At 44.1% G+C, this 120,820-nt stretch overlaps 1 protein-coding gene across 2 annotated transcripts; it reads left to right on the top strand.

Moving 5' to 3' along the window:
• The first annotated feature begins 46,973 nt into the window (after positions 1 to 46,973).
• PLEKHB2 (pleckstrin homology domain containing B2) lies at positions 46,974 to 119,689 on the top strand. Of its 2 annotated transcripts, none has more exons than XM_040431020.1 (8): positions 46,974 to 47,078; positions 78,900 to 78,947; positions 87,504 to 87,656; positions 107,130 to 107,232; positions 108,300 to 108,339; positions 110,393 to 110,473; positions 112,252 to 112,357; positions 118,751 to 119,689. In XM_040431020.1, exons 2-8 carry the CDS (start codon positions 78,911 to 78,913, stop codon positions 118,876 to 118,878), a joined length of 648 nt encoding a protein of 215 aa, XP_040286954.1. In that variant the 5' UTR covers positions 46,974 to 47,078; positions 78,900 to 78,910; the 3' UTR covers positions 118,879 to 119,689. The 2 variants fall into 2 exon arrangements, with proteins under 2 accessions (XP_040286954.1, XP_040286952.1); XM_040431018.1 differs by lacking the exon at positions 46,974 to 47,078 and adding an exon at positions 66,687 to 66,801.
• Positions 119,690 to 120,820: the final 1,131 nt, after the last annotated feature.

Genomic DNA, 120,820 nt, shown 5'->3' with positions numbered 1-120,820 from the left:
GTATGTATATAGTGTGTATACAGTGTGGTGTGTATACAGTGTATGTGTAGTGTGTATACAGTGTGGTGTGTATGTATAGTATGTATGTGTAGTGTGTATACAGTGTGTTGTATGTATACAGTGTGTGTGTATATAGTGTGTATACAGTGTAGTGTGTATGTATATAGTGTGTATACAGTGTGGTGTGTATATATATATATATATAGTGTGTATACAGTGTGGTGTGTATGTATATATATAGTGTGTATACAGTGTTGTGTGTGTGTATACAGTGTGGTGTGTATGTATAGTGTGTATACAGTGTGGTGTGTATACAGTGTGGTGTGTATGTATAGTATGTATGTGTAGTGTGTATACAGTGTGTTGTATGTATACAGTGTGTGTGTATACAGTGTAGTGTGTATGTATATAGTGTGTATACAGTGTGGTGTGTATACAGTGTATGTGTAGTGTGTATACAGTGTGGTGTGTATGTATAGTATGTATGTGTAGTGTGTATACAGTGTGTTGTATGTATACAGTGTGTGTGTATATAGTGTGTATACAGTGTAGTATGTATGTATATAGTGTGTATACAGTGTGGTGTGTATATATATATATAGTGTGTATACAGTGTGGTGTGTATGTATATATATAGTGTGTATACAGTGTGGTGTGTGTGTGTATAGTGTGTATACAGTGTGGTGTGTATGTATAGTGTGTATACAGTGTGGTGTGTATACAGTGTATGTGTAGTGTGTATACAGTGTGGTGTGTATGTATAGTATGTATGTGTAGTGTGTATACAGTGTGTTGTATGTATACAGTGTGTGTGTATATAGTGTGTATACAGTGTAGTGTGTATGTATATAGTGTGTATACAGTGTGGTGTGTGTATGTATAGTATGTATTTGTAGTGTGTATACAGTGTGTTGTATGTATACAGTGTGGTGTGTATGTATAGTGTGTATACAGTGTGGTGTGTGCGTGTATATAGTGTGTATACAGTGTAGTGTGTATGTATAGTGTGTATACAGTGTGGTGTGTGTGTATACAGTGTGTGTGTATATAGTGTGTATACAGTGTGGTGTGTATATATATATAGTGTGTATGTATAGTATGTATTTGTAGTGTGTATACAGTGTGGTGTGTATGTGTAGTGTGTATACAGTGTGTTGTATGTATACAGTGTGGTGTGTATGTATAGTGTGTATACAGTGTGGTGTGTGTGTGTATATAGTGTGTATACAGTGTAGTGTGTATGTATAGTGTGTATACAGTGTGGTGTGTGTATACAGTGTATGTGTAGTGTGTATACAGTGTGTTGTATGTATACAGTGTGGTGTTTATGTATAGTGTGTATACAGTGTGGTTTGTGTATACAGTGTGTGTGTGTGTGTGTGTATATAGTGTGTATACAGTGTGGTGTGTATGTATAGTGTGTATACAGTGTGTGTGTGTATATAGTGTGTATGTATAGTGTGTATACAGTGTGGTGTGTATGTATAGTGTGTATACAGTGTGGTTTGTGTATACAGTGTGTGTGTATATAGTGTGTATACAGTGTGGTGTGTATGTATAGTGTGTATACAGTGTGGGGTGTGTGTGTATAGTGTGTATACAGTGTGTGTATGTATAGTGTGCATACAGTGTGGTGTGTGTATACAGTGTGTGTGTATATAGTGTGTTGTGTATGTATAGTGTGTATACAATGTGTTGTGTATGTACACTGCGTGCAGAATTATTAGGCAAATGAGTATTTTGACCACATCATCCTCTTTATGCATGTTGTCTTACTCCAAGCTGTATAGGCTCGAAAGCCTACTACCAATTAAGCATATTAGGTGATGTGCATCTCTGTAATGAGAAGGGGTGTGGTCTAATGACATCAACACCCTATATTAGGTGTGCATAATTATTAGGCAACTTCCTTTCCTTTGGCAAAATGGGTCAAAAGAAGGACTTGACAGGCTCAGAAAAGTCAAAAATAGTGAGATATCTTGCAGAGGGATGCAGCACTCTTAAAATTGCAAAGCTTCTGAAGCGTGATCATCGAACAATCAAGCGTTTCATTCAAAATAGTCAACAGGGTCGCAAGAAGCGTGTGGAAAAACCAAGGCGCAAAATAACTGCCCATTAACTGAGAAAAGTCAAGCGTGCAGCTGCCAAGATGCCACTTGCCACCAGTTTGGCCATATTTCAGAGCTGCAACATCACTGGAGTGCCCAAAAGCACAAGGTGTGCAATACTCAGAGACATGGCCAAGGTAAGAAAGGCTGAAAGACGACCACCACTGAACAAGACACACAAGCTGAAACGTCAAGACTGGGCCAAGAAATATCTCAAGACTGATATCTCAAGTCTAAGGTTTTATGGACTGATGAAATGAGAGTGAGTCTTGATGGGCCAGATGGATGGGCCCGTGGCTGGATTGGTAAAGGGCAGAGAGCTCCAGTCCGACTCAGACGCCAGCAAGGTGGAGGTGGAGTACTGGTTTGGGCTGGTATCATCAAAGATGAGCTTTTGGGGCCTTTTCGGGTTGAGGATGGAGTCAAGCTCAACTCCCAGTCCTACTGCCAGTTTCTGGAAGACACCTTCTTCAAGCAGTGGTACAGGAAGAAGTCTGCATCCTTCAAGAAAAACATGATTTTCATGCAGGACAATGCTCCATCACACGCGTCCAAGTACTCCACAGCGTGGCTGGCAAGAAAGGGTATAAAAGAAGAAAATCTAATGACATGGCCTCCTTGTTCACCTGATCTGAACCCCATTGAGAACCTGTGGTCCATCATCAAATGTGAGATTTACAAGGAGGGAAAACAGTACACCTCTCTGAACAGTGTCTGGGAGGCTGTGGTTGCTGCTGCACGCAATGTTGATGGTGAACAGATCAAAACACTGACAGAATCCATGGATGGCAGGCTTTTGAGTGTCCTTGCAAAGAAAGGTGGCTATATTGGTCACTGATTTGTTTTTGTTTTGTTTTTGAATGTCAGAAATATATATTTGTGAATGTTGAGATGTTATATTGGTTTCACTGGTAAAAATAAATAATTGAAATGGGTATATATTTGTTTTTTGTTAAGTTGCCTAATAATTATGCACAGTAATAGTCACCTGCACACACAGATATCCCCCTAAAATAGCTAAAACTAAAAACAAACTAAAAACTACTTCCAAAAATATTCAGCTTTGATATTAATGAGTTTTTTGGGTTCATTGAAAACATGGTTGTTGTTCAATAATAAAATTAATCCTCAAAAATACAACTTGCCTAATAATTCTGCACTCCCTGTATAGTGTGTATACAGTGTGGTGTGTATACAGTGTGGTGTGTATGTACAGTGTGTATAAAGTGTGGTCTGTATGTATAGTGTGTATACGGTGTGGCCTGTATGTATAGTGTGTATACGGTGTGGTGTGTATGTATACAGTGTGGTGTGTATGTCTAGTGTGGTGTGTATGTATAGTGTGTATACAGTGTGGTGTGTATGTACAGTGTGGTGTGTATGTATAGTGTGTGTATACAGTGTGGTGTGTATGTATAGTGTTTATACAGTGTGGTGTGTATACAGTATAGTCTGTATGTACAGTGTGGTCTGTATGTACAGTGTGGTGTGTATGTACAGTGTGTATACAGTGTGGTGTGTATGTATAGTGTGTATACAGTGTGGTGTGCATGTCTAGTGTGGTGTGTATGTATAGTGTGTATACAGTGTGGTGTGTATGTATAGTGTGTGTATACAGTGTGGTGTGTATGTATAGTGTTTATACAGTATAGTGTGTATACAGTGTGGTCTGTATGTACAGTGTGGTGTGTATGTACAGTGTGTATACAGTGTGTATGTATAGTGTGTATACAGTGTGGTGTGTGTATACAGTATAGTGTGTATACAGTGTGTATTTATAGTGTGGTCTGTATGTACAGTGTGGTCTGTATGTATAGTATGTATACGGTGTGGTGTGTATGTCTAGTGTGGTGTGTATGTACAGTGTGTATACAGTGTGGTGTGTATGTACAGTGTGTATACAGAGTGGTGTGTATGTATAGTGTGTGTATACAGTGTGGTGTGTATGTATAGTGTGTATACAGTGTGGTGTGTATACAGTGTGTATTTATAGTGTGGTCTGTATGTACAGTGTGTATACAGTGTGGTGTGTATGTATAGTGTGTATACAGTGTGGTGTGTATGTACAGTATGTATACAGTGTGGTCTGTATGTATAGTGTGTATACAGTGTGGTCTGTATGTATAGTGTGTGTGTATACAGTGTGGTGTGTATGTATAGTGTGTATACAGTGTGGTGTGTATACAGTGTGGTGTGTATGTACAGTGTGTATACAGTGTGGTGTGTATGTATAGTGTTTATACAGTGTGGTGTGTATGTATAGTGTGTATACAGTGTGGTGTGTGTGTGTGTATAGTGTGTATACAGTGTGGTGTGTATGTACAGTGTGTATACAGTGTGGTGTGTATGTACAGTGTGTATACAGTGTGGTGTGTATGTATAGTGTGTGTATACAGTGTGGTGTGTATGTACAGTGTGTGTATATATAGGGTGTATACAGTGTAGTGTGTATGTGTAGTGTGTATACAGTGTGGTGTGTGTATGTATAGTGTGTATACAGTGTGTTGTGTATGTATAGTGTGTATGCAGTGTGGTGTGTGTATACAGTGTGTGTATATAGTGTGTATACAGTGTGGTGTGTATGTATAGTGTGTGTATACAGTGTAGTGTGTGTATATAGTGTGTTGTGTATGTATAGTGTGTATACAGTGTGTTGTATGTATACAGTGTGGTGTGTATGTATAGTGTGTATACAGTGTGTGTGTGTATACAGTGTGGTGTGTATGTATAGTGTGTATACAGTGTGGTGTGTATGTATAGTGTGTGTATACATTGTGGTCTGTGTGTACGGTGTGTGTATATGTATAGTGTGTATACAGTGTGGTGTGTGTGTACAGTGTGTATACAGTGTGGTGTGTATGTATAGTGTGTGTATACAGCGTGGTGTGTATGTATAGTGTGTGTATACAGTGTGGTGTGTATGTATAGTGTGTATACAGTGTGGTGTGTATGTGTGGTGTGTATGTACAGTGTGTATACAGTGTGTATGAATAGTGTGCATACAGTGTGGTGTGTATGTACAGTGTGGTCTGTATGTATAGTGTGTATACAGTGTGTATTTGGTGTGGTGTGTATGCATAGTGTGTATACAGTGTGGTGTGTATGTATACAGTGTGGTGTGTATGTATAATGTGTATACAGTGTGGTGTGTGTGTATACAGTGTGGTGTGTATGTATACAGTGTGGTGTGTATGTACAGTGTGTATACAGTATGGTGTGTATGTATAGTGTGTGTATACAGTGTGGTGTGTATGTACAGTGTCTATACAGTGTGGTGTGTATGTATAGTGTGTGTATACAGTGTGGTGTGTATGTATAGTGTGTATACAGTGTGGTGTGTATGTATAGTGTGTATACAGTGTGGTGTGTGTATACAGTACAGTGTGTATTCATAGTGTGGTCTGTATGTACAGTGTGGTGTGTATGTATAGTGTGTATACAGTGTGGTGTGTATGTATAGTGTGTATACAGTGTGGTCTGTATGTATAGTGTGTATACAGTGTGGTCTGTATGTATAGTGTGTGTATACAGTGTGGTGTGTATGTATAGTGTGTATGTACAGTGTGTATACAGTGTGGTGTGTATGTATAGTGTGTATACAGTGTGGTGTGTATGTATAGTGTGTATACAGTGTGTGTATAGTGTGGTGTGTATGTATAGTGTGTATACAGTGTGGTCTGTATGTACAGTGTGTATACAGTGTGGTGTGTATGTACAGTGTGTATACAGTGTGTATTTATAGTGTGGTCTGTATGTACAGTGTGGTGTGTATGTATAGTGTGTATACAGTGTGGTGTGTATGTATAGTGTGTATACAGTGTGGTGTGTATGTACAGTGTGTATACAGTGTGGTCTGTATGTATAGTGTGTATACAGTGTGGTCTGTATGTATAGTGTGTGTATACAGTGTGGTGTGTATGTATAGTGTGTATACAGTGTGGTGTGTATGTACAGTGTGTATACAGTGTGGTGTGTATGTACAGTGTGTATACAGTGTGGTGTGTATGTATAGTGTTTATACAGTGTGGTGTGTATGTATAGTGTGTATACAGTGTGGTGTGTGTGTATACAGTGTGTGTATAGTGTGTATACAGTGTGGTGTGTGTGTATAGTGTGTATACAGTGTGGTGTGTATGTACAGTGTGTATACAGTGTGGTGTGTATGTATAGTGTGTATACAGTGTGGTGTGTATGTACAGTGTGTATACAGTGTGGTGTGTATGTATAGTGTGTGTATACAGTGTGGTGTGTATGTATAGTGTGTATACTGTGTGGTGTGTATGTACAGTGTGGTGTGTATACAGTGTGTATGTATAGTGTGCATACAGTGTGGTGTGTGTATACAGTGTGGTGTGTATACAGTGTGTATGTATTGTGTGTGTATACAGTGTGGTGTGTATACAGTATAGTGTGTATACAGTGTGTATTTATAGTGTGTATACAGTGTGGTGTGTATGTACAGTGTGTGTATACAGTGTGGTGTGTATGTATAGTGTGTATACAGTGTGGTGTGTATGTATAGTGTGTATACAGTGTGGTGTGTATGTACAGTGTGTATACAGTGTGGTGTGTGTGTGTATGTATAGTGTGAATACAGTGTGGTCTGTATGTATAGTGTGTATACAGTGTGGTCTGTATGTATAGTGTGTATACAGTGTGGTGTGTATACCGTGTGGTGTGCATGTATAGTGTGTATACAGTGTGGTCTGTATGTATAGTGTGTATACAGTGTGTGTGTGTATACAGTGTGGTGTGTATGTATAGTGTGTATACAGTGTGGTGTGTATGTATAGTGTGTGTATACATTGTGGTCTGTGTGTACAGTGTGTGTATATATATAGTGTGTGTACGGTGTGTGTATATGTATAGTGTGTGTATGTATAGTGTGTATACGGTGTGGTGTGTATGTATAGTGTGGTGTGTATGTATAGTGTGTATACAGTGTGGTGTGTGTGTATAGTGTGTATACAGTGTGGTGTGTATGTATAGTGTGTATACAGTGTGGTGTGTATGTATAGTGTGTATACAGTGTGGTGTGTATGTATAGTGTGTATACAGTGTGGTGTGTATGTATAGTGTGTATACAGTGTGGTGTGTGTGTGTATACAGTGTGGTGTGTATGTATACAGTGTGGTGTGTATGTACAGTGTGTATACAGTGTGGTGTGTATGTATAGTGTGTATACAGTGTGGTGTGTATGTACAGTGTGTATACAGTGTGGTGTGTATGTATAGAGTGTGTATACAGTGTGGTGTGTATGTGTGGTGTGTATGTACAGTGTGGTGTGTGTACAGTGTGTATGTATTGTGTGTATACAGTGTGGTGTGTGTGTATACAGTGTGGTGTGTATACAATATAGTGTGTATACAGTGTGTATACAGTGTGGTGTGTATGTATAGTGTGTATACAGTGTGGTGTGTATGTATAGTGTGTATGTACAGTGTGGTCTGTATGTATAGTGTGTGTATACAGTGTGGTGTGTATGTATAGTGTGTATACAGTGTGGTGTGTATGTATTGTGTGTATACAGTGTGGTGTGTATGTACAGTGTGTATACAGTGTGGTCTGTATGTATAGTGTGTATACAGTGTGGTCTGTATGTATAGTGTGTGTATACAGTGTGGTCTGTATGTATAGTGTGTATACAGTGTGGTGTGTTTACAGTTTGGTGTGTATGTATAGTGTGTATACAGTGTGGTCTGTATGTATAGTGTGTGTATACAGTGTGGTCTGTATGTATAGTGTGTATACAGTGTGTGTGTGTGTGTACAGTGTGGTGTGTATGTATAGTGTGTATACAGTGTGGTGTGTATGTATAGTGTGTGTATACATTGTGGTCTGTGTGTACGGTGTGTGTATATGTATAGTGTGTATACGGTGTGGTGTGTATGTATAGTGTGGTGTGTATGTATAGTGTGTATACAGTGTGGTGTGTATGTACAGTGTGTATACAGTGTGGTGTGTATGTATAGTGTGTGTATACAGTGTGGTGTGTATGTATATTGTGTATACAGTGTGGTGTGTATGTGTGGTGTGTATACAGTGTGGTGTGTGTGTATACAGTGTGGTGTGTATACAGTATAGTGTGTATACAGTGTGTATTTATAGTGTGTATACAGTGTGGTGTGTATGTATAGTGTGTATACAGTGTGGTGTGTATGTATAGTGTGTATACAGTGTGGTGTGTATGTACAGTGTGTATACAGTGTGGTCTGTATGTATAGTGTGTATACAGTGTGGTCTGTATGTATAGTGTGTATACAGTGTGGTCTGTATGTATAGTGTGTGTATACAGTGTGGTCTGTATGTATAGTGTGTATACAGTGTGGTGTGTTTACAGTGTGGTGTGTATGTATAGTGTGCATACAGTGTGGTCTGTATGTATAGTGTGTGTATACAGTGTGGTCTGTATGTATAGTGTGTATACAGTGTGGTGTGTATGTATAGTGTGTATACAGTGTGGTGTGTATGTATAGTGTGTGTATACATTGTGGTCTGTGTGTACGGTGTGTGTATATGTATAGTGTGTGTATGTATAGTGTGTATACGGTGTGGTGTGTATGTATAGTGTGGTGTGTATGTATAGTGTGTATACAGTGTGGTTTGTATGTACAGTGTGTATACAGTGTGGTGTGTATGTATAGTGTGTGTATACAGTGTGGTGTGTATGTATAGTGTGTATACAGTGTGGTGTGTATGTGTGGTGTGTATGTACAGTGTGGTGTGTATACAGTGTGTATGTATAGTGTGTATACAGTGTGGTGTGTGTGTGTGTGTATACAGTGTGGTGTGTATACAGTGTGTATGTATTGTGTGTATACAGTGTGGTGTGTATACAGTATAGTGTGTATACAGTGTGTATTTATAGTGTGTATACAGTGTGGTGTGTATGTATAGTGTGTATACAGTGTGGTGTGTATGTACAGTGTGGTCTGTATGTATAGTGTGTATACAGTGTGGTGTGTATGTATAGTGTGTATACAGTGTGGTGTGTGTATATGTATAGTGTGTATACAGTGTGGTGTGTATGTATAGTGTGTATACAGTGTGGTCTGTATGTATAGTGTGTATACAGTGTGGTCTGTATGTATAGTGTGTATACAGTGTGGTCTGTATGTATAGTGTGTATACAGTGTGGTCTGTATGTATAGTGTGTATACAGTGTGGTCTGTATGTATAGTGTGTATACAGTGTGGTGTGTATACAGTGTGGTGTGTATGTATAGTGTGTATACAGTGTGGTCTGTATGTATAGTGTGTATACAGTGTGGTGTGTGTATATACAGTGTGGTGTGTATGTACAGTGTGTATACAGTGTGGTGTGTATGTATAGTGTGTATACAGTGTGGTGTGTATATACAGTGTGGTGTGTATGTATAGTGTGTATACAGTGTGGTGTGTATGTATAGTGTGTATACAGTGTGGTCTGTATGTATAGTGTGTATACAGTGTGGTGTGTGTATATACAGTGTGGTGTGTATGTACAGTGTGTATACAGTGTGGTGTGTATGTATAGTGTGTATACAGTGTGGTGTGTGTATATACAGTGTGGTGTGTATGTATAGTGTGTATACAGTGTGGTGTGTATATACAGTGTGATGTGTATGTACAGTGTGTATACAGTGTGGTGTGTATGTATAGTGTGTATACAGTGTGGTCTGTATGTATAGTGTGTGTATACAGTGTGGTCTGTATGTATAGTGTGTATACAGTGTGGTGTGTATGTATAGTGTGTATACAGTGTGGTGTGTATATACAGTGTGGTGTGTATGTATAGTGTGTATACAGTGTGGTGTGTATGTACAGTGTGTATACAGTGTGGTCTGTATGTATAGTGTGTGTACAGTGTGGTGTGTATGTATAGTGTGTATACAGTGTGGTCTGTATGTATAGTATGTATGTATTGTGTGTGTACGGTGTGGTGTGTATGTACAGTGTGTATACGGTGTGGTGTGTATGTATAGTGTGTATACAGTGTGGTGTGTATGTATAGTGTGTATACAGTGTGGTGTGTATGTACAGTGTGTATACAGTGTGGTGTGTATGTATAGTGTGTATACAGTGTGGTGTGTATGTATAGTGTGTATACAGTGTGGTGTGTATGTATAGTGTGTATACAGTGTGGTGTGTATGTACAGTGTGTATACGGTGTGGTGTGTATGTACAGTGTGTATACAGTGTGGTGTGTATGTATAGTGTGTATATAGTGTGGTGTGTATATGTATAGTGTGTATACAGTGTGGTGTGTATGTATAGTGTGTATACAGTGTGGTGTGTATGTACAGTGTGTATACGGTGTGGTGTGTATGTATAGTGTGTATATAGTGTGGTGTGTATATGTATAGTGTGTATACAGTGTGGTCTGTATGTATAGTGTATATACAGTGTGGTGTGTATGTATGGTGTGTATACAGTATAGTGTGTATACAGTGTAGTGTGTATGTATACTGTGTATACAGTGCTGCCCATAATTATTTATACCCCTGGCTAATTTTGACTTAAAGTTACTTTTATTCAACCAGCAAGTAATTTTTTGACAGGAAATGACATAGGTGTCTCCAAAAAGATAATAAGACGATGTACAAGAGGCATTATTGTGGGGAAAAAACATCTCAGCTTTTATTTACATTTGAGCAAAAAGTGTCCAGTTCAAAATTATTCATACCCTTCTCAATAATCAATAGAAAAGCCTTTATTGGCTATTACAGCAATCAAACACTTCCTATAATTGCAGACCAGCTTTTTGCATGTCTCCACAGGTATTTTTGCCCATTCATCTTTAGCAATGAGCTCCAAATCTTTCAGGTTGGAGGGTCTTCTTGCCATCACCCTGATCTTTAGCTCCCTCCACAGATTCTCAATTGGATTCAAGTCTGGACTCTGGCTGGGCCACTCCAAAACGTTAATGTTGTTGTCTGCTAACCATTTCTTCACCACTTTTGCTGTGTGTTTTGGGTCATTGTCATGCTGAAATGTCCACTGGTGCCCAAGGCCAAGTTTCTCTGCAGACTGCCTGATGTTGTCGTTGAGAATCCTCATGTATTGCTCTTTTTTCATGGTGCCGTTTACTGTGATTAGGTTCCCTGGTCCATTGGCTGAAAAACACCCCCAATGCATTAGGTTAGCACCACCATGTTTGACAGTGGGGATGGTGTTCTGTGGGTTGAAGGCTTCTCCTTTTTTACGCCAAATGAAGGAAACATCATTGTGAGCAAACAATTACATTTTTGTTTCATCTGACCATAACACAGAAGACCAGAAGTCGTCTTCTTTGTCCAGATGAGCTTTTGCAAAGGCCAAGTGAGCTTTTGTGTGCCTTACCTGGAGAAGTGGCATCCTCCTTGGACTGCATCCATAGAACCCAGCAGTGTGCAGTGTCCGTTGGATAGTCTGCCTTGAGACATTGCCACCAGCAGAGCCCAGATTCACTAGGATGGCCTTGGTGGTGATCCTTGGATTCTTTTTCACCTCTCTAACTATCCTCCTGGCCAGCACAGGTGTCACTTTTGGCTTCCGACCACGTCCTCTGAGATTTTCCACAGTGCGGAACATCTTGTATTTTTTCAAAATTACTCGCGAGTATGTAAGGCTGGCGGGCGCATGCGCTGTAGCGAGACTGAAGCCGGCTGAGTGTACGAGCCGGTGCCGGGATCGCGCTACAGCAGCCCTTTACTGCGCATGCGGGCTGAGAGTGCGGTCCCGGCACTGAGATGCGGCGTGTCAATCAAGGCAGGTGGGGGGAGCAGGATTGGAGACGCCTAGGCCGCTGCCCCCCTTGACTCCAAGCCTGACTCGGAGACAGCGCCAACCGACATTAAAACATCGTTTTTAACAAGTATGAAGAAACACAAAGAGGCAAGAATAACATGATTAGCAACACACTGGGGGATACTGTAAGGTACTGTGGTCGGTTTAATATGCGTTTTTCAGGTGACAGGTTCCCTTTAAATAGGCAGGTGGGCTCAGCAGAGATGTCTCTGTTTTTGGGATCTGAGGATTTGTGCCATGCTGGAGGGCTGAGAGCCGCATGCTGGGGAAACAGGCCACCTAAAGCCTGCTGTGGACTACTGGAGGCAGAACTGCCAGCAAGGTGTCACGGCCACGGTTATGGTCGTGACTCCTTGGGAGTCGCATACAGTTGCCCGCGGTTTTGGTTGTTGTGTCAACCGCAGCTGTGGCATTATGTAGTTGGCCTCGGTGCGGTTGCCGCGGACAACAGCCTTGTGTGCGGTTCCCGGGGAGTTGTTTTGGATGCACGTTTGTATGTCTGGTGTGCACTGTGTTTTATGTTTGTGTGCGCACGGACATCATTCCCCGCACTGTGGTTACCCGTGGCAACCTTAGGTGGTATTATGTACATGTGGTGGCAGTGTCCCGGCCTTCGGGCTGACTCCCTGGACACGTGTGCCACCCATGTCGTTGCTTGCGGCAACGGCCACAGTGTGATCTGTTGGACACTTTTCCTTTTTGTGAGTTTCCCTTCTGTGGTGTGTGTAGGGTTAACTCCCTTCCCAGTGTGTGTGTGATGTCACTGGGTGTGTCCTTCCTTTGGGTGTGGCCACTTTGGGCCTATATAACCTCTCTCTGTGGCAGGGCTCAGGAGGTTGCTTCAGCATGCTTGCTGATAGCAGCCTCCTGTGTTTTTCCATCTGCCTGTGAGAGCCACCACTGTGGTCATAGATTTAAGTTTAAGTTTATGTTTATGCCTTCTTGTATGTCATGTTGTATGCGATGTTCTGTTGGGACCTTCCTTGTCACTTTTGTGCAGTTTACGGTTCTGGATTCCTGTTGCTCAGGGATCCAGTCAGCAAGGCTGTGGCAGGTTGGAGGAACTTCTAGTTCGCCTGCCATACCCGTAAAACTGTTTGTGTTCCCCTTTTTCCCAACAGCTTGGCCAGTGAGACTCCTGCTCCTCCGCGTCTAGGAGGAGTAGGTCGTCTTACCCTGACTCCTAGCGCAGGGACCGGACGGAGGGTGAGTTAAGGATCCGAGGTTCCTGCGCATGGGTCCTCCTACCTTTAAGGTCGGCCCATGCAGTTAGGAGTTAGGGTCAGGGTAGGGACGCTGTTAGGAGGTGACCTGCTCCCTATCCTGTTCTCCTGGCCGAGTAGGCCTACAGCATCTGGCATTGCACGGCTGAGGATTTCCCCCATCCTCAGCCGTGACACAAGGTGTGTCAATTAATACCAAGACTGCAAAATTACGTGCTGTTTTGTGCAATTGCCTCAAGTGTGAATAAACACTGACGTTTTGAGTTAAGAACTTGTATTTTGCCTCTGTACTGCGCCCACTTACCCTATCTACCAGAGCGAAACCCCACAATTGGTGGAGGGTACGGGCAAGAGCAGTGAGGCTGGCGTGAACGCCGATATTTTTGGTTTCTGCATTTTTCAGGCACGGTTGTATGTCGTACATTAAACCAGCTGTATTACAACCAGTGCCCCACGACAAAATGGAGGCTTTTGTGAAGGCCCTCATGGAGGCTAATCTGCAGCAGCGAGAGACAAACCTGCAGCAACGGGAGGCTAATAACACTACAACACGTGATGGCTTTGCAGACAACAGGAGCAACTCTGAGCGTCCACGATGCCCGGAAAGCAGTCCGTGACTCGATTTCTAAGATGACCCCCCGCAGACAACATCGAAACCTACCTGCCAATGTACAAGAAAGTGGCCATTAGGGAAAAGCTACCCCTGTGACCAGTGGGCGGAGGTCGTCTCTCAATTACTGGCATCCAATTCCCAGCGGTGTATTTTGACTTGCCGGATGATCAAGTGGCCGACTACCAAAAAGTAAAGGGTAAAATTTTGGCAAGACTAGGGGTGAATGTGTTGGTCTGGGCCCAGCGGGTACATCAGTGGGGGTTTAAGCCTGCTGAGCCTGTGAAGACCCAGTATTATGACTTACTCCACCTTTTGCAAAAGTCGCTACAGCCTGAGTCCCACGGCTATGCTGGATAGACTATTGGCTGATATGTTCTAGAGAGCTCTGCCACCCCCTCTCCAGCACTGGATTGGCCAGGTGTCTCCTGGCAATGCCCTAGAAATGGTGGAGCGCTACGAGGTTACTTAGACTGTTACAGGGTGTTCTTTTGGGAGGGGTCAGTCAAACCCCGTAAATCTCCATCCCAGACCCAGCGACTTCTACCCTCTACAGACCTGGCTCCGATAGTCTGCTGGCGGTGTCAGGAGCCGGGCCATGTAAGAGCTGACTGTCCCTATCAGGTAGAACCCATGGATACTAACTTTGGCTACCGTCAGTCGCTATATGCCAGGAAGCTGTATGCAGCAGGTACCCCGAAAACTCTAAACCACCTGTGCCAGGTGGAGGTAGGAGACACTCCAGCGGAGGCTCTGCTGGACTCAGGGATTCTGGGTCTCTAGTAAGTGCTCACCTGGTACGGTCAGCGGAGTATACTGGCCAGAAAGTCGGGGTCATGTGCATCCATGGAGACTTAAAAGACTGTCCCACCGCCCTGGTGTCTCTAACCACAGGGGCTGGCAGATGGACTCACGAAGTGGCAGTTGCCCCAAATTTACACTACGAACTTATAATAGGGAGAGACTTCCTGGGCTTCCCGGCACTGTGGCCTGCTATGAGAGTGACTGATACCCATGAGACAGGGGTAACCCTAGCAGAGTGGCCCGGCTTAAGGGGGAGACCAGAACCCTGGGAACCTGAGACCGAAGGTCCAGCGGTAGGGGTGACCGCCACTTTGGTGGAAGAGGGGGAGACAACCCCGCTAAGTGTGATGGTGGGAGATGTGGAAGACTTGCCGCCGGGTCCTAAATTGGCAGACCTCAATGTCTCTGGGGATAATTTTAGTGCCACCCAACGTGCGGGAAAATGTGTTAATAGTAGATGGGGCAGAGTCAGTGTTTTCCTGTTTTGTGGTTCATCAGGATATGTTGTATCGGGTAAACTAACTACGGGTTGAGCCTATTGAATAGTTGGTGGTCCCCAAGGCTTATCGCAAGCTTGTGTTAGATCTAGCCCACCAACACGTTCTTGGGGGTCACCTGGGGCTGCAGAAAACTCAGGATCGTATTCTACAGCGGTTTTATTGGCCAAGCATATTCAAAGAAGTGGAAGAGTTTTGTAAGTCTTGCCCGACCTGCCAGATAACTAGCCCCCAGGCACATTTCCGTAGTCCCCTAGTACCTCTCCCAATTATCGAAGTACCGTTTGACCGAATAGCTATGGACCTCATAGGCCCAGTACCGAAGTCCACCAGAGGGCATCAGCATATCTTAGTCATTCTAGACTACACCACTCGGTACCCGGAGGCGGTGTCACTGCGACATACTTTGGCCAAGCTCATAGCTAAGGAGTTAATGGAGATGTTTTCCCGATTAGGACTACCTAAAGAGGTTCTGACCGACCAAGGGACTCCTTTTATGTCCAAGATGATGAGGGAACTCTGTAAGTTGCTGCATATAAAACAACTACGAGATGGGTCATGACAACGATCCGAAGCACACAGCCAGAATAACCAAGGAGTGGCTCCGTAAGAAGCATATCAAGATTCTGGAGTGGCCTAGCCGGTCTCCAGGCCTAAATCCAATAGAACATATTTGGAGGGAGCTCTAACTCTGTGTTGCTCAGGGACAGCCCCGAAACCTGACAAATCTAGAGGAGATCTGTGGGGAGAAGTGGGCAAAAATCCCTGTTGCAGTGTGTGCAAACCTGGTCAAGAACTACAGGAAACGTTTGACCTCTGTAATTGCAAGCAAAGGCTTCTGTACCAAATATTAACACTGATTTTCTCAGGTGTTAAAATACTTATGTTCAGCAGTGCAAGACAAATACATTCTTTAGAAATCATACAATGTGATTTTCTGATTTTTTTATTTTATTCTGTCTCTCAGAGTGGGAATGCATCTACAATGTGAATTTCAGACCCCTCCATGATTTCTAAGTGGGAGAACTTGCAAAATCGCAGGGTGTTCAAATACTTCTGTTCCTCTCTGTATAGCCTGTATAATGCCACCTGTGTAGTGTTTGTGTGTGTGTATATATACCCTGTATAATACCGTCTGTGTATTGTTTCTGTATTGAGTTGAATCTTGCCATGGGGCAGTGTTTCTCATTTATTACGACTATTCCCCAAGTAATGTCCTCACTATAGGACTTTCCAGTGACCACAGTATAGAAGGAGGAGATTATTGCCTGTCTCATTAGTAAGTAGATGTAATCTGACCTATCCATCATTATCAGATTGGTGGAGGTCTGAGTCCTGACACCCCCGCCGATCAGCTGTTCCAGGTTGTTGCTGCTCTCACTGGACCTCTGGTGAGTGCAGTCGGCTCCCGGCAGCTCACCAAGCAAAGCGCCGTATATGGTATAGTAGTTGTGCTTGGTATTGCAGCCCCATTCACTTCAATGGGGCTGAGCTGCAACTATGTACAGTACAGCTGTGACCGATGTACAGTACCTTTAGAACAACCCAAACCCCCCTGATGAAGCCATTGTGCTGATGAAACATGTAGGGAGGGTTTGCTCACGTGTACCTTTTTTTTGGCAGGGAACGGGGTTGTGCTTGTTAGCTACAGAATCTACCTCTTTTTTTTTTTTTTTTATAGTATCTTTTTATTAAAGGTTAACAAAAAGCATTACAAACACTCCATTGAAAGGCAAATCACACATAAGCCCAGTACAATGATCAACATGGGATTAATCACAACAGTTTCCTTTTAGCCCTTACTCAGGTCAGCAGCGGATAGTAACATTGATAGTGTGAATAGCACCCAATAGAATATGTCTTGGAATAATAAAGAGTACTGTATACACACACATTCATACACTCCTTCATCAGCCAGAGACAAAATATCACTACCTCCTAAGGCATCAGCGTTTGGGCTCCAATCCAGGGATCCCAAATTTTCATAAAACGGTCTGGGGTCACTCGTCGCTCATATATAAACTTTTATAACTAAGGTAAGTATTGATTATTTGTATCCATTGTTGGACCGTTTGGACTCTTAGGGGGTTTCCAATTAAGGAGGATGGTTTTCCTAGCCTAGAACAACAGAATTCTGTATAATTTCCTGCCGAATTTGGTGGGAACAACCTCATTAGCTATCCCCAGCAGACTCGTCAGTGGAGTACAGACATTAGGAAAGCCCAGTTTATCATTAATGTAGGCATGGATCTCTTCCCAGAAGCTATAGATGACTGGACACTGCCAAATCATATGAATTAGGCAGCCCTTTTCATATCCACACTGCATACATTGCGGGTCTGGTAATTTACCCATTTTGAATAGTCTCTCAGGGGTATAGTATATCCTATGAAGCCACTTAATTTGAATCAATTGATCTCTAGCGCTCACCACTGTTGATCTCCATGCATGGCCAATTTCCTTAATATGTGTATCTTCTAGAATTTCTACATCTCTTCTCCACCTGACAAATGAGTTATCGAGGGGAGAATCCTGCAGCATCATTAGCGATGCATAGAGAGCCGACACAGGTTTGACCAAAGGAACCCTCCTAACCACTGGTTCTACCGGGCCACACTCCAGCTTTAGAGGTTCTCTACCAAACTGCGCATGACAGGCATGCCTAAGCTGAAAGTATCTGAACAGACTATGTTGGGGTAGATTAAACTCTTGCTTCAGACTGCTAAAAGATCTGAACAAACCCCTATCATATAATTGGGTGAGATAACGCACCCCTTTTTGGGGCCAAAATTCGAATTCTACTAATGAGAATAATTCCGGTAAGCCGTTTTTTTTTTCAAATATGGTGACCAAGTAGGAATATTCTCCCCAGAATTACTCATCTGACTCCACTTGACCCAGATCTTCACTGCCGCAGCCATAGATTGGGTATGGTATTCTGCAGAGCCAGTCCCCCTCATATGCCAAATTCGTAAGCGCTTCATAGGACCCCATCAATGCTGCCTCTAGCACTACTGCCGGATTTCCCGAGTCAGCCCGCACCCACCAGGCCACGTAACTCAGCTGCACAGCCACATAGTACATATACATATTTGGCAAAGCAAGGCCTCCCTGTAGGTAGGTTGCCTGAAGGGTGCGTCTCGCTATTCTGGGAGAGGACTTGTTCCATAGAAAAGAAAGGAAAGGAAAGGTAGGAGCAGCACTCAATTCGGCTTTTCCAGAGCTATGGTTGTAAGGATGCAACAGCTGAGCGAGAGACCCCAGATGCAAGGCGGTCCAATAGTAGGCAGTAGAAAACGAAGGCCACAGCAGCATATCCAACCAGTTACTTCTTTATTCAAAACTCCATAGCACAGTGTACAAGAGATGTAACGTTTCGGCTACATCTAGCCTTTGTCAAGCATATATTACAAATTTATAATGCCCACATATAAATAGTTAAAAACATGCACACCCACAGAATGATTCACCCAATGAGGAGAAAGATCGATGGAGGAAATCTAATTGTAACCAATGGTAATAGAATCTCACAGCAGTACTTACTTAATATGTATACGCCCGTCTATCTCACCTGTGCGGGCTTCCCATAAACAAGACTTGTGCAACACTCGGCGTGCCGGTGGAGTGACTGCGCATGTCAGTATACGTCTATTGTCTGCGACAGTACGAAGTTTAGTCAAGTCTCGCGGGCTTGAAACAGCGGCGTCAACAACAAATCAGAGACGCTCGCACCGGCGGCGTCATAGCCGACGTGCGAGTCACGTGACCGACAATCTCAGTCACATGACCACTGTAAGTGTACATGTTATTGATAGCCGCGCTCTAATGTTATATCAAACTGACACATATATTGCAGATTTTACCAAATGGAACCCCAAGGTATATTGTGTACTCATGAGAAGGAATAAGCACATATCGCACGATATAAAAGTAATTTGTGCAAACAAGCCATACTGAGGATGCCCCACAGATATCAGGCATAAGGATTGTAACAAAAATATATCTCCATCAATAAGATGATTTAGCCGGGGGTGCATATAAATATCCTGTGTAAAAGCATATAAAACAATACTCATACAGATGAAGACCTAACTGATCCCTGCAACGTTGAACTCAAGATTGAGTCCAAAGGGTTGCAAGGACCTTAGGGTATATATCCATTTTAATTCTTTTTTTCTCAGCACAACGTCTTTGTCTCCACCCCTGCGTAGGGTGCCCACACTGTCTATCACCCTAAAGCGCAATTGATTGACAGAGTGTCCTGTCTCCACAAAGTGTTTGGCTCCTGGTTTGTCCAAGTTTGGCTTGCGAATTGTGCTTTTATGTTTATTTATCCGTTCACGGATCTCCATAGTAGTCTCACCTACATAGATGAGACTACAAGGGCATTGTATAACATACACAACATCTCGTGATCTGCATGTATGGTAGCCATTAATCTTGTACTTCTTGCCACTATAAGGATGAGAGAAGTGGTCCCCTTTAAGAATGTTACCGCAATTGCAACAAGACAAACATGGAAAAGTGCCATTTTTTCGTGGGGCCAAAAGCCTTTGTGTGCCCAGACCCAGGCCGCCAACATCAGTTTTTGCCACCTGTCACGCAGATTAGAGTTCCTCTTGTAGGCCATCATTGGTGGGACCTTAAATTCTTCAATGTCTGGTAGACCTCTTTGTAGTATATGCCACTCCTTTTTAAGGATGTGGGCAATATCTCCACTGTCCCAACCAAACACAGGCACAAAAGGAACTCCAACCGCGGACCTGGCTTTCGCTGGCTTGTGGAGTGCAGAATCTCTGCCAATCAACGACACCCTCTTTCTTGTTCTGTTTAAAAGTGCCCTGGGATAGCCCCGTTCGATAAATCTATCACACATGGCACACCCTTTGTGTGAAATTGGAGTCATCGGATACAATCCTTCTGACCCTTAATAGTAGGCTCCAAGGTAAGGAGTCCAACATCCGACGCGGGTGGTAACTGTCATGTGTGAGGAGGGTGTTTCTATCAGTGGGCTTCTGATGGAGGTCTGTTCTAATTTCACCCTCTACTACAAATACTCGTACATCCAAAAAGTGAAGTTCACTTTCAGAGGACGTGGCTGTGAACTGCAACCCAGGTACACCTACATTCAAATGTGAATGAAAATCTTCCAACTCATCAGCAGTACCAGTCCAGATCATAAAAATGTCGTCGATGTAGCGCCACCAACATAGGACCCTCCCAAAAAATTGGGATTGGTATACCAGCTTGTCCTCCACCTCGGCCATAAAGATGTTAGCGTAGGTGGGGGCCACATTGGACCCCATGGCCACACCCCGCCTCTGCTGATAGAAGGTGTCTCCAAAGAGAAAGTAATTTCTCCTCAGGACCACCTCCAATAGGCGGAGGACAAACCGGCACACCCCCGGGGAGAGTCCCATGTCAGCCAGGGCCACATCGACGAGATTTAGACCATAAGCATGGTCAATTGACGTGTACAAGGAGACAACATCAAAGCTGACCAGCAAATACTGTGCTGGTAACCGCAACTCACGTAGTTTCGACAGGAAATGTCCGGTGTCCTTGACATAGGATGGGGCGGAGGTCGCACGGATCTGCAACAGCCTGTCAAGGAATATCGACACTGGGTTAAAGACCGAATCTCTGCCTGACACAATGGGTCGGCCTGGTGGATTATTTAACCTCTTATGTATCTTGGGGAGTATGTATAACATAGGAGTGACAGGGTGGCACACTGTAAGATATTGACTCCTCCAATAGTGCCTCCTCCAATATCACACCTATGTCACGCATGATCCCCCATTTGGGATCCCCAGGGAGTTGTTCATACACCTCCAAGTCTTGTAATTGTCTATTGATCTCCCTGACATACATTGCAGTGTCCATGACAACCACCGCCCCACCCTTGTCAGCAGGTTTTATAGTAATACGGTCATCTTTATCCAATGACATGATGGCCTGACGTTCCAACTTGGTTAGATTATTTCTACCCATATAGGAAGGTCTCAAAGTTTCAATCTGTTTATGCACAATCTGGATATATGACTCTACCACATGGTTAGTATGGGGGGGGCGAAAAATTACTGGGTTTCTTCAAATCAAACTTCTTGCACGTTAACTCAGCAACATCTTTATTACTGCGTAAATCTAATCCCCTGTTATCATTATTTTTCAATGCAAAAAAACTTTTTAGCCGCAGATTCCTGAAGAAACGTTGTAAGTCCAATTCAAGAATAAACCAGTCCCTATCAGTGGTAGGAGAGAAAGTCAAGCCTCGACCTAACACCTGAGTCTGTTCCAAAGTGAGTTGTACTGATGAGATGTTTACTACCAGTTGTGTCATTTCCTGGGGTTGCGTCTCGTCATTCTCATTGGCATTCCCCTGTTCTTTCCCGGATTCGGGGGTAACAATCCCTTTGAGGGGTCGATGGTGCTTCCTTCCACCCCTGCGGCATCTCCGCCGCCTTGCTTGCCTAAAATAACAGATGTAGATGACTCATCAGTAGATTCCGAGTCAAATGTGGAAAACCTGAAATGTCCAGGGTCAAAACGTCGATTGCGTCTCCTTCTCGGTATGTTCTGAGGTTGTGGATTGCGGCAATTATAAACTTTTCTCAGCTGGTAATCCTCAAGGTCCCTGTGCCACTTATCCCATTTTATTCTTTCGGTTTCACATTTGTGGCGTTGCATATGTTGCGCAATTTTGTCAGCATGTGTAGCAAACTCATCCGCATTAATCAGACCTTGGATTTGTGTGTTTAAATACGCAATGGTTTTCTTTATATTGTCAACCTCTTTGCATAAAAAATCTATGTTTAACAACATCAAATCAAAGGAGTATTTATTACTCACCGCCTCGAATTTTGTGCAAAAGTCTGTGTCGTTCGGGAATAAGTAAGGGCGCAAATGCGTTCTGAGACCCCTCGGGATCCGTCGGTTTTTATAATATTCCCTCAGGGTGCTTAGATGGAGGTCCATGGTGATTCGTTTTTTGGATTCCTGTTCACACTTGCGTTTAAGTAAGTCGATAGACGGAGTGCTAAGGAAAGAGACCTCGCCAGAATCCGCTCCAATTAATCTTTGGATATCTTCATCTGTATACATATACACCGTGTCACTAGGAGTTTCAATTCTCTTACTGGAGCCTGAGAGGGTATCCATTTTACACACTTACATGTGTTTTGGCATACGTGGTTCCCGGTGCTCGCTCCTCAGATCAAAATAGCAAAGAAAGGGAAGGTAGGAGCAGCACTCAATTCGGCTTTTCCAGAGCTATGGTTGTAAGGATGCAACAGCTGAGCGAGAGACCCCAGATCCAAGGCGGTCCAATAGTAGGTAGTAGAAAACGAAGGCCACAGCAGCATATCCAACCAGTTACTTCTTTATTCAAAACTCCATAGCACAGTGTACAAGAGATGCAAGTTTCGGCTACATCTAGCCTTTGTCAAGCATATATTACAAATGATAATGCCCACATATAAATAGTTAAAAACATGCACACCCACAGAATTATTCACCCAATGAGGAGAAAGATCGATGGAGGAAATCTAATTGTAACCAAATGGTAATAGAATCTCACAGCAGTACTTACTTAATATGTATACTAAAAAAGTATGCTAAAAAGTTTTTTTGCATTGAAAAATAATGATAAAAGGGGATTAGATTTACGCAGTAATAAAGATGTTGCTGAGTTAACGTGCAAGAAGTTTGAAGAAACCCAGTAATTCTTCGCCCCCCCATACTAACCATGTGGTAGAGTCATATATCCAGATTGTGCATAAACAGATTGAAACTTTGAGACCTTCCTATATGGGTAGAAATAATCTAACCAAGTTGGAACGTCAGGCCATCATGTCATTGGAAAAAGATGACCGTATTACAATAAAACCTGCTGACAAGGGTGGGGTGGTGGTTGTCATGGACACTGCAATGTATGTCAGGGAGATCAATAGACAATTACAAGACTTGGAGGTGTATGAACAACTCCCTGGGGATCCCAAATGGGGGATCATGCGTGACATAGGAGTGATATTGGAGGAGGCACTACAAAATTCCATCATTGATGATGGGTTATGTCAATATCTTACAGTGTGCCACCCTGTCACTCCTATGCTATACATACTCCCCAAGATACATAAGAGGTTAAATAATCCACCAGGCTGACCCATTGTGTCAGGCAGAGATTCGGTCTTTAACCCAGTGTCGATATTCCTTGACAGGCTGTTGCAGATCCGTGCGACCTCCGCCCCATCCTATGTCAAGGACACCGGACATTTTCTGTCGAAACTACGTGAGTTGCGGTTACCAGCACAGTATTTGCTGGTCAGCTTTGATGTTGTCTCCTTGTACACGTCCATTGACCATGCTTATGGTCTAAATCTCGTCGATGTGGCCCTGGCTGACATGGGACTCTCCCCGGGGGTGTGCCGGTTTGTCCTCCGCCTATTGGAGGTGGTCCTGAGGAGAAATTACTTTCTCTTTGGGGACACCTTCTATCAGCAGAGGCGGGGTGTGGCCATGGGGTCCAATGTGGCCCCCACCTACGCTAACATCTTTATGGCCGAGGTGGAGGACAAGCTGGTATACCAATCCCAATTTTTTGGGAGGGTCCTATGTTGGTGGCGCTACATCGACGACATTTTTATGATCTGGACTGGTACTGCTGATGAGTTGGAAGATTTTCATTCACATTTGAATGTAGGTGTACCTGGGTTGCAGTTCACAGCCACGTCCTCTGAAAGTGAACTTCACTTTTTGGATGTACGAGTATTTGTAGTAGAGGGTGAAATTAGAACAGACCTCCATCAGAAGCCCACTGATAGAAACACCCTCCTCACACATGACAGTTACCACCCGCGTCGGATGTTGGACTCCTTACCTTGGAGCCAACTATTAAGGGTCAGAAGGATTGTATCCGATGACTCCAATTTCACACAAAGGGTGGACGCCATGTGTGATAGATTTATCGAACGGGGCTATCCCAGGGCACTTTTAAACAGAACAAGAAAGAGGGTGTCGTTGATTGGCAGAGATTCTGCACTCCACAAGCCAGCGAAAGCCAGGTCCGCGGTTGGAGTTCCTTTTGTGTCTGTGTTTGGTCGGGACAGTGGAGATATTGTCCACATCCTTAAAAAGGAGTGGCATATACTACAAAGAGGTCTACCAGACATTGAAGAATTTAAGGTCCCACCAATGATGGCCTACAAGAGGAACTCTAATCTGCGTGACAGGTGGCAAAAACTGATGTTGGCGGCCTGGGTCCACGAAAAAATGGCACTTTTCCATGTTTGTCTTGTTGCAATTGCGGTAACATTCTTAAAGGGGACCACTTCTCTCATCCTTATAGTGGCAAGAAGTACAAGATTAATGGCTACTATACATGCAGATCATGAAATGTTGTGTATGTTATACAATGCCCTTGTAGTCTCATCTATGTAGGTGAGACTACTATGGAGATCCGTGAACGGATAAATAAACATAAAAGCACAATTGACAAGGCAAACTTGGACAAACCAGTAGCCAAACACTTTGTGGAGGCAAGACACTCTGTCAATCAATTGCGCTTTAGGGTGATAGACAGTGTGGGCACCCTACGCAGGGGTGGAGACAAAGACGCTGTGCTGAGAAAAAAAGAATTAAAATGGATATATACCCTAAGGTCCTTGCAACCCTTTGGACTCAATCTTGAGTTCAACGTTGCAGGGATCAGTTAGGTCTTCATCCGTATGAGTATTGTTTTATATGCTTTTACATAGGATATTTAAATGCACCCCCAGTTAAATCATCTTATTGATGGAGATATATTTTTGTTACAATCCTTATGCCCTGTACTGCCACACGCGGGATCCAGCACACAGACTGGCGAGGAACTGGAACCAGTCTGTATCGTGGGAACAGGTCCACTGACCGGCTATTCCTGACGAGATAAGTAATATTCCTTCCACCCCCATCTGTGATTGTGGCTAATGTTATACTGCCACACTATGGGAGTTGTGTTAAGGAGGAATGATACATATCAGTTGTTGTTATTAACCACTGCTGAGCACAGTTTGTTTGAAATCCTGGTGACCTGCCCCTATCTGAGGGTAGGCCACTGATACTGCTGCTGATATCAATTCCTGTGGGCCCCTGACGAACTGTAATACAACAGAGAAACGCGTCGGGCCACCTTATGGTTACTGATCCTTTCAGCAGGAATCATTATATATGTGTTGGGTGATCACCTGCGACACCCGAACACACAATTTCTCTCAGGACACAGATCCTCACTGGTCTAGTGTTTTTATTCACAGTCGCTTCCAGGGACCTGGGAGCGTACCTGTGGGTGGTGTACCTCATCTGCTTCTAGGGACTTCCTCCCCCCCCTTTCCCTCCCCTTCAGGACGAAGCTGGGCAGTCAGAGCACTGCTTAGGGACACATTAGGGGTTGTATAGGAGGTTGCGGTGTATAGGAAAAGGGCCCTTTGACCAGGGTAATACTAGGGGCTGAGACCCAGCATCCCCTTTCCTCCTTTTCCCTACCCCCTCCCTAGGAGTTTCGTATATTCACCACGAGTAGGGTGGATGTCCACCTTTCCACCTCTACCAAATTTATCGCCATCTGAAAAAATGGTTTATCTCTGATTCAAGAGTTTCTTTTGAGTATACTCAGTTAAATGCAGATTAAATCTACGTTGTGCATCTAGCCACATATTCTGGTTCTCACTACAAGGATCTAGTAGTATGTACATCCTCTCGCTATCTACCAGTTCTCTCTCCAATTTCGTTCGCTTGATATTCAATTCCTTTCTGTGAGTTGCTATTGCAGAAATCAATGCTCCCCTCACCACCGACTTAAAAGCATCCCATTTCACTAGGGGATTTATAGATCCTTCATTTTCCATCCAATAGTTTCCAATGACATCTAGACACTCACTCACCACCGGTAAGACTTCCAGCCACATGGGATTCAACCGCCATTGTTTATCTGCTGAGGTTGGGACAAAATCAGAAGGAGGGGGGCATGATCCAAAACGCCTCTTGGCAGATAATCACTAGACCTGATATAGGGAGACAGATCTTTACTGACAAAGGCCAAGTCTATACGGGATAATGAGCCAGTGGAAGCCGAGTAGCACGAGAATTGTGTATCTGCGGGATGTAAATAATGCCACGTCTCTATCAGACTATAGGTATCAGCCCAACATGAAAGCGCATTGTTGTGAGAGGCCTGAGGATTCAATCTGTCTCTTATTGGATCCAAAGTGGCATTGTAGTCAACCATAATAATTCAGGGCATCACTGGAAACATTGCTATCTTAGCTATAATCATGTCTAGGACTTCTCTGCGGAATGGCGGTGGGATATAAAGTCCCACAATTAAATATTGCAACCCTCTGATACTGGCATGTAAAATCACATATCTGCCCTGAGGGTCTAATTGTACAGAGATTATCTGAAACGGGAGACTCTTAGCAATTAAAATTGAAACCCCTCTAGCGTGATTTGAGTACACTGCATGATATGTGGGGCCTACCCAAGGACGTCGCAAAGCGAGTACTTTCCTCCCTTGAAGGTGTGTTTCCTGTGGTAATTATTCCTCTGGATTATACTTCTTTACATAATTAAACGCTAAAGACCTCTTGATCTTATTGTTAAGACCCCTAATGTTCCAGGAAAGTAGTTTAATTAACGCCATTTTACCCACCAGAAAAAAAACATCCTATGTCTCAGACCAATGAAGGAACAATCATACACACCCTCTCAAAGATAATTTCAAAACAGACACCCTTCCCAACCCACCCTGCCCAAACCTCCCTAACATGGTTAAGCCTCTATCCCTTAACTAGCAAACTTTCGGGTATGATCGCCCTACCCTAACTCTTTAGAACATGTATACCCTATAGGTATTTTAGTGATGAAAAGCAAGTAAACACTTCCTCTTATTACAGTGGGTGCCTGTTCAGGGTATTGCCACCCAGCATACGTAGATAGGGTTAAAATCCTATCAATAGACAACACCCAAGATTAGGAATTATAACAGGAATAACAGTAGTGCGGTGGAATCTAACACTCCCACCCCCTCTGAACATTTCTGCCAGTAATGCAATCTGACATTTAATCAATTATGAACTTATCAAGTTGTCACCACCAGGGTTTAGTCTGTCAGCGATGAGGTCTAGGATTTAAATTCCTGTCAATCCAATCTGTCGCTTCTTCAGGAGTATTAAAAAAACGGACAGTTTCTCCATCCTGCACCCGCAACCGGGAAGGGTAGATCATTGCGTATTTCACATTTTTATCTCTCAGCCATGCTCGAACCTCAGTAAATTGCTTCCTTTTCTTTTGAACCTCAGCAGTAAAGTCCAGGTAGAATGACAAGCGGACATTTTCATAGGTGATGTTACCCTTCTGTCTGGCGGCCAACAAAATAGCGTCTCTATCTCTGTAGTTCAGGATTCTCATAATGAAGGGCCTTGCAGGAGATCCCGGTGGTAGAGCGCTAGTCGGGACCCGATGTGCCCTCTCTACAACAAAGCAATTGGAGAGAGTTGTAGGATGCAATACCTCTTTTATGAGTTGTTCCACAAATGTTTCTGGGGTAGACCCCTCTACTCGCTCCGGTAGGCCCAGAATACGGATATTGTTATGTCTGCTACGATTTTCAGCATCTTCCGCTCTGGCTTGTAGCATCTGAACCTGCTGCAATAACTGCCTGGTGTCATTTCCAACCATTCTGGACGCATCTTCCACGTCACTTACTCTTTGCTCCACTGCAGACGTTTTCTCACGTATTTTGTCAAAATCGTGCCGTAAACAGCTAAGATCTGACTGGAGATGATCTATTTTTGATGTAAGAGCAGCTTGACAAGCTGCTATGGCTTTCATAATTTGAGATGCTTCAGCAGAGGCCACAGGGACATGAGACCCCTCACTTTCTTGCTCTGTCTGACTCATGGCATCCATGTATTTTTTAACAGATGATGGAGCCACAGAAGAGGTTTTGCGGCCCATAGAAACAGTCCACAGATAATTGACTGGTCAGCTTAAGTAAGGCACTCCTGCAGACTATCAGGTAATTATTTTACTGAGTCCAGCGCGACTTTAGGATTAGTCAGTCAGACTGCTATTCTTTTTCCCCCACTATGCAGAAGGGTAAGTATATCAGTCCCACCCTATGAAAGCACTGTATGTGCCCAGGGGATCCTCCAGCAGCCACTACAGCGTCCATGCAAACAATCCTCTATTATGGCCTTGCACTGGGAGTGCTATCCTGGGAGAGGCACTCACCCACACTGCCCAACTGCTCTGCTCCGACCGTCCGATCTGATAGGAGAGCTCCGGCACACCAAGATGGCGCTCACCACGTGGCTCCGTCTCCGCTCCCGCCATTGGTCGCTTGTGTCTTCCCGGCACTAGCAGCAGCGCACCTCAAGCTGACAACTCCTGATGTGGTGCCGTCCTTGCAGAGTGTTTCCTCCGCTTCGTCAGGGCCTGACATAGCGCCGCTCCACAGACTCTTCACCCGGCACCTTCCCGCTCCCACACCTGCGTCGTCAGCACTCTCAGGATGGCACTTAAGCCGCAGCGATCCGGTCAGTGTGGTATGTCCAAAAAGCTTGAGGGTCTTGATGTTGTCTGTGGGATCTTGAATAACCCTTTTTTTGCCGGGTGTTTTAAGGGATTTTATCAGGATTCTGGAGGAGCACTGAGACTTTGCTTCCTCACGCCATGCAGGTTAGGCCACGCCCCCCAGAATCTACCTCTTGATAGAAGTGTGTGTGTGGGCAACTTTAGTGTGCTTTTTCCCCCACTTAGGGGTGTAAGAAAAGAGCAAGGGGAGACCCGAGCAGTGGAAAAGGTCTCTTTCCACACCTAGGTTCTGATAGGAGTACGGCTGAAACGATTACTCGATTGAATCGAGTAATTCGACACAAAAAAATCCTCCATGCAAATTTCATGTGACCACGGAGTGGGAGTAAAGCGCTTGCTATTACTTACCGCTCCATGGTCACCCGCCGGCCCGCACCGTGCTGCACTTTCTTCCGGACACATCGTCAGGTCATAGTGCATGTAAGCGACGCACTATGACCCGACGCTGTGTGACGTCAGGACGACAGTGCAGCACGCAGAGAAGATGGAGGAGCGGTGGAGCGGCGCCCCTACAGGAAAGGTAAGAACTGTCGCTGGGGTCATGGCTAGGAGGGGGAGATGGTGGCACTGGGGGGCAGTTGGTGGCACTGGGGGCAGTTAGTGGCACTGGGGGGCAGGCTGGTGGCACTGGGGGGCAGTTAGTGGCACTGGGGGGCAAGCAGGTGGCAGCTGATGGAACTGGGGTGGCAGCTAATGCCACTGGGGGGCAGCTGGTGGCACTGAGGGGGCAACTGGTGGCACTGGGGGGCAAGCTGGTGGCACTGGGGGTCAAGTTGGTAGCACTGGGGGGCAAGTTGATGGCATTGGGGGACGAAGCTGATGGCACTGGAGGGAGCCTAATGGCACTAGGTGGCAGCTGATGGCACTGGGAGGGCAGCTGAAGGCAATGAGGGGGCAGCTGATGGAGCTGAGGGGGCAGCTGATGGCACTGAGAAAGCAGCTGGGGGGCAAGCTGGTGGCACTGGGGTGGGGGAAAGCTGAAGGCACTGGGGGAATGGAGCTGATGGCACAGGGGGATAGTGGAGCTGATGACACTGGGGGAACATAGCTGAAGGCATTGGGGGAACTGATGCACTTAGGCTGATCGCACAGGGGGGAACAAATGGTGTTGGGGACTGATGGCAAGGGATCTGATGAGTTTTTATAAAGGTAAACAGTCTATTAATTCATTTTTTCTTATTAGATTACTCGATTAATCGTAAAAAATAATCAATAGAATACTCGATTTCTAAAATAATTGTTTACTGCAGCCCAAGATAGGAGTGTGTATGTGTGATCTGAACGTACCTTCTCTCCCTCTCTCCTTCCCCTGTTTAGGGGTGTAAGGACTCTTTCACACGAGCGGATGCTGTGCGCGGAATCCGCTGCGTGAAAGAGTGCCAAGCCCTGTTCCGGACAGCAGAGACATGGTATGCTGTTACACAGTTAATGTTTACATTACTGTAGATTGGAATTTATATAGTTTATTCTTTGAACCATTTCCTATGATTATTTCAAAGGTTAGTTATATGCATTTTTTGGTAATGCACTTGTTTTTTCATTTTCCCTCCCTGAGATCTATGACAAATTTCCTTTGTGTGATGCTCCACCCTTCTTCAACAATTGGTATTTCAGTGGGTGACCATACCACTGAGCCGTGGGTAACTGGCAGCAGCAACTAAGGACCAAAACAAAGCACTCCTGTCCTGGAAGGGTTAAATCCTCTTGAAGTAAATCCCTTGGCAAAAAGGAAAATCAAATCAATGGCCTAGCAGGCCTGTTCACAGGGGCATGTCAGATTCGCTGGACATCACAGTGGTGCTCCCTGGTTCTGCTTGCAGATGGGGCCTGTAGTAAGCATCCACTGGCGGATGTGCCCACAACACTGTTTTGGGGGACAACTGTAGCATAAATGGACCCCTAATAGGTATTGGCCCCATAGGCCTAGGGGTAATCACAGTTGGGGACCGCATCGGTCCAGGCATAATTATTGTAGGCTGTGCTGGCCTAGGTACCGCCGCCGCAAGCGGTCCGGTGGGCTCTGGGATAACTGGCTCTGCGCAGCAAGTCACAGTGTGAGAGGGCCTCCTTGGGGGCCTCAACGCAGCCGCAGTAGCAGTAGGTGGCCGGCGGGTAGGGACAGGTACCCTTACCTCTGACCCCGCGATGTCCGAGTACTGAAGGCGGACCTCTTCCTTCCTAGGTGGCGTCCGGATTCTGGCGGTGGCAATTCGGCGTAACTCCCGCAGCTTTTCCTCCAGACGGACGATCTGGTCATCTAGGCTCTCGGGCTCAGGATCGCTGTCCTCCGATGTGGCCGCCGGCACTGGTACACTAGATGGCGCATCCTGCGCAGCCGCTGCAGGTTCAGGTGACGCATCTGGCTTTTTACCCTTTCGGATGTTGCCCAGAGTCACGTGGAATCTTTCCAGGTTCTCTAACTCCTTTATGGTCTTCTCCCGGCGAGGCAGCTCAGGGGACGGATAGGGGCTCACCCATTTCTCTACTACCGTTGGCTGCCAGAATACATTCGGGCCAATGAAAGAGCCCCGCTCTTGAAATGCATGATGGGCCGGTTCTGGAGAGCGCGCGAGTTCGCGCTCGCAGCCAGTATAGTCCTCATCTGCTTCCCAGTCCTCCGGTTCTTTCTTGGGACGGGTCACGGCAGTGGCATATGGGCCTCGCAGGCCCTCGGCAGGGGTGAACTCCACCTCTTCTCCCTCGCGGAGGTTGTGCATATATTCGGAGAGGTAACTCCGCTTGACGGACCTCCGATTGACATATAAGTCTCTGCCGGTGGTATAGTCCTGGATGAAACCGTAGCTACGGTTCTTGTCAAATGCCACAACCAACCCCTTTCTCCTTTCCAGGCGGGGTTGGGTGTTAGTGTGGCGCTCATGAACGGTCTTTGCCAGTTCCTCATAGTATATCTTCGTCTTGGTCGTCCTCTTTATGGCGGCCTCCCGTATCTCTGCCATCAACGGTGACCACTTGAATGAGGGCTGGAAAAAGTCTCTCCAGGAGCCGTAATAGGTCTCCGGTTGCGTCCTCGGTGGCGGGCAGGCGGGTCTCTCCGGTCCCGGAGAGTAGGCCGGTGGAGCGTCCTCTGGCTCTACACCAATAACATCCATCTTTAACAGATCAGGCGCGGACATCCCAGCAGAGCAGTCTTCACTCTTCAACATGCTCGATCCTCCTCTGGAGAGCGACAGGGTGGCGACAATAAGTTCAGACAGATCCTCCCATTGCACTGGGAGGCCGCCCCCCAGGTACTCCAGTATGGGGGAGGCGGAGTCCATTTCTGCAGACATGCAAATGTCCAGACAGGGTGGTGGCGCCGACAGATAGCCTTTCCCGCTCTTTTCAGCAAAAGGCGCCAACTTTTACCGCCAATTTAGTATGAAGATGACGCAGCAGTAAATTCAAGCAAGCTAAGCGGCCATCTTTAGCAAAACACTGTCTATTCACGGACAGCAAGCGGTGGCTCAAATAAGCAGCAAACGGTCCAGAAAATATTATCTTCACACCGCTAATTTTTCAGTTCTTTGGCCCAGCAATTTTTAATAAAACGATTAGGGCTTGGTCACTTTAAGGCAATTTTCAGCACACAGTTTTATATCCGCAATGGCGCAGGAATATTCGTTATCCTGTTCGTGACGCCAATTTATGCAGCACGCCAGACCTGCAGGGTATAGCGAAGTGAGGTCACGGTTATGGGCAATCGAGGCTTGCTCACTGTATTGGAGAACCCTGGGCAGGCATGCGGCAGTGAAGGAGAGGTAGACACAGTTCCTCTGGGGCACACTCGGTATGTAGGGACCAGGCCTGATGGTGGATGAGGTGCCCTGGATGTTACTGGTATTTTGTGTGCCTGGGGCAAGGTCCCTTTTGGATTCGTGACGCCAGTGCCTGTAATGGTGGCACACCGATTTATAGTTGGAATAAGTGAGGTACACAGGTGGTATAGTGAACCAAACGTTGCTTTACTTAAACAGTCCAACTTTGTACATCGAGATAGTAATGCAGTCCTTTATATCACAAGCAGGCTTATTTCACAAGATGGCAGGTATTGATCATGCAAGATACTCTGAGGGTAAATCCACAACACACTCAGAATCAGGTTGTATCTTTCCTCAGAAATAGTGTACACTGTTCTTTTAGAACTCCTGTCTGGTTTCTTAACCCAAGGCCCGGATTCCTAAATGCTGGCTTAAATCTTTGGTAAATATATATCTTCCTCCCGTATTAATCCTTGCTTTGCTTTATAGTTCCTCTGCCTATTAGTTTACTTATCTTGGCTGGAAATATCCTTACTTGGCTTGAAGGTAACTGCAGGTTTCTCCCAGGAGGTCCTGTCCTTCTACTGGGGTGACTTCTGAGCTAACTGAGGCTCGTTTGGAGTACAGGCAGGCTAGGATTCTTTACTAGCCTCCTGGTCATAGCTAGCAGCCGGGGCTATCAAGCTGCATGTCAGGAGGAGGCCCTCAGCATATCTCTGGCTGGTGCCTTCTCTCCTTTGTCTCCACAGACTCCTGACTATGAACTACCTTCTCCCTGTCTGGGCCTGGACATTTATACTAGGGGCTCCCTATCTCCCTCTAGTGTCTGGGATGTCTAACTACACCCTAACTAGGCCTGCTAAGCATTAACACAGGGGAACATTGCATATAAAAACACATTAGAAAATACATTAAATGCATAGTTAAATATAACATTTCTGTCCCTTGTGAGTAGGAGTAACGCGTCACCCAATTGACCCTTGTGTAGTGCCCACGCCTACCTAGTGGGACACTACACATAGAGGTCTTACAAGGGATAGATTGCTATCACAACAATTGGAGTCAGAATAGTCAAAAGATGCATATAATTCCCACAGCCTGCTGTGCAACTGTGTCTGCCTAATCTGCATTCAAGCTCAGTGCCATCCGCCATCTTGTAAAATCACATGGTTGCTCAAGCTTACTGCACTTCATGTGAATGTTGAAAAAACTACATTGAACTGTGTTACCCCAACTGTCTAAGCTGCTGTTTGTCTTCTTAAAGAGACAGTACCATTTTTCACACAACCGTGAAAAATGCCTAGACAAGGCTCTGAACACTCCTTTATGACCGAACCAAAGCAGATACATCATGCCTCTGAACTAGCAGACGTACAGGGAGCAGATTCTGCAGATATTCCGTAACAGAGTGTAAGACCCAAACGTACAATAAAACCGACACAGAAACTCAAAGAAAACTATGAAGCCACTAGAGATGAGTTCTCCAGTAATCTGTCAGACCTCTGGGACAGAACTTCACACTGCATGTCAGTTTTGTCACATGTTAATGATTAACCAGCTAAATTAAGAGACTCTATAGATCGCCTATTTGCTGCGTATGAATGCTACCAGTGGCTGCCTACAAAATACTTAGCTTTCTTACAGGACTCTAAAATAGAGGATTCTTTAGCAGAACTGACCAGGACTGATGCACTGAACCAACAAAGGGATCTCGTAGTACAAAATGCTAAGTTTAAAGCAGAAATCCGCATTACTCAACTGCAGGAGACCAGATCTCACAGATCCACCTCAACCAAGCACACAGAATTTTCTTCTAGATCCTCTCGCTCCAGAAGTTCAACATTAAGCGACAAGCTAATAGAGGCCCGCACTGATGCGGAATCAAAAAAAGCACAAAGCTCTTTTACCAGAAAGGAAGCAGAGGCAGAAGCACACAAGGCAGCTTGCCATGCTGAGATGGTAGCTCACCAAGCCGAGTATGAAGCCCAGAGCAAAGCTCGCCAAGCCGAGTTGCAAACTCAAGGCAAAGCTCTCCAAGCCGAGTTGGAAGCTCGCCAAGCTGAGTTTGAAGCTCAAGGCAAAGCTTGCCAAGCAGAAAGGGAAGCTCAAAACAAAGCTGTCCAAGCACAAATGGCTGCTCAACAAGCAGAGGTAGATTCCCAAATAAAGATTCGGAAAAGCGAAGGGGAGAAAGCAGCTTCCCTAGCAAGGCTGAAAGTCCTTGAACAAGCAATGGGACAAAGTGCTAATTCAGACTGCCTTATCCCAGCAGAATTGGAAGATCCAGTTGAACTCACCAATGAATAGGTACTAAAGCATAACATTTGCAAAGATACAGGGTCATCTCCTGTACCTGTCACCGCCAGCTCTCTGAGAAGCTCTGGCAGACGTTCTTCTGTACCTCTTGCATGATGTTCTTTTTTTTGGTTTTACTTTGTCATCTCTTTTCCTTCTCCCGGCTGTCATCTATTTACACTGATTGCCTCCCTTTATATTCACTCCCATACTGCCTCACTTTGCGGTTTATACTACTTCCTGGATTGTGTTCACTGCTAGAGGTTGCAACTGCTGGTTCCTCAGATAAGTCTTTTCCTTTATTTGTGTTTCCGTGCTGGCTTGATTCTAGGTGACCCTGACTCCCTCTGTATTAAGTGCAGGGAGCCGGTGGTCGTGTCCCCTCACTATTATAGGGTTTTCAGGTGTCACACAGTCTAGGTACGAGGGCATGCAATTATCTATCATAAAGATCTTTGCATGGGCATAGCAGTCAGGGAGAGCTCTAGGGGTTTTATAGGGCTCACCCATATGTTCCTTAGTTTGGTATCAAGTCAGTCGGATGTTTATTTATAACTTCCAGTTTTCTGCAACACCATCCATGACATTATAAACCGCCATAACCGTCTTAAGCATGGATCCGGTTTCAGCCTTGATTGATCACATGCAGGGTCTTTCACTGGAGGTAGCAGATCTCCGTAAAACTGTGTCTCAGTTTCAGGTGATCGGTTCTGCTTGCGTTCATGGAGTTTGTCCTGAGCCTAAGATCTCGCTTCCGGATACGTTCTCCGGGGGTAGTGAGAATTTTGTTTGTTTTAGAGAGGCTTGCAAACTCCATTTTCGCCTACTTCCCCATTCCTCTGGTGATGAGGAGCAGAGGGTGGGGATCATCATCTCGCTGCTCAGGGATAACGCTCAATCTTGGGCACCTCCGATCGGTGGATGAATTTTTTGTAGCCCTGGGGCAGATATATGATGACCCGGATCGTATTGCTCTGGCTGAATCTAAACTGCGTCTTTTATGCCAGGGTAAACAGTCCGCAGAGATATATTGTTCAGAATTTCGGAGATGGGCAGCTGATACTGGTTGGAATGATGCTGCACTCCGAAGTCAGTTTTGCCATGGTCTTTCGGAGGGATTGAAAGATGCATTTGCCTTTCATGAGAGACCTGCCTCGTTGGAGTCTGCCATGTCTCGAGCTGTTTGTATTGACAGGCGTCTTAGAGAGAGAGGAGAGATCACTCCTTCCTGTCATATTCAGTCCAAGGACAGTGGGGCGGTCTTATTCAGTGCACAGGGGCCTCAGTCTCTCTCAATCCTGGGTTTGCTTGCTTCTGATAGTAGAGGATTCAGCTCTCAGAGGAGGGTTTGTTTCTGTTGTGGAGGTATAAATCATTTGGCAAATGTTTGCCCCTCTAGGAGATTCAGGGAGTTTTCTGAGGGTAATAAAGAAACAAAAAGAAAAAACCCTCTAAAATCTTTCCATCTTTTACTATTGGCAAGGTTGATGCGGAAATTGAAGGTTTGCCATTTGCTTGCAGTTCCCGTTTTTTCCTACCTGCCAGGGTGGCGCTAGATAGCAAGAACATTGTTTGTGAGATTTTTGTAGATAGTGGAGCAGCTGTCAATCTCATTGATAATCAATTTGCTATAACACATGGTTTCCAGGTATGCACTTTGGGAAAGGATATACCTGTTTCTGCTATCGATTCCACTCCACTTTCTCAAAAAACGTTAAAGGGCATAGTTCACAATATCTGTTTGACTGTGGGTGATGCTCATGTTAAGGATATGTCATGTTTCGTCCTAAGCGGATTACCTACTCCTCTAGTGTTGGGGCTACCCTGGCTCACTAAACATAACCCCACCATTGATTGGCAAGCAAGGCAAATAAATGGTTGGAGTGACTTTTGCAGAGAGAATTGCCTCACGTCACGGCGTCTCTTTCAGAGGTTTCTACCAAGACTGTACCATCTTTTCTCTTTGAATTTTCGGATGTGTTTTCAGAGAGTGGTGTCCAGGAGCTGCCCCCTCACCGGGAGTACGATTGCCCTATTAATCTCATCCCAGGCGCCAAGCTGCCAAAATCACGTTTATATAATCTCTCTCAACCTGAAAGAGTCGCTATGCGTACTTATATCTCTGAGAGCCTGAGAAAGGGACACATCCGACCCTCGAAGTCACCTGTTGCCGCTGGTTTTTTTTTTTGTTAAGAAAAAAGATGGTTCTTTAAGACCATGTCTGGATTTCAGGGAGCTGAACTGTATCACAATTCGTGACCCTTATCCGCTTCCTCTGATCCCGGACCTGTTTAACCAGATTGTTGCGGCTAAAGTTTTTTCTAAGTTGGATTTAAGAGGGGCATACAACCTAGTCAGGGTCAGGGAAGAGGACGAATGGAAGACGGCCTTCAATACCCCTGAGGGCCATTTCGAGAATTTGGTTATGCCCTATGGTTTGATGAATGCTCCAGCCGTCTTCCAACATTTTGTGAACAGCATTTTTTATCATTTAATGGGGAAATTTGTACTGGTGTATCTAGATGACATTTAGATTTTTTCTCCTGATTTCAAAACTCATAGGGACCACCTACGTCAGGTCTTACTCATTCTGTGGGAGAATAAATTGTACGCTAAACTGGAAAAATGTGTGTTTGCGGTTCCAGAAATTCAATTTCTGGGTTTTCTTCTCTCCGCTTCTGGTTTTCGCATGGACCCTGAGAAGGTTCGTGCTGTGTTTGATTGGGAGCTTCCTGAGAATCAGAAGGCGCTGATGCGGTTTTTGGGTTTTGCCAATTATTACAGGAAGTTCATTTTGAATTATTCCTCTGTTGTTAAGCCACTCACTGATATGACTAAAAAGGGGGTAGATTTTTCCTCTTGGTCAGTAGATGCGCTTAAGGCCTTTTATAGTATCAAAGAGAGTTTTGCTTCCGCTCCCATCTTGGTACAACCTGATGTCTCTCTGCCTTTCATTGTTGAGGTGGACGCTTCTGAGGTGGGTGTGGGTGCGGTCTTGTCTCAGGGTCCCTCTCCTGCCAAATGGCGACCGTGTGCCTTTTTCTCAAGGAAACTCTCCTCCGCAGAGAGAAATTACGATGTGGGAGATAGGGAGTTGTTGGCCATCAAATTATTTGAGGAATGGCGCTATTGGCTAGAGGGAGCCAGACACCCTATTAACGTGTTTACCGACCATAAGAATCTGGCCTCAAGCGTCTGAACCCGAGACAGTCCAGATGGTCTTTATTCTTTTCTAGGTTTAATTTTGTTGTCACGTTCCACCCTGGGGTTAAAAATGTGAAGGCTGATGCCCTGTCACATTGTTTTCCGGGAGGGGGGAACTTTGAAGACCCGGGTCCCATTTTGGCTGAAGGGGTGGTCGTCTCTGCTCTTTATCCTGATTTGGAGGCAGAGGTTCAGGCAGCCCAGGCAGAGGCTCCTGATCTTTGTCCTCCTGGGAGGTTGTTTGTGCCTCTCGCTTTACGACACAAGGTTTTTAAGGAGCACCATGATACTGTCCTTGCTGGGCACCCGGGGAGTAGAGCCACAGTGGATCTCATTGCTCGGAGATTCTGGTGGTCCTTCGTAAGACGGTTGAGGGTTTTGTGGCAGCCTGCGAGACCTGCGCTCGTCCCAAGGTCCCTCATTCACGGCCATTGGGTTCTCTCCTCCCGTTACCCATTCCTTACCGTCCATGGACTTCATTACGGACCTGCCTCGTTCCTCTGGGAAGATTCTGGTAGTATTGGACCGTTTTAGCAAAATGGCACATTTCATTCCCTTTCCTGGGTTACCCAATGCTAAAACGCTGGCGCAAGCATTTGTTGATCACATTGTCAAATTGCATGGCATTCCTTCAGACATAGTTTCTGATAGGGGCACGCAGTTTGTTTCCAGATTCTGGAAGGCCTTCTGTTCTCTCTTGGGGGTTCGGTTGTCGTTCTCTTCTGCTTTTCATAATATTTCAAAGACCCTTTAGACCAAGGAAATTCAAATTATATAATTCAAATAGCCTAGTTTCCTAGACTAATAAACTCCCGTTTCCGGTCAAATTAAAATATAACATTTATTTTTCCTATTAAGAATAATATAAAACGGGAGAACAAAGGAAAGCTTTAAAATTCTAGGTTCGGCAGGACTCTATGGGCAAAGATAACGGTTAAATCACTCATGTATTCTGCCTCCATACCATAGATCCACCTGCATTTGCTTTTTATTTGGCGATATACTTTATTCGCCTTGATGGAATTTGTGTTTGGAGGTCGCCTCTAAAGTCGCTTTAGATCATTTATTTTCCATGTCTATATATTTTATTTTTTAGCGCGGCTCTCCACCACTTGTGGTCAGGATTCAGAGGAGCCTGCAGTTACTCCTCACCATGACTCTTGGTCCTGCCTAGCCTAATCTAAAATCTTAGGACGAGAGCTCCCCCAACATGTTTCACCACTGGACGTGGCTTCTTCAGGGGATTGGAGCTACTATCAACAAGAATGCTTTTCAAAATTGCTCTTTTAACCTCTGTGGGTGGATCATTAGGTATTCTACAGCCTATCGTGGCCGAGCATCTTGATTGACAGTCTAGTGGCCCAATCTAAACCTTCATTATTCGGTTTCGTCATATAATCGCGTCTTGCGTTCGTTCTTACATACTGCGCATGCGTAAGAACTTTAATTTTTAAATCGAGGAATTAACTGGTACTGCGCATGCGCCTATACTTAGACTTTCCAACTTGCATTCATATTTGTGCACTGCGCATGCGCAAGAACTTTAGATTTTGGGTCGAAGGGGTGACAATACTGAGCATGCGTCTATGTTTTGACACCCTGTAATCAGAATTGTGACAATACTACGCATGCGGTATGACGATACTGAGCATGCGTCTATACTTAGACATTTTCTAATCATCTCGCGCCCATACGCATGCGCAGGGACTTAGTTTTTATTATCAACAATGTGACAGTGCTGCTCAGGTGTCTATACTTCGACCTCCAACTTACGTTCATACTTACGCACTGCGCACGCGCGAGAACTTTAATTTTAAATCGGGGATGTTACACTACTGGGCATACATTTATATCTCAGCACTTTCTAATTATCGTATACGTCTGCGCCCGCTTCGGAGCTTCTGATTTTATACGCGAGGTTTTAATAGTACTGTGCACACATCTATACTTAGACTTTTCGACTTACGTTTATACTTAAGTACTGCGCATGCGCAGGAAATTTAAGTTTTTGGTCGGGGATGTGACAATACTGGGCATGCGTCTAGACTTAGACATCTTTCTAATCATTGCATGCACATGCGCATGCGCAGGGACTTAGATTTTACAGTCAACAGTGTTTTGTAGTTAAGAGTACTGCGCATGCGCCTATACTTAGATTTTTAACCTTAAGTTCATACTTGCGTACTATATATGCGCTAGAACTTGAAATTTTTAATCGAGAAGATAGCAGACAATGCCAGACAATGCCAGACGGGGAGTATACTGTTACACAGTTAATATTTACATTAATGTAGATGGGATATTATATAGTTTATTCTTTGAACCATTTCCTATAGATATTTCAATGGTTAGTTATATGCCATCTAGTGGCCTTTTTTGGTAATGCACTTGTTTTTCCATTTTCCCTCCCTGTGTGATGCTCCACCCTTCTTCTTGAGTACAGCACTTCCTGTTTCATAGATGCAGCTAACAAGTCTCATGTATCAGGGACACATGTATTCTGCATGGTACGCTAAAGAAAGTATCATCTTTTGACCGCATAATACTGAGATCCATTAATTGTGCTGTAGAGTCGCGGGTATAAAGATAGAGCGAAGGTGCACCCCCTGAGCTGCCACCCGGTCCCCTGTCCCTGCGTACTTGCACCACCCGCCCTAGGTGACGGGGCGCAACTGGGCAACAGTCCCTGACCTGAGTAAGTGCAAGCAGAGAGATAGAGACAGCAGGGAAGCGGACAGCCAATGAGAGGTAGCACTAGAGCGGACAGAGAGGTGGAACAAGCAAAGTACCACCAAAAATGGAAGGGCGAGGTGGGTCAACTAGCCGGGGTCAGTCCAGGAGGTCACGTCAGTACAAGAGAAGAGCCAAAGACAAAATCCAAAAGCAAGCCAAGGTCAAAATCCGAGAGGTAGCGTCAAGGTTCAGGGAGCTGGCAGAAGAGGTGTCAGGAAGCAGATCAAGGGTCAAATCCAAAGGTAAGCTAAATAACAATAATAATACACAGCCTAAAGGACCAAAATCACAGGCAACCTGTGGCCAGCAGGTTGCCTGTATTTATAGTGGGGAGTGAGAGTCATGTGACGTGGCCAGCGTCACATGACCGACAGACAATCAAGTCGAGCACAGAGTGATCAGCTCGGCGCTCAAGGCAGACCTAGGAGCAGGGAGCCTCCCAGCTAGCAAAAGCCGCCCTGGGAACGAGGCTGAACACAGATCCTCACTCCCGAAGCTAAGCAGCAGGTCTGCGGCTGATGGGAGACCGAGTGCGCCTTCGGCGCCCCGTTACAGCTGTATCCTGTTGTCTGATGTACAGAATAAAGCAACTTTGTGGATGAACACGGTATTGGTGAGTTCAGCTATCTGATTAGCATCGTCCGCAGTGATTATATCTGCTTATACAGACTAGGCATAGAGGTCTTACAAGGGATAGATCGCTATCACAACAATAAGTGTCAGAATACATGGAGCATTAACATGATTGATAATGCTCTGTGCCTCTCTGTGACCTTTTTACTACAAAATCATGGTGACAACTTTATCTCACTATGATTTTGTAGTAAAAAGATCACACAGAGGCACGGAGCATTATCAATCATGTTAGTGCTCCGTGTCTCTGCTGTCCGGAACAAGGCGTGGCACTCTTTCACGCAGCAGATTCCATGCATGGGATCCGCACGTGTGAAAGAGCCCTAAGAAAGGAGTAAGGAGAGATTTAAGGAGTGGGTGAGGTCTCTCTCCAGACCTATGTATGACTGCTGACTAAAGCGGGCATTCACAAAATCGAATGCTCCTCTGCTACTTTGGAAGAATCCACTAGCTATCCTGCAGCCAGACCACACAGAGACTACTAGACCTGAGATGTATTAGGTATCTGGATACCTATAGATTCACCCCAAAATACTGGTGGATTACCTCCCACCAGAATTTCATGTGCACTTTAAGCCAACACCTCACTCCAATATCCTATCATTTGATAGATGCAAAGTAGAAGAAAAGAACATCCCTCGGCGCAAGGAACCAACCAGATGCGAATGAAGAATCTTCAGAAGTAATTATTGCAAACTCACTATGTGTTTCGGGGACAACTTCCCCCTTTATCAGGTGAATAATGATGCAACATTATTCACCTGATAAAGGGGAGTTGTCCCCGAAACACATAGTGAGTTTGCAATAATTACTTCTGAAGATTCTTCATTCGCATCTGGTTAGTTCCTTGCGCCGAGGGATGTTCTTTTCTTCTACTTTGCATTAATCCTCTGTGTGGGCCCAGGCACGCTCATCTGAGGAGACCTGCATCCGTGGCTGCATACCTACCTATCCATTGGGGATTGATTCTATTCCTGACACGTCTTCAATAGTGTTGTGCCTATCATTTGCACATTAAAGGGATTCTGTCACCTCGTTTTCGGTTATAGAGCTGCGGACATACACGGCTAGATTGCCGCTAGCATCCGGTCCTTTTATTTAGTTTAAAAAATGATTTTAGAGATATGTAAATGAGCTTTGTAAGGTGCCCAAGGGGCTGTACGAAGCTTCCTGGTGCCCAGCCACGCCCCCCTGTGAAGGAGCCCAGCAACGCCTATGTCCTCTGAATCTCCTCCTTTCGTCACAGTTAGATTGCCGTAATCTCGCGATGCACGAGCTCGCGCATGCGCAGTGCCGGTATAGTGTTCCTTCCCTGTGCTGGCATCAGCCTCAGGGAAGGTACTGCGCATGCACGAGCTCACGCATCGCAAGACTACGGCAATCTATCTGTGACGAAAGGAGGAGATTCGGAGGACGCAGGCGTTGCTGGGCTCCTTCACAGTGGGGCGTGGCTGGGCACCAGGAAGGTTCGTACAGCCCCTCGGGCACCTTACAAAGCTCATTTACATATCTCTAAAATAATTTTTTAAACAAATAAAAGGACACAGCCCTATAGGACCGGTATATTGCGGACATGCTAGCGGCGATCTAGCTGTGCATGTCTGCAGCTCTATAACCGAAAACAAGGTGACAGAATCCCTTTAAGATGAGCCTTCGAAATTGGAATTCATTTACATTCCCATACGTTTTCACCCTATGGTGCGCCCTGTCTTTTTGTTTATACAGTAAACAATACGCCTGAATCATTTGATAGATGTGATCTTTACACCATAACATAAGAGACTGACAGCAGTAACCCGATAGTTTTAATGGATCACACTTGTATTTTCTTTTAGCATAAATAGTAAAAGTTACGTTTTATATTAATAAGGGTGACCCTGTACAGGGATTATATTTTGGGTTATAAACCCTCTCATTCAATCGATGTACGGTGACGTCACATGGCCTAGAAAAAACGCTGCGATGCTCACAGACCACTGAGGCTCTTCTAGCAGTATCCGACCTCCACCTATCTGATATTTATGACCTATCCTGAGGATAGATCATCAATATTATTTCCAGGATAACCCCATTAAGTGAGCAGGCAGCCCCTTTTCACTAAAGACTGATTTGAGCAGTGTATGGAGAGTAAGAAATAATTGTTTTCTGATAAGATTAGAGAGCATCTTAGATTTGCCTGTAGTGTTTTTTTTTTTTTTATAACAATAACCCTTTAACAGAGGTATTGCAGTAGAAATAGTGTCTGGTTCCCCACTGCACTTAACGTCCTGGGACTTTGCTCTAAACCTTTGCAGGTGCTCAGCAGAGCTGTTAAGGTCTGCCTGTCTTGTCTGTGCCACAGTCTTGGTTCCTACCTGCCTTGGTCCTGCATCTACCACTACCCTGCCGTTAGATCTCCTAGTGTCTACAGTTCTGTGTTGACAAATATCTGTAGTGCGGTTTCTGCATCTTAGCCATCCAGCCATAATCAGTATAAGTGACTGTTTAGACTGTACCTGCGGTTTCAGTGTGTTTTTGCTATTCTGAGATCCTGGTGCTTGCACCAGAGTCCCTGACCCCAGTGGGTCAGCTGCCAACAATACTTGGACAATCCAAAGAGATAGCAGTCTGGTTGCTCCCTTGCAGTGAAGTCCAGATCCCTATATAGAGGTTAAAGGGTGAATAACAAGGGAGCGCTGGAATAACCCCCTTATGGTTTAGCCCTAACCAGTTAGTTGGCCCAGTGGGTCCATATTTACTGAATTATAACATAGTTTTCCCCCCAGTCCTATGGAACACCACAGATAACACAGTTTTAACTCTCTGAATACAGATAATGTAGTAGATGTTCCCTGCAGTCCTATGTAACACTATAGATAACACAGTGATAATCCTTTGAGTACAGATAATGTAGTAGATATTACCTGCAGCCCTATGTAACACTACAGATGACACAGTGATAAGTCTCTGAGTACAGATAATTTAGTAGGTGTCACCTGTACTCCTATGTTAGACTACAGATAACACAATGATAACTTTTTGAGTGCAGATCACGTAGTATAGGGATCAGCAACCTCAGGCACTCCAGTTGCTGTGAAACTACAACTCCCAGCATGCACACTTGTAGCTGTTTTTGTAACTCCCATAGAAGTGAAAGGAGGATTCTGGGAGTTGTTGTTTCAGAAGAGCTGGAGTGCTGGAGGTTACTGATTCCTGACATAGTAGATGGTACCTGCAGTCCTATGTAACACCACATATAACACAGTGATAACTGAATACATATAATGTAGTACAGGTACCTACTGTACAGTCCTATCTAACACCACAGATAACACAGCAATAACTCTCTGAGTACAGATAAGGTAGTAGAGGCACCTGCCATCCTATGTGTCGGGCTCAAAGCTGGCGCTACCTCCTCCTTGCCGCGCTTCCTCCTCTTTCGGTAGCTGTGGCAAGAGGGAGGAGGCTGTCCCAGCTTCAAACCCCACACAGAATGTCCTGATGCCCTGACATTATGAGCACTAGTGTGAAGCCATGCCTGTGGCGGTGAGCATGCGTGCAGAGGCCCTGAGTAGGGGCACTGTAGAAGCCGCATGACCACACAACTTAGAGGGGACACAGCCTGCCAAGACACGGCAGGAAATAGCTGGATTGCTGCTTAGCCAATAAGTTGGCTCCGGTGATGAGTTGGTATAAGCTTGTTTATTTTTTTAACAATTTAATAAAAGCTAAAAGCTTTTTTAAACTAAAATACCCCTTTAAGAACAGCTTCTGTTTGCAGGTACTGCTGAAGCGGTGCAGACGTAAGCATTATCTATATAGAAGATGCAACATTTTCTAGACATCTTTGAGGTGGACAGTTCTGAGCTGTTGTACATTGTAGAGGGTTTTTTCTACTGGGTGAAGTGTTGCATGTGCACTTTCTCTGTTATTAGGCGCCAAATAAATAAAGTTTTAGTTCTGATGCATTTCCTAAAAGTTTTGCCTTCTGACAGTACAAAACTTAAAAGCTAAAAAAAAAAACATACTTTTCATAAATTTTCCCCCGAAACGGTAGAACAGCTGCGGCAATACCTGGAAATTATCCCCTTCTTACAGGATCTATAGGCATGGTGCCTGCTCAGTAACGGAACGCCACAGCAGACACTAGGTGCCAGATGTCATGGTTAATTGTGACCATGGCATCTAAGCAGTCAACTAATGGGAGCACTGCCCTATCAGTGATTAAACACTCCCCTGCAACAAGATCACGGAAGCTGTTGGGTTGCTATGCTGCCATAGTGAATTTCCTAGCAAACTGTCTGTAGCAGGGCTTGATAGGAACAGAATGATTCTCCCATAGACTGCAATGGTAAATCATTGCAGTCTATGGTAGAAGTGATCAAACAATTGCATGTTAAAGGCCATCTGTCAGCAGATCTGTAGCTGTGAATCTGGCCAACCTGTTGCATGTGCGCTTGGCAGCTGAAGGTATTTGTGTTGGCCCCATGTTCATATGTGCCCGCTTTACTGAGAAAATTGAAGGTTTGATATATGCAAATGAGCCTTTAGGAGCAACAGGGGTGTTGCCATTACACATGGAAGCTCTGCTCTGTCTGCACTCTGAATGACAGGACTAGATGTGGTAATGTTTTCACTGCCTGGCCCTGTCAATCAAATTGCAGAGGGTGGGACAGTTGCAGAGAGAGCAGAACCTTTAGTTGTGTGGGTGTAATGGCAACACCCCCGTTGCTCCTAAAGGCTCATTTGCATAAATTAAAACATAATTTTTCTCAGCAATGCGGGCACATATGAACATGGAACCAACACAGATACCTACAGCTGTCAAGCGCATATGTAACAGTTCAGCCAGTGTCAGGTACAAATCTGCTGACAGATGCTCTTTAAAGTCCCCTAAGGGATCAACAAATAACGGTAAAAAAAAGTTTTGGAAAAATTCTAATCACCCTCCTAAAATGTCTGTACTATTAAAATATAAAAGTTTTTATCTCATACAGTGAACGATGTAATGGAAAAAATATTTTAATGGCTGATCATTTGTTTGTTTTTATTGCATCACCTCCCAAAACAATTGAGTAAAACGTGATCGAAAAGTTATGCCTCAAAATGGCACACCCATCAAATAATGAACTCTCTCACAGTATTATAGGTGTAAATATAAAAAAAAATTGGGAGTCAGAATATGGTGATGCCATATATCAATGTACAAGAAAACTATAAGAAAAAATTGCCATCACTGTAATCAGACTGAACCGTGGAAAGAGGTTGACATGTCAGTTCTATCACATAGGGAACACCATCTTTTTCCCCCCCCATTTAGAATTTTTCCCACTACATCGTATGCAACATTAAATGGTGCCATTAGAAAGTATAACTTGTCCCACAAAAAAACAAGCCCCATACAGCTATATGAACAGAAAAATTAAAAACATTATGGCTCTGGAAAGGCAGGAAGCAGAAAAGGGAAAATCACTGCATCAAGAAGAGGTTAAATAAGAAAACTATCCAGCCTTTTATAATTGTCCGTTTAGTATTTCAGGCCCCCTCCAATAACAAGACGAACTCATTAATCATAGAGGAGCGTGTACAAGAAGACACCAGATGTATATGATTAGTAGAGAACATTCTGTGAAACTACAAGTCCCAGCATCCTTCGGAAGCTTGAACACATGGGAGCAGCTGGAAGTAAACAGCAGTCATGAGACTGTAGTGAAGTCAGAGAAGGTGGTGCCAGACAGGAACTGACACTTACCAGCTGCGAGCTGTGAGAAGAGAGCAAGACGGAGAGAGCCTAGACATAACTACCTGAAGAGGGGCCAGTAAGTGACCTGACAGGTGAGCAGCACCTCTCTACCTTAGGTTTCAGTTTGGTAACTCACAGGATTTACAAAGTGAACTTCTGGAACTTTTATGTATGATTCTTAATTTTGAACTCTGTAAGGTTGGTCATCACCGGCCCAAATGGACAGAGCACTACAACAGTGTTAGTGTTGTGTAGTAAGACTAAGGACGTGTTCACATTACCATTTTGTTTTCCATTCTTGTAATCCATCAGAAGAACAAAAAAAAAAAAATCGGATCCTTTATTTTGAGCATCCGTTGTGCTTATTTTGCATCCGTTTGTGATAAAGTCTCTTGTTAAAAATAACAAATCTCTGATGGGACAGACACAAACGGATGCAAAACGAGCACAACGGATGCTCAAAATAAAGGATCTGTTTTATTTTTCTGATCTTCTGACGGATCAGTTGACTGATCGCTGTATTCGCCAAAACTGCATACATCTTTAGGGCTCATGCACACGACCGTTGGCTGTTTTGCGGTCAGCAAATTGTGGATCCGCAAAACATGGATACCAGCCGTGTGCATTCTGCATTTTGCGGAACAGAACAGTCAGCCCCTAACAGAACAGTTCTATCCTCGTCCGTGGGACAAGATTATAAAAAGTTCTATAATTTAGCGGACAGCACAGAACCCAAGTGCAGATGCGAGTGCGGATAGCGTTTTGCGACCCCGTTGAAGTAAATGGGTCCTCATCCAACCCATAAAAAATGCGGCCGTGCAGGGATCTGAAGGAACGTGGGTTCCGGGGAGCAGGTACGTATGCTCTAGAGGAGGGGCTCGGGCATTCTGGGGGTCATTATAAGGATTGGATAACCGCTTTAATCAAAGTTCATTAATAAGGGTACTTTCACACTTGCGTTTTTCTTTTCCGGCATAGAACTATACCGAAAAAGAACTGATCAGTATTATCCCCATGCATTCTGAATGGAGAGTAATCCGTTCAGTTTGCATCAGGATGTCTTCAGTTCAGCATGCTACGGTTTTCTCTCCGGCGAAAAAAACTTAAGACTTGCCTGAATGCCGGATCCGGCATTTTTTCCCATAGGAATGTATTAGCGCCGGATCCGGCATTCAGAATACAGTACTTATGCATTTGGGTCGTACATGTGGTTCATGAAATATTTAGGATTTTATGATTTTCATGGGTCATTGTGCAGTTTGCACTCCATTGTGGGATGCATTCAAGTCACTTCTTGTTCGTTATTTCCAGTTATCGTACTTCTGTTTAGGCAGTAAATTTAGTGCAAATTTTGGCATCTGGTTAAAGTCTGAACGTGTATGTTCTGATTATTTGAACTCCATTTGGTATCTGTTCATAATAAACTTCATTTTGTTTCTGAGCCATTGTGGCCTGTGAAGGACACTGAAGATTTGTTTAGAATTGTTTGTGGAAGGGCGTTATACTTCATGTGAATATATTTTCAAGGTTGATTTGGGATTCTGATTCACTGTGGATCTGGGAATTGGCCGGTCCAGGATGATAACTGGTGGTACACAGTGACCCTTTATATCGCGCATGTCCTGGCTACATTCCACTAGGGAGTGGAGGACTTTGTTTAATCTGTATAAAGCTGTACCCCTTCAGGAAAGAAGTTAGAAGATCGTCCTATGGGGGGAAGCCTTGTGTACGGACCTGATCAGTGTTTTCCTGATCGAGACTTCCCAGCTGATGTGTTGCTGTCAGATGATGTGAAATCAATCGCTGATGTAACTGTCTTCATTCTGGATCTACTGTAGTCAAGATTCCAGCTAAAGTGTTGATGTAATTGTGTATTATGTTCTTTGTATATAGATAAGTGCAAAAGAAGGATATTCTATAGCTATATGTATTATGTATATACTATTGCTTTTATATTTAATAAAATCATATTATAAACTTTCCTTTGAAGAGTAGTTAAAGTTTCAGTTAAGAATCTCTCTTAAAAGACTATCCAAGCCTGAAGTCTTTCTCTTGTTACTTTGATATATACCTATTACTGTTATGGAATTTTCTTTTGGGTCACTGCAATACTTGGGCCCGACAGCTATCACACAACCAAGATCACTGTGTAGCTTTAGCTTTACATGCAGGACAAGAATTGTTTTGTTTTGTTTTGTATTGTTGTTGTTTTTTTCACCCTTAAAGGGGTATTCCCATCTTAGACAATGGGGGCATATCGCTAGGATATGCCCCCATTGTCTGATAGGTGCGGGTCACACCTCTGGGACCCGCACCTACAACGAGAACGGAGCCGGGGAGAGTTGTGGCTGGAGGACCCCAGGTTTCCCAGGATCCGTCCACCACCAAGCACAGCTCCCCGCCTCTCCCATTGTAGTGAATGGGAGCGCACCGCGCATGAGTGGCCTCGCTCCCATTCATTTCTATGGGGCCGACGGAAATAGCCGAGCCAGCGCTCGGCTATTTTCGGCGGCTCCATAGAAATGAATGGAGGGCGGCTGCGCATGCGCAGTGCGCCCTCCTCCACTTTCTCCGCTCCGTTCTCCTTGTAGGTGCGGGTCCCACCTCTGGGACCCACACCTATCAGACAATGGGGGCATATCCTAGCGATATGCCCCCATTGTCTAAGATGGGATAACCCCTTTAAGGTGAAAGTTAGTTGTTCAAGTTAGAAAAAAAAATGCATGTGCAATAAGTGTTGGCATTTTTAATGTCAAGAAACGCCTCAAAAATGTTGCAAAGAACATTGATCAGGCATTTTTGAGTTCATTTTTTTTGCCCAGGGACCAAACTGTGTGTAAAGAAATATATCAGCCTGTGGCCCAGGCCGTTTTGCTCTACCACCGGTGAGAATTATTAGGCCTGTATTTCAACCTCTTGTTGTAAACAAGAATATAACTATTCACTGATAGCAAACAGAGATCTTAAAAATGGTGAGGAACTGAAGCAAAAGGTATATTCTAAAACTGGTGATGATATTGCTTCATTGATATATAATTAGAAAAAACTATGGGTAGCCTATAGGCATGATGAGGCTGCACTGTGCTCAATTTAGCAGAGTTAACCCCTTCCCGACATCTGTCCTACATGTACGATGAAAGTTGGGACTTTATACATGGTGCCCGCTTAAGAGCTGAGTCGTGTGCATGCTGTTCTGCACAGCAGACACCTAGAGGCAGAGAAAGTGATCATCAATAACGCAATTCACAGACTTTTAACCCCCCCAGATGCGGTGCTCCATTAGGACCAAGACATCTGAGCTGTCTAATACCGGAAGCACTGTGCTCCCGGTGTCCAGACGGCTACCACATTGTGACATCACAGGAGTCGTTCAGTTGCTATGGCAGCCCCAGGTTTCTGAAGGCTCTGAGGCCTGCCATAGTAAAGTTCCTATCAGGCCCCATCTATGGTATGGCTTGATAAGAAGGTAGCGATTCTTCCATATACTGCAATGGTAAATCATTGCAGTTCATGGTAGAAGTGATCAGATGTTAAAGTCCCCTAGGTAGACAAATAAAATAGAAAAATATAAAAAAAATCTAATCAAGCCCCTTTCCTCATTTGACAAATAAAAAATAAAAATAATATGAATCATTAGTATGGCTGCATCCAAAAATACCCAAACTATTAAAATATGAAAGTACCGTATTTTTAGCCCTATAAGACGCACCGGCCCATAAGACGCACCTAGGTTTTTGAGGAGGAAAATAAGAAGAAAAATATTTTGAACCAAAAGGTGTGCTTTTGGTGGGTTTTGAACTAATGGTAGTCTGTGGATGACACTATTATGGGGGATCTCTGGATGGCTCTTATTGGGGTCTCTGGATGGCACTGTTATGGGGATCTGTGGATGACACTGTTATGGGGGGGATCTGTGGATGACACATATATAGCATCTTATGCTATGTGTCATCCACAGATCCCCCCCCCCATAATAGTGTCCCTGCGGTGTGAATGACTCCCAATACAGGGGGTGGGGGTCGCATCTGGTTTTATAATGACAGCGGGGCCCGTGCAGTGACTGTATTCTACTACACGGGCCCCGCTCACTGTATATAATCTTATCTATAATTGTAGGCATTGTTAATATATAAAATATATATAAAAGTATATATATAAAAGTTCAGGGTAATCAGCGCCTGTATACCGTACTTACAAGCACTCGTAGCAGAGAGGAGGCAGGCCGGGAGGATGGGCGCTGGCAGCGTGATTCACTACGTCATGCGCCCACGCCGCCTGCTTCATTCATAAAGTGGGCGGTGCAGGCGCGTGACGTAGTCACTCACGCTGCCAGCGCCCGTCCTCCCGGCCTGCCTCCTCCCTCCTCTCTGCTACGAGCGCTTGTAAGTATACAGGCGCTGAATACCATGAACTATATTAACAATGCCTACAAATATAGATAAGATTATATACAGTGAGCGGGGCCCATGTAGTAGAATACAGTCACTGCACGGGCCCCGCTGTCATTATGAAAGCAGATGCCGGCCCCCAGCCCCTCCTCCCTCTCAGCTGATACACCCGCCGCGCGTGTCATTGAAAATTCGGAAAAATGCAGCATTCGCCCCATAAGACGCACTGCTATTTCCCCCCCACTTTTGGGGGGAAAAGTGTGTCTTATAGGGCGAAAAATACGGTATTTATCCCATACTGTGAATGGCATGATTCACAATTTTTGGTCGTTTCATCTCTCAAAATTTGAATAAAAAGCTATTCAAAAGTCATGCACACCTAAAAAAAATGAGCCCTCACACAGCTCTAAGTATGTAAAGGGATCAGAATATGGCGATGCAAAGAAAAATTTTAAAAGTATTAAAACAAGAAAAACAATAAAAATTTGATTGTACTGACCTGTAGAATTAAGATAATGCATCATTTGAACTATGTATGGAACGCTGTAAATCATTTTGAATTGCATTTTTTTTCCAATTCTACCAGTATTAGAATTTTTTTCCAGCTTCCCACTACATTGTATGGAATAGTAAATGGTGCCATTAGAAAGTGCAACAAAAAACAAGTCTATAAAAAAAAAAAGTTAATGGATCCAGGAAAGCATAAAGGTAGAAAATGAAAAAAGTGAAAATTGCTGAATCAGGAAGGGGTTAATATTTGTTATACTTTCTTTTTCTTGATTATATTCAAATTTTGCTTGCTGCTGGGTCACCTCTGATATACCGGTATGTCTCCAGATATTAATATCCAGACACCGCTTGCTACACATATGCAGTGTAAACATACCAGGACATTTTCATTCTCTGTGATCTCAGCAATTCTCTCAAACAATCATGTGATATTCTTCTGTGTATTGGTGACACTCAAACCTGTTCTGATATAAAAGTGTGTTACTTCTGAAATGTGCCAGTGGAAATAAGAGGGAGGGGCACTGTGCTCTTACTTAAATTATTACTGTATTTTTCGCCCTATAAGACGCAGGTTTCTGAGGAGGACAATAAGGAAAAATATTTTTCATTAGACCTCAGATCAGACCACCAGTCATACCCCCCATGATAATCAGACCTCAGCTAACAGCCCCAATCAGGTCCCCAATATTAATAAGACCCCACATTTAGACCTCAGATGAGCCCACCATGCCTCATATCAGCCCCCCATGCCTCATATCAGCCCCCTTTGCCTCTCATATCAGTCCCCATTGCCTCTCATATCAGCCTCCATTGTGATATTTCAGCCCCCATTGCGATATTTCAGCCCTCATTGCGATATTTCAGCCCTCATTGCGATATTTCAGCCTCCATTGTGATATTTCAGCCCCCATTGCGATATTTCAGCCCCCATTGCGATATTTCAGCCCTCATTGCCTCATATCATCCCTCATGCCACACAGCACATAAAATAAAATAAAAACGCTTACCTCTCCTTCTCCGGACTCCGCCGCTCCTGACCTCCATCGTGCTCCGTCTTCTTCTTGTCGTGGCTGTGCTGTGACCCGACACGCACAGTGTGAGGTCACAGAGCGCCCTCATGCTGTGCGCAGCCACAGTACAGCCGGCAGCCGAAGACCAGGAAGCTGTGAGTACAGAGCCTTCACTGCTTCTCAGTCCTCCGGTACTAATGAGAGCTTCTATAATGAAAGCGCTCATTAGTATTTACCCCATAAGAAACAGGGACATTTTCCCCCCATTGGGGGGGGAAATGTGTGTCTTATGGGGCGGAAAATACGGTAATATAACAAAGGATAGCTCTCACGCTCATTGAGTCCTGTTACTATAAATCATATCCAAAATCTAATACATATATGTTTTAACCTGAATTTGACAATTTGAGAATAAATAAGTTTAAACAGGCTAAGTGATAAAAAAAAATATTTACTAAGTGTGATTAAATATAAAACAGGAAAATCACATATAGAATAGTAAAGATAAATAATAATCAATCTCCTGGCCTGCAGTACAATGGGGAGGGGACTCCTGTCGCCATATCATAGCACATGGACGACACCCCGTGGTGATACAAGAGAGAGATAGTGACCTACAACATCCTACCTGGATGATGTTCTCAGCAGAGTTCCAGTTATTTGATTTTGTGTGCAGAAGTTTATACCTTTCCGCCCCTCCTAAGGATGCCCAGTGTGCAGTATGTATGTCTCTGAGATAATCACTCAGGATTGCAACATTCTCAGCACAATTGGGGTCTTTGTATATGTTATGTAACTATCCCTCACTACATTACAAAGATTATTGAAGACAATATAATAAATAAAGGGGACAAAACCAATTAGTACTTAATTATGTAAAAATTATTCCAACACAGAAAACACCAAAAACTGACTTAAAAAATGACTTCTGTCTTAAGATGTAACTGCACTTTGGCTGCCACCCCATTACTGCAGTACGAGTGCAATAATTTTGCAATGTTGCAAAAAACTGTTGGGTGTTGTACAAATGCAAAATGTAACAAAATGTTAACCACTTGCCTACCGCCGCACGGATTTCTACGTCGCGACAGTAGGCTGTTATCTGTAACCCAACGTATAAAAACGTTGGGTTACATCGCGATCTGCCGGCGGCCCAAGCCGTTGCAGATCGCTGTGACCACGCTGTCACAGCGAGGTGTGCCGTGGCTAGCGGGAGCAGTTAGGCAGCAATAGACGCTTATAGCATCCAGCTACAAGTGTCTATTACATTGTAAAATCTAAAAGCCGTCAGGGAGCGCCACCTGCTGGCTTTAAAATGAAATGTCATCCTGCAGACTGGGAATTAACCTCGTCCTGTCTTGACTGTAGCAGAAAGGGGTTAATTCACTTAAAGAAAAAGTAAATACAAAATAAATAAATAAAATAAATAATAAAATTTATTCTTATAAAAAAAAAATTAAAATGTCCAAATTTCCCCAAGATGAATAACATAAAAAATGTCACTTTGAAGTGGCTTATTGCGTTTTGGCAAGATTTTTCTGGCAGTAGGGTGCTATAGAACCAGCAATTGAAAAATAGGCCGCAAAAATCCAAAATGCGCTCCAGTCTTTTGAAGTCTTGCGGCGGGCCCAGCCACTAGATAAATTACATAAATAGAGTCGATTTTCAGGGTACAAGTGTACGGGAATGGTTTTAGAAATGTTTCGCCTTAAAACCTTTTGTGGTGTCCCGATAAAAATAATATTAAATACATGTAGGCTGGCTCAGAAAATAATCAGTTATTTGCAGTTAGATGCATTGCTACAACTGAAAAATTGGCCTGGTAAGGAAGGGGGATAAAAACTCTGGTAATGAAGTGGTTAACGCAAATGAGCCCAAAAAGTCACAAACCCAGAATTCTGGGGAGCGGGGCTTGATACATTCTCCCCAGTATGATTTGTTTTTAAAAGTGTTTAAGCAGAGAAAGTCACATTGTAGGTGCATTCCCACTCTGAGAGACAGAATTTAAATACAAAAGTCAGGAAATCACATTGTATGATTTTTAAAGAATGTATTTGTCTTACACTGCTGAACATAAGTATTTGAACACCTGAGAAAATCAGTGTTAATATTTGCTACAGAAGCCTTTGTTTGCGATTACAGAGGTCAAACGTTTCCTGTAGTTCTTGACCAGGTTTGCACACACTGCAACAGGGATTTTTGCCCACTCCTCCACACAGATCTCCTCTAGATCTGTCAGGTTTCGAGGCTGTCCCTGAGCAACACAGAGTTAGAGCTCCCTACAAAGATGTTCTATTGGATTTAGGTCTGGAGACTGGCTAGGCCACTCCAGAACCTTGATATGCTTCTTACGGAGCCACTCCTTGGTTATCCTGGCTGTGTGCTTCGGGTCGTTGTCATGTTGGAAGACCCAGCCACGACCCATCTTCAATGCTCTGACTGAGGGAAGGAGGTAGTTGCTTAAAATCTCACAATAAATGGCCCCATTCATCCTCTCCTTAATACAGTGCAGTCGGCCTGTCTGTTTTGCAGAAAAGCACCCCCAAAGCATGATGTTACCACCCCCATGCTTCACAGTAGGGATGGTGTTCTTGGGATGCAACTCATCCTTCTTTTTCCTCCAAACACGACGAGTGAAGTTTAGACCAAAAAGTTCTACTTTGGTCTCATCTGACCACATGACTTTCTCCCATGCCTCCTCTGGATCATCCAGATGATCATTGGCAAAATTCAGACGGGCCTGGAAATGTGATGACTTGAGCAGGGGAACCTTCCGTGCAATGCATGATTTGAAACCATGATGGCGTATTGAGAGCTGCTGAATTTTCCTTTTTCTACATGATGGCATAGTGTTCTACCGACAGTGATCTTTGAAACTGTGGTCCCAGCTCTCTTCTTGTCATTGACCAGATCCTTCCATGTAGTTCTGGGCTGATTCCTCACCTTTCTTATGATCAGTGATACCCCACGAGGTGAGATCTTGCATGGAGCCCCAGTCCGAGGAGACTGACAGTCGTCTTTAACCTCTTCCATTTTCTAACAATTGCTCCAACAGTTGATCTATTTGTCACCAAGCTGCTTGGCAATTGCCCCTAGCCCTTTCCAGCCTTGTGGCGGTCCACAATTTTGTCTCTGGTATCTTTTGACAGCTTTTTGGTCTTGCCCATGGTAGTAGTTGGCATCTGACTGACTGTGGGCTGGACAGGGGACTTTAAAGAGCTCAGACAGGTGCTACTAAGTTAGATTAATGAGTGGAGTAGAGATGGACTTTTTAAAGGCACGGTAACACGTCTTTGAGAGCCAGAATTCTTGCTGTTTCTCAGGTGTTCAAATACTTATGTTAAGCAGTGCAAGACAAATACATTCTTTAAAAATCATACAATGTGATTTCCTGAATTTCTTTTTTTATTTTGTCTCTCAGAGTGGGAATGCACCTACAATGTGAATTTCAGACCCCTCCATGATTTCTAAGTGGGAGAACTTGCAAAATCGCAGGGTGTTCAAATACTTCTGTTCCTCACTGTAACTGAGACAAACAGAGCTGCACAGACTCCACTGACTGCACAGAGTCCGTTCAGTTTCCGGTTGGGAAGCTGTTTCTTTACCGACAAAAAAGTATTTGGCGGAATCTGCAAGGAAGGCCACGAACAGAGCCTCCAACGCAGATGTGAATAAGCCCTTAGTAAAGTTTATTTACTGTATCATGTTAACATATGCAGCTTCTTCGTTATTTTCAAGATCTCTTTTTGCACTCAGTGTATGTAAAGACTCTTGTTTACTTTCAGAGGCTGAACACCCACCCAAATTATGGTCCATTGACAACAGTGCACAGCGTGTTTGTATAAGAAGCAGGACATAATCAGGACAAGTGTTCAAACTTTGGATGTAAAGAATGTTTCCAATAACCAACATCAAGCAGAGATCTCGAAGATGGTGAAGGATTGAAGCTATAGTAGCTATAGCCTGTAATATTATTACACTCCAGAAACACATCCAGGCCCCTCTTGAATTCCTTTATTGTACTCACCATCACCACCTCCTCAGGCAGAGAGTTCCATAGTCTCACTGCTCTTACCGTAAAGAATCCTCTTCTATGTTTGTGTACAAACCTTCTTTCCTCCAGACGCAGAGGATGTCCCCTCGTCACAGTCACAGTCCTGGGGATAAATAGATGATGGGAGAGATCTCTGTACTGACCCCTGATATATTTATACATAGTTATTAGATCTCCCATCAGTTGTCTTTTTTTCTAAAGTGAATAACCCTCATTTTGATAATCTTTCAGGGTACTGTAGTCCCCCCATTCCAGTTATTACTTTAGTTGCCCTCCTCTGAACCCTCTCAAGCTCTGCTATGTCTGCCTTGTTTACAGGAGCCCAGAACTGTACACAGTACTCCATGTGTGGTCTGACTAGTGATTTGTAAAGTGGCAGGACTATGTTCTTATCACGGGCATCTGTGACTCTTTTGATGCAACCCATTATCTTATTGGCCTTGGCAGCAGCTGCCTGACACTGGTTTCTACAGCTTAGTTTGCTGTTTATTAAAATTCCTAAGTCTGTTACACAGTGTTTTACCATTTAGTATGTACTGCAGGTATTCCATTGACCTCACCACTCTCAAAGGCAATCATGATGCATATCAAGATGGCAGTGGAGGCTGGAATGGAGGTCTATCTTGTTCAGCGATGAGTCCCACTTTTGTCTCGGATGCAATGATAGCTGGAAATTGGTCTGGAGACCACGTGGGCAACAAAGGAACGTCACATTGGTCTTAATCCCAGGATTATGGTGTGGGGTGGCATAATGTACAGTAGCCAGAGCCCTCTAGTTGATCTATTTGTCACCAAGCTGCTTGGCAATTGCCCCTAGCCCTTTCCAGCCTTGTGGCGGTCCACAATTTTGTCTCTGGTATCTTTTGACAGCTTTTTGGTCTTGCCCATGGTAGTAGTTGGCATCTGACTGACTGTGGGCTGGACAGGGGACTTTAAAGAGCTCAGACAGGTGCTACTAAGTTAGATTAATGAGTGGAGTAGAGATGGACTTTTTAAAGGCACGGTAACACGTCTTTGAGAGCCAGAATTCTTGCTGTTTCTCAGGTGTTCAAATACTTATGTTAAGCAGTGCAAGACAAATACATTCTTTAAAAATCATACAATGTGATTTCCTGAATTTCTTTTTTTATTTTGTCTCTCAGAGTGGGAATGCACCTACAATGTGAATTTCAGACCCCTCCATGATTTCTAAGTGGGAGAACTTGCAAAATCGCAGGGTGTTCAAATACTTCTGTTCCTCACTGTAACTGAGACAAACAGAGCTGCACAGACTCCACTGACTGCACAGAGTCCGTTCAGTTTCCGGTTGGGAAGCTGTTTCTTTACCGACAAAAAAGTATTTGGCGGAATCTGCAAGGAAGGCCACGAACAGAGCCTCCAACGCAGATGTGAATAAGCCCTTAGTAAAGTTTATTTACTGTATCATGTTAACATATGCAGCTTCTTCGTTATTTTCAAGATCTCTTTTTGCACTCAGTGTATGTAAAGACTCTTGTTTACTTTCAGAGGCTGAACACCCACCCAAATTATGGTCCATTGACAACAGTGCACAGCGTGTTTGTATAAGAAGCAGGACATAATCAGGACAAGTGTTCAAACTTTGGATGTAAAGAATGTTTCCAATAACCAACATCAAGCAGAGATCTCGAAGATGGTGAAGGATTGAAGCTATAGTAGCTATAGCCTGTAATATTATTACACTCCAGAAACACATCCAGGCCCCTCTTGAATTCCTTTATTGTACTCACCATCACCACCTCCTCAGGCAGAGAGTTCCATAGTCTCACTGCTCTTACCGTAAAGAATCCTCTTCTATGTTTGTGTACAAACCTTCTTTCCTCCAGACGCAGAGGATGTCCCCTCGTCACAGTCACAGTCCTGGGGATAAATAGATGATGGGAGAGATCTCTGTACTGACCCCTGATATATTTATACATAGTTATTAGATCTCCCATCAGTTGTCTTTTTTTCTAAAGTGAATAACCCTCATTTTGATAATCTTTCAGGGTACTGTAGTCCCCCCATTCCAGTTATTACTTTAGTTGCCCTCCTCTGAACCCTCTCAAGCTCTGCTATGTCTGCCTTGTTTACAGGAGCCCAGAACTGTACACAGTACTCCATGTGTGGTCTGACTAGTGATTTGTAAAGTGGCAGGACTATGTTCTTATCACGGGCATCTGTGACTCTTTTGATGCAACCCATTATCTTATTGGCCTTGGCAGCAGCTGCCTGACACTGGTTTCTACAGCTTAGTTTGCTGTTTATTAAAATTCCTAAGTCTGTTACACAGTGTTTTACCATTTAGTATGTACTGCAGGTATTCCATTGACCTCACCACTCTCAAAGGCAATCATGATGCATATCAAGATGGCAGTGGAGGCTGGAATGGAGGTCTATCTTGTTCAGCGATGAGTCCCACTTTTGTCTCGGATGCAATGATAGCTGGAAATTGGTCTGGAGACCACGTGGGCAACAAAGGAACGTCACATTGGTCTTAATCCCAGGATTATGGTGTGGGGTGGCATAATGTACAGTAGCCAGAGCCCTCTAGACTTAAAGGGGTTCTGCACTTTCATTTAACTGATGATCTATCGTCTGGATAGATCATCAGCTTATGATCGGCGGGGGTCCGACACCCGGGACCCCCGCCGATCAGCTGTTTGAGAAGGCAGCGGCGCTCCAGCAGCGCCGCGGCCTTCTCACTGTTTACCTCCGGACGGCCGGCCCACTGACGTCACGACTAGTATCAACTAGTGTGGGCGCGGCTAAGCTCTGTTAACTTGAATGGAGCTTAGCCGCGCCCTTGCTAGTTGATACTAGTCGTGACGTCAGTGGGCCGGCCGTCCGGAGGTAAACAGTGAGAAGGCCGCGGCGCTGCTGGAGTGCCGCTGCCTTCTCAAACAGCTGATCGGCGGGGGTCCCGGGTGTCGGACCCCCGCCGATCATAAGCTGATGATCTATCCAGAGGATAGATTATCAGTTAAATGAAAGTGCAGCACTGACTGGATAGTATCAGACTATGTAGAGACACCCCCCCAACCGGTAACTCCCAGCTGGACTTTGACTTTAAAGTGCCAGTAATTCATTCATACCTTCAAGCAGGAATAATAAAAGAATGGCACATCCTTGAGCTATAAGAATAGATGCTCCAGAATTGTTATTACATGGGAAATGCAAGTACCTACTAAAACAGACCTGTCAGGAGAGGTGACCGGTCCTCTTTAACTAATCAACAAGCACGGACAACTTTTATGTGATGTATATGGCCAGCTTTACATCTTCTCTTCTATCCTGCACAGATATGAAAGTGTTTATTACTGTGCTGAAGTGCATTCAGAAAGAGAACAAAGGGAGTTCCATTGTCCTTATCAGCGAATAGTAAATGGGGGTGGAGGGGGGGTCACATGCCCTCCTTTCTGTCATTGTTAGTTTTTTGGCATGAATACTTGAAGCCCACACAGAGACATGGATTTAAAGAGAACCTGTCACCATGAAATGCAGTCTACAGGCAGCATGTTATAGAACAGAAGGAGCTGAGCAAATTGATATATAGTTTTATGGGAAAGATTCAGTAAAACTTGTCATTTATTCAGTTAAATTTATATTGGGTAACTAAGCTCAGAAAGAGCAGAGCTATAAATGTATAAATTACAAGTTATACTAAATCTTTTGCATTTTCTTTTGCATTTTCCGGTCCTAGAAAGAGAGGAGACTGCCCAGATCCTCAGAAGCCCACCCATCAGTACCGGTGACGTCACCTGGTTTCCTGACAGCCCCATGGAGAGCCCGGTTTGTCACCGGAACTCCTGAAAATGCCTTTGCCCTGCGCAATTTAGCGCAGGGCAAAGGAGAGCATCGGAGTATGAACTGCTCCGATGCTCTAGTCAGGGGGGCTGCCTGGGTGAAAATGGAGGTATGTCCGGGTTGAGCTCTGAACCCGGACAACCCCTTTAAGGTACATTTTGTCTGGTATACCAGTAAACAGTCTTGTTGGATTAGCTGAGCTTCAGCCTTGTCATGTGCAGGGATTAGGCTACTTTCACACTGGCGTTTTGAATTCCGTTTGTGAGATCCGTTTCAGGGATCTCACAAACGGTTTAAAACGGATCAGTTCTGCCCCAATGCATTCTGAATGGATAAGGATCCGTTCAGAATGCATCAGTTTGGCTCCGTTCCGCCTCCATTCCGCTCTGGATGTGGAGCCAAACGGATCCGTCCTGACTTACAATGTAAGTCAATGGGGACGGATCTGTTTTCACTGACACAATATGGTGCAGTTGAACACGGATGCGTCCCCCATTGACTTTCAATGTAAGTCAGGACGGATCTTAAAAAAATAATAATAATGCAAACGGATCCGTTCTGAACGGATACAAGCGTTTGCATTATAGGTGCGGATCCGTCTGTGCAGATACCAGACGGATCCGCACCCAACGCAGGTGTGAAAGTAGCCTTACTCACATAACAGATATACTTACTAGTGCTTTTGGTGCAGATGGAGCTAGGTTAATATGGTTGCGACAGGTGGTGTAGGTGCACTGATAAGACAAGATATAGGAAAGTATATACTCTCATTTCACTGCTTACCGCACAGGCTGGAACTGGCCATGTTGAGCACACAAAAGTGTCTTCCTATGGTTCAACATGTATATGACCTGTTGCATCTTGTTTGGAAGACTTATCATTTAAGTTACAAAAGTAAAAGGGAGTTGAGAGCAATTGGCACTGAGTTAGGGTCCATTCACACGTCCGCAAATCGGGTCCGCATACGTTACGCAATTTTGCGAAACTGGTGCAGACCCATTCATTTTCAATGGGGCCGGAATGTGCTGTCCGCATCCGCATTTGCGGATCTGCAGCGTACTCAAGTTAGGTTTAGAAATGTTCCTGGGTGTTGTAGTGCAATAGACACTAACCTGAGACGGCTGACTCTCTGCAAGGGCAGGTGATGATGAGAAATGTTCGTGACGCCAGTGCCAATTAAACGGTGGCACGCCGTTTGCTGATAGCAGGAATAACTGAGGAACCACGTGATGTTAAAACAGAATTCAAACTTTAGTAGTCATCATTTAGGGACATTGACGGAAGCGCAGTTCCTTTGAAGACAGTTGATTTTCAATACAGTTGATGCAGGCAATATATATATATATATAGCAAGGTGACTTTAGAGTGTTAAACACAGGACTTGCAGTACAGGCAGCTTGCACTCTATTCCTGACTGATCCTGGAACATAGAAACTCTTCTCCAAGGTCCAATGCCCTAGCTCTGGCGTATATCCTTGGTTTTATCTCTATCAAGTACCTCCTCTGTTGTCTTGAGTACCTCTTGCTTCTCTGAGCTTGCCTCTGTCTCTCTCAGCACAGACTCTGGAAACTTCTGAACTCTCTCAGTGTCCTCAGGCTGATTAGCTGTGGTGTTCCTGCTTCTGCATATATATATTCAGGAGGGGAACCTTTTCCTTGGATCTGGAACCCGGTTACAGGGACTGCATTACCCTCTCCTGGTCCACAGGCTTCAGGCCTGGACTTGACTCTGACATTGTCTAATCTCTGGTTAGACTAGACTACAGACTTCAGACTCCAACCACAACTTTAGACTGACCTTCCTTTCCCTGACTGGGCCTTATATAAACTAGGGCTCCCTAGCTCTCTCTAGTGACTAAGAGCTGACATGACACCCCTAGCAGGCCTGTACATGCACATTTTACAGCAACAGGGAAATACATAGCATTACATTACATTAAATTTTATAAAGACGACTTATACCAACTTCCCCATAAATAAGGGGGACGACAGCACACAAGTGACCCTTCTGTAGTGACGGGCATTACAGTCCCCGTACACTACAGATCCGCACTTCCGCATCCGTACTTCCATTTCCGCAAAAAAATAGAACATGTCCTATTATTATCCGCAATAGCGGAGAAGATTAGGCATTTTCTATTATAGTGCCGGCGGAATGCACATTATAGTGCAAATTGCGGAATGCACATTGTCAGTGTCCGTGTTTTGCGGATCCACAGAACACTTACGGACGTGTGAATGGACCCTTAGGCTGTAAAATCCTCTGTCCTGCGGCAATGAACACCCAGCACTGGCTTCCTCATATTTTTCGTGCACTCTCAGTCTTCCTCTCCTGGGATCATGAAACAGGACATCATCACATGGAACACCTTGCTGCCTCGTCCAAAAACAGTGATATATCTGGAAGAGCTAAGCACATTGTACAGCAAATGGAGAACATAGGGCCAGATTTATCATTAGCTCAGGTCAGAATAATGGAGTGAAAAAGTTGCAAAAAAATGCACAAACGCTAAAACTGCGCACAAATTTGCAACTTTTTTCTGCTCTGCACTATGCTCGCCAGTTTTCTGAAAGTGGGCGTGTTTTCTTATGTAAATGTATTTCTAGACAGATTTACTATTGGGACTATTTAAAAAGTCGCAAAAAAATGCGCAATTTCACTCCAGTGAGGACCATGCTTATCTTATGAGACTTTTTAATAGAACATGCGACTTTTTCGTAAAAACGTGCGACTTTTTCGTAAAGACGTGCGACTTTTGTAAAGCTGCTTACTGACGGATAAACTGCTACCGTCAAACCACATTTATTACAGTCTTAAAGGGCCGATCAGAAATGTGACTTGGCTAAAACTGACTTTAGCCATATGTGAAAGTGGAGTGAGCTGTCAGAGTAATGATAAATCTGGCCCATAGTGTTTGTTGGATTCTGTCACTTTCTCCATGACCTCTTTGGAGAAATTTCAAAGTTAAGTCTTAGGCCTCTTTCACACTAGCGTTTTTTTTTTTTTTTCGTTGTGCGGGCCGTTTTTTGCGTTCCGTATACGGAACCATTCATTTCAATGGTTCCGCAAAAAATACGGAATGTACTCCGTATGCATTCCGTTTCCGTATTTCGTTTTTCCGTTCCGTTGAAAGATAGAACATGTCCTATATTTGGCCGCAAATCACTTTCCGTGGCTCCATTAAAGTCAATGGGTCCGCAAAAAAAAAACGGAATGCATACGGAAATGCATCCGTATGTCTTCCGTTTCCGTTCCATATTGAAAATGTTATGCCCAGCCCAATTTTCTCTATGTAATTACTGTATACTGTATATGCCATACGGAAAAACGGAACGGAAAAACGGAACCAAAACGGAAACACAACGGAAACAAAAAAACGGAACAACGGATCTGTGAAAAACGGAACGCAAAACATTGAAATCGACATACTGTAGTGTGAAAGAGGCCTTAGTCTTCAGAAAAATTCTCTAATATTACCACAAGCTATCTCTGCTATTAAAAGTTGTAGTATGGCAATAGAAAGCATTAAAGAAAAGCCACTAAGAAATGGGAAACTACAGGATTTTTTCCTGCAAATAGCTGGTAAAGAAATGCATACCCAGACGACGGTTGCTAAAAGGCAGGATACCGGCCACAGTAATTATCTCTCAATAACAGGAGAGATCATGACAGTTCTCTGAGGCTGTGATGTACCCCATCAGCGCCCCATACAGTGCCAGGAGTGAGCGGACTGCATGTAACGCAGCTATTTGATTCGTACTTCAGCCTCCACTGTGACATCCAGATCTGCAGGTTCTGACTGATGCCCCTTCTGAACCTGCAGAGCTGGTGGAGCCACCTACTTTCATGGTAATGGTGGATGCCCCGGGGCACGAGCGCCAGGTGCCCTCCCTTTAATCCGGCCCTGTCAATCCATATTTGCCAACTCTTCCCCTGGAAAAGGGATGACTTCCCAGACTCCTGAAAGAGTTAGCAAACCTCCTGGCAAAAGGAGAGATGTATGCAAAAGGGGCATAATACGTCGGAAGGAGTAGGGATACCTTGTGAAATCATTTTGGCGGTGTACTGCGCATGACCCCAGTCTGAATTCATAAATGGCCATGGTGGGAACACCTCTTTTCACTGTTCTTTAGCACAAAAAGCAATAATAAATTGTGTACGAAGCATTTAACACTTTGCAGATAGGAACCAGATGGGCACTTTATGTAGAAATAGAGTAACTTTAGTCATGAAAATCTATTGGCCATATAAAATGAACAGTTCAGAGTCATCCATGAACAATTAAACCAGTGGGCACTAAATCTGGCCGCTACCCAGTCCTTTCTGCAGTTCTAAGTTCTTTAGATAGCTTCGTCCTCCTCACTGAATTGATTGAATAGTTTTGCAGGGTTAGACCTCATTCACACATCAGTGATTTTGAGCCAAAACCAGGTGCGGCTCTAAACACAGAACCGGGGCAGATCTTTCCCTTATACCTTACCAGGTGCAGGTCTAAACACAAAACAGGTGCAGATCTTTCCCTTATACCTTATCTCTGTGGAGCCTCCAATCCTGGTTTTGGCTCACAATCACCACTGACCAAACGCTGACTATCTTAAAGGAAGGACCGGCACTCACTGAATGGAATAGCTTATTCTTTTATTGTCACATAAGTACAGATAAATGTGACGCGTTTCAGCTCAGGCACGAGCCTTCTTCAAACATGTGTTTGTGACAATAAAAGAATCAGCTATTCCATTCAGTGAGCGCCGGTCCTTCCTTTAAGATTACATTGGACACATGCACCACGCCATTCTAAGGCTACTTTCACACTAGCGTTCAGGGCTCCGCTTGTGAGTTCCGTTTGAAGGCTCTCACAAGCGGCCCCGAATGCATCCATCCAGCCCTAATGCATTCTGAGTGGATGCGGATCCGCTCAGAATGCATCAGTCTGGCACCGTTTGTCCTCCGCTCCGCTCAGCAGGCGGACACCTGAAAGCAGCTTGCAGCGTTCGGGTGTCCGCCTGGCCGTGCGGAGGCAAACGGATCCGTCCAGACTTACAATGTAAGTCAATGGGGACGGATCCGTTTGAAGTTGACACAGTATGGCTCAATTTTCAAACGGATCCGTCTCCCATTGACTTTCAATGTAAAGTCAAAACGGATCCGTTTGCATTATCATGAACAAAAAAATAAATAAAAAAATATATATTTTTTTTTGTTCATGGTAATGCAAACGGATCCGTTCTGAACGGATCTAAGCGTTTGCATTATAGGTGCGGATCCGTCTGGGCACATACCAGACGGATCCGACCTAAACGCAGGTGTGAAAGTAGCCTTAGACGGAGTGCCGACTGCTATCTTCTTGATCAAACACTGACTATGTGAATATAAGGCCTTAGCGAATTCCCCCTTAGGGGGCACTCAGTGATTCAGCATAGCTATAGGACAGGGATCAGCAACCTCCGGCACTCCAGGTGTTCTGTAACTACAACTCCCAGAATGCTCCATTCATTTTTATAGGAGTTATAAGAACAGCTGAGCCTGTTTGCATGCTGGGGGTTGTAGTTTCACAGTTGCTGATCCCTGCCATAGGAGGACATAACCGCAATGCTGACTTATCAAGGACCTGTACACAGGTACGGAAACCCAGTTTGCCCAACTCAGTTTAGAGGACTGGTACAGTGGGCGCACCTATTGCAGTAATGTTTCAAATGTCACAAGCGGTACTACAGTGATACGTAAATCCAAGTTGATACAACAGTTTCTTTCTATGCTAAGACTATGTCTTTGACTATCTCTAAGTCGTTGAGTTACATAACCATGCAGTGGTGACTGATGAGAATTGCCCATGGAGCTGCATTCCCCATGGGTGCCAACTATATCATGTAAACACCCAGCCCAACAACAGAAATATCTCCCTGGCATTTGGTTATTTTCTAGCAGACGTTCATTCCTGCAGTCATATTTCAGCTTTCTCCAATACATTGCCACAAAGAATTTTCAAGATGAGCAGCAAACCAGCACCAGAAGACATTGATTTTGCGCTGAGCCAGAAACAGAAAAGGGGTATGTGGTCTGCAGTACTGTCTGCACCCTCTTCGGACATTTTACATGTTATGATCAATAGATAACGTAGATGCGGGCTGTACAGTTGTAATCGGGGGCATAACTATAGGGGGTGCAGAGGTAACAGTCATACCTGGGCCCTGGTGCCTTAGGGAGAACCCCTGCCTATATGATAAATAAGAGGACGCCAGTATTATATATGGCACATCATAAATGGGGGGTTTGTTACAGATTAATTTTGGGCACAAAAACTTCCGGTTGTTACATGATGATAAATAATTATATTAATGAATTTAGTAACTGATGATGGGACCAGTGATATCAGTCAAATAGGTAGCTTTCGGTGGATAAGGCGTTGCTGCAAGATTTTCACACAATTATTTTAACACTGGAACTGCTGTCCTAATTCTAGATGGGCCATCAAAAAGATAATCGATGCAGTCAATTTTACACCCAATTTATGGGGTGCAGTCAGAAAATTCTTACCACTGGCCAGGGATCTGATACAAGTTTTATATAACTTCATGCCTTCAGGCATACATACATCAAGGACCATAGGGCTGCAAAAAATAGTAATAACCATGTGTAACTAAGCCTAAAAAAGCTACTGTTTGATATTTAAAGAAAGAGTCCTGAGGCCGTAATATATATTCTGCCAAATTAGTTGTTCCTCAGGGTAGTTGTGTTGTGCTAAGTCGTATTGCAGTGCAGATCCTCATTATATGTATGTTGGTTCTCTACTGCCTAGCAGTAAGAGCTATGTCATAGGTAGCAACAGTCACCCCAGTAGACATCTTAAACCTCTAAGGTCTTTTATGTTTTCCAAAGCTCTGCTATTATCATTCATTTCATATTCTTAATGGGCATATGTTGCTTTTTGAGAAAACCAACCTTCATGAGGATGCAGTTCAGCTATGGTGTGAAATGTACTAGAAATGCCGCATAGGTTCTGTACAGACCCAATTAAGACTGAGTACCATGCACAATGTAGACGTTCATTTGTGGTCAAAGCAAAAAATTTGAGATGAAGACTTCATGCCCTATGCATCCAAGGTTTATTGATGTGTGTGGGGAGTGAAGGTTAGCATGTCTAGTCTGACCCAAAAGTGACCATAAGGAGGATTGCAGAGCATTTGCCAGAGAAGGTATCGGCCTACACTGGGGTTACAGACATCTCTGCATGTGGTGGGAGCAAGCTTCTGGTCTCCCAACATAGCCAAAGGACAGGAAGGTGCCTCTGTTCATAGACTGTATTCCATTGTGGATAATTCAGAGCTAATGTCACTTGCACCCCTTGGTCAGTTTGGAAGGAGTGTAAAGATTGTAAGAAAGTTACTCATCCCACCATCTCTCATACAAAGTCTTGGGAATTGCAAATACTAACTGTGGAAACTGCATTTGATGGACACCGTGCCTGTGTGACTTGTCCACTGACTGCAGCAGTAAAGTACAGTGAAGTCATTGCTACCTGCACCTCAAAGTGTTGGCTTCATATCAACCAGGAATCTACCTTGCACCTCTGAAACCATAACCACCAAGGGCACCTCAACCATCCATAGGCAGGAGAGCCCCCCAAGCAACGCATGCCCTGAAGGAAAGAAAAGGTGTGCCCTTCCCATCACTGCAAGCCAGCCCAGGGAGCTTCAGAACCATGAATACAACTACTACTACTACACCTATCCAGCCACCCACTCACACATATGCCCCTGTGGTCTGGTCGCTGCCCATGCTCACCTCGATGTGTGTATGGATGAGCAGTGAGAGATAGCTGTCAGTTGAATGATCATGTCATCAGCCAATAACTATTGGATTCCATTCGACAACAGCTGGTTAAAAAAGGCACAGTATAGGACTTGTCAGTAGGGAGTCACAATTTGCCAGGGACACTGTGAGGAAGGAAAGGCTGCGAGAGACAAAAGGTGATATTGGCTTTGTGGGAGAAGAATAGACAGGGGGTCAAAAAAGGTCAAGGGTTGCAAGTGATGAGAGGGTTTGGGGGGCAGGTGACTGGGGCTCGGTATGGAAAGCAGGAGTAGACAAGTAGCAGGGTATCTGGGGAGATGCAGGAGGGAGAAACACAGTAAGTAGATGGCAAGAGCTCTGTGCATGGTGGCAGGGAGACAGTAAGTGGCCAGTGACATGTGCAATGTGCAAGAGCTATGGTGCAGGGAGGGACACAAAGTATCAGGGCTCTGTTAGGTGGACAGAAGGCAACAGAGGGAGACAAAGGCATTGTGGAAAGAGGAAGGGAAAGAAGGCAGCAGGGGTGTGTGGTCATGTGAAATGACGGCTGGGTGGAGGCCCTATCTGTAAAGGCTTCTGGGGGTGGGGGATTAGGGAAGGTGACAAAGGATTTGAGGCGAAAACAAGGTTTCTGGGACTTTTTGGCTGGCCGCAGGTTGCCTGTGATTAAGGTCCTATACCTTGTGTCTATGCCCTGTGACATCGCTACTTAGTATTTGTATTTCTGCTTGTTTTTTACTTCGTCCCTTGCTTGCTCCTCTTGTTCTGTCGCTTCTCTTGGTATTTGACTTCTGCTTGACTTTGACGTGTCCTCGGCCGCTCCCTGTGTCTTATTTGCTTCTCCTGGTATTGACTCCCGGTTTGTACATTGACGCTGCTCCTGCTTGTTCCCTGGTACCGCCTTGACCTCCTGGTTTTGACCTTGCTAGTTTGACCTCTCTGTGTTTGTCAGTTTTGTTTGTCTCTCCCGCGCTTACTCAGGTTAGGGGTCGTTGCGCTCCGTTGCCTAGGACAGGTAAGTGCAAGTAGGCAGGGACAGAGGTGTGGGTGGAGTCAGTTTGCACCTTCCCCACCACCCCCTTCTCGTGACAGGCACTTTGGACATCCATGGGCCCCCAAGGAGCCTTAGGCCATGGGCAGCCACCCAAAATGCCCATATGATAATCCACCATTCGCCTTGTGTCAGTGTATGCTTTTACATTCAGTGTGTTTCCATACAATGAGAGATGATGGTACAGCATGCCACTGGTCTTAATTACTGTTGTATGGCTGCAGGCGCAGATGACCTATTATTCCAATGAGTAAGAAAAGTTTTTTTCCAAACGCATGATCAGGTCTCTCACTGCATGTTGCATTTTCTAATTCAGGATTAAATAAAGTATCAGCAGTGCTATGGAAGACTTTTTGATGCAGTGTTCACCAATCAATCAACAGTTTATTTATTACAGTACTCTGAATTAGAAGATCTGGATGAATTGATGGTTGACAATGTCAGTAGTTCCACGATCCTCATTTTTTCTATGGGCAGACAATCTTTGTTTCTTCTTGCTCACATGTGGCTTTCATGACCAGGGAGAGAGGACTGGAAAGTAGCTCTCCTCCTTGGAGGAAGGAAGCTGTCTCTCTAGGGCCACCTATTTTGGGCAGCTGCCCCATCTGCACACAGCTGTTTGGTGGGTTTTTTCCAAATGATTACAGAGCAGGGTACTGGTTGGCTGGGTGAGACGGAACTGAAGAAATAAAGTTCCTCCTTAGGAGCAGGGACAGGCAAGTACTAATGGTATAGAATCATCTGATTCCTCATATTAAGGCTCTCGGTCCAGAAAGGGATGTGCACACCTGGCTTAAAGGATCTGCTGATAACATCTTGGTGCCAAATATCACAGGAATTCTTCACAGGTCTTGTTGCAGCATACTCAAGTTGTGTTTAATAGTGTTTCTGGGTGTAGTAGTGCAATAGACACTAACCTGAGACGGCTGACTCTCTGCATAGGCAGGTGATGGTAGGAAAATGTTCGTGACGCCAGTGCCAATTAAACGGTGGCACGCCGTTTGCTGATAGCAGGAATAAATGAGGAACACTGTGATGTTAAACCAGAACTCCAACTTTAGTAGTTTTCATAGAGACATTAATGGAATTGCAGTTCCTTGGCATACAGTTGATTTTTCAATACAGTTGATGCAGGCAATACAGATTAAGCAAGGTGACTTCAGAGTGTGACACACAGGACTTGCAGTACAGGAGCTTGCACTCTATTCCTGACTGATCCTGGAACATAGAAAATCTTCTCCAAGGCCCAATAACCTAGCTCTGGCTTATATCCTTGGTTTTAGCTTTATAAAGTACCTCCTCTGTTATCTTGAGTACCTCTTGCTTTCTAGAGCTGCCCCTGTCTCTCTCCCAGCTTCCTCAGATTCCAGAAACTTCTGAACTCTAGACTAGACTGACTTTTGCTTCCCTGTCTGGGCCTTATATAAACTAGGGCTCTCTAGCTCCCTCTGCTGACTAAGAGCTGGAATGACACCCCTAGCAGGCCTGTACATGCAAGTGTCACAGTAACAGGGAAATACATAACATAGCATTACATGACATTTTATAAAGATGACATATACCAACTTTCCCATAAATAAGGAGGGACGACAGCACACCAAGTGACACTTTTGTAGTGATGGGCATTACAGTCCCCGTACACTACATACCCCACTGCTTTAAGCTGAGTACGACCTCGTACTCCATCAGGGCTCGCCCAACTGGAATCTCTACCTGAAACAGAAAATAGAGACATGCAGGCATACATACATGTAATTCATCTGCATTTACATTCACATCAGGTCCAATTGGCAAAGGTGAAGGGTAGTGACAAGGGGCGTTGTTCTCTTCTCTCAGGATAGTGAATGGAACTGGGGCGCTGACCTGGCACAGCGTGACATTAATAACCAGGATAGTCCATGACAATGAATAAGTCCATAATAGAACAGCAAAATAGATAAAACAGTATAAAAACGGAACTACCCAGGAGTGTCCTGTGGGTGTATCACAGGCAAGGGCTCACGTGGAGGAGTCCATTCTTGCGCACAAATGTCAAGTAAGGTATTGCCAGTAGCAACTGTTTGGGAGGAGACACCACCAGAATAGTCAAAGTCTCCTAAACGGACTGGCGGGCGTCCCCTGGTCATCCGGGTAGACCTTCTCAAAACAGGGGTCTCCTCTTCCCTTAGCAACGAGGTAGAAGAGAGAGGAGCAACAGGAGGGTCTCCATCAGAGAGATCTTGGTCAGGAACAACTGGAACAACTGGAACAATTAGATCCACTAGAGGGGGAACTGGATCCGGGGCATCTTGAACCAGCTCTTCCGGAGGTGAAGCTACAGTAGGTGCCAGAGCAGGCACCAGCAAGTTCAACCAAGGTGTCAGAAGCCAATGCATGGGATCAGCGTCATACTTCAGATTACTAACAGCCTGCATAGGATCCTCGGGCTGTATTGCTGACTCTGACACAGGATATTCAGATCCAGAACTCTCGGCACTAGGTTCTGGTGTCAGGCAGAGCTTCAACCGGTTTCGGTGTACAATTTGGGATCCCTTATCTTCCCGGGTGATCTCATAAGTGTGAGTTCCAACATTTGGGATTGCAGTAACAACATAGGGACTTCGCTCCCACTTACTGTCCAATTTACTGGTACGGCGGTTATTCTTTAACCATACCACGGCCCCTATTGTCAAGGGTTCTGCATGGGCTGCTTGATCATAGTCTCTCTGCTGTCGGTCCCTAGCATAGTCCATACGCTCCTGAACAATGGCTTTGGCTGTATTCAATCGCCTTTGATGTTCAGCAACCCAGTCGGTGTTAGGTAATGGGTTAATGCAATCAGGTACGTGTATGTCCAATGAATGATCAGCAGGCAATGTCCCTTGGCGCCCAAACATCAAATAAAAGGGGGTATACCCGGTGGAACAATGGATGGTATGATTGTACGTGAACATGAGCTGTGGCAACAGATTAGGCCAATCTCCCCTGTTTTCAGGAGGTACGGCCCTCAGCATCTCTATCAAGGTCTGATTCATTTTTTCACATAATCCGTTACCTTGAGGATGGTAGGCCGTTGTCCGGATCTTCTTACAGTTGTGTAAGCAGCACAGTTCATGGAACAGATGGGACTCAAAAGCAGGTCCTTGATCGGTGAGGATCTTTTCTGGACATCCATAGGGCAGGAGGAAGTGTTTCCAGAACATTTCGGCTGTAGTCTTGGCTGTCTGGTCTCTCACAGGCACTGCTACAACAAACTTTGTGAAATGGTCAATAATAGTCATGGCATAAGCATACCCTGAGCGACTAGGCTCCAGTTTTACATGGTCGATGGCGACAAGTTCAAGAGGACGGGTACTTACAATGGGTCTCAGTGGTGCCCTCTGATCATGGTGCTCACTTCGTTTTAAGGCACAGGCTACACACTCCCGACACCACTTCTCCATGTCTTCTCTCATGCCCACCCAGTAAAACCGCTGGCGGATAGTAGCCTCAGTCTTTTGGACCCCAAAGTGACCGGATTGATTGTGGTACATCTCCAACACCATACCTGCATCTCGTCGGGGTATGAGAATCTGGTGTACTCTTTCGTTGGACACTGGGTCTAGGCTTCTCCGTAGCAATAGGCCCTTTTGTATGAAGAGTTGATGGCGCTGTCTCCACAGTTTGATGAGCTCAGGATCTGCACTCTTACGCCGAATCCTCTCAGGGGCTCTGCCACTAGTAATGAAGTCCAACAACTCACCCAGCACTCTACTTTCAGACTGTAGTTTCACCCACCTTTCTTCTTTAGGATCAGGCCTACTGGAGGGTGAAGGAACTGCAGCTCTGCCATTGGTAGCTCGAGCCTGGTCCTGTTGAGCAAATTGGTTATAGAAAGCCGGCATCTCTACATCTTCCCAAGCATCTCGCACATCATCAGGAGCTGTCTCTGTGGGAAGCCTGGATAAAGCATCAGCATTATCATTAGTACGTCCAGCACGATACTTTACAGAGAAATTATAGTTGGCAAGGCGAGAGGCCCATCTCTGCTCCAAGGCCCCCAATTTAGCTGTATTTAGATGTGCCAGAGGGTTATTGTCAGTGAATGCAATGAACGGGGTGGCGGCTAGATAATCCTTGAATTTTTCTGTCACCGCCCACACTAATGCCAGGAACTCTAGTTTGAAGGAACTATAATTCTGGTCATTTTTCTCAGCTCCTTTCAGGGAGCGGCTTGCATATGCTATCACTCTCTCTTTTCCCTCTTGGATTTGGGCTAACACAGCTCCCAGGCCTCGCTTGCTAGCATCGGTATAAAGATGGAAAGGCTTGCTATAATCTGGATAACCTAACACAGGAGGCTCGGTCAGTTTCTTCTTTAGCAATTGGAACGCTATCTCTCTTTCCTCATTCCACTCAATGGGCACAGGAGTTCTAGGACTCTTTTTGGGTTGCCCCCTCAAGAGTTCCTGGATAGGATCAGCTATTTGAGCAAAATGGGGGATAAAACGTCTATAGTAGCCGGCAAAACCAAGGAAACTCCTCACCTCTTTGACGGTAGTAGGAACCGGCCAATTACGGACAGCTGCTAACTTATCAGGGTCAGGTTGCACTCCCTCTCCGCTTACTACATGCCCCAGGTATCTTACTGCAGGTTTGAGCAGGTGACACTTGGATGGCTTTACCTTCAAGCCATATTTGATAAGGATTTCAAATACTTCTGCCAAATGTTTCAGATGGTCTTCATATGTTTTTGAGTACACAATGACGTCATCTAGATACAGCAGCACTGTTTCGAAGTTTTTGTGACCCAAACACCGTTCCATTAGTCTCTGGAAAGTTCCTGGGGCATTACATAGCCCGAACGGCATACAATTGAATTCAAACAGGCCCATGGGAGTAGTGAAAGCAGTCTTTTCCCTATCTGCAGGGGCCATGGGTACTTGCCAGTAGCCACTGGTCAAGTCCAATGTGGAGAAATAGGCAGAGGAGCCCAGAGCAGTTAGTGACTCCTCAATGCGGGGCAGTGGGTATGCATCTTTGTGGGTTATTTGATTAATTTTCCTATAATCCACACAGAAACGGATACCAACGTCCTTCTTCTTTACAAGGACTAGGGGTGCAGCCCACGGACTACGGCTGTCCCGGATTACATTAGAGTCTTTCATCTCTTGGATCATTTCTTTTACAGTCTGATATGAGGTAGGTGGTAAGGGTCTGTACCTCTCCTTGATAGGAGGATGAGAGCCAGTAGGTATGGTGTGTTGTATGGCACTCACCTCCCCATAATCGGTAGCATGTTTACTGAATGCCTGGTGGTACTCTTTGACCAGCTGTAGGATCCCTTCTTGTTGACGTTGGGGGGTAGTCTCGTCCCCCACATGGAGCTCTTCCCACCAGGGTACTTGTGGCTGGGTCACCGGCGAACATCCGCTGTCTGCAGCTGGCGGCTTTTCTGTCACTGGAAGACGAATGATGTCTTGGAAGAACACCTGGGACAGCTGGGCAACACGGCAATGCTTAGTAAGCGCAACAGGATGATTACTCAGGTTAATCAGACGGACAGGTACTTTACCTTGGGAGACGTTCACCAGGCACTTGGCAGCTCTCACATAAGGATAATCCTCCATCTGGATTGGTTCCACCAGGGCTGGATAATCTCGGCCTTGGACTCCCAGGACAGCACGACACCATAAAAGAGTTTGAGAATTAGGAGGCAAAGTCACAGGTTTATTATCACGGATCTTGGCAGTACAAATTTCTCCTTTCCCATTAGCAAACCTCTGCTGGGCACTTAACACAGTAATAGTCTTTTGAATCACCCTCCTGGATGCAGAGGAAGCAGTGGGCAAAGTCTGATGTAATACGGCAAGTATTTCTGAATAACAGTTTTTGAAGACATTGGTGCCTAGAATGACAGGATGTCCTCCTCTGTCGCCGGCCTGTACTACGATCACTCCCTGTTGAGGCAGGGTTACTTCTCCCACCTGCAGGGTGGGTTCCCAGTATCCATGAACCTTTACTGGTTTGCCATTGCTGGCGATAATCTCCACCCAGGATTCAGGCGGCTGGGTCAACTGGTTGGTGTCCCAGAACTTTTCAAATGCAGGCAGCTGAATAGTAGTGACCTGAGACCCAGTATCTAATAGGGCTTCAAAGGGGACCCCGTTGATCTCTATATTGATTTTAGGATGGGATCCTACATAACGTGGCATCCAATTTGGATCCTCTGGACCTAGTGTTCTACCTCCCGAGGGTTGGTCCTCAGCCTCAGGGGTTGCCCGTTTAACTGCCAGCACGTGGATTCTGTGTGTCCCAGCTTTTTGCAGTATGTACACACGGGCCGCTTGCGATCTCTATTACGCCTCCCAGGATCCCTGGGGTGAGTCTCTTGGTAAGGAGGTGGGAACGGCCTAGGAGGTGACAGGAATTCTTCTTCTGTCATTATGGGTTTTTCCCATTCCTCTATTTTTCTGCACACTTTCTCTAGACTTTTAGTGAGGTGATTTACCTGCTCTGTCAGCATGGCAATGGTATCGGTAGTTGACACTTGAACAGCTTGGCCGGCCTCAGCTCGGTTAGTACTAAGCGGTTTTGGCCTGCAGGCTGATGACTCAGGTGGGGTGCTCAACTCAGGAGATACTGCGGACCCCAGAATTTTTATAGCCAGTTCTTTAAAGTCCAGAAAGGTACTGTTAGGGTGCTGGGCGGACAGCATCTTTAATTGGGTCCTTATTTGTTCACTAGACACCCCGTTGATAAATTGTTCCCTCATGGTCTGGTCCTGGTTATCAGCCTCTTTGGGATCTATCTGAATTACAGCCCCTAAAGCCTCCTGAAGTGATAGGGCATAGTCACGGAGGGACTCACCGGACTTCTGTCTCTTGCCAAAGAAGTGCATCTTTATCTCTGAGGCAGTCCTAGTTTCAAAAGTGGCCCTGAGGCGGGTGAATATCTGTTCTAGAGTACTCCGCTCAGTAGCAGGCCAGGATAATACCTCCCTGCGGGCAGCTCCCTCCAGCTGCGCTAGCAGGATTTCCATTTGCTGGTCGGCATTTATGGGGTACAGTTTGAATAATGCCAGCAACTTTTCTGTAAAGTCCCTTAGGGTATGGGTCTCTCCTCTGTAGCGGGGGAACCATGGGGCCCCGAAATAGTAAGGCATGGTAAAGGGCATCATGCTGGGGGCTGTAGGATGATTAGGTGCCGCAAGCTCTCCCGGGGCCGGCTGCTCAGGCACTCCCGGTTCTGACATGGTAGTCTACTGAGATATGGCCGCTGGCGACTAAAGGGGCCGGAACAATCCCCTTCCCTCCGGTTACAAGTTCTTACCGGTATCGCCGGGTTTGCGCAGTCCAAGTCTCGAGAGATTCCGGACGTCCTGGGTATGCGGTGACGTAGGAGAAGCAGGGCCGCGGCGGTGCGATGATGACGAGGGGCGGGATTCTCTGTGTCTTTGCAGGGATCCGCCCACAAAGGTCCTCAGCAGCGCGGGAAACTTTACTCCAGGCGGCCGGTGGCCATCTTTAGCAAAACGCTGTCCATTCACTGACAGCAAGCAAGATTGTAAAAAGTCCACAAAACCACACTCCAATGTGGCGATTTTCTTCCTCTTGGTAGCGCGACACTGCACAGCGCTTTTTAGAAGTTTTAGGTACACTTTGGGTATGTTTTTCAGTCCACAAAGTCCACTTTCAATAAACAGGTAATTTGTCACTTTGGTCACAGGGCAACTGTATAAGGCACAAAGTTCACGCTTCTTGCACTATAAAGCGTGCGTATCCTGTTCGTGACGCCAAAAGAGAGGTGCAGCGTACTCAAGTTGTGTTTAATAGTGTTTCTGGGTGTAGTAGTGCAATAGACACTAACCTGAGACGGCTGACTCTCTGCATAGGCAGGTGATGGTAGGAAAATGTTCGTGACGCCAGTGCCAATTAAACGGTGGCACGCCGTTTGCTGATAGCAGGAATAAATGAGGAACACCGTGATGTTAAACCAGAACTCCAACTTTAGTAGTTTTCATAGAGACATTAATGGAATCGCAGTTCCTTGGCATACAGTTGATTTTTCAATACAGTTGATGCAGGCAATACAGATTAAGCAAGGTGACTTCAGAGTGTGACACACAGGACTTGCAGTACAGGAGCTTGCACTCTATTCCTGACTGATCCTGGAACATAGAAAATCTTCTCCAAGGCCCAATAACCTAGCTCTGGCTTATATCCTTGGTTTTAGCTTTATAAAGTACCTCCTCTGTTATCTTGAGTACCTCTTGCTTTCTTGAGCTGCCCCTGTCTCTCTCCCAGCTTCCTCAGATTCCAGAAACTTCTGAACTCTAGACTAGACTGACTTTTGCTTCCCTGTCTGGGCCTTATATAAACTAGGGCTCTCTAGCTCCCTCTGCTGACTAAGAGCTGGAATGACACCCCTAGCAGGCCTGTACATGTAAGTGTCACAGTAACAGGGAAATACATAACATAGCATTACATGACATTTTATAAAGATGACATATACCAACTTTCCCATAAATAAGGAGGGACGACAGCACACCAAGTGACACTTTTGTAGTGACGGGCATTACAGTCCCCGTACACTACATTGTGGAGCCCATTCTTTGAAAGATCTGAGCTGTTTCTACGGCATCAGGGGGACCAACACAATATTGGGCAGGTGATTTTAATGTCATGGCTGATCGGTGGTTGTACAGGGTTGGTTTCTAGTAGAAGCATGCCAGTCTGTCCTGTGGTTTAGAAGTGAAATCTGCTATTTTGGAAAAAGATTATTGTACTATAATTGTTTTTCTATAAAACTGTGGGTACAGCTTAGGCCTCTTTAACATCAACGTTTGTTATTTCTATTTTGCTGCTCCATTATAGTAGCAGAACAACAAAAATAATGAAAGTGTCGAATTCAACACATAACTGAAGTAAGCTGAGGCAAACAGACCCCACTGACTATAATGGGATCCATTCAGTTTCCACCCGGGAGAATACCTTCTAGAAGCTGCTGAAGTGGAAATTCAGGTGACTGGCCATCCATATCATACATGAACAACCCAGGTCTGCCAGAAACAGAACTGCGCCTGTGGAAAAAGAAGAATCAATTAGTTGTTATGGGAAACCAAGTCAGTTTTCCTTTGCACCACTTTCACCAATGTTTTTCATACAAAATTCACATGCTTGTGTTATGTTCTTCATATGAAATTCACATGCTTGTTGTTAGTTATCTGGACAGAGCAGAGACATGTGGTGGTCTGATCTGTCTTCAGCTTAACTTAATGCTACAAATAGGTAATTTATTCTACATCCTCTGGACAATATCTGATTATTATTATTTTTTTTTACAGAAGTTGAAGATATGGCTTATGTAAAAAGTGGCTGGCTGCTACGGCAAAGTAAGTAATGTGGTATGTGCACTTACAGTCATCTTTATAAAGGGGTTATTATTATGTTGCTGCATGCATTTTTATATATTAAAGGGGTTTTCCAGGCTTTGGTGAAAATCCCCCTGTGTTCATACCTGTGAAAGGAAGATAGTCTTCTCAGTACTTATATCTCAGTTGCACCTCTATTTCTGCTGTTTCCACTGAGGTCACATAACCCCTGGGACTGGATACTGGCTCTTCCACTCAGGTCCTGACTGGATGCATAGGCAAACAAAACAATAGCTGATCTTAGGGAGACCAGCTACAGAAAACACTGTGGAGCATCAATTAAGAGTCTCGACACAGCAATCCAAAGTGCAAAGCTCCCTGGGAAACAGTGATATGCAAAATAACTGTGGAGCCCCAGTTACACTTTCCCTGTCACATCCTTAAAGCTTGTAAAAGAGCGGGATCTTGACATAGGGGCCACTTAATATGGTGGATTTTGTGATCTCGGTAATGGGGACACCCCTTTGCTCGGTTTTCCTTCCTTTGAGGGATATCTGGCTTTCACTGTGTTGAAGACCCATAACTGGGGCTCCACGGTTATTTTGCATATCACTGTTTCCCAGGGAGCTTTGCACTTTGGATTGCTGTGTCGAGACTCTTAATTGATGCTCGACAGTGTTTTCTGTAGCTGGTCTCCCTAAGACCAGCCATTGTTTTGTTTGAGTAGTCTCCAAGGCATTGCTCCCGGTTTGCCAGAATCCTACTCCACACTGATGAGGGGCAACACCCCGAAACAGCTGTCTGTGGATGGATAACTGGCTTAGGTTTTACCTGTCCCATCCTTAAAGCTTATAAAAGAGTGGGATCTTGACATAGGGGCCACTTAATATAGTGGATTTTGTGATCTATATAATGGGGACACCCCTTTGCTCGGTTTTCCTTCCTTTGAGGGATATCTGGCTTTCACTTGGATGCATAGGCGAAATGGCCATAGGCCCTACAGGGAAATTTCCTGGTGGGCTGATTCCCAGGGGGCCACTTAATCCCTTCTCTTGGCCTTTAGCCAGGTATATACAGATCTGATACTCTCACCATTAATTAATGTAGGATAGAGATGGGAAGTTCAGATCTTTTTCATGAATTGGTTCATTTGAATAAGTTCACTCAAAAGAACCGATTAATGAATCGGATCTTCGGTTCACTTCCTGAGCCGGCAGAAGCAAGTGAACTGAAGATCAATGCGCATGCTCAGCTCATCAAATCTTCGGTTCACTTGCTGAGTCGGCTCTCAAGTGAACCGAAGGTTAGGAGGGACTCGCTCCTGGCAAACACAGCTCTGCTGCAGTGGAGCAGACTGTGATGTAGTGGCTATAGTTATTGCAGGGACTCAGATAATTGTCTGAGAGTTTATTAGTTAAAAGAATCGTGTCACTGAGTCCCTACCAGACTTCCTGCTCTGCTACAGCATGTAGCAGGGCTGTGTGTGTACAGGGTGCATGTAGCAGTGTAGCATGATGCTACACTGCTGCATGCACCCTGTACACACACAGCTCCGCTACATGCGTTCATAGCATTATTAGATCAAATAGTATCCTGTGTTGAGATATTCCCATGTCCTGATTTTCTGCTTGTCTCACTTTGTCCTCCAACACTGATGACCCTACACTTGTCAGTCAGACAGGAGACATGAAATCCTCACCAGGTAAACCCGTATCCACTATTATACTATATCTCCAGAAGGATATTGATACTTTGGAGAGAGTTCAGAGAAGAGCTACTAAACTGGTACATGGATTGCAGGATAAAACTTACCAGGAAAGATTAAAGGACCTTAACATGTATAGCTTGGAAGAAAGAAGAGACAGAGGGGATATGATAGAAACTTTGAAATACATAAAGGGAATCAACAAGGTAAAAGAGGAGAGAATATTTAAAAGAAGAAAAACTGCTACAAGAGGACATAGTTTTAAATTAGAGGGGCAAAGGTTTAAAAGTAATATCAGGAAGTATTACTTTACTGAGAGAGTAGTGGATGCATGGAATAGCCTTCCTGCAGAAGTGGTAGCTGCAAATACAGTGAAGGGGTTTAGGCATGCATGGGATAGGCATAAGGCCATCCTTCATATAAGATAGGGCCAGGGGCTATTCCTAGTATTCAGTATATTGGGCAGACCAAATGGGTCAAATGGTTCTTATCTGCCGACACATTCTATGTTTCTATAGTTATAACACTACACTGCGACCCAATAGTTTACAGTTCACTCTACTGTTCCAAGATGAAATTTATCATGAACAGAATTTTAAAAGACTAGTTGCACACAAGTGTCAGAGATCCAGCAGGGAATAGCCTGTCGGACCACTGGGCACTCTGGCATTGCCTGAGGTTTGTAAGGCTCTGTCCGACCCTATTCAGTATAATGGGGACCAGCGGTGATCCGGTTACATTCTGGCAAACATGTCAAGAATCGTCCTGAAGAAAACTGCTGCTGACACTAGTGTGCAACTAGCCGTAGTCAGTTTTGCTTGAGTCTTCGTTGCCGTAATTTGTGCCCACAGTATTTGATAAATTTGCCACATCTTTCAACATAACTTTTTTGTCTCAAAATATTACTGTATGCCATCTCCCTACTGCAATACGATTCCACATTTTTTTTACTTTACTTTATCGCAGTTGATAAATCTGGCATACACTTACTTAACATTGCTAACCATGCCAAAATTTGCCGCTTTTTTCTGGTGCAAATGGAATTATAAATTCCCCCAATCTCTTTCCCTAGGCCCTTTTGGGCATATTTAGCTAATGGGTATTTTTGGCAAGAACAGTGATGCCCAACCTGCAGCCCTCCAGCTGTTGTAAAACTACAACTCCAATCGTGCCCTGTTGTAGGTTGATAGCTGTAGGCTGTCCGAACATGCTGGAGTTGTAGTTTTGCAACAGCTGGAGGGCCGGAGGTTGGGCATCCCTGGGCAAGATCATCATCAGACATGGTTCTCTGCTCTAGTGGACCACTGTTATCATGTAATTCTACAGTTCTCAGGACCTGCAATTAGAGATAAGGTTGTTCATACTACATATTTTCTTTAAAAATTCCACCTAAAAGCCGTCATCAGTTTTTCCATCAGGCTGAACTAGATGGACAGATGTCTTTTTTCAGCCTTATAAACTATGTTACTATCTGTGTAGAGAAAGGATGTGACAACAGCTGGTACTTTCCAACAAGGTGCTTCTGCGCAGTTGCGTAACTAGAAATGACTGGGCCCCACAGCAAATTTTTGATTGGGCCCCCCCAAGAAACTTCTTCGCAACCACCTCCTCCTGTTAAAACCCCCCACTCTTGTGGCTAGTCAAGATAACTCTCTCAGACCAAACCCAGTAGCCTCTCCATCCATTTCCTACAGTGTCACTCAGTGTCAGACTGGGGTACCTAGGGCCCACCAGCAAAATTTATTTCGGGGGCCCACCATATGGATACATTCAAATATACTAAATAATATAACAAGTTTTTTATATGAACATAGGCTGGTTGAGATGCTATACATTGAATATATGTATGTAGTGCATTAAATCTAAGGTTTTCTGTGGCACTTGTGCAGGGGGTGGGAGACTAGGGGCCCACCTTGCTCAGGGGCCCCCCGGGGGATTCTCCTGTACCCCTGTCGGCCAGTCCGAGCCTGGTGTCACTGTATATATCGTCATTGTATAAAACTGTTATGGGGGCCTTGAATCTTTTAGTCCTCCTTCTGGGTGGGCCCCTTCTGAGTTTGGGCCCCAAAGCAGCAGATTCCCCTGCTTTCACTATAGTTATGCCCCTGCTTCTGCGTAAACCACGGTGGTTCTTGCAAGCCTTGAGGATATGCAGAGACATTCTCAAGCAGTGTTTCTTCCCTCCTAAATGACCCAGTATGTTGAAGAATCCTGTAAGCATGTACACCTACAGTTCTTATGGCCTGCAATTAGAGATGAAGTCGTCCATACTAAATACTAAATATTTTCTTTAAAAAGTCCCCCGAAAAGCCATTTTCATGTTCTCCAAAATTCAGAACTAAGTTTTCAATAAAACTCCAAATTTCAAGTTCATTTCCCCATCTGTGTAGAGAAAGGAGGTGACAACCAGTGGTATTTTTCAAGCAGGTGCTTCAGTGCAGACCATTGTGGTTCTGACAATCCTTGAGGATATGCAGTGTTTCTTTCGTCTTAAATGACCCAGTGTATTAAACTAAGCATGCTTTAAAACTGCTCAGTTAGGTGAAGAAGGCGACAGAATTTAGGTTCATGCACACGAATGTGTGCCAGCCAGGCCCCTATTGCAGCCCGCAAACAGCGGGTCCGCAACATATGGGCACCGGCCGCGTACTAACCGTATCACGAATGAGGACCTATTCACTAGAATGGATCCGCAATTCGGAAGGTACGGTGCAGAACGGAGGCACGTAACTGCACGAAAGCACTACATTCGTGTGCATGAGCCCATAGGGAGAATTCACATCTCTGCTTCATTTTCCATTCTTCTGATCTGTTAGAAGAACAGAAAAAAACTGAATACATTAAAAAATAAAAGAAAAAAGATCACTATCCTGTGCATCAGTTAGGTACAGGATCATTTTTTTTTTTTTTTTTACAAAATCCGGTAGAAAAAAACTAACCGATCCTGTTGCACATTTGGCATCTGTTTGAGCCATTTCCATCTGAGATCAGTTTTTTTAGATCTCCCCACCACCACCAAAAAATAAAATAAAAAAGTTTTTATATATATATATATATATATATACACTCACCTAAAGAATTATTAGGAACACCATACTAATACGGTGTTGGACCCCCTTTTGCCTTCAGAACTGCCTTAATTCTACGTGGCATTGATTCAACAAGGTGCTGATAGCATTCTTTAGAAATGTTGGCCCATATTGATAGGATAGCATCTTGCAGTTGATGGAGATTTGAGGGATGCACATCCAGGGCACGAAGCTCCCGTTCCACCACATCCCAAAGATGCTCTATTGGGTTGAGATCTGGTGACTGTGGGGGCCATTTTAGTACAGTGAACTCATTGTCATGTTCAAGAAACCAATTTGAAATGATTCGAGCTTTGTGACATGGTGCATTATCCTGTTGGAAGTAGCCATCAGAGGATGGATACATGTTCTCATTCTGTTTACGCCAAATTCGGACCATTTGAATGTCTCAACAGAAATCGAGACTCATCAGACCAGGCAACATTTTTCCAGTCTTCAACAGTCCAATTTTGGTGAGCTCGTGCAAATTGTAGCCTCTTTTTCCTATTTGTAGTGGAGATGAGTGGTACCCGGTGGGGTCTTCTGCTGTTGTAGCCCATCCGCCTCAAGGTTGTGCGTGTTGTGGCTTCACAAATGCTTTGCTGCATACCTCGGTTGTAACGAGTGGTTATTTCAGTCAACGTTGCTCTTCTATCAGCTTGAATCAGTCGGCCCATTCTCCTCTGACCTCTAGCATCCACAAGGCATTTTCGCCCACAGGACTGCCGCATACTGGATGTTTTTCCCTTTTCACACCATTCTTTGTAAACCCTAGAAATGGTTGTGTGTGAAAATCCCAGTAACTGAGCAGATTGTGAAATACTCAGACCGGCCCGTCTGGCACCAACAACCATGCCACGCTCAAAATTGCTTAAATCACCTTTCTTTCCCATTCTGACATTCAGTTTGGAGTTCAGGAGATTGTCTTGACCAGGACCACCCCCCTAAATGCATTGAAGCAACTGCCATGTGATTGGTTGACTAGATAATTGCATTAATGAGAAATAGAACAGGTGTTTCTAATAATTCTTTAGGTGAGTGTATATATACAGTACAGACCAAAAGTTTGGACACACCTTCTCATTCAAAGAGTTTTCTTTATTTTCATGACTATGAAAATTGTAGATTCACACTGAAGGTATCAAAACTATGAATTAACACATGTGGAATTATATACATAACAAACAAGTGTGAAACAACTGAAAATATGTCATATTCTAGGTTCTTCAAAGTAGCCACCTTTTGCTTTGATTACTGCTTTGCACACTCTTGGCATTCTCTTGATGAGCTTCAAGAGGTAGTCCCCTGAAATGGTTTTCACTTCACAGGTGTGCCCTGTCAGGTTTAATAAGTTGGATTTCTTGCTTTATAAATGGGGTTGGGACCATCAGTTGCGTTGAGGAGAAGTTAGGTGGATACACAGCTGATAGTCCTACTGAATAGACTGTTAGAATTTGTATTATGGCAAGAAAAAAGTAGCTAAGTAAAGAAAAACGAGTGGCCATCATTACTTTAAGAAATGAAGGTCAGTCAGTCTGCCGAAAAATTGGGAAAACTTTGAAAGTAAGGGCTATTTGACCATGAAGGAGAGTGATGGGGTGCTGCGCCAGATGACCTGGCCTCCAGTCACCGGACCTGAACCCAATCGAGATGGTTTGGGGTGAGCTAGACCGCAGAGTGAAGGCAAAAGGGCCAACAAGTGCTAAGCATCTCTGGGAACTCCTTCAAGACTGTTGGAAGACCATTTCAGGTGACTACCTCTTGAAGCTCATCAAGAGAATGCCAAGAGTGTGCAAAGCAGTAATCAAAGCAAAAGGTGGCTACTTTGAAGAACCTAGAATATGACATATTTTCAGTTGTTTCACACTTGTTTGTTATGTATATAATTCCACATGTGTTAATTCATAGTTTTGATGCCTTCATAGTCATGAAAATAAAGAAAACTCTTTGAATGAAAAGGTGTGTCTAAACTTTTGGTCTGTACTGTATATATATATATATATATATATATATATATATATATATACACTGCTCAAAAAAATAAAGGGAACACTTAAACAACACAATGTAACTCCAAGTCAATCACACTTCTGTGAAATCAAACTGTCCACTTAGGAAGCAACACTGAGTGACAATCAATTTCACATGCTGTTGTGCAAATGGGATAGACAACAGGTGGAAATTATAGGCAATTAGCAATACACCCCCAATAAAGGAGTGGTTCTGCAGGTGGTGACCACAGACCATTTCTCAGTTCCTATGCTTCCTGGCTGATGTTTTGGTCACTTTTGAATGCTGGCGGTGCTTTCACTCTAGTCGTAGCATGAGACGGAGTCTACAACCCACACAAGTGGCTCAGGTAGTGCAGCTTATCCAGGATGGCACATCAATGCGAGCTGTGGCAAGAAGGTTTGCTGTGTCTGTCAGCGTAGTGTCCAGAGCATGAAGGCGCTACCAGGAGACAGGCCAGTACATCAGGAGACATGGAGGAGGCCGTAGGAGGGCAACAACCCAGCAGCAGGACCGCTACCTCCGCCTTTGTGCAAGGAGGAACAGGAGGAGCACTGCCAGAGCCCTGCAAAATGACCTCCAGCAGGCCACAATTGTGCATGTGTCTGCTCAAACGGTCAGAAACAGACTCCATGAGGGTGATATGAGGGCCCAACGTCCACAGGTGGGGGTTGTGCTTACAGCCCAACACCGTGCAGGACGTTTGGCATTTGCCAGAGAACACCAAGATTGGCAAATTCGCCACTGGCGCCCTGTGCTCTTCACAGATGAAAGCAGGTTCACACTGAGCACATGTGACAGACGTGACAGAGTCTTGAGACGCCGTGGAGAACGTTCTGCTGCCTGCAACATCCTCCAGCATGACCGGTTTGGCATTGGGTCAGTAATGGTGTGGGGTGGCATTTCTTTGGAGGGCCGCACAGCCCTCCATGTGCTCGCCAGAGGTAGCCTGACTGCCATTAGGTACTGAGATGAGATCCTCAGACCCCTTGTGAAACCATATGCTGATGCGGTTGGCCCTGGGTTCCTCCTAATGCAAGACAATGCTAGACCTCATGTGGCTGGAGTGTGTCAGCAGTTCCTGCAAGACGAAGGCATTGATGCTATGGACTGGCCCGCCCGTTCCCCAGACCTGAATCCAATTGAGCACATCTGGGACATCATGTCTCGCTCTATCCACCAACGTCACGTTGCACCACAGACTGTCCAGGAGTTGGCAGATGCTTTAGTCCAGGTCTGGGAGGAGATCCCTCAGGAGACCGTCCGCCACCTCATCAGGAGCATGCACAGGCGTTGAAAGGAGGTCATACAGGCACGTGGAGGCCACACACACTACTGAGCCTCATTTTGACTTGTTTTAAGGACATTACATCAAAGTTGGATCAGCCTGTAGTGTGTTTTTCCACTTTAATTTTGAGTGTGACTCCAAATTCAGACCTCCATGGGTTGAAAAATTTGATTTCCATTTTTTATTTTTGTGTGATTTTGTTGTCAGCACATTCAACTATGTAAAGAACAAAGTATTTCAGAAGAATATTTAATTAATTCAGATCTAGGATGTGTTATTTTTGTGTTCCCTTTATTTTTTTGAGCAGTGTATATATATATATATATATATATATATATATATACAGTAAATCTTCTCAGCTTCTCCTGCTCTATAACATGGTGCTTTCAGATTGCATTGCTTTTTTTTGTGACAGGTTTCCTTTAATATAAAGAACTGACATACTACTACAACTATTGCCAGGATGTTTCAAACACTATATATTGACAGCTTAATTGTCTCCGCAGGCAGCATATTGAAAAGGTGGAAGAAAAATTGGTTTGACCTATGGTCCAATGGATACTTAATATATTATAGTGATCAGGAGAGAGAAGACATGGAAGATAAAATCCTCATTCAGTTAGACTGTATCTCTATCCGGAGGGGCAATGACTGCAAAGGTATTAATGGTTATTCTTGACTGTGAGACGTTATAATGTTCTGTACACATTCGATTTGATTCATTTGTATAGTTAATAGCCATACTGTCTCTTCATAAGCCTCTGACGTCATGTCCATCTGTCACACAGCCTTTGTGCAGTTCAGTTCAGGACTGAGCTGCAATACCAAGTACAGCCACTATGCAATGGACAGCACTGTTTTTTTTATAGTACAAAGAGTATGAAGTGACACTTCAAACAGTTGATCTGAAGCAGTGCTGGGAGTCGGACCCTATCAATCTGAAATTGATTACATATCCTGATTCTTGAGGATAGGTCCTCAATATTTAAATCATGGAAAACTCCTATAACTGAGGCAGCTAATCAGATTTTTGCTCTTCTGGAGCTCCAATCAATGTCTTTGAATGATCTTCTAGACACTTGTCCGCTTGAAACGTAATGTCTTTCTCTGATTGGTTTATTATTCTGCTCGGTGACAGGGCATCTCACCATCAGACCCTGAAATTTAGCATGATAGCTGTTGTAAGGACAGTCATCTATTTCATCTTTTCCCAAGAATACTTAGTCTTCTTCATGGAAACATTGGTAAAAAAAAATTATAGAATCTGTCAGCACCCCACACCCAAACCGTCACTTTTGCTTTACAATGCAGATTTTTCTAAAACCATTGCTATACCTAATTTATATTTTCCCAGTCGTCTCAATGCATGTATCTAATCCAGGCTTGTTGTGTTATTCTTCAGATTAGTTATAGTTGTCTTCTCTCTACTGCTAAAGGTTATCTTATACCTATAAGAGTTGGTCTACTCTAGACCTTAATATGGGATCACTGCAGGTCGTTTGGGATGTCTCCTGTGTTCAACAAGGAGATCGAGATCTTGTTAACAATATTTTCTATTTTGCATTGTCATTTGGGCCTTGTACCTCTGTGCCTTGGTCTACAGCCTCTGTGCCTTGGTCTAAAGCCTCTGTGCCTTGGTCTACAGCCTCTGTGCCTTGGTCTACAGCCTCTGTGCTTTGGCCTACAGCCTCTGTGGGTTGGTGTACAGCCTCTGAGCTTTGGCATACAACCTCTAATATATGGCCTACAGCCTTTGAGCCTTGGCCTACAGTCTCTGTACTTTGACCTTCAGCCTCTGTGTTTTGACCTTCAGTCTCTGTGCTTTGGCTTTCAGCCTCTCAGCGTTGGTCTTAAGCCTCTTTACTGAAGGCAAAAGCACTAACGACTTCCACATCAAACTGTTCATATAGACACATAACTGTAGTTCATCTCAATGAAACTGTCATCACTGTAGGCAGGGAAACACATACACACAGTAAGCCCTAACTGGACCGAACCTCCTTTCCTTGCCTACTTTCAGTTCAAGCTCTAAGTGGCAAGTCTGCAACTGGTCGACAATCCCTTTACTGCTAAAGTGCAAGAAAATAACCACACAGAGAAAAGTCATATGTATATAGGTCAAACCAGGAGGACAATATGGTACAAAATCAGAGGACGGAGAGTAGTCAGAATAGCCAAGCCAAAGTCAGAACCAGATGGATATCATGGTACAGAATCACAAGACAGAGGGAGGTCAGAGGCAAGCCGGCATCAATAACAATAAGAACTATCCAAACACACACAGAAGTAATAGTAAACAGAAGTAAACAGAAAGGAAAAACATATAACTGGCAAGGGTGAATTGCCATCAAGGGATTTAAATAGATCACCAAGTCCAAGGATAAGAACCTGATAGGTCCATGACTTAGTGCTCCATTAGTCAGACACAGCACACAGGAACAGAGCCTCCAGCATATGCCCGCTTATGGAGAGAAACAGAGCATTGCATCCTGTTGGTAGGGATGCTGTCGCATCACCAGGGGGCGTGGCTTTGCAGTGCGTCTCTCCCGACACGGTCGTGCCAAAACTGAAGATCTCTCTGCTGGAGCCCGGACAGGTAAGTTTGTGACAGAAATTATGTTTTTCTTTTGTTGATCAGAGGCTCCATTATGAAATGTCTTCTTAACATGAAAATTAGGCCTTTGGTGCAATGAGGGCATCGCAATTGCTTGTGTTGCACCCAAGCTCCGCTCCTTTCTGTGGTTGGCCCTCCCTGGCTGCTTTGATTGACAGGGCCAGGCAGTGGCAAAGCAGCCAGGAAAGGGCTGGCCAGTGGCACTGAAGGGTTTCCGCCTGAACCCCTTTCAATGAACCTTGGACAATTTTTTCTCACTGCCTCAATTGCTAAAAGTTGTTCCTTTAGAGCAGTCATGCTCAACCTGCGGCCCTCCAGCTGTTGCAAAACTACAACTCCCAGCATGCCTGAACAGCCTAGAGCTATCAGACTACAGCAGGGCATTGTGGGAGTTGTAGATAGAGAGCCGCAGGTTGGCCATCCCTGCTTTAGAGGATAGAGTCCTGATCAAGTTTTCATCTCCAGTAGAAGAAGGGATGATCCCAACTGGGCCCTCTCTTGCTTTAGGCCCCATAGCAGTTGCATGGTCTGCCGCTATGGTAGTTACACCCTTGGGGCTGGCCACAAAAAAGAGTGGAGCTTCAGTGCAACAAGAGCAATAGTGACACTCAATTTACATATTTAAAAAAAGTTTCATAACTCAGGAACTGTGGCAGGCGCAGCACTATGAAGTACCTTTTGCGTTGTGGCATTAGAAGAATTTTTCTGACTTTTAGTCTAACCAGACTGTCTATAACTCTGTAATTCCTCTAGTGCCATTCTATGGAAACAGTAGGTTTAAAGAGCACACCAAATGCTTGAAATAACTTCTTTATTAACGTCAACTTTTCTTCATATATAACGCTGCCGCCTCTGCAGAAGATAGTCTATGCACATAACACGTGTTGAAAAGATATTACAAAATGGCGGTATGCATAAAATGGTGGTTCAACTGTTCAATCTTGTCATTCAACATAAAATGGTGGATATATTTCTCTCTTGAGTATCTGTACTCTCACTTTAAGTTATTTAAGCACTTTATGATCTCTCTGAGAGGTATATCTGAGGTCTAACTAATAGTTTACTTGCTGAATTTGGTCGCAATTTGCAATATGCAGTTAGTAGTAACTATTTGCAGATTGGTTGAGTATGATCTGGTATGGTTGTATGCAATTTGGATTGCAATATGGAATTTGAATTTGGATTGTGAACCTTGTAGCTTGCAATTGGTGGAACTGTAAGTAAACTCACATATGACTGGTTCAGTATACAGTTGTAATCACTATATTAACAGTAGGAACATTATATAACTGTTTTAAATACCTATTTTGGCCTTTCGGCTTCCATAAAACACAGCTCTTAGTGGAGTGAATGTCTGTTCAGCTTCTCTCCTTTGGTGTAATGATTCCAGCTAGGGGGATTTCCCACACAGGCTGTGTGTGAGGCTGTCTGTGATTGGTCAAGACTCCTACCCAGCAACAACAGTTTAACTCTATGCTTTCTGTTTCTGCTGTGTCATTGAGCTTACTTCACATTATATAATGAATCTTAAAGGCATATTATCTTTTCTGCTTCTGTGAACACAATATATGACAGTTATATGACATCCAAACGAAGTCACTGTAAATAACTCTGCTTTTGTCTTTAACACACAAACATAGGAACTTTATTAAGGTTATTAACAGGTCTAGCTCTATAAACATACAAGCTATATTAGCAACCAAGGACAGGTCTTAGCTGGTCAGCTACACTCCCACCAAAATTGCCTATAATTCTACGTTCTTAGTGGTAGGACTTGAACATGAATTTGAGGAATTTTCCATCAGGTTCTCAACTTCCAAGTGTCTTTTATCACTCTTAAGTTGAACTTCTAACTTCTGTATAGGATGTTCCAACTTGAGTGGAGTAGTGAGACGTTTTCCTTTTTTGTCAAGTTTTGAGTCTCCTATTTGACAATCCCACCTTGGCCTCAAACTTTCAGGTATGGGTTCATCCCATCCTAACTTCTGTCTGCATAATTATTGCAGTATTTCTCTTGCTTTGAGGATCACTGGGGCCAAGAATCCTAAAGGATCATATATAGAAGCCACTGCAGAAATAATGGTACGTTTAGTTGCAACTTTCTCTTCAATAGATACTTCAAATAAGAACTTGTCAGTCTCTACATTCCATCCCAATCCAAGTACGTTATGAACTGGAAGATGATCATAATTGAGATCTACGTTCTTCATTGCTGATGCACGTTCAGAGTCACTGATGGATTCCAGTACCTCTCTGTGGTTTGAGATGAATTTATGAAGGCGCAGGTTTCCTCTTGCGCATAACTCTCGGCTTTCTTTTACTAGTTTGATTGCAGATTATGTGGACTCTAGACTTATGAGACCATCATCTACATAAAAGTTTTTCTTCAGAAAATTTGCTGCTGATGGAAAATCATTTTCATTCTGATTGGCCAGGTACTTTATACCATAATTGGCGCAACCTGGAGATGATGCTGCTCCAAATAAGTGTACTTTCATTCTATCGTCTCCTGGCTCTGTATCTGTATCTCCATCCTCCCACCATAGAAACCTCAGGAAGTCTCTATCTTCATTCTTCACATGAAACTGGTGGAACATCTTTTCAACGTCACACATGACCGCTATGGGATACTTTCTGAATCTACAGAGTACTTCAGGCAGAGTGTTTGTAAGATCTGGTCCTTTTAGTAGATGATCATTCAATGCAACACCATTGTACTTTGCTGAGCAATCAAATACTACTCTGATCTTATCTGGTTTCTTTGAGTGGTAGACACTTTGATGTGGGATGTACCACACTTCTCCTTCTTTAGGTTGGTTATTAACTTTCTCTGCATGTCCTTCTTCAAGGATACCTTCTATAAATTTCAAATGATCATTCTTGAATTTGGAATCTTTTCCCATCCTTTTCTTCAAACATTTAAACCTTGCTAGGGCAAAATTTCTGTTATTTGGCAGACAAGGTTGTTCTCTAAAAGGTAAGGGCATTTCAAGATGACCTTGTTGATTCTGCTGAATACTTTCTTCTAGAGTGTGTACGAACTTTATGTCTTCTTGGGATACACTCTTTTCTTTAAAAACTTATGTCTGCAAAGTCGGATTCAAGGATCTTGATTACTTTCGCTGGACTTACAGTTGGTAACTCTTGGACAGATATTCGATGACACAATCCTGTCTCCTGTTTTGAGTTTTCCTCCAACAAAACCCCATCCTAGATCAGTTTGAACAGCATAGGGTTCACCCTTTCCTCCTGTGATTACCTTTTGTAGTACCAAGGCTTCGGGACAATCGTAACCTATCAAATCCAACACCAAACTCCTTTAGCGGGGACATTTCATGAGATATGACAGATAGGTGCTCCCATTTATTGGCTGTTTCATAGGTAGCTATGCGATCTTGATCTAGAGGTATATCGTCTTTTATATAAGCTGGAGGTAGATCTAATGTGAAGTTTGAATGAAGTCCTCTAACTCTCAGTCCTTTGACCCTTTGACTGTTCACTAATGTGTCTATCTCCGTCATTGTGGTGAGTTTGAGCTTCACTGGTTCTGTAGCCACTTTTCTTGATCAATGAAGGTGACGTCACTCTGGGCATCCAGTAGTACATAGGCGTATACCTTCTTATTCCTTCTTTTAGGATTTGAAATACACACTGGTACAACCATTGATGTGCCGTTGCTTTCTCCTTCCCTCACTCTGCAAGAGAATACCGATACTATCTTTCCTTCTTCAGTATCTTTAGGTATTGAGGATTTATCCTTCTTTGGACGTTCTTCATGTAGTGGTGTAGGATGGTGTCCTTTGCAAATGCTGCATGTGGCCTTTTTCTTACACTCCTTAGTAACATGGCCTTTTCTTATACATCCGAAACACAGTATTTTATCCAGTACAAACCTTTTCTTTTCATCTGGGGACTTCTCCTTCAATTGTTGGCACTTGTATATGGAATGGTTCTCTCCACAGAACATACATTTGAAGGTAGTCGGAAGGTTTTTCGGTTCTGTCTCTCTACTGATCCCAGTAGTGACTCTGGACTTGCTCTCGTAGGTATCTGGACCTTTAGCTGCTGTATTGGTTGCAAAGCTAGTTGTTCTTGTGCGTCTTATATCTCTCAGAGGCCTTTCTTCTAAGGATTTTAAGACGTAAGATGATGTTACTGGATTACATGCTATCCATGCTTCCTTATTTACGAACTCAGAGAACTCTTTAAAACTTGGGAAGTTCTCACCTAGATCTAACTGTTTAGTCACATAGCGATTCCATCTAGAAGCCACTTCTTCAGGTAGCTTGTCTAGCATCCTGTGGTTTTCTACATAATCGTTCAGTACTTCTAGTCCTTGAACATGTGGGATGGCATTGCTGCATGCTTGCAGGAAGTCACCATACTTTTGGAGTTTGAAGTGTTCTTTAGGACCTAATTTAGTCCAGTTATTCAGTTTCTCTCTAAAGGATCTTTGTACTAAGAAAGGATGACCATATCTTGGATTCAATTTTTCCCAAGCTTGCTTGTAGGCTTCTTCGTCTTTTCTGTAGAAGTTACCTTCAAGAACTTCCTTGGCTTCTCCACCAACATATCTCTGAAAGTAGAATAACTTGTCAACTGGACTGAAGCAATGATGCTCAATGATCATCTCAAAACTTGCCTTCCACTCTATGAACTTCAGCACATCTCCCGAAAATATAGTAGGTTCCGTAACGGGAAGTCTAGCTAGGACTGTTCTCTGTGGTCTTGCTGGCACAATGGTTGAAACACTCTCCTGAGCATTGCCGTGACATCTAGGGATAGAACCATCCGGTTCTATTTTCTCACTTAGTTCTGAATTAGGTGAGTCCCTTTCTTCATCTTTTCCGGTAGAGATAGAGGGTAAATTCACACACCTTTTTCCTAACATAGGACTAGGCCTCTCTTTGTTTTTCTGAGCAGGGATGGAAGGATAATGACTTATTTCCTCACTACAAGCTGGAGATTTCCTTCCATTCTCCTGGGCGTATGAAGGAAAGTAGGAGTCTGTTTCTTTACTTAGTACAGATTTGAACCTATGACTACTCTGACTCATATCCTCCTCATGTATTCTGAGTCTGGCTTCTATGATCTTAACTTCTTTCTGCATTTCCAGACTTTTCATCTGTTGGCACTGTGCTTCCATTTCAGCTTCCATATGATGATGTTGTGCATCCATTTCAGCTTCCTTTTCAGCCATCAGTTGGCGCTGCGCCTTGATGGCAGCCTCTATCTCAATCTCTGCTCACTTGACAGCAAGTTGTTCAGCTAATTCCTTTCTTTTGGCTGAATTATTTGAGGACTCTGATATGTGAGTGGCACTTCTGCTAGCGAAGGAAGTCACACTTGAGATTGTGGTACCACCTAAGGACCTAGCATAGTCTCTTATAAAAAGCTCATTCATTCTACTTCTTGCTTTAACTTCATCATAGTTTTCTGCAGATGATAGTTCTCTAATTTCTCTCATGAGCTTTACCAAATCTTTAGTGACTGCAGTACATGTGTCCATGTTCCTTACAATATCCTGGGAAGGTGTCGTAAGTGACCGCAGGTTGACATGTGCTGCCATAAGCTCTGATTCAGATTCTTCTACCGTCTCTACCATATCACTCAAGTTTCTTTTTATACTTTCCTGCTTTAGCTTTCTACGAATGTCTTTATTGTATGATTTCCATCTATCATACATCCGGGCGAACTTTTTCTCTTTTAATGCTGCTTCTTGCTCCAAATTTTCCAGCATCATTGAGGTCGGTTTTCTGGCACGTGATGAACGTCTTAGTTCATCTGTTTAGGCTATATTTTTTTGAGGCAAGACTAATGCTGCATCAGACTCTTCTACATCAGACAGGTTCACTTGCTCTTCAACTTCTACTCTATCTATCTTTGTATCCTCAAACAGTGGCATGGTAATACTAGGCTCAGACATTTTACTTTAAATGCAATACTGACAATCAATAATAATAATAAAATGCCTTTCACTTTAAATGCAATATTGACAAATGCAGAAATAAATGACTTTCACTTTAAATGTAACAGCGATAAAGGCAGGCAATAAATGACTTTCACTTTAAATGCAATATTGACAAATGCAGAAATAAATGACTTTCACTTTAAATGTAACAGCGATAAATGCAGGCAATAAATGACTTTCACTTTAAATGCAATATTGACAAATGCAGAAATAAATGACTTTCACTTTAAATGTAACAGCGATAAATGCAGGCAATAAATGACTTTCACTTTAAATGCAATATTGACAAATGCAGAAATAAATGACTTTCACTTTAAATGTAACAGCGATAAATGCAGGCAATAAATGACTTTCACTTTAAATGCAATAGAGTCCGTGTATTACAAACTGTCCTTTGTTTATATTCCTGAACACGAAAATGTCACTTTATACCAAAACCTATGTGCAATGATAAGTAATAAGGAAAGCTCTGACCTTATTCTGAAGAGCAGGAACAAATGTCTGTCTTAAAGGAGACGTATATTTTCTTGATGATGCTCTGCTCTGAGCTGACTTGCGATGCTCTGTGCAGACTTGCGATGCTCTGTGCAGACTTGCGATGCTCTGTGCAGACTTGCGATGCTCTGTGCAGACTTGCGATGCGCTGGCTTGGATATGCTGCTGCAGGCTTTGGGCCTAGTGGCGGGAAACTAGCTGGCTGCAGTACATGGTCTCTCCGTTGATAGCGGTGCGGGAACTCTAGCTCTGGACTTTGGCCTCCCACCATGCGTCTCGTTCTCTCTCTAGGGATCGCAGGAGGGTTGGCGCTCTTTCTCTGACTATTTTGCCTTTGCTGTTCTCAGCTGCAGTTTGACGAATGCACACGTTCTATGGCCTCTATAGTAGCTCTGCTGAGGTGTCTTTGCTTGCTCACTCAGGGAACAGTTGCTGCGCGGCTGTATATGCTGGCGCTCTGATGCTTTAATGCGCTCTTTACTGTGCAAGTTGAGGAGCGCTAACACTTTGCCCTCTGAGGGTAATAGTTCCACTATGGCAGGCGCAGCACTATGAAGTGCCTTTTGCGCTGTGGCATTAGAAGAATTTTGATATCTCTGACTTTTAGTCTAACCAGACTGTAATTCCTCTAGCGCCGTTCTATGGAAACTTATTTATTAAGTTCAACTTTTCTTCATATATATAGTTGCCGCCTCTGCTGCAGATAGTCCATGTACATAACACGTGTTGAAAAGATATCACAAAATGACGGTATGCATAAGATGGTGGTTCAACTGTTCAATCTTGTCATTCAACATAAAATGGTGGATATATTTCTCTCTTGAGTATCTGTACTCCCACTTTATGTTATTTAAGCACTTTATGATCTCTCTGAGAGGTGTATCTGAGGTCTAACTAATAGTTCACTTGCTGAATTTGGTCGCAATTTGCAATATGCAGTCAGCAGTAAATATTTGCAGATTGGTTGAGTATGATCTGGTATGGTTGTATGCTATTTGGATTGCAATATGGAATTTGAATTTGGATTGTGAACTTTGTAGTTTGCAATTAGTAGAACTGTAAGTAAACACACATAACTGGTTCAGTATGCATTTCTAATCACCATATTAACAGTAGGAACATTATATAACTGTTTTAAATACCTATTTTGGCCTCTCTGCTTCCATAAAACACAGCTCTTAGTGGAGTGAATGTCTGTTCAGCTTCTCTCTCTGGTGAATAATAATTTCTAGCAGCTCCTCCTAGGGGAATTTCCCACACAGGCTGTGTGTGAGGCTGGCTGTGATTGGTCAGGACTCCTGCCAAGCAACAACATTTTAAGTCTATGCTTTCTGTTGTTTCTGCTGTGTCATTGAGCTTACCTCACATTATATAATGAATCTTAAAGGCATATTATCTTTTCTGCTTCTGTGAACACAATATTTAACAGTTATATGACATCCAAACATGAAGTCACTGTAAATAACTCTGCTTTTGTCTTTAACACACAAACATAGGAACTGTATTGAGGTTATTGGCAGGTCTAGCTGTATAAACATACAAGCTATATTAGCAACCTAGGACAGGTCTTAGCTGGCCAGCTACAGGAACAGAGCCTCTTATCAACAAAAGAAAAACAGTGGGGAAATATTTCTAAATGAGGTATATTTCTGGCGCAGATTGCAATTTTCCCTGCTTACACATGCCCATGCCTACAAAAGTGGGCATGGGCGGGGAATGTGGATGGGCTAACAGGCCTGTCTCATTAATCATTTTCTGTTTTAGGTGTAGAAAATTGTCTAAACCTACGCCAGCAATGGAGTTATGTAGGAGCGCAGGGCCTTATTAAGACCGGCGTCTAAAACGCTGTCTTAGTAAATGACCCCCAGTGTTCTTATCAGGTGAACCACAGCTATGTAACAAGTTCCATTTAAAGCAACTACAAAAAGCAGCAATTGCCCATACATCATACATCAATTTTCAAAAAAGGCTGGCTGGGCCTTTTCTGACCAGGATATATTTTCACTGAGCATACACAAATCAGCTAGCTTGTGATGACATATCCCAGGCAGCAGGATGTCAATCAGCGTAACTACCTTGTGGCTGGCCAGCAAGTTTATATCACTATGACTCCCCATATACCCTGGACACCACTACATCACAGGCCACTTGGGTATATTGCACATGACCGCTGAAGTAAGTGATTGGCTGCAGCTATCACATAGAGCAGGGATGCTCAACCTGCGGCCCTCCAGCTGTTGTAAAACTACAACTCCCACGATGCCCTTCTGTAGGATGATAGTTGTAGGCTGTCAGGGAATAATGGGAGTTGTCGTTTTGCAACAGCTAGAGGGCCGCAGTTTGAGCATGCCTGACATAGAGTATACGGATATGTCATCACTGCAGCCAGACAATTGACATTAAAATTAATTTTTTATTACAGTTGCTACCTTGGGGATATTTTTTTATGTTCCAAACAGGGGCGGACTGACAACTAATGGGGCCCCCGGGCAATAGGAGATTATGGGGCCCCTGTGTCCCCGCCCACCATCAAGCCACACCCACATATCACACCGCCCACATCACCTATATCGATATGTAAATCCCAGAGAACCATTTTATCTTATGTTATCTGTAGTGTTACATAGGACTGCAAAAATACCCAGGAGCCGAATTAAATTTTTAGTTGCCAAATTTAAAATACATAAATTAGGCTACTTTTACACTAGCGTTTTTGTTGGATCCGGCAGGGTTCAGCAAAAACACTTCCGTTACTAATAATAAAACCATCTGCATTGATTATGAACAGATCCGGTTGTATTATCTGTAACATAGCCAAGACGGATCCGTCATGAACTCCATTGAATGTCAATAGGGGACGGAACCGTTTTCTATTGTGTCAAATCCGTCTTGCTCCACATTCCAGGATGGAAAGCAAAATACAACATGTTGCGGTTTGCTCTCCGGTCTGGGAACACAACCAAACAGAACGGAATGCATTTTGGAGGATTCTGTTCTGTTCAGTTCAGTTTTGTCCCCATTGACAATGAATGGGGAAAAACTGAAGCGTTTTTTTCCAGTATTGAGACCCTATAACAGAACTCAATACCGGAAAACTTTAACGCTAGTGTGATAGTAGCCTTATAATAAAAAAAAAACACTTGGAGAAGAAGATGAGACGCAGGTCACAGTAGTGAGACAGCTCTACATATAGGAGAATACAGAACCACATACCTCTTACATCCAGTGACATCTCCTGTCATGTAGATCTTCTCTTTCCTCTTCTCCTCCGTTTGACCCAGACCGCCATGACAAATTCTTTCAGCTGCATCTCTTCTCTACAGAGTTTGTTACACAGACATGTTAAATTTCACATAATTGGGGTCATTTATCAAACTGGTGTATAGTACAATTGGCTTAGTTGCCCATAGCAACCAATCAGATTCCGCCTTTCATTCTCAAAAGGAGCTGTCTAAAATTAAAAGTGGAATCTGGTTGCAACTAAGCCAGTTCTACTTTACACTAGTTTGATAAATGACCCCCAAATGTCCCCAGCAATTATAATGTCCCCTAGAGTACCCCCAGTAATAATAACATCCTATATTGTGCTCCAGGTAATAAAACCTGTATAGTGTCCCTGAAAAATAATGTCCCCTAATACGTCCTTGTAATAGAAATGCCTCTATAGTTCCTACCCAATAGCAATATCCCCCACACTGCCCCCACAGTAGTAATTGTCCCCCACACTGCCCCCACAGTAGTAATTGTCCCCCACACTGCCCCCACAGTAGTAATTGTCCACCACACTACCCCCACAGTAGTAATAGTCCCCCACACTGCCCCCACAGTATTAATTGTCCCCCACACTACCCCCACAGTATTAATTGTCCCCCACCCTACCCCACAGTAGTAATTGTCCCCACACTGCCCCCACAGTAGTAATTGTCCCCCACACTACCCCCACAGTACCAATTGTCCCCCACACTGCCCCCACAGTAGTAATTGTCCCCCACACTACCCCCACAGTAGCAATTGTTCCCCACACTGCCCCCACAGTAGCAATTGTTCGCCACGCTGCCCCCACAGTACCAATTGTCCCCCACACTGCCCCCACAGTACCAATTGTCCCCCACAGTATCAATTATCCCCACACTGCCCCCCACAATATTGATTTCCCCCACACTGCCCATACAATATTGACTTCCCCCCCCTGACTGCCCCCACAGTAGTAATTTTTCCCCCACACTGCCCCCACAGAACCAATTGTCTCCCACACTTAATCACAACATTTAACTTTTAGCAATGATCTTCTGGGTCACTGCAGTTATTGTTACCTAGAGGAAAATACTCAGAATATCACCGAACAATTTGTTTGCTAAGGCTAAGTTCATATCTGAGTCGGATGTCTCTGTTTGGGGCCTCCATTGCAGTTTCTGTCAAAATCCGTGAACAAAAAAGTCCTGCATATATACGTTTATTATGCTAAAACAGTGGACTCCCAAACAGAAACAAAATTATAGTCAATGAAGTCTGTTCAATGCCATCTGGTTCACTTATGTGCCGAATATGGCACTTCTGTTATTTCTGCCCCTATAACAGGGCAGAACAGTAAAAACTGATAGATGAAATTCAAACTGTTCTTTACTGAAGATAACTTTCATCCAATTAATGTATAGCTTTGGTCTTAGGTCCCAGCAAGCTTTGGCAATGGTTGGCAGGATTGAATCTTCTGCTCTATAACTCAAAAGCTTACAGGAAAAGACGTCTGCTTAGTAGCTCTAAAACTGTGGCTGAAATTTAGCTTCTGCACTTCTCTCAATCTTCTGCTGTATGGGGACTGACTAGCTGAGGAGGAATATGGCTTCTCCTAGGTCTCTGGACTTTACTCACAGATATATTCTCAGGGAATGCTTTTGTCCTGGAACTCTGGAGGCCGTCTGCTGTCTTGTCATCCAGCTGAGGCTGCAGGGCTCAGCAGAGACCAGATCCTGGTTTTCTTCCCTATATCGGGAAGCTCCTAACACACACACACCCTACCCCTAGTAGGGGGAGGGGGGCTACACGCCTTTCTAACTTCCTTCTCCACCCAAGTGCAGGATGTGGGAACAGTCCACACCTCCACAGAGGGGGAGCTAAGCTGGAATGATCTATTCTAGCCTAGATATACTAAACTGTAGCTAGATTCTTACCAATCCATTGCTGCCACCTGCTGGTGAACATGGAAAATTACAAGGAAATTCACATTTAACATAGTTTTAAATGCACAGTTGTGAAGACACGAGCAAAATCATATCAGATGACAAGGTAAAGGCTCTTAGGAGACAGTAGCAGGGAAGAGGCGTGTCGTAACACAACTCTGGGGTGTTACATTCCCCCTTACTTTGAGTTAAGCCGCCCTCGGCTTATGCTTAGGAGGGGAGGAACCAGCTCTGGGGTACCCAAATAAATACAAAGTGCTGCATGAAGTACATATAAAGACATACAAAGACAAACATGAAACGGGTACTCTGAGGTTCCTGCCCGCATGAGTAGGGTGTCTTAATTAACAGTTTCCCTCTCGGTATAACCAGTGAACCAAAGGTCTGCACAAAGCACTCACTACTGACTGACTTTGAAGTATTGTCCACCAATAACAAAGAAAATGGTGGGATTTACTCTGTAATCCCACCATTATGTAATGAAATGCTTGCAAATGGAAGGGTGGCTTTATCCTGTATTCCCTTCCCTGCACCAAAGTCAAAATATAAGGCTTACAGCACGATCACTATGGTGACTATGAGTAGCTAAAAGTGGCTCTAAGGTTTGAGGCGCCATACCTTAGGCAAAGGCACAGAAGGGGAGGTATTAGCTTCTCCATGCACTTCTGGCAGTCACAGGAGGAGGGTATGATAATCCCATGAAACTCCTGGAAGACACCTCAGGATAGGAGCAATCCTGAACAAATAACAAACGGGAAGGAGGGGTCAAAAACTCTTCTAACCATTCCCGAAGTAGCGGGGTTACCCGTGTAGTTACTAGACCTGCCAGGACTCACCACTTGGTCCTACCCTGGGTACCTATGGGTATATTACGCCGGTTGTAGGCCATTAGTATTAAGCGTCCATATAGGCAGTTCGTTTAAAGGGGGGAGAGAACAAGCGCTGTAAAGCAAGGCACACAAAAGTAAGGTGCTACATATCTGGCTAAGTGCAAAGGTTAGTGCAATTTCACAATAAGTGCATGAAGGTCACATTGTGGCACCTAGAAGAGAATACACACAATGGGAATATAATACTTGAACGTTGCTTAACCTGTAAATTTTGTGCAAAAACAGTGCAATAATATAGCAATAGAGATCACAAAGAGCTCAAGTACACGTTTGAGTCCTTTATTTGGGTGCAAGCTTGTAAAGTTGCATAACCTATAGATATGTTGAGCAAAAACAGTGCAAAAACTTTATGCATTTACTAGTGCAATAATACGCTCAAATATGACTTGAGTCCTTTTTTTCTTTGAAGTGCTTGATGTGGAGTCCTCTGGAAACACATAAAAGTCAATTGTAATCCAATGGAAAACAATGGGGTTAATTGTAATCCAATAGAAGGTATAAAATGTTATATAAAAGCACATAAAACAGCAGCATAATGAGAACCCTAGTTCCATGAGGCTCTCAAGTAACCTGAGAAAGGGGATAAAACAATGCAAAACTTGGATGTATAAACAGTAGTTGAAGATGGGGGGAGTCCTTACAAGAGTGGCCATCCAGCTGAGGCTGTAGCTTGTGGGAACTGGAAACAACAAAACTGGCCAACAGTCTCTCAGTCTTCAAGACCAATCCACACTGTGGCTCCCAATAATCCTTTATTTTAGCATAAGAAAGGCATTTAGAGAAGGAGTTCCAGGTCCTCCTCGCTGCTGGAGCTACTGAATCTCATCAGGGGGCACTCTTGCCTTTGATAACTCAGCTTTGCCGCTGTAGTGGTGCGCCACTGCCCTCTAGTGGTGTCTTTTGGTAATGGCTGAGCAGCCAGCCTGGTGAATGCAGCTGTAACATGCTGCAAGCCAGGATCCATAACCAGTGCTGAGGCGGATAAAACCTCCGGCTGAAGGGGTTCTGGCAGGCAAACTGGGGGTGCGTGTGGTAGCTTCCAGTGCAAAATGTAGGGTTGCACCCTGGGGTTGAAGGTCAAAACTGAATTGTTAATCTGGCCCACCCGTAGAGTGGGGGGTATGGCCAGGTCAGGGATGAGGGGCTCTGGTTCTGGCTGGGCTTGTTCCCTGAACCGCATTCTGCCATCTGAGGTCTCCTGAAGACAACGGACTCTCCCTGTAGAGCCTGGGTCCTCCTGCCAGAACTCTGGGGTTAAGGCAGGGATAACGGTTTGGCGAGTAGAGTCACTCCTGCGGCAAAGGGGCCTTAAAGGGACTGCATTGGAGTGTACTCCACTTGATCGCCCACATACAGGCTATGGCGGGCCTGCTGCAGGTAGGTGCGCTTAACGGAGCGGCAGCCCACAAATATCTCTGCTCCAGAATAGTTACCCTGTAGGAAGCCCACTCCTCGTTGTATGGAGAACCAGAGAACGGTCCCTGTCCGTCTGGTGAGCTTAGGGTCGCCAGGCTGGGGATCATCTAAGACTTGTTTAACCCATTCCTCTTTGGCAGTCTTATATTCCCATGGGGTCTGGGCGTGAGCGGTTATCTCTAGCGGCACCTCGGGATTAAGCTGTCCTGGCCTGGGGCTGTCTCTCCTGGGCGGCGGAGTAGAAGCTCCAGCCGCCTCCGCCGCGCCAGCCGACGTGCGGAGCTGGGCCTAGTGGCAGTGTCAGTGATGACCAGGCACGATGCAGGGGCAGCTACCTGCTGGACCGGGGCCTCAGGGAGCGGGGCTGCTTCTACCTGATGTTGCGGCCGGGTGGCCAGTTCCGATGCCTTCTGCTGGTGTGCCGGGACCTCTGTGGTAGGTGTCGTAATCGCGGCTGTCTCTGAAGCTGAAGTCCGCTCTGCAGGAGTCGTGGCTTGCTTCTGGGCTGGGACATCGGTTGCTGGTACAGACGGTAAGGTGGTTGATGCAGTCATCTCTTCCAGTGTCTTGACAGGGGTGGCAGCTGCTTCTGCGGGAGCGGTCTAGATGTTGGTGGCCATCTTGGGTGCAGATTCAGCCACCGTGGAGGGATCCACTTCCTCCTGGATTGTAGCCAGCGTCGATGGACCATTTTTCTGGACCAGCTGGGACACGCGGATCTCGGGTGGGTACTGTGCGTAGACTGGCTCCCCGTTCGCAAGCATCTCTCCCCACTTGGGTTGGGGGAGCGCCATCTTCTCTGCTTCCTCTGCCACGATCAGTGCAGGAAATGAGGGTGGAGCCCAGACGGAGGAGTCTTCACTCCCTTGGCTCACATTGCAGAGTTCTTGGTGGGCAGTCTTTAGTTTTCCCGCTTCTAGGGGGGCGTAGACATCATTTTTGTCACTCCGGAGAGGGCGTTATTGAGTTTTCCCGCTTCCAAAGGACATGAAGAAGCGACGCCATTACAGGAATATGACGGATTAACCCTTGGAGTGCTGGTACGCACAGTTTTTTCTTAAATAATCTTTATTATATATTTTCTTGCATCATACAAAACATTGTAAAAACTTTAAAATTACAATTCCATGTATAACACCCCCCCCCCCATTTTTCTTTATTTACCGCCTGAAAATAAACAAAAAAAACAACGCTACACACGGTTTAATGCTGTCTTGCACCGCAGTAAGAAGCAATGAAGTCAATTTTCAGGATTTTGGCACAGTCTGTAGGCCTGGTAGTAGTGTTAGGCACACAAACGGATCCTGTTAGGCACACAATTCGATCCTGTTGGCACACACTTCGATCCGGTTCCTGACGCCAAATGAATGCAGCGACCAGGAACGGGTTACGCTGACGCCACTTATGCAGTGGGTCAGGATATGGGTAGATAATAGTTTGGAGTTTGTTCGTGACGCCAATTGCAGCGTGCGCAAGGTACTATCACAGGGCCCTCCCAAGGTGTTATAACACACATCCCAGGTTAGGAATGCCAGAGTGGTGTGATTGCCTATAATGTCTCTGTATGGTGATGATAATGGTGTCAACTGTGTCTCCTACCTGGGTACGGCTGGACTCCTGGCTCACTTGCAATAAATTGAGTGTAGTGATAGTAGGAGTAATAGAGGGATTTTGCAGCAGTAATTGATGTCCAGACCTTTAGGTGAAATTCAAACTGTTCTTTGATGAAGATAACTTTCATCCAATCGATGTACAGCTTTGGTCTTAGGTCCCAGCAGGCTTTGGTAATGGTTGGCAGGAATGAATCTTCTGCTCTATAAATCTGAAACTTGCAGGAAAAGACGTCTGCTTAGTAGCTCTAAAACTGCAGCAGGAATTTAGCTTCTGCATTTCTCTCTATCTGCTGCTGTATGGGGACTGACTAGCTGAAGAGGAATATGGCTTCTCCTAGGTCTCTGGACTTTACTCACAGATAAATTCTCAGGGAATGCTTTTGTCCTGGAACTCTGGAGGTCGTCTGCTGTCTTGTCATCCAGCTGAGACTGCAGGGCTCAGGCTGGGGTGGTGATCAATGTCTCAGCCGAGACCAGATCCTGGTTTTCTTCCCTATATCGGGAAGCTCCTAACACACACACCCTACCCCTAGCAGGGGGTGGGCTACACTACTTTCTAACTTCCTTCTCCACCGAAAATCCAGGATGTGGGAACAGTCCACACCTCCACAGAGGGGGACCTAAGCTGGAATGATCTATTCCAGCCTAGATATACTAAACTGTAGGTAGCTCCTTACCAATCCATTGCTGCCACCTGCTGGTGAACATGGAAAATTACAAGGAAATTCACATTTAACATAGTTTTAAATGCACAGTTGTGAAGACATGAGCAAAATCATATCAGATGACAAGGTAAAGGCTCTTAGGAGACAGTAGCAGGGAAGAGGCGTGTCGTAACACAACTCTGGGGTGTTACACACACAGCTGCCAGAGAACAACTTGACTGAGAGACTAGCCCTGTGGAAAAGAGAACAGATGGTCTAGACCCATGAGGGCTCTGCTGAATTCAGACAGTAATGTAACACACATTTATGGCACTAAGACTGTACTGCTTGTGGAAAGGGGTTAATAGCCTCCAGGACCCACCACACTTTGAGACGGACTAGCTATCAAGATCTAAGATCTGACCCTGCAACTGAGAATTGCAGAATGAGTTAATGAGAACAGAATTGCACGCCTGTGGTTATTTGCAAAGATTTCAAAATGAACTTAGAGCGAGACTCAGGGAGGATTACTACTATCATTGTTACCGCCTATACACAACTATTGGGAGAAGCCTACTCTGTAACATACTGCAGAACTCTGCCTATTGTTGCTCTATGAACTACTACTCCCATTATCTATTCAGCAAAGAGAGACTATTTATTGCAACCAAACGGGGCTGGTCTTTGACCTCATCAGCTTTTTGCCGGCCCTGCACCTGCCCTCCTGCTTTGCACCCCATCACCACACATATTTTAGCGACGTTTCGGCTCTTACACAGGAGCCTTCCTCAAGGCTTGAGGAAGGCTCCTGTGTAAGAGCCGAAACGTCGCTACAGCCTTATGGGTAAATAAAGTTTTTCATTTTTATTTATTGGAGTGCTGCCCTTCTTTTCACATATATATATATATATATATATATATATATATACTGGATCCAGAAAAAAGAGCGGCACTCCAGTAGATAAAAGCAAGTGAACCCTTTATTCACCCAGGTGGTGCAACGTTTCGGCTCCAAGCATGAGCCTTCTTCAAGCCGAAGGCTCCAAGAAGAAGGCTCATGCTTGGAGCCGAAACGTTGCACCACCTGGGTGAATAAAGGGTTCACTTGCATTTATCTACTGGAGTGCCGCTCTTTTTTCTGGATCCATTTATTGGGGCTACAAGTCTATTCCCCCAGAGACGTGCACCCGTACCTCTCCTTTCTAGCCAGTGCCGCCATTTTTCTTCATATATATATATATATACTGTATATACAGTATATATTGAAATCTATTTGCTTTAATTGTGCTTAATCCTTTGTTTTATACAATAGATATGCATTTACCAGAGGGGAAATCCAAGGACTGTTGCCTGCAGATTATTTGCCATGAAGGAAAAGTCATAAACCTTATCACAGAAAGTGTGGATGACTGCTTGTATGTATCCCCTTTTTTCATGAATCATATGTAAGATATTTTAGTGTGCAGGTTTTTGATGCAGATTATGAAGCCAAAACCCAGAATGAATTAGAGAGAGAAGTAATATTTGTTTTTAATACTTTCTCTTACTCATGGTCTTGGCTTCAAAAACTGCATCCACAAATCTGCCCATGTGGCCATACCCTAAAAGATCGACTTTAATTAGGCCACACCATGAGTTCCCATATAAACCAATGACACCTGAAACTATGGAAATGTTCTTATCCCATTAAAGGGGTTGTCTGCTCCTCCCTTCCCCCAAAGCAATAATTTGTTATAAATTGCCATCTCATTCCCCACGGCTTCCAGCATCACCAGTCCACTCCTCACCACTTTAACCATGATACCATGTTCTTGGCTGCAGCGATGTGCCTGTATACACCGGACACCACTGCAGCCAGTCACCAGCCTCAGTGGTGTACGGCATATATTCCAAAAGAAAAATAGATTCCAGCTCCTCATAAAAGGTAATATTTATTAGCTTCAGATTAAAAACCAGACATCATCAAGGTAGAAAAAAATATATGCAATTCACAGTGATGCATTTCGGGCTCCTAATTGCTGCCCTTAATCATGACATGTCATGATGAAGAACAGAAATGAAGGAGCCCGAAACGCGTCACTGTGAATTGCATATATTTTTTTCTACCTTGATGATGTCTGTTTTTTAATCTGAAGCTAATAAATATTACCTTTTAAGAGGAGCTGGAATCTATTTTTCTTTTGGAGTTTCTACGTGGCCGTATGCAGGTCAAGCTATTCCGTGTCTCCTCGTGTTTGCACAGGTGAGCGCTGCAGTTTTTTCAATTCACGGAATATATTGTATACAGGAACATCATTACTGCAGGCAAACAAAACAGGGAGGATTAGAGCGGCAGCGCTGGAAGCATCGGCGCTGAAATTTTACATACTTTCTGTTAATATTTTATTGCTGGCTTCAAGGGGCCTTTTTAATTAGTCGGACAACCCCTTAAACTCGAGCAATGGAAAAAGTTTATTTATTTAGTGTTTTTGTGTTTTTTCAGAGCTTGGGAAACTGCTCTCCAGGATGCCAAAACTAAAACAGTATGTATTGTTTTCAATTACAATATATATGATTTGATAAGCTGCAATCATTTTTACAAACAGCAGATGTATTTGTCACAGATTTCAAGGCTGTTCCTATGTGGTTCCTCCTTGATTTTTTTATACTTGTGCAATCATTGCGACAGTGGATCTATAGAGGGTAGAGGGGTCAGGTGGCACAAGATCAAGATGCTTCCTAAAGGGGTTATCCGGTTGTAGATAATGATGACTTATCCTCAGGTTAGATCATCATTATCAGATCGCTGGATGTTCGAGTCCCGGCACCCCCACCAATCAATTGGTATTGCAGCTCATCCCCATTCACTTCAATGGGGGCTGAGCAGCAACTAGGCCATGTGACCAATGTACAGTGACGTCACATGGCCTAGGAAGAAGCTGTGGCACTCACTGAGCGCCCGGCCTCTTCTAACAGCTGATCGACGGGGGTCCCAGGTGTCAGACCTCTGCTGATCTGATATTGATGACCTATCCTGAGGATAGGTTATCAATATATATATAGTATTACCGGATTACCCCTCTAAGTGTTGTTAAAGGGATGTACAGTATTATTTTTTAAAGGCTATGGACACCTTTGGGGCATTTTTATGATAGCATTTTACTCATTTTGGGCTAAAATCATTTTTTTTTCAATCTGTGTTTATAAAAAAAATTGTGACACATGGTGTTAAAAATCTGTCTATTTGCAGGCTATCACTCCTGAGTTCCGTCAGCTGAGGGATCTTGTGAAGCCTTATCTCTGATCTCCTGACCTCATAAACACTAATTTAAGCCATATTCTTATCAGTTTGATACAAGTTTAGCTATAATAAGTGTTTAATAATGATTTTTAGCTCAAAATGAGTAAAATGAAATCATAAAAACATTGCCAGAAAGTGTCCAGAGCCTTTAAATCCCTCCATCCAGTGGAGGGAGATATACTTACCTGCTCCCTACCACATGGTTCCAGCTCTGAGGGCCTAAACTGCTCTTCATTGTTCCTCCGGTCCTCAAATGTAAACTTCCTGCATGGGCGGGGTCATGTGCGCTGCTGCAGCCAATGGCTGGCCTCATCAGTAACATGTCCCTAAACTAGCATACAACCATGACGTACATTTCTGTGATATATTGGGCACAGATCAAAGGGTTTGCCTAAAATTTTAAATAGTCACCCAAAAGCTGCAAATGTGATGAGATATAACCTTAAAGAGGACCTTTCATTAGTTTTGACATAGGCTAATTATGTTATTACCTTGTAGGGCGGCCCCTACTGAGGCCATGGGTGTATATTTATTCTTTCAAGGAATCTCGCTCCTTCTCCCTGGCTGTGAGCGGTCTGTTCTGGATGGATCGCGCTCACAGCCAGGGAGAAGGAGATGCCCACAGCAGAAGACTGCATCTCCGCCCCGTTGCGAAGTTACGGCTCATTACAATACAACGCGCCAAAATAACGGGGGACCACAGCGGACAAACAGTTGGGGGGTTTGAAAAAAATAAAAACACCCAAGGTAATACCATAATTAGCCTATGTCAAAACTGATGAAAGGTCCTCTTTCAGCTGTTAAAGAGTTCTCCATTGGTCTTTGCTTACTTGCCATGCATCAGCCAATTACTGGACTTGTGCCATACATTCAAGCATCACCACTGGAGCCAGTGACTTCCTATAGTGGTCACATATAGGTACAGCAAAATAGACAAAGACAAAAGAGACCACTGGTGATTTAACAGGTGAGTTATGTTTATTTTATTATTATTACTGTTATTATTTTTAATTTTGACACACGTGCTGCTTTTAGGCTACCCCTTTAATATTAATATGATATCATTAGCTACAGTCATCTAATGTGCTGTTTTTTTCCATTACATGAGACTTGGGATGTCACATCCTTAATCTACAGTATTCCAGCCTTTTTTTTACCATTCAATCATTTTTAAGAACTTATTGGCACTTAAGTCATAGTGCTGATGTGTCACAAATCGTAGCACTTCATCCATACACCAGACTTATACTACTGTATATAGTAATTAAAATGACCTTTTCTTCCTCTATTACTAGCACATTCTGCCTCAACCTCTACTGTACGATGAAGGTGTGCTTGGTCCTGCCCCTCCATACAGTCAGTTTGATGCACCCCCGGTAAGTCACTAAGAGTTCTTTTCTGACAGGTTTGGTATGACATAGGGCCTCAGTATGACAGCATTAGTACATAGTAATCTCACCAGTAAAATCAAGTATTTCTATCCACCATTGCCTTTTGATATAAGGCGTGACTGCTTTATGAAGATACAATGGTCATGTCTTAAGAAAGGTGTTCAGTGTAGCTCACCTCAGCAGACAACTGAAGGAAACCTTGTCAGCTGGTTATTGTCTTTATGGCCCTAGCCATCAGCTGCTCATTGACACAAAACACGTTTCATAAAAAGCAAAAAGTCAATAAATATTAATTATACCACTGCTCACAACTGCCAACTCCAGAAGGAGTTGTGGGGATAAGTAGGTACATACCCCCAAAACTAAGCCCCAGGCCACCAAGGGGGGCATTTATCATCCCCTGTACACCAGAAAACTTGCGTCAAAAAGTCACAACCTTTGGCCCAGAATTTCGTGACTTTTAGGGAATTTAGAGCCCTGCTTGCAACTTTTCTAAAAAGTGGGTAAAGCAGGGTAGGGAATGGGTGCTGCGTGTGTGTGAGGGGGTTGGCTATAGACATCCTAATCCTCCCAACATATTTATTATACTCTACACAAGGAAGTTTCGCCGCACTGATTTCAGTTTTGGAATACGGATCTGCTGAGATGCCCTATAATAATTAAGAGGCGTGTACCTCTTAATGTGGTGCGTATGATGCCAATGGGGTATTGATTAATAAATCCACCAAAACTTTAAACACATGGGGGGAATTTATCAAGTTTGTACAACAGAAAACTGGTGTACAAGTCAGACATTTTGGCTCAAGTGCTGTTTTGCACCAAAATTTTAGACTTTTTGCCATTTTGCACCTCCCTCGCCACTTTTGAAAGGCGGGTTAAAAATGGTCATGGTTTAGTATGGTAATGAGTTTCTAGACAGATTTATCATTGTGACTTTTTGAAAAAAATCACAATAAAAATTGCAAAAGAAAACCAGCTGGAGGGGTGGCATAGAAAAGGTGTCATTTTTAGACAAATTTATGACACCTCATGCGATTTTTGATGAGTGAAATCAAAACTGAATTAAAAAAGTTGTATCTTGATATATTCCCCCATGGTTTAAAGGGAAGAGGTCATCAGATTCAGACTGCCATAACCACAGGGCCCATGAAATACTTCAGGATTTCAGCGAAAATTTTGTAGTTTTAAAAAAGAGCTGGGGATTGGGAGAAGGGTCTTTTGGGTGCTCCCCTCAGGCTAAGCTTGATTGACTCGCTATATGCAACCATGAGTCTGCTGACAGTTTCCAGGGGCAAGATTTTATATTTATAATATTGTTGTCCTTATATAGCCCTGTAAATCACTCACTCAGCAGGGAACCCAGCTCAAAAAGAGTGACCTCAATAGAAAACAGGGGAGAGAGGACAAGTACTACAGTAGAGCCAGTAGGCATGCTAATACAGGCAATATAAGGTTGTCTATTTTGCCCTGTATTATATTGCTGCCTATGGCTACCTGACACCTACAGTCACTTTAGAAGTAATTCATTATCCAGACAGGACACATCCAACTTGTATGACCCATCTTTCTACTATCAGTAGATCTTGGGGAGGATTTGCCTGCCTAGCAATATTAGATTATTGGCAGATTTCCTCAAAATTGGGAAGATCCACCAATATAATTCTCATTCTAATGTAGAAATATTGCTGTCAAATTTATAAAACTCGAACTTTTCATTGTGTCTGCGTAGTAATGTTCTAACCTTACTATTGTATTATTACCAGCCGTACGGATATGACCAGTATCCCGGGGGCTATCCAGTTCAGGGATCTCAAGTCATCTATACAAGGGATGGACAGGCATATGCTTCCTACCCCTATCCTCCACAAGGTAAGTTGAAAACACCTTTAGAAACATTTTTTCACTTTAGCTTTTAGGCCAGAGGTTTCTGGTGACTTTTGCTTATGTGACTTCACTTCACTTCAAGTCACACAATGTCAGGCTACCTGTGATATTCACAGGTATATATAAAGACACAGAGATTGTGGTAATTACAGGGTTTTTCTGCACACATGATATAGTAAGCTTTACATGTAATTGACAATATCACATTTGGCATGTTAAAATCATGCAAGGTACCAACATCAATAATTTACCATACAACATAAGACTGCAAGAAAAAATTCACTGTAGCACATTATTTTATACTCGGAATAAAGTTTGAGTGCGTTGAGTATCTTGTACTGATTCTGAGTAACAGCGTGTATTAGAACCTGGTTCAGTCCAGAGCTACATACACAATTCTATAGGCTTTGGGCTCACATCACCCAGCATTCCCTCATTGTTCAGTGTCTGGTTGTGAGTTTACTCTTCAGACATTCTGAGGAGCTATTATGGTGAACCTAAACTTTAAAGGGAGCCCGTCTGCAGATTCCTGACTACTAAACGACTTCCAGTGCTTGGTAGGGCTCTTGTCAATATGTTCACATATACCTCTATATGGCCTCTTCATCACCAGGAAAAAGAACCTTTAATCTGTGTGTAAATTAGGTGGCAAGTGCCCCAAGGGTGGTCCCAATCCTGCAAGTGCTATGGGTCTTGCTAAGCCTGCTTACAATTCCCCCCTTGCCTTGATTCAGGAGCTAGAGAAGAAATAATGGCACAAAAGGTGCTCCATAGAGCAGGAGCACTTTCTGGAACAATGACAGGGTGATAGATCACTATCTATCATCTGACGAGCTCATGCCAGCCCAACAGGAAAAGTTTCTACTTGAAGGGATTTCTTTCACTCTACAAAAAAAAAACCTTTGAATTCCAACGAACTCTATGCCAGCAAACGAGAGGCTGCTCCATGGGCATACGCTTTGCACCGACATATGCGCCGGCCCCCAAGGGATGAGTGAAAAGGCGGGTTGGCTGTTCCTTGCTCCAGTGTTCTCCCAGGTTGGGCAGTGCAGTGCATGGAAGGGCACAACCCTTCTTTCTCTCAGGGCACTAGATTTTGGAGTCTCCTGCCTGGTGGTGGCTGGGGTGCCCTTAATGTTAGGTGAGCAACAGGGTGAAAGGTAGAACAGAGGAGTCGGATCGGATATGGAGTCCAATGACCAGGCTGGGATGATTATAGTAAATAAAAGTAAAATAAAGTCTCTCTTTTTTACTAAATAAATGATGGAACTGTGCAAATACCAGCAGTAGGCTGTGTATAGAGAATCGCTATGATGGTAGAGCTCCTTGAGTCTCTTTCTGCAGACACATGCAATCCTCTTAAATGACAAAAGGTGTGCAAATTCTATCAATATTATTCTGCAATGCCCAGTTATGGGGTGCAGTTATAGATCAGATGGCCAGTCTGGCTCAGTAGTGTGGCATACGCCGGAAGCAATATAACCCAAACCATGTGCAGTAAATTCTAAAGTCATATGCTTATGTTACCTTGACTGTATCTGTCCAAGAGCTGTCCCTTTATGGTATTAAACTTTCTGTAATACTTCAGTGCTTCCTTTCCTCAGAGGTTGGTTCTTAGCAAAGTTGCTTTTCTGGCAGATTTCACTTACCGGGAAGGAGTCTTCCTGGAGTAGAGTTACTTTTCTCCTGCTTCAGCTTGTCTGGCTTACACACACCAGCATCAGCATACATGTCCTCATTCTAGCCTGACCTGGCAGGAACTCCCTAAGGGAGTTATGCCTGCCCACTATCCAGCAACAAACACTAAGAACTACCAGTTATCTATTTTCTACCCATATACATAGCCTTTTGGAAGTGCATATTTAGCAGTGGAGCCACCCATTCAGTGAAGTTGTGCAGTAAACCAGTGTGCTTCTTCACCGGAGGAACTCAAGTGCAAAATAATACAGGCAAGGCACTGAGCTGGCTTCTCCAGTCTCTTCCTGGGCAGAATGTTTGGTGCTGAGGAAAGGCCTGAGCTAGTTGTCCCTCTAGCTTTCAGATAGCCAGTACCCTGGCCAAATGCTGGTGACCCACGGTCTGTGGCTCAGTAGTCCAGCTGGCTCCTTGGTCACAATGCTGTTGACCCAGGGTCTGTAGCTCAGCATCCCCTTCTCGGCGTCTTTTGCTCACTCATGCAGTCTGGCAGAGTCTCTTCTTCTAAGCACTGATCCCTAACTGCAGACAACTAGGGGCTCTGACTGCTCTCCCTATATACAATTTCTAGCAGAACTAGAACCTTCTAGTGGAGGGGTGGAGTGAAGAAACACAACCCAAATAGATACAATGTTAAAATTTTTGTCTGTCATAGACTTGCATTAGAACTTCAATAATAGTTCATGGGAACGACAAAAACAAGTGTTTAGACATAATAACATAGCTAAACCTGACATCCAAAATGGTCAGTCTGTCTGGTTTTGGTGGTAAACAAGTCTGGCTTTTTCCCTCTAAAACATACTCTTCTTTATTTGTGGAAATGATTAGGTTCTGATTATTAGCTAGAAAGTCCCAAAAGTGCCATGCAAATGAACAGGATATATATCACAACAAATATATGAAATGTAGTTATACAGTATTAAACAATATAAGTCAGTGCAAGTTAACCCTTTAAAGTGCAGTAGGGTAAGGAGTTAATGATTTGGCAAAGGGGAAATAGGGGCAAATTTCAACAAACGTTCAGACTTCAAAGTGCCCCTGCTCCAGGGCACTACAATAGTGCACACTATCCCCCCTGGTTAAAAAATATATCCTACAGCTTGTTACGGAACAGGAGAAGGTGAGATTTCTATATAGTGTGGTGGGAAAATATTCAATAAAACTTATAATTTATACATTTAAATATTTGCTCTTTTTGAGCCTAAGGAGGCTCAATCGATCGATGTATCAGTGATTGATAGCATTCTCTGGCGTAAGTGCGTATACATAAATAGCTGTCAGTCACTCATAAGATGGTCCCCATGTACTAACGAGCTGAGAAAGAGCAGAGACTTAAAGGGATTTTCTCACTTCAGCAAATGTCATTTATCAGGTAGAATGCAATCCACTTACTAATGTATTGTGATTGTCCACATTGTCTCATTTGCTGGCTGTATTCATTTTTCCATCACATTATACACTGGTCATTTACAGGAGTCACGACCACCCTGTAATCCAGCAGCGGTGGGTGTGTTAGCACACTATAGGAAAAAGCACCCGCCTCTCTGGTGGCTGGAATTGTGGGAGTGCGCATAGGCTGGCACTTTTTCCTATAGTGTGCAAGCACGGACATCACTGTGGGATGGTCGTAAGTAACCCCTGGATACGAGCAGTGTTTAATGTGATGGAAAAATGATCCAGCCAGCAAAAGGAAGCAATATGCACAATCACAGTATATTAGTAAGTGACTTGTATCCACTTAATCTACATGATAAAGGCCATTTGCTGAAGTGAGACAACCCATGTATAAATTCCAGGTTTTGCTGAATCTTTTTCCGCAAAACTATATATAAATCTGCTCAGCTCTTCCTGCTCTATAAAATGCTGCCTGCAGATAGCATCGCATTTCATGGTGACGGTTCCCTATGTACAACTTTGGAGGCATTGTTTCTTTTATAATTATTGCATTGAACTCATTTTTTAAATTGGTATTTATTACAAATATGGAATCCTTTTTCTGTACAGGGCTGAGATGCTCTAGTAGGAGGATATGAATTTTCTCTCTCCTCCATCAGCCAGCTAATCTGACAGGCTCCTTATCTCTGACCTTATAGTCACCCATTATAGCTCAGTTCTTATCTTACTGATAAGAATGTGGCTTAAATAAGTGTTTATGACCTTTCAATAGTTTAGAGATAAGGGTTATTAGATGACCATGAAAAAAGTATGATCCACGCAGCTTTAAAGTTAACCCTTTTTGACCGAAGGGCTCAAAATTATTAATTAAGACCAATTGAAAAAATGATTTTTAGCCCAAAATGAGTAAAATACAATCATAAAAAATGCATCAGAAGGTGTACATAGCCTTTAAGGATATAAGCATTTATATGTTGTAGATTAGAATTACTAGAAAAATAGAGTGGTGACCAGGGGCATAACTAGACTGTTATGGGCCCCAGTGCAAACCTTGAATCGCCCCCCCCCCCCCCCCCCATTTTTACAAAGAGGCTGCAATTTTTTTTTTACACTAAGCCCAATGCAAGGCTACACTCACCCAGTCCTAATAAAATCTGGTCCTACCTCATCCAGGGTGTCGCTGGCATCGGCGTGATGTCCACTGGATCCAAAACTAGGTCCCTGCGGTGATAGAGAAAAAAAGAATAATCACATAAGGAAGGATGGTGACTGCCACTGTGAAATCCCCAGCAGGGGGCACTGTCCTGGTCCTGTAAGACCGAGCCATGCCAATGTATAGCAGGGTAATCTAGGACATTTCCCCTAAATGCTGCTACACAGTACTAATGCCCACATTGTGGCCACTCACAGTACTAATGCCCACCTTGTGGCCCCTTCACAAAAGTTATGTCCTTCTTGTGGCCCCTCACAGCAGTTATGCCCACCTTTGTTCCTGTCACAGTAGTTATGCCCACTTTTGTGTCCCCTCACAGTAGTTATGCCCAGATATGTGCCCCCCTCACAGTAGTTATATCCAGAAATGTGCCCCCTCACAGTAGTTATACCAGATATGTGTCCCTTCATAGTAGCGATGCCCAGATATGTGCCCCCTCACAGTAGTTATGCCCAGATATGTGCCCCTCACAGTAGTTATACCAGATATGTGTCCCTTCATAGTAGCGATGCCCAGATATGTGCCCCCTCACAGTAGTTGTAGCCAGATATGTGCCCCCTCACTGAAGATATTCCCAGATATGCGCCCCTCACAGTAGTTATACCAGATATGTGTCCCTTCATAGTAGCGATGCCCAGGTATGTGCCCCCTCACAGTAGTTATGCCCAGATATGTGCCCCTCACAGTAGTTATACCAGATATGTGTCCCTTCATAGTAGCGATGCCCAGATATGTGCCCCCTCACAGTAGTTATATCCAGATATGTGCCCCTTCACTGAAGATATTCCCAGATATGTGCCCCCTCACAGTAGTTATGCCCGATATGTGCCCCTCACAGTAGTTATATCCAGATATGTGCCCACTCATAGTAGTTATACCAGATATGTGCCCCCTCACAGTAGTTATGCCAGATTATGTGCCCCCTCACAGTAGTTATGCCAGACTAGGTGCTCCCTCAAAGTAGTTATGGCAGATTACAGATGCCCAAAAAAACAAAAAACACATGCTTACCTTCTTCCTTGATGACGTGCTCCCACACTCATTCCCGGTCTTTCAGCGCTCCTCCCACAGCCAGCAGCGTGATGTGCGGCCAGCAGGGGGAGCGCTGGAGCCCTGCTTCACTCTGGATACAGCCCGGCAGTGACAAGAACTGCTGGGTGTGTGAGTGCGCGCACCCCCCTTTGCCTCTGCGCCAACCTCCCCCCCCCCGCGCGCGTGCACACCTCATATTATACAGTGTCAGTACATGTTTGAAGAGCGCTCAGACGGGGCCCGGCATTGTCACTGTACTTCATGCCGGGCCCGGTCAGAGCCCTCCTGGGGGGCCCCGCTGCGACCCATATATCTACGCCACTGGTGGTGACCAAGGTGTGATTGCCAAAGATGCAAAGATCTTTATTACATCCTCCTCAAAAATCCATTGTCAGTGGTCAGTGGCAGTCTTTACCACCATGCAAACCATGAAAATGCATGGGGCAACAGAGATCAGGGGCCCCCTGCTGTAGGTCCACTTTAAGTGTAGGGCTAACGGTGCATCTGCACCGCCATCTCAGGACACAAGTACAGTTGAATACAATTGTGAAGCTCCACCATTCACCCTGTGACCAGTGGTTTGGCGCTTGTAGGCATGATGAAATGATGTCATTGTGCTTGCTGTACCTAGCTGCCAGACAGGCTAGAGAAGATCTTCACTAAAAGATCTGCTCCATCCATGATGGGAATGTGGGCTAAGTGAGCAGTCATGTTGGAGACGCTAAAGAGGCACCATATTCTGTTCAGGGCAAATAAGACAGCATTATATACGAGGGCATTATTCTGTGCTAGTGGCACATTATGGGGCATTACCCTGTAATGGGAACATAATATTGTGTAAGGAGCACCATGCTATGTGAAGAGCCCCAGAAATGTCAAATCCACCCCCTGTCAGTGTTCTACCCATGATCCTAAATACCATCTAATGTTCCCTCTGGAATCAAGGAAGAAAACCAGTAATAGATATAGTAAGTTAAGAGTTGATACAGTTCTGACAGTGCACAGCATTTCTTTCACTTACTTTGTCTTTCTTACCCCTCCAGGACAAGGAGCTGCTAATCACATCATCATCAGAGAGAGATACTATGACAATGATGGAGACCTGGCTATGGGAATGTTGGCCGGAGCAGCTACCGGCATGGCTCTCGGGTCTCTCTTCTGGGGATTTTAGCTACAATATGCATCTCAAAGCTTTAATTTATGACATTTTAAAACTGTACTGTTTGCACAGAATGACTAATGTACTAGCTCAGGTAATACTATTTCATGTCAGCTTTACATATGTACAATAATTATGCCGATAAAACAGGAATCAGAGGAAGGGACTTTTTCGTATGATAGTTTATTTGTAGCTTGTAATATGAAATTGGCTTTTAGTGCTTTGGATCCAGTAGACTGAGGGGTTACAAGTTTTTCATGGTAAGCGTAAATTCACACGGGATGAACGTGCTGTAGATTTGCGCCAGGAATATCTGCAGGGGAATATAGTAGCAGGCAAGTAGATGTGATTTTTACCAAATTTTATCCGCATGTTGCAGAAATTTTCAGCATGGAAATTGCTTTGTGTTGCAGATTGTTAGATGTGCAGCATGACAGGACCAAGCAAGCACCACTTATTCCCATCTTCATGATACCCAGAAACGTGAATGACTGTCACACACGGACTGTGTCAGACCCTTGGCCTCATCCCGCAATACTACCAGACCCAACATTGTGCGGAACTAACTTTGCCCCTCGCTGTGCCCCAATCTCAAGCCTTGCCTTCCCGAGTGATTGCCCCACCTGTATCCAATCCACACCAGATCCACATGATTTCATGCTCATATGCTGCTGTAGCTTTCCCTGCTGATTTGCTGTGTACATTTCAAATCCAATCCCTAAGGGCTCATGCACACGACCGTATGTATTTTGCGGTCAGCAAAAAACAGATCTGCATAAAATACGGTTGATGTCCGTGTGCATTCCGTATTTTGAGGAACGAAACAGCTGGCCCCTAATAGAACAGTTCTATCCTTGTCCGTAATGCGGACAATAATAGGACATGTTCTATCCCTCTGCGGAACGGACATACGAAAACGGAATGCACACGGAGTAACTTCCATTTTTTTCGCGGACCCATTGAAATGAATGGTTCCACATATGGTCCACACAAAAAACGGAATGGACAGGAAAGAAAATACATTTGTGTGCATGAGCCCTTACACTGTAGAATGCAGCCCCATGATACATGACTGCATTCACATCCATACTGGGAGAACGTGCTACACACATTGGGGTAGATTTATCAAACCTGGCGTAAAGGAAAACTGGCTTAGTTATCCATAGCAGCCAATCAGATCCACCTTTCATTTTTCAGAGCTGCTTAGTTTGGAAAATTAAAGGTGGAATCTAGTTGCTAAACAGCAAATCTCCTCCATTGACTTCTATGCTCACCGCCCGGCCCCCTGATAGCTGCAGATATGGATACAGACATGTAATAAAACACATCCACATCATCTGAAGTCTTTAGGATCGATGAATTCTAGATCTTTGTGCTGTGGATACAAATGTTACCATAAGAAACTTTTAACGTGTATTGTACCTAGTCCAGGAGAAACGTGTTATTAAGGGGAAATGCATTAGTATACATTACTTTACATTAAACGTGTTATTAAGGGGAAATGCATTAGTATACATTACTTATACATTATACTTTACAAGAAGCACAGGTATTCCCTGCTTGGTGCTGCTTCTCTGCAGTAAAAGGATCACCAGTAAGCAGGTGCTGGTACAGCAGCCTGTATTCTGCGAATATAGTGCCCATAGGAGCTGTTGCATTTCCCTCATGTTACATAAATGTGCATACTACTCACAGAATACAGGCAACCATAAACGGCAAATAGGGAATGCTCTTGATGCCTTTCAAACTGTTCATGTTGTGTAACTATTGTCATTAACAAGTCAGGAATTTCTTGTGCTTCATTTATAGACAAGGCTGATAATACAGATTAAACTGAAAGCTGAGGAAAGACAGAGCCATGTCTTAGAATAGAAACACATACTACGCTTTCTCTGCTTTGTTCCATATTGTAATATGACATAAATTAAATGCTATTTATTTCACAGATAAAAAA

Source organism: Bufo bufo, chromosome 4 (genome assembly GCF_905171765.1).
Source record: "Bufo bufo chromosome 4, aBufBuf1.1, whole genome shotgun sequence".
In the NCBI taxonomy this organism is placed as follows: domain Eukaryota; kingdom Metazoa; phylum Chordata; class Amphibia; order Anura; family Bufonidae; genus Bufo; species Bufo bufo.
The sequence above is the reverse complement of the archived record's forward strand: the minus strand, read 5'-3'. Positions and strand labels throughout refer to the sequence as shown.

Coding starts and splice junctions, on each gene's coding strand:
- PLEKHB2 (XM_040431018.1), top strand. CDS start 66,741: ATGAGCAGCAAACCAGCACCAGAAGACATTGATTTTGCGCTGAGCCAG. Junction 78,948..87,503: donor TGGCTGGCTGCTACGGCAAA/GTAAGTAATGTG, acceptor TTGTCTCCGCAG/GCAGCATATTGAAAAGGTGG. Junction 107,233..108,299: donor GAAAGTGTGGATGACTGCTT/GTATGTATCCCC, acceptor GTGTTTTTTCAG/AGCTTGGGAAACTGCTCTCC.